The sequence below is a fragment of the Astatotilapia calliptera genome, chromosome 23 (genome assembly GCF_900246225.1).
Source record: "Astatotilapia calliptera chromosome 23, fAstCal1.2, whole genome shotgun sequence".
Classification (NCBI taxonomy): Eukaryota; Metazoa; Chordata; class Actinopteri; order Cichliformes; family Cichlidae; genus Astatotilapia; species Astatotilapia calliptera.
This window is the reverse complement of record NC_039323.1, coordinates 11,365,480-11,491,592: the sequence shown is the minus strand read 5'-3', so window position 1 is coordinate 11,491,592 and position 126,113 is coordinate 11,365,480. Positions and strand designations below refer to the sequence as shown.

The window sequence follows — 126,113 nt, the reverse complement described above, 5'->3', positions numbered from 1 at the left end:
AAAAAGCTAGCTGCAGTTTGCATATCTTAACTATTCAAATTAAAGGGGCTACACTCTCAGGCAGTTTTATTAGACACACCTGTTAATTTCCTCTTTATCTAAACAGCCAATCACATGGCAGCAGCTCAGTGCATTTAGAAAAGAAGTCATAGTTAGGACAACCTGCTGAAGCTCAAACCGAGCACCAGGTTGGAGAAGAAAGACGATTTAACTGACTGAATGTGGCAAGGTGATTTTTCCAGACAGCCTGGTCTGAGTTCTGTAGAAATTGTTGATTTACTGCGTTTTCCCACACAACCACCATTTGCAGAGAACTGTCTGAAAAAGAGAAAATATCCAGTGAGCAGTGGTTATCTGGGTGAAAACACCTTTTTTGACGTCAGAGGAGATAGGCCTGACTACTTAAGCTTATAAGAAAATAAAAGTAACTAATTTCCAAGGTGTGCAGAAGAGCAATCTGTGAACACAAAACTTAGCAGTGCTAGAGCAGCAGAAGACCACACTGGGTGCCACTCTTGTCAGCTGAGAACAGGAAACTGAGGATACAACTGACAAAAATTAGGCAACAAAAGAGTGGAAAATATTGCCTGTTGTGATAAGTGTGGATTTCTGCTGCAACATTTGGATGGTAAAGTCAGAATCCTGCCGTTTACAGTTTAGGCTGCTGCTGCTGGTGTAAATGTGTGTGTGGGGGAGGCGGGGGTCATGACCTGGCACACTTTGAGCCATGCTGAAACGCTACAGCCTGACTGACTGTTGTTGCCATCCATGTTCAGTATATTCATCTTGGCTGCTTCCAGCAGGATAACACACCATGTTAAAAATCCCAACACAGTTGGGTCACAAGGTACCGAGTCATTAAAGCACTTTTGGGAATCAGTAGAACACGACTACAGGAACTGAATGACACCATCATGTAAATATATCCCATAATCTAACCCATGATGAGAATTTGTCATTTCTTTATTTAAGGCATGTGTGAAATTTAAAAAAGGTCCAACTCAGGATTAGCAATGTGTACCTAAAAAAGTGGCCAGCTAGTGTGGATGCATAATGCGGACTTTAATGTCTGCTATAAATGACAAGGAAATGTTGCAGTACATTCACAAATAGGTTTTATTTTAAACTTTTTTTTTAATACATTATATCCATACCCAACACATTTTATATTATAATAAAATGACTCTTGTCATTTACATAAATCAAGGATTTGTGTATTAAGACTGCAAAATAGTACTGTAATTTTTGTATATAGCTTTGTACACATACAGGTGACAATGCATCCATTTTGCTCTTTACAAATGCACATTTTTTGGGGGGGGGGGGAGGGGATAAGAAAGGGCAGCCATAAGCAGAGGATACAAGAGCTCTAGCAAGACAGCAGGATAGTAAGTAAAACCACCACCAATACTGACCTGGGTTACAATGCTCGGTCAGACCCTTTGTACGACTTGAGAAGTCTGATGTCCCACTTGAAGTCAGGTTGTACTTTTAACAAAATTAACTGGGTTTAATCACAAGGAAAAGCATTTTAGCAATAATTCAACCGAAATCTTTCAAGAGCGAGCCTCCGGGTTGGCTGCATCCAAGGAGAAAGCTCAGAGCGCCACATGTAGCGGTACGGTGAAAATATATACACCTCAGGGGGAAAGTACAGACAGACAACATAGAAAGAAAATGTCAAATAAAGCCAACATGATTGAAATCTCTTAAACATTGCAGATTCAGGATTCTGATAAAAACACCACCTAATCATCCCCATCATGAGTTGGGAAACCAAATACACAAACAGTATTAGAAGATAATAAACCATGCTATATTGTCCCATGAATACATTTTTGTTTCCTCAATGTCAAACACATTTTGGCATATAACGGCATGTGTGTCCTCCCATGTGAGACCGAGTGTGGGATGCAAATTGAAATAAATGCTGAAGAAATGATGTCAATCAACACTTAGATCACTGACTAAGAAAATGAGAACATTCAAATTACAGTTTCATACTGTTCATGAATCTGCACACAAGAAAAAGATCAGCCATCAGGAAAAAAAAAGTAGTAGTTGTGAGTACCCTCTTTGGTTTGTGACATTGTTCATTTGCCAAAAAAGTGAAAATGACTCCTTACACGCTCATTTGCCCTGGATTCTACTCTCAAACTCGATTATTATATTGCAGGTAATTGCAACAGAACCTTTTAGCATTTATGATTCTAATTAAAGTAGCTGCATTTACCTTCAATAAAAGCAATCGCGAGTTTGCAAGTAGATAATATGCTTTGATTTCCCTACGATTTCCACCAAATCTCTACAGCAGGTTATTTAATAAAATACAGTCCCATGTGCCATCACCCATTGCCATAGAAAAGGTTAATACAGAATATCTGACAATACAAAATAAGTTTGTCAAAGCAAATTTAGCTGACACACTGGCAGCCCTTCAGTGCTTTACATCCTCTGTAGCAGTGTGCAAAAATGAGCTGTGGCTGCTCTCGACACTGTCAAGGTGAAGCTGTGGTCTTACAGTACAATGACTCAATGGGCCCTGCTGCTGGTGAAGAAATAACTGGGGAGGGGGAACAAAAACTGTTTGAAGCTATAGCAACAAGAAAAAAGTGCCAATATTTGTGAGAGCTTCTGTGTGTACACGTACAGGATATGCACGTGTACGCACAGAGGTCCCGAGACGTGGCAGGGCAGCGTGGGAGCCCGGTCACTCGGCGCCGCGGGTGGGAGTGCTGGGCTGGTTGAGGCCCATGGTTTTGCACAACCAGCCGGCAAAGTCCACTTCCTCCACTTCTGATCGCTTGATGAATGTGTGACTCTAAGGAAAAATGAAACTTCAGTTTTTATTGTTATCAGAAAAACTAAACAAAAAACAGATGGGTTAAGTATCAAATTAAAAATAATAAAATTATAATAAATATTAGGGTGCCCACCATGAGCATCTTCAGATCCGCTCTCTCGGCTGGGTTTTTAATCAAACTGCAGACAAAAATGAGATAAATATGTTAAACATAAGTAAAATATCCTTTGCATGCACGTCGTTCACCATGTATATGCAGAGGGTTAGATGCTAGAAGGCCTTGTTCTGTTTCAGAGTTCACCTTAAAACACGAGTTTACCATGTATGCACGCATGTTCTTTAGTAGTTTTGACATCAGCCGCAGTGCAGTATAGACTTTAGACAAGACTGATGTAGAAACATGTGCAACAATTATCTGAAACAATATCTCTGTATTCATAGACTTTTTAAAAAGGTAAAGAACAGTAGATACTATTCTGAACTATTATGGCAAAAACGTTATTTTTATCACTAGTCCAGATGGGATCTTTATCAGAGTGTGGTGCTGACTTGTTTCCTAACCACCTCAAACCTGCACAAGCACAAAAACTACATGCATGCATTTAATTACAAACAACTCTTGCAACAGGTGTGTGAAGCAATTTGGAAATGTCAAAGTTTTCTGAATAGCTTCCTTTCATAATTCTTCATGAGCTGAGAAAAGAAAGACAAACGTCACATTCGGTGCTCACCATTTTGTCACAAAGTCCTGGAAGTCACTGGTGAAGACACCAAGCGGCAGTTTGGGGGGTGGCTGAGGAGGAAGCAAGAGTTAAAGATTATACACTGACTGAGGAAAGATGTGAGTGTTTGTTCATACTGTGGAAAAAACAGACATTGCTCAGACCTCATTGACAATGTAGTCCAAAAGTTCAAAGATGGCCATGGCAGGTCTGCTGTCCATCCCAGATCCTGTGGGAAAAGAAACAGACACAATCTCTGGTTAGTCTTCTTTAGAATACATTTAAATGCTTTAGTTTTAATTTTACTGTGCATTTTCTCAAACTGTACAACAACACAGCAGCTCTCGTGCTGCCAAAAGCTCTGTATGAGCTCTTGTCTCTTTAAGGCAGCCATTATAGTCTGTTGCAGACACCAACAGCTGACACCAGGGCTGAGTAATCATTCCTGAAGTCTGCATGTGTATTTGGGGAATTGTGATGTAAAGTTCAAGTTTGCACATAACCATTTCTCTTTTATTTTTTTAAAAATTAAATTTAGGTACTGTGAGCCCAGTCATCTCTACTGGACGACTCAACTGTCATGTAAAGCTCTTCAGCAAGGCTAGAGACTAGTTAAGTGCAGAGATTATGTTTCCCCATGAGGATCAATAAAGATTTTTTTGGCTTTATTCAAAATTACAAAGTTGGACCACACAACCAGAATGTGATTGCTCTATTCTCCTGTGGATGCCAGACAGGTTAATGCATGAAAACGTTTTCATGCATTACTGTTGCTGAATTATGAATGTACCGTGGGGGTTTTGTTAAAAACATGTATACCATTGGAAGTGTGAACATAGACAGCCCAGTTGCACAAAAGGCTAACCCTCACCCTGTCAAAAGTCACCATCTTCAAATTTCCACATTTTCTGATTGTCCATTGCATTATGATTTTGACATAGCTGTGACCTGTGAGTCAGCTCTGAGCATACAGTCAAAGTAGAGTCAAAGTTGGCATGTTAATTGGCAGCCAAAACTGCCAATTAACATGCCAACTTTTCCACTGCTGTGAGGACAGGATTGTCAAACAACAACAACAAAAAACAAACAAACCCTTACCCGCTAGGCTTCCAGTTCCTCAGATGCTAGGAGTGCATAAAGACTAATGTTTGTTCTTAAAGCCAACAACAGAAAATTTGGTTGAGATATTTCAGAGTTCGCTGTGAGGCATCCACTCATACACTGCACGAGGCCACGCCAGAGTAGCTGCTAGTCAAGCATTATGGAAAAATGTTACACACTGGCCTCGGTAAGGTTAGGAGCAATGTTTGCTTTTGGGAGAGTATAACTCCCTTCGTTGCAGACTTCACAAATCTTTTGCATACACAAAACCGTAAACAAGACACTAAAGGGAGGAGAAAACCCACAAAGCATAATATGAGCACAAATCTAATCTAATGTCAAGTAATCTGCATAAGTTTATAGGCACGTGTGTGTGCTATTGCCCTTCATACCACTTATAGGCCTTCCGGGTGGTCTAGGCCTCTGCATGTTGACGTGAGGCTCTCCCTCAGCCCCATCCACAACGGCCCGTCCAAAGATGGCCTCCAGTTCTCTGGCGTCTGGTGGGGGGATGGGGTAGCGGCCAATCGCCAGCTCTACCAGAGACAGACCCATGCTCCACACGTCAGACTGAACCGAGTAATGAGTGCCCTGCAGTCTCTCCGGCTGTTGAGAAACACATAACTACGTCACAGAGCCGGTGAAGCCAAGACGCCAAGCAGGAGAGAGGGCTGGGCGGCGAAGGCACAGGAAGTGGAGGAGAGAAGTGGGAAGAGAAGAGGAGGGGGGTGTTATGGCAAGCAGAGGTGGGGTGTGGTTAGGGCAAGAGGACAGAGAAGAGGGTTTGGCAGGAAGTGGACAGCAACTTTGGACTGTTTTAGGGGTGAGCAAGGACAGGTGTGTGCGTGTTTTAGGAATTGCAATCAAAGGGCAAGCTTCTCTGCACCAGAGGTGCTTTTTTGGGAGTAGGATTAGACACACAAGCAGCTTTTGGCACTGCACCCACCAGGTATCTAAGAGTGAGGGGAAAGGACGAGAAAGCTCAAGCACAGTTGCCTCCCTCATTGCCAAAGAGCCCTTCCTGGGTACAGCCCGTGGTTCTTGGCAGGGGAGTGAGGGAGGGCCAGAGGAAAGGAAGGCAGAGGGTGGAACCAGAGAACAAGAGCCATGTGAGAAGAGTGGAGAAGGAAAGTGGGGATAGGGCCAGAGGAAAAGGGGTGGGGGCGCAGGCGCGCAGAGCTGACTCACCGACATGTAGGAGCGCGTTCCAACAAAGGAGTTGGCCATGGAATCTATGAGCTGGCCGCTAACACCGAAGTCGCACAGCTTGATCTCCCCACGAGAGTTGACCAGTATGTTGGAGGGCTTGACGTCTACATGGCAGAGGGGACATGGACAAAAACAAATGCGCATTACATTTAAAAGAAGAGGCTCTTCTTCATACTGTGTTTCATCTGTCATTCCTTTGGCTTACAAGTTTCTGTATGCAAGAGAAAGCACAGATTTATTACTAAATTATACCTAAAGAAACAGCAGACACTGCTATACTGGTGTTCTGATTTGCACGCTTCTGTGCGAAACATTTAGGAATTGTCATTTTCAGAAATAATACCATTAACATTTTTTTCTTCAAATACAAAGTACAGAGAACAAGGAAAACAAATGAATACTTGGTGTGACCACCTTGTACCTTTAAAAATAGAATAATTACTCCTTGACACACACGCACAGTTTTTCAGTGTGTTTGTTGCAGGCTGTTGCAGACATGGTGATAACATGTTTTTCCTGTGCATTTCTGTGTCTCTAAGATGTGGCGGCTACAGCAGCTGCTGCACATTTAAACATCTTAATTTCCTAAAACTTTTTGCACTGAACTCTATAGAGCTTTGCGAACGTGTTTGTAAACCCCCCTTGCTTGATGTCTGAATGGGCCCCAGGTCACCTTTCTCTGCTTTGCTCTCGTGAAAACTGCACATGCCCAAAAAGGCACATCTATCATGTCTGCTTTTATTTTGTTTTGCCTGTTTCTTTCTCTCCATCATGGGGAGAATTGAAGCTGTAAGGAACATAAATCTGACCCAAGTTTGACTGACAGAATGACATGACTTTTAATGTCGCTGAAACTAGCATTATGTGCTTATACATGTGTGAAGTGAGAGCACAGCATTTCGATATTTTGCGTGATAATTAAAAGAGGGACACCAAATATCAATAGTTTATGATGTAACCTCTAAATAGAAATTTAATCTTTTAGTGGTAGAATGGGACAAAGAAGAAAAAAAAAAGTTTCCTACGAACGTTAAAAATAATCTGAGAAAACTACAAACACAAATGCTCATCTCACGTTCGGCCATCCTGAGATAACGTTAGCTGACCACGGCAAAGTTAAATCGGTTCAACCAAAGAAGCCAACCAACACTTGACATACTTAGGTTGGCATCCTGGTATCTTCCAATTCAGAATGAGCCAAGAAAGCAACACAATCCATCCCCCTACTTGCGACCACAATCTTGTGGATTTCTCTTACATGCTCGAGCTTCTGGAACTCAGAAGCATGACGGCATCACATTTTACCCCATCACAACCTTTCCTGGATTCTGATTTTCAGATTCATATGAGTCTATAACAGCTCGTTATCTCACAGAAGACTGGTGACTCAGGTCTCTCATTCAAAATGTGTGCAATAGCACTGTAGTCCATACATGCTCGTCCATACAAGTTGACCTAGGCTGTCCGATCAGCCTGTCCGCTTCACAATTTCACTTTGCAGCAATAAAAACAACTAAAGCGATTCTCTGGCGAGTCCCTCCTACAAGAATACTGTGATATATGTAGGGAAAACATTTACGTTCATCTATTGTTTGTATCCCAGTTTTTATGTGAGACAATACCATGAACCTATGCTTTCCACGATGGATAGAAAACGCTTTCTCACAAATACAGATCGTTCATGCTTCATAGAAATATTGAAAACAGGACTACAGTCTTCCGTGCAGGCCACGGGTGGCATGTACAGAGCTCCCAGCTCTTGCTGAGTCCCTGTTGTAAACAAGCCCAGTCCTCCACATATCCAATTCATAGCTGAAAAACATCCTGCAAAATAATGGTGTAGGACTGAGCCCTGCAATCTGTCCTCTGCGGTGTATGACCCCCTCCCACGGACCAAGGACACGTGAGGAGAAGCTGAGAAAGAAATGGCATGAAAGAGCGGGAGAAAGATGGAGGGAGACGTGGAGGGAGGGGTCAACAGGGTGCGGTTGCTCTATAATCACATCTGAGAGGCTGTAATTACCGCCTGAGCTCACAGACAACTCTGTCCTGGAGTACCACCGACCCTGTAGCACTGAAACTTCACTGCACGATGCACTTCTTGCTGCTCCCTTTCTCAGTAATTTTCACAACAGCACACCCATGTGTCCTCACTTGTGTGCAGAGAAAAACCTGCCTGAGATGCTGTGACCTGTCATTTCAATGAATACAAATAATGTTTTCATGAGGACAATGTTTATTCTACAAATTCCCTTGATGAGAAACTTGTTATTTCCCCCCCCAAAAAATAGCTGGTCCCGTATGTGCATACGTGTGCTAAAGCTCTTAAGATGCTGATGCATGTGAAGGGAGAGCAATGAAGACAATTAATACAAATTCAAATGAAGAAGTACAGATACTACTGGCGCCCGTTGACTGGATGTGGTGCATTTCAAGTGGTTACACTAACCGAAGTTCAGACGTCTGGAAATACTGATCAGACCTAATGTCCAAAAAGCTTTATCTTATAGTTTAAGAAACTATAATCCATGATCTGAATCTCAACCGGATGTCTCTAAGAAGTGTCTACAAAAACACTGATAACCTATTATCAAATGAGGCTGACGTGCCACATATTTTATATTTTATCCAAACCCAAATAACTCTATGAAATCACTGTGTTACAAACAAACTCCATATTTGGGCTTTAATATACTGCAGAGATTTGAAAGTGTTCCAAATGAGATTTTGAGCACAACTGTAATTTATCGGGACTCAAGAACAGCATTACCTCTGTGCATGATCTGGTGCTTCTCTCGCAGATATGCCAATCCCCTCAACACCTGTAAAGGAGAAAACCCCCCCCCCCCAAAACATTCAGTTTACAGACATACAATCTAGGAGTCCACACACACGGGACTGTACTGTGCATGCAACTTATGCATTATTGGACAACACACAGCTAGTTGAGCAACATCACAACCACAAGCAAAACCACAAAGAACAGCACACATGCAAAAATAGGCACAACCCTTTTGTTTATATTGCTGCCAAATTCGAACAGCAACTATATTTCAAAAGAAAAAGGTGTTGGATTAAGTCGCTCTGTGGTCAAAATTTAAGCATCCAGCATACATCCATATGCTGTCCACAATTACAGGTGGACACAGGATTCATTTAGCTCAATATGTGACTACGGTCAATATCTCTTAACCTTAAGTGCTGTGCAGAGCATCTCACATCACAGTTCAGTGTTAACTGTAAAAGTTTTCCTTTGATCTTCTGGATATAAAATATTTGAATTTCTTCATTTTACCCTAGTGGACATGTTTAAAATTGTGTAATAAATAGGATATGACCTTCTCAGAAAATCTGCTTTGTGGTCAGAAACGCCTTAAAATCCTCGAGTCCAGAATTATTTTCACACATCACCTCCAGCCGTAAACCTTTCTAAACATTACCTGATGGGATGTGAGAACGTGAATGACCGACAAAGTCGACATTAAGTACACTTTAACCACCAGCTGCCAAAGAGTCTGACTGCTCTGATTTTTGGAGATTAAGAAAAGAAAGCAGAAATTATTCTGCAGAGCCTCCTGCCTCAAAACATCAGGAAGCGAACTCGTCTAAACCAGAGTGAAAATGTGTCTGATGTTGACCTGCTGTGTCACGTTATCAATTTCAGAAACTTATCAGGCCCGACTTTCCTGACATCGTCCACAGTTCATGTGAGAAGACTTGTGAAGCGAATCATATTTTACAGCCTGTAAATAAACACCTAAAGCCACAAAACAAAAACAAACAAACAAAGTAAAACATCAACGGTGTACGCACAGCTATGCTAACTTTTCCAAGGATTTCTTCTGGGATTCTTCTGGCTTCTTTAAGAACCTGGTCCAAGGATCCGCCATCCTGCAGAGACCAAAACAGCCCATGTTAAGACAGACAAAACTGCCTGTAGCTGTGGGAACGTGTGTGTTGCACAACATAAGAATTCTCAGGTGATGCGATTCGCAAAATCGATTCCAGTCTCACAAAGAAATTGCAGCTAACAATCTTTGTCTCTCACCATGTGCTCCATACAGATGCTGATCTCTCCATCGCTGTAGAAGGCGCCATAGAAGCCCACAATATAGGGCGAGTTGCATTCATGCAGGACCTGCAGTTCTCTGATAATCTGGTTTCTGATGGCAGGTTTGATTTCCAGGTGGATCAACTGACGAGAAAAAAAACAAAAAACAAAACAAAAACAAAACACAGAAACGAAATACTGTTTTAATTTAAGTTGCATGCAGACGATGCAGTTACACCGCCTGAAGTCCCCTTTTTACACTTGTGGCACTTTGTTAGGCACACCTGCTCGACTGCTCATTAAAACACAAATAGCTAATCAGCAACAAACGGCAGCAACTCTGTGCATTTAGGCATGTACTTGTGGTCAAAACGAGCTGCTGAAGTTCAGACGATAAGAATGGGGATGAAAGGTGATTAAAGTGACTGAACATGGTTGTTGGTGCCAGGCAGGCTGGTCTGAGTATTTTAGAAACTGCTGATCTAATGGGATTCTCCCACACAACCATCTCCAGGGTCCAAAAAAAGAGAAAATATCCAGTGAGCAGCAGCAGTTCTGAGCAAAAATACTTGCTGATGCAATGGCCGTAGAGCTTTGAGTCAATGGGAAGGCAACAGTAACTCAAATAGTCACTCATTGCAACCAAGGTATGCAGAAGAACATCTCTGACTGCACATTGCTTTGAACCTTCAAGCAGATTGGCTACAGCAACAAAAACCCACAGCGGGTACCATTCCTGTCAGCAAAGAACAGGAAACTGAGGCTACAACTTGCACATCTCACTAAATGTGAACAGTAGAAGGCTTGATCTGATAAGTCTTGATTTCTGCATTTGGTGTAAACAACATGAAAGCACGGATCCATCCTGCCTTGTATCAATGGTCCAGGCTGCTGGTGTGGGGGACAGTTTCCTCACACACTTTGAGTCCCTTGGTACCAAATAAACATTGTTCAAACACCACAGCCTACATGACTATAACTGCTGACCTTGTCTATCCTATGGCCACAGTGTACCATCCTCTGATGGCTGCTTCTAGCAGGATAATGCAATGTCACAACGATCACATCAAACTATTTTTTTGAACACAACAGTAAGTTCACTGCAGTCAAATGGCCTCCACAGCCACCAGATGTCAAGAACCTTTGAAATGTTGTGAAACCAGAGATTCACATCATGGATCTGCAGCAGCTTCATAATACCATTATGTCCGCATGGACCATAATCTCTGAGAAATGTCTCCAGTTTAGAAGAACTTTCAACAAAGGTTCAACTGACATCCACAGGCCTCAAGCCTGAGCTCGCTTAGACTGCTGCTGCCACATCTGTATAAAGTCTAGATAACTTACTACATTCATTCTTATATACCCACAAAGAGATAGATACTAAGAGATAAGTATTTAGTGTATGAAACTACACTTTGATAGTGTGAAAGGAAATTTAAAAAAGTGTAACATAATGGCAAATATCTTTCGTAAAAGCACACAAGATAAGATAATACTTGTGATAAGGATGCCATTAGGGTTTGTCGTTAAAAAAAAAAAGTGAAGGTAATATAAACAAAACATTTCACAATGGAAAAAAATGTGTTGGCGCTCTTTGATAAGCTGAGCTATGCAGCTCAGGCGCTGCCAATAAAATACCTCAGGCATATCTTTGACATTTACCTGAAACATTTTTGTTTCTGAACTTCAAAACTAACCGTTTTGTTGTAACCGTTTTATTATTTTCAGTTCCCTTGTCTTTCTCCAGAAAGAGGCGTTTCCAGACATGGTGCACTGATAACATCTTAGACTTGAAGTGGAATGCAGTTTTTTTTACTTTCACTTGGAGAACAGCTGTTAAACAATCATTCTTCACCTTCCGAGCCATGACCAAGCCCGAGGGTTTGTGGCGGACTTTGTTGACCACCCCTCCGTTTCCTGCACCCAGCTCACATATGGGTTCGAAATCTTCATCCTTCAGCTCCCCAACCTGGGCTTTCTGGGTGAGAAAGGCTTCCAGCCGTTTCCTCTGCTGTTCATCCAGGTCCAGCTCCCCCAGCTTCTTCTGTAAGGCCTCGAGGTTGGCTCTGTAAGGAGGTGGCATTTGGTTTAGCAGAGTTCCTTAAAAGGAGTGAGAATTAACATATGCACCTCCTTGTACGGTGGTGCAGAACGAAATCTTGTGCAACTCCAGTAACAGCCAATTACCTCGGTATAAGGACAAAGCAATTCACGATTCAGTGGTTTAACACAATTAATCATAAGGCACAGCACTTACTCAGATGCAGCATCAATGGTGTTGGAGGTGGCCTGTCCCTCTCCAATGGGCGTAATATTAAGGGGACCGGGTTTTCTTTTGGGGCCCATTTCAATAACAACCCGAATCGACTTTGTCCAAAATTTAAAAATAAAATTAACGAAAAAGGCAAAAAATTAAAAAAGAAGCACAAAACTGCAGTGAAGTGGGCTGCTGCTAGCCTAACCTTTCCCTCGTGTGAAAGTCAGTATTAAAAAGCAACAGGATCAGCTCTAGTATAACTTGGCTAGCTAACGTTAGGCTAAGTTAGTGCACTTTCGGAAGCATGTCACTTAGTTAATCTGGTAAAACCTATCACCACGATGTGCTCTTTAAAAGTCAGACAGCTTCTTCGGTTTAACTGACTTATAGAATTCGAGGTTTAGACATTTCTGTCACTCAGCTTCTTCTTGGTTTTCTACCTGCTGCTGCTAGCCATTAGCCACCTAGCTGCTCCTGCTAACTAGCGCTACCTCCTGCAAACTCGTGCCTTGCGCCTCTCAGTCCGAACCTGCAGCCGCCTCTCACAGCACACGGGCCGCCTGCCACGCTTTTACCGGCAGCTACACCGGGACACCGACTCGGCTTGTTTCCCTAAGCGAGAGGGCGGGGTACGAAAAGTAAATCCGTCCGCGATACAGTCCGGGGTGTGGGGTTATCAAGCAGCGAAAAGGACTGTGGCTAATACAGGAAGCAAGCAGCTGCCTGCAGCATCAGACCTGACACCAACAGGGAGAGCCCGTGATAAATAGCGCGAGATTGGCTTTGGCAAGTTGATACGAGATATGCAAAAAGAAAAAAAAAATCTCATGGGTGGGTGGATGACATATGCAGTTTGTGGTAACACCTCCAGTACATTGTTTTTAACGAGGAACAAGCTCATTTTAACCATATGTCATCTGCCCTGTGCAGCTTTTTGTATTTATTAGTAATAAGTAAACACACAAGAACAGAAGAGGGGGGCAGTGTTTGCTGCCATCTGCTGGCGGTGGTTGGCAATAACAGGCTCAAGTGAAGATAGTTTCACTTAATCTTAAATCAGAAACGATCGTGATATGAAACTAAAAATATAAAAGACCCCACCTGGGAGCGATTTTCTTCTTCTTAATTGTACATCGTAAAAAACTGTATTTTTTAGGGGGGGCGGAGTGTTGTACAGTTTAAAAAAATGATTTCTTTTTAGAAAAATGTCCATATATACACTAATATTTTATGGGGTCTTTTTTGTCCATGCTCTACCGGTAAAATTCGATTGAGTGGCTTTAGAGTCATCTTGTCAAAAAATCAAAAAGATTTCTGTTTTGGCATGAGCTTTCTATTAAAATAATTATGTTTCATATAACATGTACCTGTGTGGAAAAACAAACCACGGTCATCTATGGCCTAATGTTAATATATCAAATTAATGAATCATTCTCTGTTATTGTCTTTTACAAACAGTAAATACCACAAGTTTCCCCAGATTTCCTGTGCAAAAAAGGTTTTCGATGCCAGTGAGATGTATTCATGTACTCGTACTCATTAATAAAATATATGGTATAACAACCAAGCAGATACCATTTTTAGATGGCTCAGTTTTCAGTAACATCCTGAACTGTGAGACAGAACACTGTATATAATAAGTATCACACTATCATCTGGTTATGGACAGGAAATGAGTACATTAGAGGTACAGCTCAGGTTGATCGCTTTGCAGATAAAGTTAGAGAGATGATCTGGACATGTACAGAGATAATGATACACTGGACAAAAGGTGCTAAATATGGAGTCAGTAGAAGAAGAGGAGGAGGTTCATGGATGAAGTGAAGGAGGACACACAGAGGACTGGGGTGACAGAGGAGGATGCTGGGTTAGGGTAGGAATAGAGATGATCTACTGTAGTGACCTCTAAAGACAGCAGAAGAAAGAAGAGGCGCACTTATCTTGTGCTTCTTTTGTGGGGAAAAAATCCTGACAGTCTTGTGATCTGCTGTGACTCTTTAATATATCTTAGTCAAGTTCAACATCACTATGATAAAAAGAAACTCATCAATGAAATTTGTAATATTAAAATATTTACAAAATATTGTTGTAGTTGGATGGATCTTCCTTCCAGTGTGAACAAGCAGACATGTTCGTATTATTAAAGGTCACTTGATCAGATAAATAAAACATAAAACAGATGGTTTGTTAAGCAACCTGAAAAAACAGACACATCCATTACACTAAATAAGTGCTGCCCAGCAATTAACAAATAGATTTCAGAGTTCCACATGAATCACCAAACCTGCCAAACTCTAAAGATGTCTAAAGGTGTGGATGACTGTGTTTGATTCAGGTTTTTAAAAGTTTTTTCAGTTGACCAATAATGTGTCCAGAACTGGCTGGTCCATCAGAGTAGAGGCCCAGAGCACCAGAATTTCATCACAGCATCTTTAAATAACTCTTCCAGCAGTTTGCCTTAAAACCCACTATAATAAAGAGATTTTTAGATTATTAAACTAGTGTTCGACATTAAAAACATGAGGCGAGCCCAGGTCTTTTGGGGTAATGTTCTCCCCACAGAGGAATCAGCGCACTGGTTGGCAACGGAAACATGAGGGCAGACACGTGACCTCAGGAGAAGAAGCTTGCAGCTGTTATAAAGCACAGTGCTGGGTTGGTTTAGAGCATTGTTGCTGCCTTAGGGAATGAATTCCTTTCATGAATTCTTTCAGCTGTGATTTCCTCAACATTTCAAAATATGGTTCAAGTACATGTGAGGCCAGTAGACCCAAAACTGAAGTTGGATTGGAAGTGGAGCTTTCAGAGTAATGATCCCCTGCGTACAGACAAATCCAGGGAATGGCTCAAATGGAAGGGGGGGGAAAAAAAAGAATGGCCTGCTATGCAGTTTTGAAGATCACGGTGATATAATGGAGGGATTTGAAATGGGAAGGAAAAGCAATAAAACCTTCAATAATCCTGCAACTGAAAGAGGCGTCAAAGCTTTAGTCAGAATGGGGACAAATGCAATGCTGGCATAATTTCTGCTAAAGGGGGTGCAAGTTTCTAAGAATAAAGGTGCGCTCACTTAAAAAACCCCATATATTATATCAAAGCCTTTGTAGCAGAAATGACTAAATGAGGCTGTTTTCATGTTGAAGTTTCTGTCTCTAATCTGTGGACGCCATACAGAAAGAGGACCAAGTATTTGTGTAGTCTTTTCTTCAGATGTGAAAAATGAATGTTGTTTTTTTCTACATTAAAAAAAACAAACAAACAAAAAAAAAACTCTGACAACTCCGGGAACTGTTTTTGTGACAGAATGGGAAACAACTACAGATAAATACGTGTTGCTTTTGTCTGTGATGAATATAAAGGTTTCAGTTGTGCTAAACCTGAATCCCCACTTAGACTGCAGTGTGACATTGTTCCAGTACGCTACTGATCGCTATCGTTCTCATTTCCTGTCAGCACTCAACGGCCTAATAATGGCAAAAATAGTTTACAAAATATTTCATGTAACTATGACATCCCAGTGATGTTACCAGTGGTAATCTTTTATTTTTAAAACAGTAAAACCCCCACAATCCTCCCTGATACTCAGGCGGGATGGATTTTATTCAAAACACATTTTCTTCTTCTGGAGTTGAAGCGTACCTTTTTTAAGAAAATGAGGCACGCCGAACAGTTCAAAGTTTGCAATCCATCACAAGGCTGCCCAGCTCAATAAATTCAGAAAATCTAAGATAAAAAAAAAAAATGCAGACTGCTGTTTTTAAGAACTGATTTTTAATTAATTCCACACGTCAATAACAGCTGTTAGAATACGATCATTTTTTTTCCTTTTTTAAATTTTACAGTTTTATCCTCAACAGGCATCAAATGAGTCCCCAGATCTGAGCTTTTGGTACAGAACATGACAATCCACATGTTAACCAGTCCTCCCAGTAGTGAGTGGCATCAGCTTCCAGTGCTGCTGCCCTCTACAACTTCTTATTTTCCACTTGCCTATAGGAACTGGAGGCAATTCAAGGCTTAATAAAATATTATTTAAATTTTATTGTCTTTAATATGAACATATATAAAAAAAAACAAAAAACAAAACAAAAACAAAACATTTACATCATGGATTGTAAGCCTCTGCCCATGCTACCTTATGCATTATTACAAGAAGAGATGCCACTACAAAAACACCAGACCCTCAGCTCGCTCTCTAGCTCCCAATCTGCAAAATTACCTGGCTCAGTTCCACAGCAACTACCTGCACCATCTCTCATCTTTAACCACAAGGCAATGAGAAGTTTAGGAGAGCCAAACAAATAATGACCTTCTCTAACATAGCAACAAATGAAAAACGTGATTTTCATATGTATAGCAGTTAATTACAAATGCAGAATGCCTTAAAGGCGGCTATTAGAGTTCTTTACAATATTTTGCTTCAAAGCACCTTAAATATCTTTTCAGGGACACACTGATGCGATAGAGGCCAAATGCCATCAATCAGTCTTGTGCGGATTCCCAAAATATTTTTCTCTGTATATTGATTTTGTGAGCCGTCAAAAGAAGAAAAATGGAAGACCACATTTGACTCCATCTACTTTTTCAATCATCAACGACGTCAGAGGATGCACTTGGAACAGTGAGGCCTCAGATTGATGTGTATATGTCATTTCTGTGCACTTGAGCAAGTCAAAAGAAATCCTGTGCTGACAGTAAAGGGAAGCAAAACATGCAGAACGCCTTTCCAACCCTGTCACGGTGGAATAGGACCGCGTCCACTTTCACATTTTCTGATTCGTATGGACAAGACGAATGATGACAAATGTTCACAATGGGCGGGGGTCCCTTAATACGCACTACATGGGAGCTTTTAAAATAAATAAAGCATTATTAAGTCGATGAATGCATCACATGAAAGTGCAAACAGCTCTAGCAAGTTTTTTTCTTCTTCTTCTGAAACCAACACTGATGATCCCCCTGTAGATAAACCCAAATGCATGCCCAGAGTCTCTCTTACTGCTTCCCCAGTGGGGGTGGCACAGAGCGGAGCAGACAGGTGAAGTAAATACAACAACTCTAATGTTACTCCAAGAAGCCACTCCTTCTGCCGATAATGTTACAGCACTGACCAAGAACAGGAGGATAGGATCCGAGCCAGTGTTCCTCTGGGCCTACAAGACGGGTAATCTGCAAGATTAGCTACAAGCTTCAATAAAAATGCTTAACAACACAGAATTGGGTAAAAATCTACAATCAAAATCTAGAATAAGAAAACGGGGGAAAAAAAAAAATCGAAGTTGTAGCTGTGGTTAACACTGCCACCAATCCCAAGCAGTAAATGCAGAGAAAACACTGATCCCTGTGTGAGGAGCAGCCATCACATATAGACAATATTAGTGCAGGTGCAGAGGAAGTTGTAAGCCTACAGCATGTAGCAATTAAAGTCCAATTCTATTGCATCAAATAGATATGACCTTATCTACATTGAAAGTAGGCAGAGAAGGGCTGCTGGTCGAAGCGCGCTACTTGTTCCAGACACGACCATCTGTAACCTAATCAATGACTTTCAACTTGTTGGGGTTGCACTCGATGACACTTCATTAAGTTTTGTTGTGTCAGACATGTTGAACCCACTGCAGCAAAATACTCCGAATGGCACTTTGACCCAGGTCGGATTCATTCAGTGGCAAAGAAAGCAGCGTTCAACAGCAGAGTCGTGAGCACAGATCAATGTACATCTCCACACCAAATACCAGCAATGAAGAGCTCCAGTCTATACAGAACTATGCCAAGTATTATGTAGATTTACCACAAACTATTAAGAGAATGTCATGGTCTTAAATAAATATGATAGTTTCAAAGCGGGTCACAACTGTGGGATAAAATGATGACTCTGAAATCCTGTTCTGTCCACTTGACTGGAAAATATTGATTTAAACAAGCGGTCGTGGACTGGTGTTCTCATCTAATGGCTAGCTCAGCTGCGCTTAAAACCATAGGCTTCACTCTTTACTACTTCAACAAAAAAGGCACCTCATAACCATTTCCCCTCAGTGAACTCTTAAAAGATGTCTGCTTTGGCATAGCTGCCACGCAGTAATTTTGATGAGCTAGATCCATGTGGAATTCTGAGATACCAATCCTAAGAAATCCTGTTACAGACACAACTGCAGAAATGTTTTACAGAGTGAAACAGTTGCTGACCAGTTTTTGAATGTCTCTCACTCCTACAGTTAGCCTGGTTATTCATACTCGAACTCTCCTTCAACCAAGATTTTTTTTTTGTTACAGAGGGATCAGAGCTGAATGAAACAATGGAATAAAAAAAAAAAACAACCCAAAACAAACAACAACAAAATGCAGGAAAACACTATATCCAGTGTAAAATTGGATTCAGAAAAACTCGTCAATTCTTCCGTCTTCTTTCAAAGCTACTCTCTGGTCAGTCTGCCAAGTTTTTATGACTGAGGTAGGTTCTTTTTATCTAAGGACAAAATAAAAATGGAAATCACACACTGAAGCCAGTATTGTGTCCTGCCATTTCATAATAAAAATGATAAATTCCTGAAAAAACCCTTTCAAGCTTTGAATTCATTCTGTCAACAAAGAACAAAATAGGAAAGGTTTAAATTTGCATCACACTTCAGATATCTCTGCTGTGTCCTCCCACAAATGTTTTCACTTGTTTTCCACCTTCTACCAAAAACTACTGAGGAGCTTCCATTTTCAACTTGCCTGTGCATCACAACTGTGACAAAAATCAGAGACGCAAACATTGAACGCCCATGGCTAAAAGAGCCAGGAATTCCAAGTCATATACAAAGAGAGACGAGGTCGGAGTGGGAATAGTCTGGAAAGAGAGAAGCAAGGGTTGTGACTGTGGTGGGGTGCTCAATCCATTCAGTCTCTTCAGCAGAGGCAGGACAGTACAGATGTTCACTGTAGGGTGACAATTGATCAAGAAGTGTAAGAGTAGCTTCCAGTGGTGTACAGTACAAAGAGGAATCCTTATCACTGTAGACTGAAGAACCATGGACAGTGCATGTTTGAGTACGTGTTTGTCTGCCTGCCTGGATATAAACCAGAGCTGCTAAAAGGCTCTGACGCTGGGGCAAAAGGGCGGGTTGTTGCATCTAGTGGATTACTGTGTTCCTGTCCTCACGTTTTAAGGCCCCTGCCTCTCTGTCTCTGTGTGTCAGTCTAAGAGGGGACAGAGTGGTGGGGTCAGTAGGCAGTGACCAGGTCCTTGTCGTAGTTGTATCGGCCCCTCTTTGGGGCAGGACTGTCGGCGCTGTCCTCAGTGTCCTCGCTGTCTCCTCCAGCCCCACCCCCCTCCTCCTCAGAGGAAGAGTCAAGAGTCAGATCTACCACCGCACCTCCACCCGGTGCCACAGCAGGTGCTCCCGTGACTCCTGGCATCCCCACAGAACTGCTTCCAGACTTGGCCGTCAGACTAGTGCTGCTGTGGGCTGGTGAATGGCCATTTGCTTCGGGAATGCCTACAGAGAGGAATACAATTTTAAGGTAAGGAAGAAGATTTTACTCTCATTACCTTCAGCACACACAAACACACACACAGTGCAAAACCCCCCCAAAACAACTACAGACAAGGGGATGTGACAGGGCTGAAAACTTACATATATCAACAACTGGGTAGTCAGGTGTGTTACTGCGTTCTCTTTCCCGCTCCCTCTCCTTCTCATCTCTGATGGGTCGCCAGGAGCCGTCTGTTAAGTACTCTATCTCCTCAATGTCCTCACTCGTTTCTTTTAGAATCTCAGATAACAGCCTGAAATGCACACCGGCCATTAGAGAGACGTCACAAAATAAGTTTATACACGGGAAAATCAAACTAATAGCTCAGTTCTCACTCAAACGCACAATTAGAAATGAAATAATAATACCATTATTATATTATACCATTAATGCCATTACAACATATATATGTCAAGATACTGAAGTTCCGATGAAGAAAAACACAACATATACTTTAATCTCTTTCATGAATGAAAGGCCATTTAGGAAAACAATACTTCATGATTACACTTTCAAATATCAAACCTGGGTCAGGTAAAAAAGGGTCTTTCAAGCAAACTTAGTTTAAGGAATGTAAATATATGTTGCACAAAGCTTTCAGTCTTTGCTACAATAAGATGTGTTTGTGAGAGCTGCTGACAACTTCCAAAAACAAAACTGTAAATTGCTTTTTTTTTAAACATACTTTTCGTATTAAGAATTATCTGTTGTGCTGGTAAATGAAACGCACAAGTGTCGCTTCTGTAACATAAATGAACAGCAGGTGGAGAATGACAAATTTTGAAACACAATGAGTTTTCATACCAGACCAAATAAAAAGAAAAAAAAGAAAGCAGTACATGTTGGTGCATGGTTGAGCTTGTATCAAGAATCCCTAAAACATCTCTGCAGCTTCAATGATGTTCCTCAAACTGGCATCACATACAGGTACTCAAAATTACACAATACAAACTTTAAGAATTTACTGACAAAGCTGCAGGGGCGGGACAAGTCAAAGCATGCTCTCATCTCCTTACCCATCAATAGTGAGGAGCTCAAATGGAGCGGGCTTGTCACAGACTGGGCAAGTCCATGTGGGCTTCTTTTCATTCATCTGAAGGAAAAAGACTGCATCGAAACACTGAAGGTGGGCACAAGTTAACACTCGACATGGTACCCCAAGCCGCATCTTCACCAGCTGGAAGCGAGAAAAAAGGAACAGATGTGATATCGGTTGATATCATGCTTTTTAAAACATTTTGGGAGTTTTCTAATAGCTAAATAAATTGAGGGGCTTTTAGACACAGCATGACAACAGAGCCACGGGACTGTGAAACAATATTTTACGACAGCACGCACTGCACTAAAACAACATCTCTCTCTGTATTTGCCAATCGATGTCCTGGAAACAAGTTTCCTTCCAAATGGTCACAGAGTTTCCCCACCCACAGACATTAGTGGGCGAGCTGGCCCCATCTATTACACACTCCCACAGATATATGTGGTGAATAACTTTGGCAGTGTTTTATGAGTTTAAGGAGCAATCTGAAATCACTTTACTATTTGACAAAGACCTTGCTCTTATAGTCAAAGTTTGTCGCTGATATCCAGCTTGGCCTTGTTCTTCCTGTAGTGTTTTCAGGCTGGCCAGGTCATCAGTGTGACATTACTTATTATGAGTCAGCTGCTTCCTCAGAGAGGATCTTGTCTCACAGACAGGATTCCCACTACACTGTGCTGGACTGCAGCTGGTAATGGCAATCCTATCCTGGAGGTGTGCTGCAAGTTTCTGGACTGCGAACAGACACTATAACAACTGGAAAACTGGTTCATGTGCTGCTCTGTCAAGCTCACAGAAGCTGCTGAGCAGCACAAAGGCTGCCGTTGAGAGCTGCAATCCAAGATGGTGGAGTCAGAGTATGGCCACAGGATGAGACTCGCTAGAGAGTCAGCCTATTACACTGCTCAATTATTTGTCACAAAGCCATTTACACCCCAAAACCTTATTATTGAATAATGTATTAAATAAATGTGCATGGACACAATGAGCTTTCTACAAACGGATATTCACTGTAGAACAGCAGTATAAACATAGCTTTGATTTCACTCCAAGGTTGAATGGATGTAATGTTTAAACTGAATATTTGATTAATGTAGTGAAGATATTCCCTCTACGCTGTAGATTGTCCTGCTTTTCTGCTCCGACTGAGCAGAAATCATAATGCATATTTGAGTTGCTTTGTGTTTTAAAGCCCCCCCATTTGTGTTCAGGATGTACTCACTGGACAGATGAGAGACACTCTGAGTCCTGTGGTCGCAATCTCGCTCTCTGGGTCGAAGCGTAGTTTGTCTTGTACTGTAGATAAATGTAAGTACACGGTTATTACATTCTGTACCAGACATTATTCTACATTATTTAAAATTAACTACACAGTGAGAATGGATATAAACCGTTTTTACTGATAACGATTCCACTTAAAGATTACAGTTTCTACTGAATCCTAATCAATGTTCCAAAAACTTAGACCTACACAGGTTTTAGCCATCAACAATTATTTTATTATGTTAAAACTCAAAATTTAGTGTTGAAACTCCAAGTGCTTGCTATTATTAGTCTGATGTCATTACTTTACAATGTGCAAATATCAAAGACATGTGGCAGGACTAAAAAAGAAAATGTGTACACTGGAAGAACAACCTCGAACTGATCCTTGACACACATCTGTGCAAAATCCAGTCATACCAGAAACAAAATGTTCAGTTATTGACTCCTACATTCTGCACTGAAGTGACTTCGTGTACCTTTCATCTTACTCTGAATGTGAAAGCTGCAAGCAAAAATATTTTGGTGAGTGTAAAAGCATCACTTACTGCGCTCACGGCAGCGTTCTGCACTCTCAACTGAGCAGAGTTTAAGCTGGCTGAAGAGGTCTGCTGCGGTGAAGACCCTCACTAAATACACCGCCACAGAGTAACGCTGCAAACACAGATCAACAGATTTTTAATAAAATGTAACAAGAATTTATCCACAGAGAATCGGGAACTGACAGTGGAATTTAAACACGATGTTATTGTAAGAATTCACTCAAAATTTTGAAACAGAACCATCAAACTAGTACAAGGTAACCTCTCTAACGATTATGAGACATCAGTGAATCTGCAACTTGGACAAGCAGCACATAAAATTATTTTGTATAAAGAATGTTCCCCATGTTTGATTGTGGTTACAATTCACAGGCGAGTGATGAAATATTCACCATTTAATCCACGTAAAAATATATATATATGAGACTCGCTAGAGAGAGAAAATAATAACAATCCATTATTATTTTCGGTTTTATTATGTGACAATACTGGGCAGCACTGACGAGTTATATAGTTAATTATTACAGTTATTGTTAAATTAAAGTGTGAAGCTTTTTTCAAATATAGTGTTTACATTTTTAAATAGGGGATTAGAGAAAACAGTCCCTACGCTATTCTTGCGCTTACATTTGACTAATGTTATATCACTGTATCAAACTTTAATTAGAAGAAGTGTCATCAGTGACAAAAGTTCACTACAAAAGCAGGATGGGAAATGCCATTTTTGTACTTACACTTAGAAATGTTCCGGCCAATAAAACTGTGTGTGTGTGTGTGTGTGTGTGTGTGTGTGTGTGTGTGTGTGTGTGTGTGTGTGTGTGTGTGTGTGTAATGCCACTAGAGCTGGGCGATATGAGATTTTTTCATATCACGATATGTTTTTTTCATTTCAGGCGATAACGATATCTATCACGATATAAGCCAAATAACTATATTTGTAAGATTTAAATGTGCCGTTGCTCACAAGTAAAATGTGAAATAATCAGCAGCTTGTTTTTATTTAAATATTTATTTCCCATAATAAGTTCAACAGGGTAGATGTACTTAAGGAACATGAGACTTTTTCAGATAAATAAAGGCAAATATTGCAAACTACACAAAAGGCAGCCGCTAAAGCGTTTAAGTTTCAAAATAGAACAAACGAAACAGACTACTAAATTGTCAATTCCACTTAGAAACAAAATATTAATTCTAAAAATAAATCTTAGTTTGTTTTACAGAAGAACAGACAAAACTGACTAACTTTTGTCAATATCAAATAAACTGAGAACTAAAAGGAAATTCTCAATCTCTCCTTGTTGTATAGCTGAGCTTTTCAAACAGTTTTAACAGTTACTTTAGTCTGACAAAAGCCGAATGACGAATTAGCGCTTCCAGTCAGAGACTGAGGCTACGTCCACACGTACACGGGTATTTTTGAAAACGGAGATTTTCCGTTTTCGTTTTAAAAAATAATCCCGTCCACACATAAAGGCAGAAATGAAGGAAAACGCTGCTATGAACATGCCAAAGCAGCAGGTGGCGCTAGATTCCTAACAGTGCAGAAATGTTGGCCAATCAGAAGTCTAGAAGCCTCGGTGGGAAAAAGTAAACAAAGCTGGGGCATAGAAGCAGAACCGAGTCGTCTGTGTGGAGGGACAGTAACTGTGTGTATATGTAAGCATTTAAACACTGCAGAGAGTAGAATTAACAGTATTGTAGAAATTCATTTCACCGAAACAATAACGTGGCACAGTGTGACGCATGCACCAGTTTATTGTATTTCCAGACTTGCTTTCGGCACAATTTACAGTGCACGCTACTCTGTTTTTTTGTCAGACTTGAAATAGCCGAAATACCTTCACACTACGGAACTTCTTTGGCTCTTCTGTTCGACAATCTCTCCGGCATTGGAACCATCATCTGTTTTCTCTTCGGTCACGCTCGGTTGATTTTTCTAGTCGGCACACTCATTTCCTCCATTACCCGCTGGCTGCTTCCCAAACAAACACACGTGCGGCTTGGCACTTGTGCTGTACGTAACAAGTCACGCGACGTGACGCTGCGGCTGTGATTGGTTCGGCTCTGCGCTACCTAATTTGGATTGGCTGACCTTTTTTTTTTTTTTTTTTAAGAGGACAAGAGCGGCGAGGTCTATCGCGATAGCTTAATTTCTCTATCGAGTAAAAGTTATATCGCGATACATATCGTTATCGTTCTATCGCCCAGCTCTAAATGCCACTAATATCATTATTAGTTTTCTTTAAATACAGTGATATTTTGAGGCTATATCGCCTACCAGTTATGGATTATATCACACAGACCTCTTCTGAAACTTGTTAGGCCAAGCAAATTTTAGACTTTTACAGACTCTACATGCTGAGCAGTGAATTTATTATTTATACATGGCAACTGCAGACAAAATGTGTGGAATGTGCATTACCTCAAGTACACGACACTTTTAAATTGAGCCGTTTCATCACGTGTGATCAAGCTGTGACTAAAATGAAGTTGCTCAAGATTTGCACAAACCTTCTTGTTTGTACAAAATGTGATAACAAACCTAACCAAAAGTCCTTCTGTCTACACACATACTCTCTCAAAATACTCAGTGTGGTGGCAACCGTGATTACAAAGGTGTATTACACATGCAGTCGAGTGAGGCCAAACACTCAAAGATCTACAAGTATCAGCATGCCTCGATGAATTACAGAACCTTCCAAGAGGAGCTGGACAGATTATCAGAATAAAAAAAAAACATAAATAAAAAATATCTGTGCTAATGACAACCCTGAGAGCTACGGCTGCAAAAGACAGGATTCAACTGACCTTTCCAAAGTTTCCCCAGGTGATGGTGACTCTGTTGGTGACATTGGAGAGGTGCAACCACGGAGTGATGTTTATAGGACGACAAGGACGACGAGGTTCAACACCAGGCTTATTGGAAGGATAATATCCCTGTAAAACACACACAATTTGAAAATAAATAAGACTGCAACAGTTAATTATGTAATACTTCATCTCAAATATCTTTTCATAATTTCAAAACAGACACCTTGTTCTCGCTACTTTTAGCACAAATGAGGATTGTTTCCTTTACCATGCACAGCCAACCTGCAAATATGAGCTGAAGGTCATATTTTTAATTGTTGATTTACCTTCAATCAAAATATTCAGTTTACAATAGGGCTGTGACATATATCATTTGAGATAATACCAGTACAAATAAAAAACAAAACAAACAAGTTAAATCATGATATCAAAGCCACGTGTTCACTTCTACTGCTAGCACAACAAGACAAGCCCCGACATGCCTTGAGTGAGAGCCACATGACAGCCTGTGATTACAATTCAATAAAAAGGGAGTAACTTAAACAATCTTTATGCATACTTTTTCTCTTCTGTACTTACTTTCATTATTATTATTATATTATTATTACTGTACATCCAACATTATTATTGCACTACAATGATGCTGGCATCTTGTAGCAATCAATCATGTATTAGGTGCTTTCATGAATGACCGCAGATCTTTGGAAAAGGATGGAATTTTCCCTTTATTTTGTTTGCACTGGGTGTCTGTGGCTCAGGAGGTAGAGCAGGTGATCTCTGCAAATGCCAAAGTATTGTTGGGCAAGATACCGAACCCCAAAGTGCTCAAATGCATCCACCCAAATGTGAGCATGTATGAATACAAAGTGCTTTTCATTCAGGCCTATAATAGGGTAATATATATATTATAAATTATGCATGTACGTATAGACATGTGTGTGGATGGTTGAAAGAGGCATGTTATATAAAGCACTTTGAGTGCTCCAGTAGAGTAGAAAAGCCCATTTAAATAAATGCTGCTGCTTGCAAGGTACGATCATAAAACATCATTCACTATAGTTTTCTACATCGATCATAAATATCATTATTGGAAATGGCAATGAAATACTGTGTTAAATTTTTCAGACTTTAACCCAACGCTAATTTACAATATCAAAAATGAAATCTGATATTTAAGAGACTGAAATTTGTAACAGATGTCAATTCCGCTTGAAAATGACTTAATTATCAGAATTATCAGGCTAGCAGCTTAAAAAAAGAAAAAAAAAGAAGGTTCAAATTAAAGGTTAAAAGTGTGATTACGAGGCAAGGGAATTTAAACGTCTTAAAATTTCTTGAGACATCTAGAACTCACGTTATCTAAAGCACAATGGAGCTTTTCAACAATTCACAGTATGTACAAACAGTCAGAGATTAAAATATCTGTGTACTAGACAGAATGGCAGGATTAGGCCAGGAGCCCAAATTTAGACATTTATGGCCAAATTTGAATCCTCGGGAGGTCATAGTCACACCCTCCTAACCTGTCATCTAGGTGCTACCCTGCCAGTTTGATTTCTTGTGGCACACCTTAAGCCACATAGTATCGGCCAGCTGGAGAGCTTCCTCCTAAAGTTTTGTTTCCTGAGGTCTTCAGATAAGCCAACATCATCTTTACCCAAATCTTATTTTTCCCCTTTATGTTGTTCAAGACACACTTACATTAGGTTATATTATCCATCATTGTCATATTATGACATTTTATCACTGACCTGGTAAAACATCTGTGACTGACACCCTGAGTGTATCTGAAAACGATGCTATGAGCTATAATTGAGAACACACTTCAAAACAGGAAAACAAGCCCAGCTTTAGTCATGTCTGTATTATGAAGGTGTGGGACATTTCAGAGTTAATCAACTCACCGGCACATGACAGTAGGACTGATTAACTTTGACAGCTATGTTGGGAGGATACTGGTCCTCCTGAACACCAATGGAGTCTGTGTAACAGATTCTGCAACAGAGAGCAGTAACAGAGGAATAAATGAGTGAGGTCTTCTATTGTAAGAGACTAAACACAAACACTGTATATACAAAGAAGCAATTTGTCCTCGTTGGTTTGAATTATGATATTTTTATGACACAGTCACTACCAAAAAATCAACCCCCCCCCCCGAATGTTTTTACTGGGAACTTACCTAAGAACCACTTGGATTGATCGGATTCCTGGACGAAGTTCACTAAGAAAATAATAGGTCACGAATTAAAATGAGCTTCACAGAGATATTTTTATATTAACCTGGGGTTAACCTAAAGTGCAGTTTTAACAGACAGTGTGACTTTTTTACCTTGCATTTCGAATCTGGTCTGCTTGGCTGGGTGTTAACTCAAAGATGCACTGACTATCCTGGAGTTTCTCACTGTTCTGGGCAACTGTAAGCAGATGGAGACAAAATCCATTGTAAAAAGAGAACAGTGCAAATTCTCAACGTCGAGTAAAAATGCAACAATTTCCAAAAACACAAAAAGCCTAACAAATAGTCCACACTCACTTAGCTCTGTTGGTAGTAGCAGTGTCTCTAAAGTTTGGTAGAAGGGCAGTGGCACTAGCTTCACCTCTGCTGCAGGTGTGGAGATCGGTTTGGAAATGCCGTTGAGGTAGTCTGCGCCCTGAGAGGTGGCAGTAGGGGAAGAGCTGAGGGATGAATAGTTAACTGGGACACTTTCCGGACGTCGTGCAGCCAGCCATCCAGATGTTTTAGGGAAACGTGACTCGTAGAGCTGCCGGACGTTCTTCAGCAGCTCTGGGCTGTATTCGGTCTGCACTAGCCTCAACGCACGCCCCACCAGGTCTTGCTTCAGCCCACTTTTACTGCGGCCCATTGAGGCCAGCAGCGTCTGCAGGTCTGAGACCCGGAAACTTTTGACCATATTCTAGTGAGAAAACAAGACCAAAAAAATAAAAAAATATAACAGGATCACAAAAACAATTAGATTTCTGGAAAGGCTGAAGTGACAAAGTTAATTTCCAAGTTCAGACTTTTTTTCAAGAGCCACATCTCAAATGAAGGAGTTTATACAATGCCAATTACCATTTTCACATTTGTCCAAGAGAGGAAGATACATGTTGTTTATATTCTTTCATTTTACTCAAGTAAATCTATTAAGTAAATGAATGAAATAATTTAATATCGTGTCCAAAGTCCTGCGTAAACACACCTACACACTTCTTTTTAACACTTGGAAGATGCACAGAGTTAATTACAGGTAACTTATATGCAGAACAGAGTTGTTCACCAAACTGCTTGGTACTTGCTAAAATTAGCATCTGTCCTTGGTCACTTTAATCCTATAGAGGATTTAAAGTGTGTTGTAATTAGCTGGCTATATTAAGAAGTTCACTTCCAACTCTAAGAACAATGGCTTGGCCATGATTCAAGTGATCACACTAATTGTGGCAGTGTTAATTAGGCTTTAGAACCATAAACTTCCAAAGGTGGCTTAAAAGTATGAATAGAACTTGGAAACGCACTAATTCCATCCACACTATCTGTCATTTAACACACAGAAAGCTAAAGGAATAGTCTGGCAGGTTCAGTTACAATGAAATAGGTGCCTAAAAACCACTATTTCTTGTTAGTGGCCTAGAAATGTGAAAATAGTGCAATAGTTCGTACCTACATGAAACATATACATACAATCTGTTTACAGTCCACAACAAATGTAAGACAAATACAGCTTTGCAAATTCTGCATGTTTATGGCTCCATTAACTGTTTAATATAATTTTAATTTGTTGTTTATGGCTTAACAACCTCATTTGTACACCAATCCGAAAAATGTAAGCTGAAGACACACCGTAGCAGGCGAGGATGTTTATTTAGTAAAAACATAAGAGGTGCAGACGCACATTGAACTGCAAAGTAAACGCAAAATCTCTCATTCTCGACATAATATGCGCCAATTTTCTGCAGCCTATATACAATACTTGCATAGCATATGGAATCGATTATATGAATACCGTATGTGGTCGTATCATCCTATGTGAGGTCGTTTTTTTTTTTAAAGAAAATTATTATTTACTTATGATGAAGCAGAGAGCACACGAACTGGGCTCTAGGGGCAAAACACGGGATGTTGTTGTTTAGCCGCCAGACAAGCCTCAGCTTTGTCTGACATGGCCGAAATAGACATAAGTGGAGAACTAATTCATGTCTATATTTAAAAACAAAACAAAACAGGACTTTATGGATGGATCCGACTGAACCGCTGAGCTTCAAATACAGCTGCGTTACAGACTGCTCAACCTCACTTGAACGTTGCTAGTGTAGCCTGCGCTATCGCCGGGCTAGCTTCTCACACTCGGCATTCGATCACGACTGCTAGATATTTTGACAGGTGCACAGTTCAATAAACTAACCGGTGAACTACAAACAGATATTCCTGTAAGCCAAATAACGTCAAACGGTAACATGCCAGAAAGCAGGCTAGACCAAAAACAACCACACGCTTATATGGTCTCATCATTCATTTTCGGTGTCTTCCTCCAGAGCCAGCGTGATGCTAGGTGAACCAACGCACTTGCCTGGTTAACATTTCCAGGCAGGCTAGCTACCTTAGCACCATAGGCTAGTTCGTTTCGTCGTGCTTGAAATACACCACATTTGTAAGAGTAAATACCCTTTAATAATATTCGCACAAAACCCACAGTTTCCCCACAACTGGGGTGACTTTCAGCCCACAATCCCGCGCACGTCTCCTATCAAATCAAAGCCAACCAAGCTCTACTTGCCATCGCTTCCACCAGTTCGGCCGCCATCTTCGTGCAGCAGTACCGCGAGAGTCAGAGACGACGGCCAGTCTTGCACCAATGGAACAATGACCCTGCTTCGATAGACAGTCATCTCCAGCCAATCACAGCGCGACTTTTGCCAGCATCCGAAGCGATTCACTGAAAATAGGCGGGACCACGTTGTTTTAAAGTTACAGCACAACTTTTAAAAAACACTAAGAGGCAGGTCTCCCTTCCAAAATAGGCCTCTGTGTCGATTAATAACACCACGTGTCAAAGTATTTTAATATTGAGGCTGTTTCAATTTTATAGTTTTGCGATATTCTGAACTCGTGTCTTAAAGATAGTTTAAATTCAGCGTGACGGGAAAGCATGGGCTGTCAAACGGATTGGGTCGCATGGTCCCTTCAATTCCCGTCCGAGCAAAAAATTCCATTTCAGGTTAGTCGACCAGCCGTGAGATGTGGCGTTAATGCTTTGTCTGAGGCATGTTCATAATTAAATTAAAACGACTTATTAATAAAAACACACTTAGACTGTAGGTATAGTCCTGCAATACCTACTCTGAATCACAAATGCCAGGTTGTGTTGAGACATCAGCAAAATGGAAATATGTTTGCTGAGGGAAATATCTGCTCCGATTGATGATCCAGCCCTGCTTTTCCAAAACTCTTCACATGTGGGCAAAGAATAGCCTCATGGAAAAACCAAAATCAATTGAGGGAATTGCAGTATCATGTAATAACATGGCGTGTTTTGTTGTGGCTCCGTTTTGGATGGGAAACGTCAATAAGGCAGTGCTGTATTTCAAAAAGAACAGATTGCTCTGCTTCTGTGCTGACTTACAAAAAAAAGATTATATTAATTTAAATTACAAATAAAACCTAAATGGGAAATCTGAGATTCCCTTACTTCAGTCATTCATGCATTCATTCTCTGTTTAGTGCACCTCCCCCTCAAAACAAAACCCATAATCTCAGCTTCATGTTTTACACAGTAAAGGCTGTTATTTTTAGAATTCTAACTCTTCACGTTTTTGTAGTCACTGCAGTGACTACAAAAACGTAGTATGAGGCTGAAAATAATTTAATAAAACTAATTACAATGATAGCTTGAAAGGTTGCATAGAGTGGTGTTTTAATGTTGTGCATGCGTGTCTTGTTCCATTACTTAAACAGAAGAGGGCAATATGGTCCATGATTTGACCTGACTGTGATTAAGTGCATCCCCTCTGTTAAACTGAAAGAACAAAGCAGATCACCATACTGCTGATGCCTACAGGCTAAAGCTGTAAATGCTACGAGAACAGGGTGGGTTAATTATACTTAATGTTAAAACAGTTACATCGTTATCCATTCTCTGCTGAAAATACACTTTTATTTGTGTAAGATCCCAGAGATATTCAGAATAAAAAAACATTTAGGTTGAATAACTGTCACACACTGATTCAAATAAACTTTTTTAGGTACTCTTGTTCAAATGCCTGTTAATGCAAATATCACATAGACGTGGTAAAGATGAGCTGTTGAAATTCTGAGCACCAGAATGGTGTAGAAAGGTAATTTAGATGACTATCTCCACGATATGGGTTTCAGTATCTGATGTGTTGGATTGAGTACACTGAAAAAAATATGTTGTTGGATTTACTTAATTCAATGGTGGACATTTGTTGCACACAGATGTTTTGCTTTGGCAGCAACTTAAACAATTGAATTAAATTAACACAATTTATTCATGTTCAATAAACTTGTGCAATTTGTGTTGATAAAATGTGACTTAAACATGTTTTGATGAAGTAATTTGAGCTCTTGGAATATTTTAATCCTTCACAATTTTCTCACGTTATCCCAACACGATTCAATAACTTTTACCCAATACTACTTGGTCACTTAAATACTACATGTTATCTTCAAATTACATTTTGCTATTATATTCTAGTATCAAATACACAATTTTCAAATGGAGGCCTTATAACAGATTGTATTGTTCTCTTCCAAGATGGTTGCTGGCATCCACCAGTAACCTTTCAAAACAACATGTCTAATTTCACTGCAGTAGGTAAAGAATTAAACTGACATTACTCCTCTACTGAATCTATATAAATCAACAGTTAAATAATGTCAGTTCTTCCGTGTTCTCTGGAATCAATCACAGAAAAGAAATTGGACTGTTTCTTTTGAAAAATGTTGGGAAAGAACAATACAAAACATTCTATTTAAGGCCTCTAACGTCAAGATTCAGTTAAACAACAATTATAACTAAACAATTTGAGGTAATGTTAGTTTCCATTAACATTAAATTAGGTTACTGAATTGGCAAACACCTTCCTATTAACACTACCCATTTTACCCCAATAACTAAAGAAATTAGCACTTGCAGGTCAAAACCTTTATTCAAGAGACGCAAAAATAACATTGATACAGTGACTGTCAAAAATTACAGCACTGATCATACTGTGACATCTTGGTTCAAAACAGCACACTTAGAAATATTCACCGTTCTTTACTTCAACTGAATGAAACTGAAAATACCATTTCACACGACCCATATGGGATATTTAGACTGTATAACTGTTCACGCTACATCTCTTCACTAGTAAAAGAAAGAAAAAATACAAAGAGAAATTTAAAAATGCTGCCAAACAGACAAACAGAACTTGTACAGAGCAAAAGGAAAAACAAACAACAACAAAAAACGGCTCGTCCTCATGGCAGTTGCAGAGTATATAAAAATGAACCCTGCGATCCGTTCCTGGAATTGAGCTTCAAAAATGCAGCAGAACAAGTGTGAGATTTAAATGTCCTCTCACCTAGAGCTGGTCACCTCGCATGCATAACAGTGAGCTTCGTTGCAGGAGCAGTTTTGTCTTAGTTGTGAGCTTTTCTTGAGAGCTGAGTTGCATCCAACTCCATTACCACCCATTGAATCACCTCAAAAGTGTAGCAGAGTTGTGATGGGTAACTCATGTTGAAGGAATAAAAAAAGGTCCAAACAGCATGGCTACTGCAAAGGTCACGTTATCCAGATCTTGAAGAACAACATCAGAAAAGTCATTGCCTGCCGCATCCTCTGGAGACAGATGTTCATTGTGGTTTTCTCAATCTGTGCAGTGGCCTCAGTCAAGTCCTGGTTAAACACAAAACATTTCTTTAAGATTCCTTTTTAAACTCATCTCTTTTGAATCTACCAGTTCTAATGTTAGAGTAATTTAAACCAATGCAAGCAACATAGTAAATAGCTATAGCCAAAGAGTGGCCTGCCATGCTGCCATTCATGGTCTAACAGAGTTTCTAAGAGAGGGTGAAAAACATAATAATTTCAAATGCTTTACATTAGTTTTTGTTAGAAAGACACCGGCCCATCAGAAATCCAGGCTATGTCACTCAGAAGATGTTAGAATTTAGACTTTCAGCCCCACAATTTGGTTAGCTGTTGGTCAGTTGGTCATTTTTTCAAACAAAAGCTAATATAAATATTGGTGGGATTTTCCTTTGTTCATTAGAATGACAAATTTAAAGTTTTTTCACACTGATGTGACCCCTAATACAGGGGTGAGGATGGGGCCTCAAGGGCCGGCGGCCGAGTTCACTACCAGGCCTCATGTGAACTTCAAATTATTAAAGAGGACTACTGGTCCTAACCAGTCCAATGAGGATCAAGTGGATAACTGAATGCATTTTTAAATGTTGCAAAGCCACAATCTACCCATAAAACACTCACCATGAACTCCTGCACCAAGATGTTGCAATTGTCTTTCACACAGATGCGGAGCACTTTGATGAGGGACTCCGAGCATTAATGTCATCCTTGACTATTATAACAAAGAAAACAGAGATTTGTGAACTTTTCAGTAGCACAGAAGAAAATGATCCCAGACAAAAACTCTTGACTTTTTAAACCAGTCAACATGCAACACCAGCATCTACAAAGCAATATCAAAAGTTCCTGTTTGACATCAACTTTATGGATATATAGTTTCCAGAACATTTATTTTTAAAAAAAGATAATTTTTTCTCAGTGGGCCAGTAAATGCATGACGAAAATTATGGCATCCTTTTAGTGGAATCATTACTCACAGGTAATAGTTGACTGTTTCAATGGATGTAGCATAAAAATCTTTTACTGACCTAATGCAATACATATACACTTTGTAGTTAAAGAATTTTAAAGTTCTTACTGTCATTATGGCAGCTACATCCTTTAGCTTTGTGCCCTGTTCCCCTGATCACTTTGCAAACACTTTCAGCAGACTGTCAGAGAAAAACTCAGCTCCGTCAGAAACCTTGACTGTAAAGGCATGGTTGGGATGCACTGGAATGCTGCATTTTATCTGAAATGACATAAAATTATTTTGAAATAACAGCAGGCACTGTGCTTGGTTAATCAGTAATGTTTTGTTGAATAAAAACTGTGTTTCCAGATCTTATGGGATTAAAAAAAATCCAAAGATGTTTGTTTCTGATTTGCAACCCAACAACCCACAAGTTACAACCTCATTTCAGTTCAAGTGTGCATTAATGCGAGTCCAGTAATCACCTTTCTGGCAATACATACAGGTATAAGTTAAACCTATGGCAGATTTTGGATCTCTCAGTTGTATTAATAGGGTGAGTATGCATGCACCTAATAATTATAAAAAACCTATTATAATTAAGTTACAGAAACGAAAATAGAATATACTTTCTTACCATAACACCTTGAACCCACAATCCATCAGCTGACTCCTGGTGAAATGCAGAATAGAGGTCATCTCTCAATGTGCAGCAAAAAAAACAAAAACAAAAGGACAGCAGGTGAGGGCAGGAGGGGTAGGGATGTAAGCTAGCATAATGCCGCTGATGATATTAGCTAAAGCTGTTCAATGTCCAAAATCTCACTAACACCACGGTGCAGTAAATACACAATGTAACTGAAGAGTCAGTTGACAAATCTATTCACACAGAAAACCAAATTATGTTATGAGTGCCTCGTAATTAGGTTTAATGTGATATTACGGCTCTTGTGCCAAAGACAAATTCAAATGAAAAAGCGCCAATTCTTTGACAACAGATAAAACAGCAAATAAGCTAACGGCTCTTTTTTAGCATGTTACATGGCGACACTCTAGACGTTTAACTACATTTGGCTGAAATATGGTAAAAATGAATTCAAAAAATCAAGACATACCAAAAACGTAGAGTTGGCTGCTCGACTTGACTGAGATGGATGCCTTTTTTAAACCACGATCCAAAGCCCGCGAGATGAAATCACGCGTGGTTTCACGAGATTTAACGTTGCTATCTTATTGACTTACTTCACCTGAACATGATATGAACAATTTAATACACCCTTTCTGCATATCATGTAGTTTTTACACTATATAGTTACATTTAACTTTAAAACATGAGGCAATTGTGTTAAATACATGCAAGATGCTTACATAAATCCAAGAGATGGCCAGTCCCTTTTTTTCAGTGTATTTCAGAAACTGTTGATCTACTGTTATTTTCCTTGAAAAGGAGAAAATATCCAGTGAGAAGGGGTTCTGGCCAGACTGTTTGGAACTTACAAGCAAGCTAAAGAAACTCAGTTAACCACTCGTTACAACCGAGGCAGAAGAGCATCTCTGAACACACATGTTGACCCTTCTGTCAGCTAAGAAAATGAGACTAAAGTTTGAGTGATCTCAGAAAAACTGGACAAAATGACAGTCTCAATTTCTGCTACGTTTGGATGCAAGTGTCAGAACTGGGGTGAACAATGAAAGCATGGATCCACCCTGCTTTGTATCATTGGTTCAGACTGCTGTTATTGGTGTCATGGTATGGGGGCTATTTACTTGGCACATTTTGGGGTCCTTAGTAGCAACTGAGTATTGTTTAAACACCACAGGTTTTGTGAGTGTTTCTTGCTGACCACGTCCATCCTTTTTATGACCACAGTGTACTGCAATGTCTTCCAGCAGGACAATGCATGACATCACAAAGTTCAAATGATCTCAGATGACTTTGTTGAACACGGGAGTATTCAAACAGCGCCCACAGTCACCAGATCTCAGTCCAGCAGAGCATTTTTGGGATATGGTAAAATGAAGATTCACATAATGGATGTGCAGCTGAAAATCGGTAACACTTTATAATACTATCTGCAACTAAAGGTGTAACTCCCCTGTAATTAAAAGGAATTTCAATGTGTTTTATTTAAAATGACAACATTTTATTTAAATTTATCAACAAGTAAAAGAATTAGGGGTACTGCATTTTAAGTAGGGTGGAATTTCATGTTAATTTTGTGGAAAAACGAAAAATGTTTCTCCATCCAAACCCCCTTATTCTAGTGCACCTACCTTTAAGTATTTGTATGTAAATATAATTATATTGTAATTTAAAATAAACTATGTTGAAATATATGTTTATTAGAGGGGAAATACACCCATAAAGTTTTACTGGCAAATCTGTAGCACTGTGTCATGCAATCATGTCACATTACTGGTGTGCCTAACAGAGTGGCTGGTGACTGTATAGCCTACCATAGACTGTAAGTCTGATACAGTTTCAGTTAAGCACTAGAAGAAGCAGGCAGAGAGTATGCACATAATGTGGTGTTGCTTGAAGAAATTTTCCACTGATCAAAAACACACAAACAATACCTTTCTGTAACTATGAAATCAATTAACATTGCCAAAAATGTTAATTTCAGCAGTTTGAAGCATGATGTACATTGTAACATAAATAAATCTGATATTTATTTGGCTGAATCTGATTCAGCCAAATCTCCTTTTTGTTGACATTACAACATACTTACAGAGAAAGGTTTAGAAATGTTCAAACAACATGTCAAAATTGATTTAAAGGAGATTTTTATTCCATAAGGATCTGAAACAAAACCTTCATTAAAAGATAAATCTTAATCAAATGTAGAAATGAACGACTTAATGAAATAACAAATTTTCAAGTCAAAGGAAATAATTATTTGCATACAGAAAAAATAAACTATATTAGCCAGTAAAATATCCCGCACAGTTACAGAACACAATATAATACGGTTTAATAGTAACCACAGACAGTTTTTATCTTTAAGACAGATTTTAAACAAAATATATAATTATGTTAGCTGAACTAAAAATAATCATGTATATATGCAGTAATTTATTGTTACATGTTAAAAAATAATTTTTCCACTATCTAATAATTGAAGTAATAAAAGGTATTTGGTAACAAATTAAATAAAGATGTTGAACGATCCAATATTAAAAGAGTTTATATCAAGAACGGGAAGTGAACCTTTCTAATTTGTCATTCATACGCTCACTTTTCTGTAACCTCGTCGCCGTCGATGGCTGCAAGAGACATTAATGGTCTTTGCAAATAAAGACGTGACTTATCTCCAACGTGCTGAAGTTGACCCATTAATTACTCCTCGATGGTAATTGAAGTAATTCTTTGGACAGTATCCTGGACAAAACGACTTTAACAGGATAACTCTGGCATCTAAAAGGCCTTTGATTCTACATCCACCTAACATCCATCCTTTGCACACCATGTCTTACTAAATCTTGAGTGTTTAATCTCCCGTAATTACAAAGATTTGCTTAGGTTAATAAAAATAATCCGCCTCAATTGAGACCCCCCACTTGGACCTCCCCTGTGCCTCCTTTGCCCCTTTCTGTGAGGGATAAAATCACAGTCATATAAATAGAGTCACCTTCACATCTTTGAAGCACAACTCTTTGATTCGGGAGCAAAAGGCTGACGGATACCAAGTGATAGGTTTGGATTGACAGGGTTATCAAAGAATCGAAAAGATTTACCGAATATTTCTTGGCAAACGAAGCGTCCGCATTTAGTCTTGGCGACTGACGTCATTTCCACAGGTTGAGACTGGGTCACTCGTGAGCGCATCAAGGTTAACAACAGTTGAGAGGCTCATCTTTATCTGTGATCTTGTCAACAGTAAGTCTTCGGTGAAAGAATTTAGTGGCAGCGAGACGCTGGCTTTATGAAGGCTCCTAATTTTAAAGAACAATAGACATGCTGTGCAACTTAGATACACAGTTTTGAGAAGACGTTTGGGAGCGATATTTTTTATTCATGACCTGACACCTGTTCAATAGTCAGCTTGAAATCAATAAAACCTCTGCCATGAGCTTGAGATATTTTAATTCAGAAATGACAATGGAGGAAAGAAGCAGCCGCAACGGAAGCAGAGACAGACTGGGACTGAGCTTCACAATTGACTACCTGCTCTTTAATAAAGGAGCCAAAGCTTCTAAAGACGATGCAACAGCAAGTCGTGCTGCAGAGCAGATAACGAACGACATGCCAGGTCGTCAGAATCCTAAACTCGAAGAGGTGGGGATTCGCTGTGAGATCCAAGACAAGGGTCTACAGAGGTCAGAGGTAGATGCTGAAAAAAGGAAAGCCAAAGAAGATGAGGGGGATGAAGACCAAAAAGAGGAGGGGGAGGAGGAAGTGACCACCACCACTACCACCACGTCTGCGAGCTGCGGTACAGAGAAGTCTGCGGACAAACCCAACCAGTCATACATTGCACTCATCTCCAAAGCGATCCTGGCGTCTGAGCAGAAGAAACTGCTTCTGTGTGACATCTACCAGTGGATCATGGACCATTACCCATACTTCAAGAGTAAGGTATGTTCATGTCTAGTGGTTTTCTATGTATGTAGCACATAGCGATAGATATACCGTACAGGAACTCAAAGTGAAACTGGGCGATAATTCGAAGCAGAATTTCCAAGCAGATGTTTGCTGATGTTGTTAAAACAGGAAAACAGAAAAACATCGTTCCCCAAATGTGTTTAATTCAGTCTCTGAAAACTAAAGTGGCTGCCATTTTCGCAAATAAAGCGACCTACTTGGCGCTGGTAATCTGTCTGAGTGGTTAGGCAATTAGGTGCTCACAGGGACACTAGATGATCTTGTTGTTGGCGAAATCACAAATAAAGTAATCCTGTTGCTAGGTTGCAAACTGCCTCTGCCTTTACCAGGTGCTACAACAGATTGGGTGAAGCCTAGTGGATTAAAGTTGATCACTGGTTTGACGTGCTAAAAAGGTAACTCAGGGTGTTGTGACTTACTCAGATCATATACGGTCTTGACACGCCACAGCTCATGCTGCCAACAACAGGACAAGGTGACATCCTGAAGCGGATCAGTGATACTTAGCAGCCCCTTATGTTAATTTTCCAATGGGGACACATTGTTTGACCCCTGCTTTAATTTTGACCTGACATATTTGTTTTCTTGTTCGCAGGACAAAAACTGGAGGAACAGCGTGCGTCACAATTTGTCCCTAAACGACTGTTTCATCAAAGCGGGCCGGAGCGACAACGGTAAAGGCCACTTCTGGGCGATCCACCCATCGAACTATCAGGACTTTTCCAATGGAGACTACCACTGCCGAAGGGCAAGACGGAGGGTACGCAGGGTGCCAGGACAGCTCCCACTTTCCTCCCTGAGCTCGCCCTACCACCCCGCCATTGTCCGTCCCCACAGAACAACCTGCTGGTGCTGTCCTCAGGCCTCTGCACTTCCTCTTCAATGCTTGGCACCCAGACTCTACTGGCCTTGGTCCAGCATGCAGCCACAAATTGGGCTCCACCTGGGCCTAAATGCCTCTGTACCCTGAGATTGAATTGTTTGTACTGTTAAGGTATACTATACTAACAGTTTGGCCCTGAAACACTATTACTTAAAAGAGAAATTTTTTAATCTAATGATTATATCATTAGGTGATGTTAAAACTGAAATGCCCTCTGGCAATATTACATTATGTTTATATGCTTGTTAATGAGTAAGAACAAAGTGATTTTAGGGCATTTGATGATTCAATAAAATGAATGTCTTAAAGCTGTGGCCCTTCTTGAGTTTATATTCAGAATGTTTTAGAATAACAAAAATAAAGTGTTTGGAATCAGCTCATTAAAAAGTGTGTTGTCAGCTCTGCGTGCATGTGTGTGTGCAGAGGGTGTGTGTGTGTGGATGTTGCTAAAAGTGAGCCCTTGCTAAAATACCACCCGGTGTTAGATGCTAATTAGTCAAAGCTGTCGCGATGCAAAATCTTTTGCATTAAGAGACTAAAATCAGGCTTTCCAAAGCCAACTCCCAAGGAAATGAGGCCAGATAATCTCAGCAATCCTAAATAGTTTCAAGAAATAGGAAGCTTATCACACAGTGTAATCCGTAGCCTCGGCTGCAGAAAGAGGGGAACCACGGGAGGTCAGGGATGAAGGAAGCGGAGGAAAGGGAAGGAGGCAGTGAGAGATTGAGAGGAGGGGGCACTGATTAACTGGGGAGAAGTGGGAGGGTATTTAAGGGAGTGTATGCAGATCAGGGGGTCTTAGGGGTTTGACAACTGAATGCCAGTTTAGAGAGGCAGTGTGTGATTGAGGACTGCACAGGAAAACTGCACTCATCAAACACTGTTAGTGTTTGTAATGCATCTGTTCAGTGGATTGTGTTATATGCTGTTTTTTGGCATTTGGTGCTGGTTACAGCTTTTTAAACTACTAGTGTGGTGGCCGTAGCATTCCTTGACATTAGCGCTTTTTGTGAAATCTATAACAGACAAGTAAACTGAACAATAAAAGCTCCCTGGTTCTCTTTATGTGCTGCTATATGACAAAAATAACTGATAAATTTAAAGTAGTGCGCTTTCTTTATTGAGCTGGCAGGCTGTGTAAGGGCTGCCACTGACCTTCAGGCTGCAGGAGAAGAACCCTACATGAGGATGAATGTCATAAAGTAGAATATTAAAGCTATTCAAACACTGAAATTTATCTTATGTATCAAACATTTTTTGAACACACTAAGCCAGAGTCCCTGTCAAAATAAGGGGAGTGTAGAAGCCGTAATGGTGATGTAAACATCTGTGGATGTGTCTTTTTGTGCAACACGGCACATATGATTGAAACTTTAAAGCTGGACAGTTCATCCAGTGTTGTTATTTTGTGACATCAAAATGTTGCCACACTAAGAATCAAGTCAGTCTTTGCCTGTCTGGCTTTACATCAATAGTGAAATTCCTCTCTGACTTGCAAAGGTTGGCATTTACATCCACAGTGCCTCAGCCTAAGAGGATTAGATCATACATTGACTTTTCTGAAGTTTGTTTGTCTCGGCTCACGGGGCTTCTTATTTGCAAATTATTGAATATTTGAATAAAGCAGTATTTGACATTAGATTAGAATCTGAATGGACAAACAGGGATAAATTCAGAGAGCAAGAGAGGGAGCAGGAGCTATGCAGAGCAGTTATTTTCTGATGATGTTCATTAGAACAATGACAAAACCATCTAATTATTTTTTGTTCGCCAAATCTTCCTATTCAATGTCAGCGGCTAATTAGAGACCTAATTTGCTTAATTCCCATGATTTGGTCTCTGCTTAAAATCCTCTTCAATTCAACAGCTTTAAGGCTTTAATTTGGTTGCATATGTTTGCTGTACACACACACACTCGCGTGCGCACACACACACACTCGCGCGCACAAACAGAGGCATACAAACATGCATTAGTGTACGATGCACACACATAGAATTCCCAAACTGTTTAAATAAACAGACACAATCAGTTTTAAAATCATTCAAACGTCACATGAAGAGAAGTTCATTGACAGTGTTTTTGTTCTTTTTTGTAGCTATTTGACATATTAAAGACGTAAGAGCCAACCAGAGCGGTCTTTTGCATTTTCTTCCAGATAAAATATTGTGCGTAACATCACCTTAGTTCAACATAATCATACCAGATTATAATTAACGTTTTAAGGAGAATCAGATTGAGGTCATGAGCTCTGTGTGTGTGAGTGTGTGTGTGTGTTCATATGCGTATGTCGTTTTGTTAATCTAATGAGATGGGCGGAAGGGTGCAGGGGGCCGTAGATTAAGGCCCAAAGATTTGTTGCTGATTAGCAGAGAGTGAGGTAAGAAGATCAGTCCTGCTGAGATGGCGATGAAACATTATGGCCGTGTTTTAATACACGACATTTACAGCAGCATTCCAAAGCTGCTTCCCTTTAGTTTGTATGTATCGCGCTGATTTGACTATAGGCAGAGTGTATCATTGTTCACACAACACAGGAGGGAGGCTGAAGCTATACAGCCAGCTAGAAAAAAATGATTTTTCATGTGCAGGATTTTATAGTTTTCACCTTATAGCTGTTGTTGTCTGTCCTGTGAACACATTTCTCTGACTACATTTGTAGCTCAGTTATTCAACCCACCGATTGTGACTGATTTAAGGGAATGTGTCACTCTAGGACATGTCCTCCCTGCCTTTCTCTTATTTGAAATGATAATGCTCAGCGAAATGTCAAAAGAAATTCAGATGGACACTGATAATCATAAATAGTCATAAATAGATTTAACAGCCTTAATTCAGTGTATTAAAAATCTATAAATTTCAATATGTGTTGATATAAAAAGTTCCCTTTCTTAACACTTTAAATCCTAAAGATTATGTATTTTTATTTAAGCAGGGGTCCTTGGCTCACGTACAGCTCTGACACACACACACACACACACACACACACACACACACACACACACACACACACACACACACACACACACACACACACACACACATATATATATATATATATATATATAAAAGCTGGTGTTCAGCAGGTTGTAAATCAAGAAATAATGATACTGTTTCATCCAGTGAAGGCTGAAAATGAATGTATATTTAAAAAAAATGCAAGTAAATGCAATTAAATGTCAAACTTGCAATATTAAGAACAGCTTATTTAGTATTCGCTTTTTGTCTTCATTCACTTAATTATTTGTCTCTGTAAGTTGTGGCTGTGGGACTGCAGCTGAATAGCTCTCAATAGGCTCTAAAGGCTGGAGAGCCTAAATTGCAGCTCTATTAGAAAGCATGATTGCATAGAAGTAAGTAGTATTTAAGTCTTGGGAAGCGCTATAGTTGAACCAAAACCAGCTACTTTTCTCTGGTTGTGTCCCACTATGAACAATAGCCCGGCGTTACTTCGGCTTCAAAGACTCCATAATAGTCAATCGATCAAAATGCGAGGCGCTATTCTGCAGATTACTGTTAACAATAATTTGCCTCCCAGTGCACCGTTGCCATCTTTGAAGCAATGTTTTATTGCCTTTTTTTTTTCATCTGCATCTGCCATCCCCGAGGTCCACTGTTTGATCTCTCCCCACCAGTGTCTGTCTCCCCGGGGTCGCGTTGACCTGTTGATTGGCAGCTGCGATCAGACATATGGTGGGACGAGGCATCGACCGGAGCTCCCCGGAGACAAAAGCAGACTAGTGGGGTTTTCCCCCTTCTTTCCCCCGTGCTGAGGTGCCGAGCAGCAGGACAGAGGGAGAGGTCGGATCCGACCACTAGATGACGCAAGGTGCAAGCGAATATTTCCCGCAGCTTTTCGACCATTTAATGTAAGTCGATGTTGCAAAGTTTGAATTTATTCAACCCGCCAACCTTTTCGGATTTTCCTGTTAAGAAGACGTGATGCATGATATGTTTGTAGCAGATAATATTTAGGCACATTTAACTGGGCTAAAGGTTTGCTTTTTATTGCCATTTTTTCATTTTTTATTATGGAAATTAATTTCCAATGCGATTATTTAGCCATGTATCCCCAATGAGTCATAAAAACACAAAAACAAAGTAAAACCAGGCCCTGGTGTGCTGGCCAAAACCATAATGTAGGTGTGGCTAAGTAGCATGATTTCCTCTTGTTCACATAGGATTTCATGAGTTTTGTCCAGCTGTGAATGTGTGTGTGTGTGTGTGTGGGGGTAGGTAGGTGGGTGGGTGCACACTGGAAACTTTTTGGGGTTAACTTGACTTTTAGGAAAAGAAAGCACAGATGTGATGCTTATCCTTGTGTGTGTTTCCCTTTGCATGATCATAGCAAACAGAATGCTTGCCACCCCCATCTCTCCTCCTATAGTGAGTACCGTTGCCATAGTGATCCATCCCTGGCCAGGGTCTTGCAGTGGTCCCCTTTGACCCTGATGCGTGACCCCTGACATTTAGGCCACGGCCAGGGTCAAAAGGTCAGCGATGGCCGGAGGGCAACAAGAGCACTACCATGATTGGCACCCTTGACATGTGCGCTGCTGGCTTCATCTGCAGCGCTCACCTCCCTCGCAGTTTGCACCTCTCATTTGCATTTCTTACCGAATGAAGAAAGTCAGCTGCAGGTGCTTCATTCCTTGTTTTACATTGCACTTCAGCCGCCAGCAATGTAAGGTACGGTATAGTATATCTTGCATTCATGTGTGAGCCCCACATTCTAATTTTACACCTCAATTTTGTGTAAATTTTAATGATAACATATAATCTGCAGTAGGCTGGCATCCTGTATCATGATGGTTATGATAGCAGTAATGATCATCAGTATTCCCACAGCCTCCACAATCCGCTGTGTGTCAGGATATTTATAGGTCCTCACGTGTGTGTGTGCATGGTGCTTCATTTCTGGGGGGAGAAGGGCAATGCACCACACCACGGTTCTTCTCGTGGGGAATAATTACAGAATCGTGTGTACTAAAAGTCATGTGACCCTAGCCTTCTGCTCCCAAATAATTTATCCCTCCGGCTGATAGCTCGTCAATATCAATTTATTAATTTAACAGTTCTGGACTGATAAAAGGTAGTGCGCACAGTTAGCTTGCTGAAGCGGAGAATAAGGATGAATTTTACAGTGCAATGGTGTGAGGGGAAGGAAAGAGGGAGAGACTGGAGGACAAAGCAAGAGGCAGAGAAAAAGGCACAGGAGTGATCAATGGCAGCACAGAGCGGAGCCGTGCATATTTGCTGTGCAAAAATGGGCCACCATCACTCATATTCCAAAGTTATTGAGCTAAAGTTATGAAAATTAATACACTTATTATCACCATATTAAAAATTAAGATTGAAGACAGCGAGTTTATTGTATTGATATTCAAATGCCTCCAATATATTGATCAGAACAACCCAGTTTTACTCTAACCTCTTTGGAAGAGCCAGTGTTTCTGTCATAGAAGAAAAAAAAGATTTTGCAAGAAGAGCTTTTGAAGATTTTAATTTTTAACATGAAGAAAATCATTTTGCATCAGTAAGCTAGCTGACAACCCTCGAAGGTGTTACACAGAGTGATTGTTTCCCCCTAAGATGCAACCTCCAGGCCAAAATACTGCACAAAAACACAGAAACTTGACCTCTTATAACGCCTGCTGACCTCACAGCACTTCCTTTGCATTTTGATTTTTTAAAAAGGGTCCTGAATTTACATCTGGCGTAAACACATACTGTATATCATCCACAACAAAAGCGTCAAAACCTGCAACCTAACCTATTCCCAGAGCCATTACATAATATCCCTGAAGGAGGCTAAAAGGTATTTTAACAAGACCCTCTGCTCTATGACATTTGACCTCTTCTTAGTTGACCTCGAGCTCCTGACCCCACTTACACTAGCCAGTGACACCAAAGAACACATACACTACCCAACATTAGGAAAACAAAGAGGGGGCGATTAATCCACAAATGGATGCATGGATGCATATGAGGATTCAGCACTTTTAGACCGAGGCTGAGAGACAGCTTCTAATTCCTGATCTATGGCTAACCCAGTCATTTTTTTTTCCTTTGTAAAGAAACCAAACAAGCAGCAAATCCCATCGGTTCTGGTTCCGTATGTAGCGTATAATCCTTCCTTCTCTCCGAGGCGTCCCTCACACGGACAGTCACTGTAGTGGATTCTCCTCGGCTCTTTGGAGAGCTGCAGTAGCAAGTGTCAATAGAAGTGAAGTGTGCGAATGCGAGAGATGATAGACTGAGGTTAAGAGGTGTCAACACAGAAAGAGAGAGGGCTCAAGGACTCTTCACCGGAGACACTGACACTCTCCTCAACCTCCACTCTGATTAACCCACTCTAAAGACAGCATTTAGACACACACACACACACACACACACACACACACACACACACACACACACACACACACACACACACACACACACACACACACACACACACACACATCGTGCTAGTTCTTGAAAACACACTTTCCAAGCCCCAATGTCTTTCCTCAAAGTCACACACTTCTCTGTGAGGCTAAATCTCATCCGTGTCTCTGTGTCAGACACACATCAACTCTGAGGTGTGGAAACCTGAAGATGTGTTGTTCACAGGCACAGAAACTCTGAAAGGTTCTGGCAGCCAGGAATGGATTTGTTACACCTCTGATGTGCTGTATATGTTCAGCCAAGTGTAAGACACAACAGTGCCATCCCACAGGGCTTAGTAGCTGTCAGGTGGTCTAGTGCGATATACAAACTGCAAGAACACACACACGGTTGCATACATTGCCATCACATATGAGTCCACTGAACCACCCACTTCAGTCGGACTGTTTGTGTGACATTGTCACAAAGCTCCCGTGATCAAGTGTGTTGTCCTTAAAAGCGCTACACTCATCTCATCTCGAGAAAACGGAAAGCACAAAATACATAATCTTCATTTTGTTAAGTACCCGTTTCTTGGGAACTTTATTAGAAGATTTTAAATCGGTTCATCTCCTGAACTTGGCTCCATATTATAAGAATACAGTTTGGTGTTCATGTAGATTTTGATGAAGTAAAGTAAACTATAGCTCTGTCCTGCTAGTTGTTCTGAGTTTAAAAGGAGGGTTTGGTTTGGGAGCATTGCAGGGCTGCTTCTCCAGAATAACCCAGTTGTTTAATATGCACACAGTGGAGTTCAAAAGTCTGAGAGCGCTAACGAAGATACGTCAGTTTTTGTTTTAAATTGTATGAAAAAAAGCTTTATTCAATTCAATTCAATTCAATTCAGTTCTATTCAGATCAATTCAAATCACAACAACAGTTGCCTCAAGACGCTTTATATTGTAAGGTAGACCTTGCAATAATACATACAGAGAAATACCCAACAATCATATGACCCCCTATGAGAAAAGTGCTTTGGCGACAGTGGGAAGGCAAAACTCCCTTTTAACAGGAAGAAACCTCCGGCAGAAACAGGCTCGGAGAGGGGCTGCATCTTATTGCAATTGATAATATCTGCTTAACAATTTGAGTGAAAAGTTGAATCCCAGAAAAGGAGAGACATTTTTTACAGTATTAATCCTTTTCCACTGAGACGCATATATTTTGAAGATGGAGCATGTCTCGGAAGAACTGAGTGCAGTCAATTTTCCAATAAAACATGTCCAACTCTGTGGTAAAAAAGAATTCCCCGACTTGAATATTCCCACCACCATTTTTTAGTCTTTGTTTAAGTCATTCTCACTTCTGCTTATCTCATATCATATTTTAGCAAACCCAGATCTTTTTGGCTTTGTTTCTCCTCCTGAGAAGTTATTCAGTGACCACCACAAAATCTGTTTATTTAGCAAATTCTGTAAATTTGATTAAGTTATTTTTGATTTCTTCGTGGACGGTGCTTGATATATTTATTTTATGGTACCGAGGCAGCGATTTTCAGCATGCTTGGTGTGGACAACTTTAAACTGAAATCTGATCTAATTAATATGATTTTTTTTAAAGGATAATAAATAAACAACAGTTTGTTGATGCTCTTATACTCATCTTTGATCCAATAAATTTTAGCTTGATTTCTTTATTATTGCTAATGACTGGAGAGTGACTTTCTTGAGGAATGCTAGAAGGAGTTTGAGAGTCACCACTGGAAGCTGAAAAGGACTGCCACTGCAGAGAATAACAGGACTGAAACTTTCTTCTGATGTTTTCCACAATCATGACGCCCTTGTTAAACAATGCTATGCTGGAAACTTTAGGCATGCATTATAAACAATTAGGCTACTGCTGCAGCTTGGTATTTGAACATCTCTCTGACGAGCAGATCAAATCCAAGTGTGTAGTGCCTCAGTGAAGGGAGACGAGTCGAAAGAAATTAGACCTTTTTATACAAAGATTAAACTCTCCTAAAGTAAAAGGATCTGATGGGCATTTTGTTTGCCTGAGTTAGAGGCAGAGGTCACTGATAATCTATACAGAGTCATTGCTTTTTTCTATGATTAAACATTTCAAAGGGCACAAGGGGTCGCTGCACGGCTGATGAGTATGAAAATTATAAGAATCATATTGCAATGGCTTTTGAAGTCACCAGATTTAAATTCTTCCACCAGATCTTTGTGAGCATTGACATGTATTCTGAAAAAATGCCGGTCCAGGCCGCCATCAGATATCTAGATTTCTCTATAAAGAGCAGCTTACATTGGTTGGATTTGGATTCATAATTTTACACAAGACCTAACATAATGTGATAACACAAATAAAATAACCCATGCACGTTGCACAGTGAAACAATGTGCGTCACGATGCACAGCTGGTGCTTCTGAAGATGAGTAAGAATATTTATTTTAGTACATGCATTGCATTTACTACAGATTAATTACTCACTGTTAGCGTTCTCTGCTGTTCATGAAGTCAGTTTTTTGTTTTTGCATTCTGAGAAACAGGCTCAGTCTCACTCGTAACCTTTTTTCTACCAACAGAAAAATAGTCAAGTCAAATTTATTTGCATAGCACATTTAAAAGACATTGTGTGTCACCCAGAATGATGACCAGAATAACAATGTAGTGATAAAAAATATTATTAAATGATTATTACAAAAATGATGACTAAAAAATTATTAAAAGATAGCAATAATAACAATGACACCTATTTTACTGAGTATACAGCACTTGTTTCAGTCACACCACATACTGAAAACCTGCATGCAAATAAAGCGTAGCAGTTATTTAGGACATAGACGCTTTAAACAAATCTATAAAAAGTCCCATTTGATTTTCATTCATCAGGCGAGTTGTCGTACATATTATTTGTGTGTACGTTACAAGGTCAGCGTATTCGGTGCTGCTGGGCTCAGCCCTGCTGTTTTTGTCCTCCTTAGTGTTCAAGCAGTTCTCGTGACGTGCCCTCGCTCCATCACTCTTAAACATGAAAGCAAATGGCAGTTCTCGAGTGATCAGAGAAAACTGCACAGAAATAGAGATATAACACACACACTTGTGAATGCTATAGATCGCAGAATGTGAGAACACTGCATGCGTCAATACCTAAATGAAGAAAGATGCTGATGTGAATGCAGATATATGACTCATATCTGTAAGAGTTGACATGCAGGCAGGTTCATGAATCTTAATAATCAAAGACGAGAATCAAGCAGCTTGAATGGCATTACCAAGATATGTCAGCGTAATGACATGTTGTATTTAAAACGAATAGTCACGCTGACAGCGATGGACCAACTGCTGACAAAACCCTGTGTCTCTTCCCATCCCCTCCCTTCCTGCCTCAAACCCTGTGAGGTAGAAAATATGGAGATATGAAGAGGTGGGGATGGAGGGAGATAAGCTGAGGCGGAGATAGAGACAGGTGAAAGAGGTAAGGGTCATAGCACATGCTCCTCTTGGCCTTCTCTCGCCAATGTTGTTTTATTAGCCCTGTCAGATTGTAATTTACCCGACGGTAAACATACAGAACGGGCTTAATTAAGAATTTTTGAACGGGGATACGGTCAAGTCCGGAAACATTAGAGAGATGCAACCGGGTGTCGTAAAGATTGATTGAGACAAAGGATGGAGGGACATGGTTGGAAACAAAGGGTGGAGGGAGGGGGGTGAGAGTGGTGAGCATGTTACACCGGAGGGGTATTCTTGTGTTGCTCAGGGCAGTAGGGTGAGATAAGTTTGGAAAGATAGGGACAAACGATTTTTAATGCATTAACAACCGTGATGTGCGAGGCAATAACAAGGACAAGATCGGCGTTAAAATGTTTGACATCCTGCTTCGAGATCAATGCATCCCGGACAGGGCACACAGACATAGGACGCATATTCACCTCAACTACTACAGATAACACACACACACCTTAACAGGGCACAGAGCTTGTGGGTGGGTCCACGAGTTAACAGCCTTCAAACCTCAGGGCGATGTGTAGGAAATAAAAAACAATACCTATATCCACAACAATATCCGCAGGTAAAAGCATCTTTAAATCAAAACAGAGAGAGGGAGCATCTGGAGTCGATTGTTGAGAGCTGTGCGGACCATGTAAAAGGCCAGCAAACTAAAAGAGTAATGAGCCTATCCATATCTCCCCATGGACCTTAAGTTTGCATTCAATACATTATTTACAGCTGAATTTTTACGGAGGTATAGGTTCCTCTCAAGGGTGTTTACTGACCGGTGCTCTAACTGCTCTCCATTGCCTGCAGTTGAGTTGGGTAACGTTTACGAGTAATGCTTGTATCTCCGTGTTTACAAGCCTGCGTGTGTATTTGTAACATGCATACGTGATTCCAATGTAGATCCCGAGCTGAAGAAAATTTGGAAGAGAGGGATAAAATCTCAACTTTTTTTGGTGCCAGATATAAATTAATAAGCCTCGAACAAGCAAAAGGCAAATTTAAACAAAAACTAGCCCCTTTAGAATAATAATTCTTTGGGTTTACTATCAAAGTGTAGATTTAGTTTCTCATTTAGTTAAGATTAATGTGTTAATCGAGCTTCTGAAAGTGAAATGTTTTTAAAATGTTTTGGAAATATATATATCCAGGTGGCTGACTGTTGAGGGGTTCAGGATGAATCGTTGTATAGTTTTGGACTATGTTAAACTTTTTTTTTGGGGGGGGCTGATGACCTGGTGACCTGATGCTCAATGTTTGAAATCATGTAGCACAAACCAAGTGTAGTATACTGTGTCATTACGGAGGCAAACATGAACAATTGCATTCTGAGCTTTACGTAAGTGACTTGCTTTAAAAGCTAAATTTATGCGATGACCTACAAACGAGATACTGGCAAATAAAATTCCTGCAATCAAAGTACATAGTTGTGTAAATGAAACATGAGATTAAGCGTGATTTCAGATGCAGGATTCTGGTGTGAAATATTTGTCTGCATGCTCTTTTTAAAGCGCCGTCTCTAGATCTGAAGGATTTTTTTTTATAATAAGCCCCCTCCTCCTCTTCTTCTAGCCGCCAGAATACACACAAGCTGCTGTAGCCTGAGAAGTCCTTGCTCCCTTTGTCTTTGTAGTTCAGCATCTCCCGTCCAAAATACTGTAACTTCTGGGAAACAGGGAGGTCTCAGTTCTCTGCACAGAGAGCTACACAAGCAGAAACTCTTTCTCCGGCTCTTTATGACGCTATCTCTCTCTCTATGCCTTTGTCTCTCCCTTTTCAAATAGACTATTTGTCATCTCTGAAATAGAGCATTTTAAAAATTCAACCTGGAGCCAACCCCCACCCTAACTCCCCTCTATTCTCACTCTCAATTCCCCAGACTCTGGCCAGCTACGATCAATAGCCTATTGATCAACTCTCTCCATTCCCATTACACACCAGTGCCAAAAGAGCCAACCATTTTCCCTGAAAAGCTGAACTGGGCCACATTTGCAATGGTAAGGTTTCTCTAATTCCAGCGGTTTATTATTAAATGCATACAGCGTATGAGTGCTTTGGTGCTCTGAGATGTTGAGTGGTGAAAATGCCAGAGAAAGGACCTCCGTAAATGCGTTTACCTTTTAATTGAAAGATATTTCACTGTGGTAAAGCAGAGTATGGTTTTCCACTTAAGTAAAATAGGAAAGGTGAGAGCATTACCACATACGTAGAAAGTAATTCTTTTCCCAGTTGTTTCTACTTCATTTCTCTCCCCCGCCCTCTGTCTTTCTCCTCTCTCTCTTTCCCTTTCTCGCTCTCTCTCTCCATAGACAATGCTACGGGCAAAATCAATACTGGAAAGAAAAAACAGAAGGCATATTTTTAGCTTGTTATTATATGAGCTGTATGAGGAAAATAGTGTTTGTGGGAATGACAGAAATGCCAAGGTGCTGATAAGAAGAGGATTGGGTGGGGGAGATACAAAAGAAGTGAAAGAGTGAGAATGATGGTGGTGGTGGGCCTTATAGGGGAGAGTCTAATGGAGATGGATCAAACGAAGGTGGAGATAAGATGGGGTAACTGTGAGAAAATGGCTGATGTCTTGACTGGCGATGTAGCAGCGTGGTCGGCAGCCGAGCGGCTGCAAAAAGATGTGACGGCGAGATTTTTCTTAAGGATTTTTAATGTGTAAAATCAGAGCAATCTGTTCTCTTATTCTTTTATTTTGTTGTCTTGCATTTCATTCATAGTCATATGCTGTTTTCTCTGTCTTTCTCTGCTCCTCACCTCTGAAAATAAATGGTTCCTCTCCGTCTTTATTACATTTAGAAGCAAAGATAACCTTTATTACTTAGAACATCTTCTTATGCAGCCTGACTCCACCTCTGAGCATGTTTGTGCTCTCTGTGGATTGCTTTATACTCAACACAGACTACACCACAGCCCCCACTTTCACTCCTGCTGCCAGTAGCTTTCTGATGGACTCCCCTCTCCCTAACCTTTTTCCGGGCTCGCTGTCAGTCAAGATCTGGCTCTCCTCTCATTGGCTAGAGATGCTCTGTTGATCAAATGGCGGGCTGTCCAATTGGCCGAAGAGCTCAGGGGGGAAGGAAGGGATTGATTTATCTGTGGTATTAGGAGATCAATTAATCCCCATTGTGTGTGCCAGCACAGATAGTCCGATGTGTCTTATTTGGTATGGCTTGTTTCTGCTCAGCCAAGATAAGAGTCTCTCCCATCACTTCCCTCTATGAGCAACAAATCAAATCAAATCGAAAGGGATGACGGCACGGAGAGGGTTCCTCCCTAGGCTGTGGCTGGCTGATCACAATAAGGAAGGGCTATCGATATGAAAAGTAGTCTGTGCAGAATAAATGCTGCTCATCTGAGATGTCTGCCCTGTTGCTATGACAATGCAAGGGGGGGATAAAAACATTTTAAATAACTTGACTTGCCTCGTGACCCCAGTTATGATTGATTAATGGCATTTAATTCAAATAACACAGCGGTAACAAGTTGCATACAGCTAGTCCTGCAATTATTAGTTAGTTAAAGACCACGTGCTTATAAGGCACATTTATCAGATAAAAAAGGTTGTCTCCAAAAGCAGTCTCTGTAGTTTCTTCAGCCTCACTGACAGCAGAAGGACCGTGCATTATCTCTGCTCGCTCATACTGTAGCATCTTTATGAGGGTCAATCTTGACATCTGTGCATACACGTGCAAGCAGCTGACCTACCCTTAACTTAGTGTTCAGCTAGCACAAATGTAATAAATACAGTTTTGATGATCAATCAATAACTTTTCTACTTGATTTTTCGTAATGATCGCATTATTAACTATTCCTTAATTAAAACAAGTCACAGGCAGATGTTGGCCCCAGCTTGTGATGGACATGTTTGACGATTTTCTGACATTTTGTGGACCAAACTCTTGATCAATGAATCGACACAGGGTTCGGCAGCTTAATCAATAGCAGAAATTAGTTGCGCTACTACATGGGGCATATCTGTATATAGCACATGTAAAGAACAGTAAGAAGCCAGGAAACAAACTACTGTTTTGCACACCTCTAAGTGGGAAGGCAGTCATAGCCAGAAGAGGAAGAGAGAAGGGTCAATGGACCGATAGTTGCCGATACTCACTCCACGATGACAATGAAAAGAAAAGGTAAGAGAGACCAGGATAGAAGTGGGTGCTAATTCCTACTTTTCAGTTTAAATAAAGATTGGAGCTGGATAAAAGCCATTAAGGGAGAAATCAGACAGGGCATGCTATGTAGGACAAGAGCTGACTGCAGGGAGGTGAGTGGTGGGATCGATACTCAGTCGATGCGCTCAACACCCAGTTCTGCACACACACAGACACACAGAGGGGCATGTGGTGTTGCCGGGCGTCTGCGTGTTTGTGTGTCCATGTGTGTGCGTGCAGCAGTGACTAATGGAGAAAGAGAGGGAGCCCGGAGAGAAAGAGTGCATGCAATATACAATTAACTCTCTTTTGAGTGAGGGAATATTAAACACAGGCTGCTTGTGCAGACTGTAATTTGTAGTGATAAAAGTATTAAAGTAAAGCACTTGGACAAAGATGGAAGGGTGGACAGCTGCAGAGATGGATTTATTTTCGGAGGCATGGTACAGTTAACAAAGATAGATGTTTCAAAAGAGTGTCTTCAGACCGAACTGGAGCCTCAATACGACTGCAATCACTCTGCATCCTGTCCTCCCCTCCTCTCCTCTAGCTTTCTTCTTCTTCTTCTTCTTCTTCTTCTTCTTCTTCTTCTTCTTCTTCTCTCTCTTTCTTTTACCTTCTCACTCCCTCCCTTCTCTCTCTCCCCCTTGCCTCCCTTCCTCTCTCACCCTCTCTCTGTAGAATTGATTGACTATGTCTCCTCAATCCATCTCTCCCTCTGTCGCTTAGCAACGGTTGCTCGATCGGGTGTGTAGGGTGGGAGTTTCACTGAGGGAGGGGTGGGTGGTTAGGTGGAAAAGAGGTGTGGGGGGGCACGTATAGTTGTGTATATGGGTAGTTGGGGGGGGGGGGGTTAAACCAAAAGCCAGTGGTTCACATTTCCCTTTCACACTTTGCTTCTGAGGTTTTACAACTTACAGTTTACAAGAAAACAAAATGATACTGGCAGAGAAATATTTCACCATTTACACCGTCTCATAAAAGCAGACATGAGCTGCACTCGCAGTAAACCAAAAAATGTTTGATCTCGGAGCCAGAATGACTAGTAGGTCACTGGCTCTGTTTTGTGTTTGTGAATGTTACAAATCCGACCGAGCAGTCCATCACTTTCCCTGAAGCTGTGTCACTGTTTCATACAGTGAGCCGTCTCTGAGAAAATACAAAAGCACAGCGGACTGAGCCTGCACTTTAAATTTATCAACGCCTCCTCTTCCGTGTCTCCACAAAATGAGAACGGAAGAAAAAAACAAAACACTTGCAGTGTTCAGGCTCTAAATACAGCATTTATATTACTTTTTAGGTCACATGGTTGTGCTGTGTCCAGTTCCCTCACTTTGTATCATAACCAGGATTCCTATGACAAGATTTTCATGCAAATCAAAATATTTCCACTATCTTGGGCACAGTTTTTATAAAAACACGGGGAGTGTAAAACCCCTCTGTCCATGAGAGTTAATGTGCGCGTGAGTATAAATTGAAACAAAAGGCTAAAAGGTCTATGTACAATCCCCGAATTAACATGCATGTGGGAATTAGAAAAAGTGTTGTGCGAAAAGCATTGTTCTGTTTTTAAGACCTTATCCTTTTGATCTACACTTAATGTCTGATCCCCTTTGAGGAAGATGTGTAGACTATTCTTTAAGCCTAATAAATCCAGCGTGCGCAGTACTTAAGAGGGGGAAAAGCTGTGTAGTTTAAAACCACAAGGGCAGTGGGAGAAGAACAATGTATAATGCTCTTAACTAGCTTGTGAGATAATACATACACATTACAATCTATAATCATTTTAATCTACAATCTAAAAAGCTGAATAAATGTATGGACGTATTAGCTAAGGCCTATAGGTGATGTAGGATAATACACATCGGCATTGTTGTCTGTTTTGCCTCTAATCCTGGAGTTAAACCACAAAAATAAAAATGTCTGTAGATTAGGGAAATCCAAACCTATATGTATAGAAAAATTATAAACACACCGTACTATGTACTATATACCTTACATCTATTAAACAGGTAGCCTACAGTTAACATATGCACATTTATACACACAGTTCTGCAGACACACACTGACGTGTGTATTGCTCACAACAATTATTCCACCACTTATATCGTCAATCAGATACACACAGCAAAGGACTGCAAACACTAAATAAAATAAATAAATCCAAAGGCACTTGAGTTTGGTTCAAACCGAGTCACTTTACTTGTTGTTCCGTCTATCTATCTATCTATCTATCTATCTATCTATCTATCTATCTATCTATCTATCTATCTATCTATCTATCTATCTATCTATCTATCTATCTATCTATCTATCTATCTATCTATCTATCTATCATAGAAATACATACTAAAATTATACTGCTTCATAAACACAAATATAAAGGCAGCAAGTTTAAATTTAAATTAAGGACTATGGGTTGCAATGGACACACACACACACACACACACACACACACACACACACACACACACACACACACACACACACACACACACACACAGATAGTAGTATCACTTACAATCTTAGTCCCATAGCAGTCAGTTACAGATGCGCACACCCACGCAGCCCCCCCAGGCGCTGTGAAGTTCCCCAAATGTTCTCTCAGTTTGCAGATTAATGTGAATGAGTAAGAAGTGTAATTTAAGCGTTGTGCCTTTTCCTTAATGTATTTTATATGTATATGTATATATATATATATATATATATATATATATATATATATATATATATATATATATATATATATATATATATATATATATATATATATATATATATATATATATATATATATATAAATAAATAAAAGTTTTTTGAAAAACAGTAGAGTTGTGCAGTAAGTTTCATTTAATACTGCAAAATATATATTTCCCCACTTTATATAAATGACATCCTCTCAGAAACGCTGGGAAATAATTTCACGGTGAAACATGAAAGAAATTCAATAGCTTGTCTCTTTTACTCGGTTTCGATATTTTTGATAAGACCGGAAGTGCACAGACTAATATTATATGCACAGCAAATGAAACAAACGAAGCTGTTTAACAGGTTGAATTCTCTCTTGTTTCGTGTTTGCGTGTCGTGCCGTCATCACACGCAGCATCGTGGTGTTGCCAGCAGAAGTTGGATGAATCCGAGAGAAAAAGCGAGTTAATCCGTATAACATTTAGCCCGATCAGATCGATAGTGTATTGAATGTGTTTGTGATTAGTAGCTCTATTGATTGCAGTGACATCACGTGAACATACCTGAGTGATGGTTATTTCGCCAGGCTAGTTGGAATTAGAATATATCTGCAGGAGTTAAATGACCTTTAGGATTTTTTTAAACTTTAGTATAAATTCTGGAATTTTTTTTCCGGGTGCCGTTATTTCAAATTGCGTTTGTTTTAATTAAATCACGTGACAAAGACGGGCGGAAACCTTTGAACGCGCTTTTCCTGTTTTGTTGCACGCCATGTAACGTAACCGAACTTTCTGAATGACAAGAGACACACAAGGAAATTTCAGGAAAGCGTGGACTATCAAAAGCTAAACTAAAAACAGCTCTAATACAAATAATCTTTTTTTTTCTTAAAAAATCAAATGCATTTTTAAGCATTTCATCTCAGAGTCTGCTTTATATGTCTCAGTATAATTTATGATAAAACCATATGAAGACGCAGCTACCGTGCTGGTTATTGATTAGTCTTTGGGGGGCATATCAGGCCTGTTTTTGGCATCTGTTGTCCTAAATATTTTTAGAGGCGAAGCGGCCTGCTGTACGCTCCGTTTCTATACAAGTTTGTTTTCATGTCTATTGAAACCGAGAGCAGAGAAGAAACGTGCGTCCAATTCTTTCTGCCAATCGATCAGACTGCGGATAGATCAATATGGCACCAGGGCTATTGATCACTATGGTCCTCTATTGCTGGACGCTTTCAAATGCAAATGTACCTAAATAATAATCTATGGCAACACACTAATTCCTTAACAAACTGCAGGCAAACGCTTTACAAACACAGCTATTCAATGTGCAAGCCATTCTTTTTTTCAGCATTTAGGTCTTTTAAACTTGGCTGCAGAGCTCTGACTGTGAAACAAACTGTTAAACAGTGGGCTGCCGTTTAAAGATTTAACAGGACAAACATGGAACATTCAAAATGCAGGGTGACATTGATTTGGCCTGTAGCTTATTGAAATTTTACAGAAAATGTTTGAAGGCGAGGCTGTAAAAGTTAAAGGTCTGTAGAAAAAAGATCAGGTTTATAAAATTAGGACGAAAATCCAGCACTGAAAAAGCACCGCGTGCACAGCTGAGCGACACAAACGCTGAATAATTGGAATACATTTGGCGTTTTGCCGACCATGTGAAATTATGATGTCGTATTTGTGACTGTTTAACAGTTATGTCTCTCTCTCTCTCTCTCTCTCTCTCTCTCTCTCTCTCTCTCTCACACACACACACACACACACACACACACACACACACACACACACACACACACACACACTTACTTAAAGTAAAGCCACTGGCAAACAAGATACATGTGGTAAGTTTAGTCTCCAGGAAGGCCACACCGGCGCGCGCGTGTGTGTGTGTAGCTACTGGGATGAGTGCAGCAGAGCCCCGTCCCGCTGACTTGCTCAGAGGCCTGATCAATGCGACATTACTAAACACTGCTACTTAACTTTTGCCAATAGCCAGTTTCAAGTAAATATACTTTAGAATACATTAAGCGTGATGCATCAGCCACGGAGTCATTCAAGAAGTCATGAAAAGATTAGTCTGTCTTTATCGAGTGATTCCTGGGAAAATAGACAAGCTTACAGAAGCGCTGGGCCGATTCAAAAAACAAAAAGTCTTTGTGTTACAATTACATAAAATGAAATTTTGTCTTGGAAATTTTCTCATGTGTGGCTTTGTTTTAAAAATAAATTAATTAATAATAATAATAATAATAATAATAATAATAATACTAATAATTTTCGAAAGAGAATTTCACGCAGCGAAAAATAAATTGTGGTGTGCAGTCTGCAGTTTCCAGCACTCAGACACATGAGTAGCAGGGCTTAAACTGCTTCCTGTAATGAAAATGCCTGTTGACACAGGTCAAACACATCACTGGACAGACGTAACTTGAGCCTTTTTCACAGGTTACATTTTTTTGGCCACTATCGATCTTTCACAAATACATTGATCGAAGCTCCGGGTTGAGGGTTCACTATTGATTAGTTGATCAGCAGAGGACAGCAGTGCTTAAAGATAAAAACAAAACGCTTTGAGGCCTCATTACAGACTCCAGCGATGACTTTACAAACTCACACATACTTTTAGAAATGTTTAACTTTTAAAAAATATAATTTGATGTTAATAACAAGGAAATCAAAACACACAAACATTGCTGCACAATCGTTGCGGTGTGTGTGTGTGTGTGTGTGTGTGTGTGTGTGTGTGTGTGTGTGTGTGTGTGTGTGTGTGTGTGTGTGTAAAGTCGATGCCAACGTGGTGCTGAGGCCACCGCCTCGCCCGCTATTATTAATATGAAATAAATCACCGGGTCTGCGCGGCATCGCCCCAGTCACACCGCAGGTATTGACACAGTTAATATTTCATATTGTATTTGCCATAGGATATGCTTATTTAGGTATTCGAAAAGAGTACATTAAAATACAAATTAAAACTAAGCTCTAGGCGGATGCATGGATTTTTGAGGGGGGTCTGGGGAAATGGCTGTTTTTTTTTTTTTTCAATTCAAATTTTATTTTGGCTTTCTGTGAACGAGGTTTGATGAAGTAGCGCAAAACTAAAGAACTGTCTGGAATACGCGACGTGTCCTGATCACTTCACTTCCCCACGCCCTGCTGGAGTCGTAGGCCTCACCTGAGTAAAGATGACCCGCACATGTGGCCTAATAACAGACTCAGATTTGAAAGAAGACTGACAGACGAAGGGGGAGCTTTAGCTATTGAGTTTACAAGTTCTTGGTGAAAGCATAAAACTTTTCAGCGCGTTGTTTTGGGTTGTAAACCCTGGTGAATTAGGAGCAGGGAGCCAACAATGAAAGTTAACATCCATCACCACCGCGACCAATAAGCTGCTCTGGCCGGCTGGCTGAGCACAGATGACGGATTCGCTGCTGTGCGGGCTTCGGTAATTCATTTTCGATAGCAGTGGTTGCTGGGATCAATACAGGGACATTAACCCAAGCGGACACTGCTGTTCTCCTGATGGCACAAGCCAAAAGCCACCATCCCCCGTTGGCAATCAGCAAAGACACAGTTTTTAGGGTCATCCTTTGCAGGAGAGCTGTGTGCCAAGGCCACGGTGTTGTGATATCACAATTCATCGGTGAAGTAATGGATGGCCGTGACCTAACAGTTGGTAAACACTGCTCAGGGAAATTATTTTATGCAATTTGCAAATGATTAGTGATGCCACTTTCTGGAGTGTTAGACTATTTTTTCCCCAGCTTCGGGTCGAAATCCTAATGGGCTCATTTTACATAACATCGGTGTAAATGCCATGGCTCCTCACTTGATAACTGTGTTCACAGAGTGCAGCAGCAACTAACGACTTACACGGGACTGCTGGTTACTGCACACACACACACACACACACACACACACACACACACACACACACACACACACACACACACACACACACACACACAGAGTTTACAGATTTCACAGAGGTGTTTATGTTGTGATTTTAGGAGATTAATGAGCAAATTTCATTCTATGTGTCCTCACACAACTGCATATATAGACTGCACACGGCAGTTTATTATATGCACCTATTTATCTATTTATTTATATAAAATAAATTAAATGTATTACTTATTCTTATTTTATTTTATTTTTATTCATTTATTTCTTTTTTTTACTGAACTTCACGTTGCCATAGACTCATTTGGTAAATTTTGGGCATTTAGTGACGTAACGGAAAATCACCACTGTAACAGGTCATCAAGTCAAAAACACTGTGCGTGCTTTAACAAATTGATTATTGAATTATTAGTTATGTATGCGACAGATTTTACCTAGTGACAAGCAGCAGTACACAACGTACTAAATGTACTTGGTGCTTATAGTAGCTGAAAAAGTATTTAACGACCTCAGTGAAGTTTTATGCTCTCCACTACCTATTATTTCTCCCATTTCACACAATCCAATCACTCGATCTCAACAAGCTGCTATATGGTATCCATACTGCGGGCCTCTGCAATAGGCACTAACCTATCGATGGATCCCCTGATCCATACATACGCTGATATTGATAGATTGCTGAACTGGATTGACACCAGCGAGCACCAAGCAAGTTTTACGCAGAAGTTTTGAAGGGATATCATGTAGGAATTTGTGTGAGAGAGTTTGATTTTCGTGGCCTGAATTCGTGGAGCAAAGAAGCGAAAGGGGTCAAAGCCTGGAGGCAATGATGAAATAAAGCTCGACAAATTTATTCAGAAACATTTGCTAGAGGAAAAAAACCCCCAAAACTTTTCTTTAAAAAAGTTATGAGTATAAGCAAAAATTTCAGATGTGTGCTTTAGGAAAGTGGCTGTAAAGTAAGTGTCAAAGGTCAGACACGGGTCTTAAGGCTGTAATTCACACGTTTTATTGCACTGTTAAATATTTTATTGTCTATATAAACACAATCCTTTGAATATGTAGCACTAAATAGCGCATGCTTAATTTACAGTTGGAAAAACCAAGACTGTTAGGCATGACTTGCACTTCCAGATGTGCTTTTTTACCTGCCCTCGTGATCTGTTGTGACATGTTTAACCTCCAACACAGCTATCACATGTGCTGCTGGCGCCTGTGAAACACTTTTATCAGACAAAACAAGGAGCGGGTCCTTCTTATCCATCTGAGTGTAAATGTTGCGCATTCTGTCTTTTATCTAACGCGTCTAACGCAATCTTTTCGAGGATTTGAGGGTCCACGCTTTACAACGCGAGCGAGCCCTGACACGGGGGCCAGTGACGTCAGATTGGCCCCAGACAGGGTTCGCGAGTGCGAGGATAGGCCACGGGGGCGCGCACTTGCGCACAGGCTCAGGCTCGGTCTCATTTTAACAGGAGCGCGGGCACGTCAATATACACACAGCGAGCCGAGCAGCGCTTTGGGTATAGTAGAAGGTGCTCAGCGGAGAGAAACCAGGCAGGCGCAGACACCTTCACGCACCGAGCAGCGGTTTGTTTGGCGGCCGGGACCCGATCCTTTAAAACCATGCTGGATTGACTGCGGAGAGGCAACTCCAATCAATGGCTTGGCTTTGAAATCGTTTCAAATTTATTGGAAAGGAGCGCGAGATAGAGCGACAGAGGGAGTGGGAGAGAGAGGGAGAGCGAGAGAGTGGCGCGAGGGGTGGAAATAAAGATCCTTTCAACGATGGAGCTGACAATGGAAAACATCGGAAATCTGCACGGTGTATCTCACTCCCATCAAACCAGCGACTTAATGAACTCCCCGCACGCGCGCCAGTCGTCGGCGTCGCATCGGAACTTGGTGTCGCACGGGCGGTCAGCCATGGTGTCCAGCATGGCCTCGATACTGGAGGGAGCGGGGGACTATCGCCCAGACCACGCTTTGTCTGGCCCCCTGCATCCGGCTATGACCATGTCGTGCGACTCCGGGATGAGCCTGAGCAGCACCTACACAACGCTGACGCCGCTACAGCACCTGCCCCCCATATCCACGGTCTCGGAGAAATTTCACCATCCACACCCGCATGCTCACCACCATCCAGCACACCAGAGACTTGCAGCTGGGAATGTCAGCGGCAGCTTCACCCTGATGAGAGACGACCGAAGCCTCGCCTCTATGAGTAACCTCTATGGCCACTACCCCAAAGATATGTCCGGGATGGGGCAGCCCTTGTCACCCCTGTCCAACGGGCTCGGGTCTTTGCACAGCTCCCAGCAGACTCTCAGCGCCTACGGTCCCGGAGCTCACCTCTCCAACGACAAGATGCTCTCCTCGGGGGGGTTCGAGTCTCACGCAGCCATGCTGTCCAGGGGTGAAGAGCACTTGGCCCGCGGTCTCGGGGGTCACGGGGGCGGGCTAATGACATCCTTGAACGGTATACACCATCACAGCCATCCGCACTCTCAGGCAAACGGATCCATGCTCTCAGACCGAGACAGGCAGACGGTGGTGGGAGGCGGGCAAGGTGCTGGGTCAGGGCAGGTGGAAGAGATAAACACCAAGGAGGTGGCACAGCGAATAACAGCAGAGCTCAAGCGCTACAGCATCCCCCAGGCCATCTTTGCTCAGAGGATCTTGTGTCGGTCCCAGGGAACTCTGTCTGACCTGCTGCGGAATCCTAAACCTTGGAGTAAACTCAAGTCGGGCCGAGAGACGTTCAGGAGGATGTGGAAGTGGCTCCAGGAGCCCGAGTTCCAGCGGATGTCAGCGCTGAGGCTTGCAGGTGAGTGAGGAGACAGCCTGAGTGATGTGGAGGGATCAATTAGAAGTCAATGTGGCGAGACTGTCAATAGCAGCTCAAATAGACATTAGTAGAAGTTATTAGTCGATTGTATCGAGTAAAAGTTCATCATGACAGTTGAGGTGTTAAATGTTTAGAGAGATCTATATTTTGATTGATGCTACAATGCACAGTAATATAAACATACATTGTGTGATAAACAAAAGAGAAGCGCTGTCTGTCATAAACAGACAGACTCCAAACCAAACCGAGTCTGCTCAGACACTTTTGGCTTTACGCACGTTTACGCACGAGTACAGTATGCATGCGTGCATCCATCTTCCTCTGTCTCACTCTCCCCCCCCCCTCTCTCTCTCTCACACACACACACACACACACACACACACACACACACACACACACACACACACACACACACACACACACACACACACACACACACATGCACGCAGAAAGAGGCGAAACAAAGGAACTCAGAGCGAGAAGTGAAATTGATTAAATCTTACTTGAAAGGTAAACGCTATACTTTGATATCATTGTGCCCCGAACACCCAGTTTTATTTATTTAACAAACCTCATCTAATTCTTTGGCTCTCTCCTTGTCAAATATGCGCGTGGTCACAAACAAGGATCGTCTGAGGCCTGGCCAAAGAGCCTGGGGAGCATGACCTCCTATGGATCAATATTCCAGGTCCAGGCGTCCCCTTTCAGAGTAGCGCAGTGATAAATGATCGATCTGGATCTGTAAGACACAAACAGATGCGTCTTTCTCTGGTCTGTGTTGTCCCCTCTTCTCTCTGGGATCTCTGTCTACTAATTTGATTTAAGGCCTATTTAGTCATTGTGCTGAGAAATTGTTTATTGCTGTTTGTGAAGTTATATGAGATCTCAGCTTAACAGGACAAATACTAAATGTGGCACAAACCCTCTCTGCCTCAGCATTTCGGTTTTCTGAATGGTTCGCCACTTTGATCCATCGTTTCGATTTTTATCGCGCAAAGATTGTCACATTAAAGGCTGTGATTTGAACCCAAATCTCTGCCTACTTTAAAGTCTTTAACACTTGCAACCTGATTAATAGGATATAAATGAAAACAAGCTCTACGGTGGAGTTAATACAAAGATGTGAGTGAAAGGTCCCCCATCATTGATGTTTCTGTAAAGGCCTTGTTTAGACGCGCTGCTCTTCCAAACGTCAATCAGCGCTTCTGCGTCGTATTTCAGTGAACAGTTCAATTAAGCAGATATAGTGGCATATTTTAGTTCCAGTCAATGCCCTATTGAAAAGCACTTAATGGCATGTAAATTGTTCCTTTGCGTATTTAGTGGGGTTCTGGTAAATAAAGATTTAAACACTCCACAATTGTCTCTTTAAGTGCCACTGCTGTTAAAGCTAATTGGGCAGTGGGGTTTTATATCTTCCACACCCGGCACCAGGATAAAACCCTCAATTCAACTAGCGTGCTGGAGTGGCACAGTCCTGTGCAGCACACGGCTGCCGCATATTTGAATGTGCTCAGGTCCAGGACAGACTAGAGGTGCTCAGTGGTGAACGAAAATAAGAGCTGCACTGTTTTACCACATTTTAGTTTACCAGAAAGTGCAAATGTTATCAACATTAAATGAATAAATGAAGTTTATTCGAAATTGCCACCACACAATTAATAAATACTTCTTTTTGGAAAAAGCTGATTCTTAAGCCTTCACTGTGCATCAACCTGCTGCCACAGCAGAAGCAAGGACACTCTAGGTGGGTTAAAATGACAAATGACTCGTATGTAAATGCAGGGAGCAACATTTTACTCATTGCATTTAAAATCACAATTATCCTCGGCTTTCATGTGGGTTGGGAGTGGGAGTTGGGGGAGGCGGGTGGGGGTTTGGATGCTGAAAGTGAGGCTGGGCCATACTCGCTCGGCCACATCAATCAATAAATTCAAATTACTATTCCAAATTCATCACAGTCACACGAATCAATGCAGCTGCCCTGCTTAGCTAATGCGAAAATACCAGTGTCCGCGCGCACACACATGACAATTCACTGCCGACAGGAAAAGCAGAGCAAAGGTGGGCACGTTTGGAGGGGGGATGTGTGTCCTTCACGCTTAACATCTCCTAATGCTTTCTCCACTTACCGTGTTCTTCATATGCAGACCTGTAACACACTGGCCACGTAAACAAAAGGCATTTCCACACTCTGAACATATATTATGCAGACGGCTGTTGTGTAAGCGGGCAGCTTTAAGAGAGACGCGGGCAGAGTGAGGTTTGGGGGGCATTTAAAGATCGCATTAACGATGAAAACAATTCGTCTTTGCATCTGTGTTGAATTCCACACTCCATCTCAATGTATTTGGTCGAGTCAATACAGCCCTGATCGATAAGGATAGCCAGTGCATCTATCAATTATCCCGCCTCAGCACTCTCTCCCATTGGTTTCTCCCCTGGAGCAGAAGGGAGGGGGGGAAGGCGGGAGCCGGAAAAGGTTGGGAAAGGGGACAGCTGGTTTAAAAAAACGCCCCTGCACATATTTTTCTTTCCTGTTATCATGTTCTGTTTGTTTATGCGGTGTATAATCCCTTGTTTGTTCTTTGGGGGTTCGTGCACCCGGGTAATGTTCACGTTTTTCCAACAGATGTTGGACAACACGGAAAATATCATCAGAAAAAATACATTCCTACCTTCCAGGAATACCCGCTTCGTTTCCTTCCATTTACCAGTGATAATGTGCCATGGCATGCCAGGGTCCCCCCTTTCTCTCTCTCCCTCTCTGTCAAAAAGAAGCGGTTCATTTCCATCTAAATGGCCGGAGCACGTGCCAGGGTGTGGAGGTCAAGACCCACAGGACACAGAGGAAAAACATTGTCGAGAATGACGGTGGGAGGCCTCTATTCATGTTTCAATGGACTACATGCAGTTTACACAGGCCTAATCCTGGAGCTATACTCCAGCTCATCCACCACCATCCCCCCCATCAGCGTCACTCTGCGCCCTTTCCTCTCTGCACTAATCCATTCATTTTCCTGGGTAAATATATGTATTTATTAAGATCCCCAGCCCATTTCCATTCCTTACAACGCACGGTCTTAATTTTGGTTAGGGGTTCATCATTTTGAGATAAACTCGGGCTTTTATATCAAACTGATGAATTCTGGGTGTTTTGTATATTTTAATTAAATTGTTGCTTTTCTTTAAATTAAATCGATGTGTGTTGGTTTGTGTGTGGCACACAGAAGGTGGTTAAAGCTTTGTGTTTATGTCCACAAAGCGTTTTCCTGCTGGTCAGTTTCTGGCGCTGTCCAGAGTGCTGAAATATCCACCGCAGGTTTGAGGACAGTCGAAGGTGGTGATCTGGAGTTTTCCAAATACATACTTGATACCGTTCTTGTGGCCTCTAAACACCATTATTTCATCCAACAGCTTCCACCCAACGATCAATATTACAATCCACAATCGCGTCAATCACACCACCACGCATCCTACTTTCCAGTCCAGCACGGAGCCCATCGGGGTTTCCATTTAAATCACATCTCCAGCTTCTTTTAGCAGCTGCAGATACAAAGTGGAGGTCATCTTTATTTTGGGATTTTCACGGAAATATCCTGACGTAATAAAAATGCCTAAAAGGTGTGATGTTTTTTTTTTTTAATCTAGTATAACGGGTTTCACTGGTAGAAACATTAAGAAGTGATTGATGAGGGATAATCTCAAACAGCATTTTTTTTTACATGAAAAGATGGCTTGATGCTGGCCTGCGAAATAATCGATTGGTACGTTAATAATTGATGTATGAGGGGAAGATAGGGGAGTAAACAGTGCAGCTGTGGTTTCAGAGCTTCGTTGTTCGTTAAGCACAGCATCATGTGCTGTAAGTACTGAGACACGCGTGTACAAGCATCGCCTTTTCAATCCCCTGGTGGGAGGGCAACAGTCATTTTCTTGAGGTTATACCTCGAGGCTATTTTGTTTAAATCCCGAGTTCAGTGAAGCTCACTCGAAATGAAATGACATTATCTGTAGCCTCGTGTGGAGAGGCTGGCTGGACTCCTAAACAAACACATTTAGAGGAATCCTGATGTTCGAGTGTGAAATGAGGACTCATAATAATGCACTGCTGGAGTCATGCTGGAACTGCAAAACAGCACAAAGCAAAACCATATACGTTAATTCCCACAGGATAGTGTTTTACCACCAGCACCTCGCAATTGTCGCCTCCTCCATTTCTTCTCTCCAGTATGTGTGTGATCGGGATGCAGAGTGCGTCTGCGCCAATTGTTAAGGCCGATCTGGTGAGCCCTGAATCTGTATCGATTTCCATTCCCCGGCATCTCCTTCCCATCTCTGGAGCTGCGCCATGCGGCCATGCAACCCCCTCCATCTCCGCCATGCAACACCCTCCCTCCCATTAACAGCTCACCTTTCATAACACATAACAGGACGAATCTTACGGAGCTGTCAAGTGAAAGTCTGAGAGTTTGGCTTCCCTTTAAGGCTGTGCTATAGTGGGATTAGCAGCGAGAGACGACTCACAGTTCACAGTCGTTTAACCTCTTTTTGCTCATCACACATCCCACCCACACTGGCCGTCCCGCATAGCCGGCTCTGACCACGTCGACCTTATTATTCAAAATAATGTCATTTTAATAGAAATCAGATTAGCCTGACTGAAGCCGGAGCCCGCGTCGTCTCTCCCACGTCTTCACCCGTTCCTCTCACAGCGCGCGCACGTTCCAATTCACACGGGGTGCGTGGTTAGCAATTATAAATGCAGCAGCGCTCCGTACAGTCTCCAATACCGTCTCTTCTATTTTAGATGATCAATTCCTACGCTGCTCAGTCGCCCCCTCTCCAAACCGGATCGATAGGAGAGAATGACCTTTAAATCAAATTGCTGGCAGAGTCAACTGCATGCACGCGGATCGCATCAGAGGGTTAATGGCACCGCGCGCGTCCCCTACTTCCAAGTAAAAACACAAAAGGTCCAAAGCAAAGACAATCCTAATTTAATCTCGCTGTTCGTGCACGCGCTTTGGAGTTCAATAGGTGCACAAAAGGATTTTAAATGTGAAATGAGCTAATTGTCAGTGGAGCTGAGGCATGATAACGGACAATATCGCCGTTATAATGTCGTTATAACAGGTGTTATTATAACAACACCTTTTATAATGACACCGCGGGCCTTTGTCTGCAGGCTGTGGTGGTTTGCATAAGAGCATCAGTAAGTGAGGACTCCAAAGAGCAGCTGGTGAGCAATTAAAATGTTGACCGGAGTTATGTAACGCCGGGGTGCCCCCGAAAAAAACCCACATGCTCTGCTAGCTCCTGTGCTCGTGCACAGTGCCGACATTTCTGCCAGGCGTCTTTTCACTCGCTCCAAATTGTTAATTTTATCGTGATCTGTTCAAGTTCGTCATCAGCCCTGATTTATTCCAGACAGTGATTCGCTGTGCTATTTTCCAAATGTCTCTGATACTTCAGGAAATAAGTAACAGATTACTTTTTTAGGGGTGATTGGGGATTTGAGTAACCAAAACCACCGCTAGTTATAAATCAGTGTCCAGCGGCGTCGAAGCAGCAGCGATTCCGCACACTCCCCTCTTATCTGGCGCTCTGACAGGCCATCGGTTATTAAAGGCCCGATAATGGCTCGTTTAATGCGCAGGATAAGAACAGAAGGCAAGGACACTGTCCGAGCAATTAAAGACGAAAAGGGCGGATATCCATTTGATCATTGTAAGACTTTAAATAATAATAATAATAATAAAATAAAAAGTAATATAGCATCGCATTAAAGGAGATCCATAAGGTAGAAAGACAGATTATGAATTTGAGTGAAAAACTCAAATAAGAAATAATCGCAAAAATTCATCTTTTGTAAATTTGTTTCTCTCGCCAAAGGGGAAAATATTTGACAGACACAAAAGAAGATTAAATGATTTAACTGACATTTAGCTCACACTGTAAAACAGTTTGTAAACAATGTTTTGGATGTAAAAATAAAAATAAAATAAAATAAAAAATAGGTAAAAATCATATCTGGGAAGAAAGAAAGAAGCCTGCAGATGGTTCGTATGTACGGAGCCTTAAGTCTTCCTAGGGTCGATCACAACCAAACCGCAACACACACACACACACACACACACACACACACACACACACACACACACACACACACACACACACACACACCGCTTATCGTACCCACAGATGCAACCCGAAACTCCGGTTGGGCAACCCCACACAGATCAACAAAGGAACAAAACGACTGTGAAATCAATTGATGAATGAATCGATGTCAGCCTTTGCAGCCTTTGTGTTACATGTTATTAAATATAACGAACTGCCTTCGGGTTTAAGCTAAAATTAATAATTTGGTTAATTTGTTGCTTTGGTGAGGGACGTGAATGCGCTGACGCTGCATTTCCGTTTTTCAGGATTTCTGACTTTGAGGCGTGTGTGAGAGATTATTATAGAATATCCTTGTGTATCAAAACAAAATTATTATTATCATCATTATTATTTTTTTTATTAATATTATTACTATAAATTTTATTACTGCTACTGGTATTATTATTGAACTACCGTTCAATAATAATCGCTGCTGTTTGCTGATCAAAAACTTTGCACACAAAAATAGAAAACCAGTTAAATAAAATATATTTTATATCTTACTGTACAAAAATAAAAACCTAAACATAATTGACACACTTTTTAAAGTAAAACTCAAGCGATACATCAGTGTTAAAAGGACTACATAATATAAAATTAAACATTACATTCAAAATGTGCATTTTGTAACAGATAAAGACACATCGCCTTATTTTATTATATAATATATTTTCTCCATTTTAATATCCTTTGTCTTGCATTGGAGAGAATAAATCAGATAAATGCAATTACATGGGTGCAATAACGGGCTGGGAAATAAGGGCTGGAAATATTTGTGTTGACTCTCTCTTCGCATGATTGAGTGAGGACGGTATTGAACTGAATCTGGAAAATCCTGCATATTGAAAACCTGTCTGCGTCCCCGTGGAGAGTAAACAGTATCATCCGACTGCAGATCAGTGTGATGATTCTCCTGCGACAAATAAAAAATTAGCAGAGAAGTGACAGCTCGGCGGCCAGCTGACATTTGAAGATATTTTGTTTCTGAGAAATCAAGTATATGAAACCCTCAAATGGCGCACAAATGTGCACACATCCACTCAGGAGTGCAAATATAAAAATAAGGTAATTAAAGTCCGCAGATCCTGCCAGTCCCGCGAGATTTAAAAGTTGAAAACAATGGTGTGGGATTCGAACAGAAAACAAAGTCGGTAAATATTCTTTTATAATTTTCACCCCACATCTGATTTACAGTAAATGATCGTGATGGTTCAATATTAAACTACATGGTTATTTAATTAATTAAATGCTGATTCGTTTTATGAGAATAATTTGCTGCTGGGGTGAAATTATATAAAAAAAATTAAAGAAATTAAATAGTTTATCATTTCGACTACTTAACAAGATTTAACATAAATATGAAAGTTAATTTAACAGAATTCAGTAAAAGCAAAATTTAACCAAAAAACGTCCAAAAATATTATTTTTTTTAAAGAAAAAAAATAAACTCCCACCTGTTGTTTGTGGGAAAGCATCCCTATGGCCACCTGTCTGTACATTCACAGTAATAATAAAAAAAGAATCATGATTACAGCTATCACACATAACTCAAGCAATTATCACTGAAATCGATGATAATCACAGATAAGATTATCACTCTAACAATGGACCCACTCATAACAATAAATGGCGCGTGCAGAACAGGGCTGCTATTAAACAAAAAAAAAAGTAATGCGGGGTAAATTTCAGCTCCGTGCTCTCGGTCCAGCGCTTAAATGGCTGAGTGCTTTTAATTATCCAAAACCTCATAAGAAGCGTGATGATCACAGTCATCAGCCTCGGCTCATTATTGAATGTTCTTAGCGCTGCGCAGTTTCTTGGGTTCACTAATAACGAGCTGGGATGAAAACAGCACCGAAAGAGCTTTTCGAGCATCTCAGGCTGACACGGATCTTTAAAAAATGTATTTTTAAAAAAATCCTCTAATTAACACGAAAATCCAAATTCCAGTGCATGCATGAGAGTGTTGTGAGAGCTAATACAGCAAATCTAAAGGTAAAGGCTAGCTTCAAACGTTTCAGGCAGCAGAGAGTCTCGCGGACTTGAAGGTGGAATGTGGGCGAAGGTGTAACTGAGTTCAGGTTGAGTGTTATTGAAGGGCTAGAACAGAAATGCCTCGCAGCTGAGTCGCAGGAGAAGGCAAACAAACAAATTGTGCCGCTTTATCAGTATATTAACACCAATTCTCACTCATTACATTAAGGAGTATTGAGCAGGAAGTGTTTTGGCCTGGCGAGAGAGAAAGAGAGAGAGAGAGAGAGAGTGAGAGCTTGGCACTTCCCTGCAACCGAATGCCACAGTCTGCAGAGAGGGCCGTGTGGATATATATGCACACTGCTATCAATCTTTAGAGCAATAGCCCATGCAAAGCAGCAGAGACGTCACTTAATAAACAGGCCGAAGCTTTAACGCCAAACTGCCCAATCACGCATGCTCCATGTGAAGAAGAGTACAGCTACAAGCAGCCTGCATAGATTATTAGTGAGGACAGCACTGCATTCCAACAATAAAGGGGAGGCACTGTATGTGTGTGTGTGTGTGTGTGTGTGTGTGTGTGTGTGTGTGTGTGTGTGTGTGTGTGTGTGTGCATACATATAAAGGCACCCAACCGTAACCCGTAAACATGTTTATTGGTAAATTAATTAAATCAGCATACGCTGTTGACCTCGTCTCCTTTCCAGGGATCACAAACAGGGCCAACCAGAGAAGTTTAGAAAACAAGCAGGGCTGTTTCTTTATGCAGATGTGTAATCGTGGTTTCATACAGGCACAATATTAGGCGGTTTGACTTTCTCATTATGAGCAGGAAGGGCAGCGATGATCGATAAATGATTAATGCGCCAGATGAGCTCACATCTGCAGGGATCGAGGAGGCCTCGTGAAGACAGCTGTGAGTATTCAGCCGGGCGCAGAAATCACAGCTGAAGCGGGTGATGATAATTTACTCCTTTTCCTGCTCGGGTTTCAGCAGCACAGAAAGCTGGATCATCACTCCGCTTCCTGCCCGGTGCGCTCTCACGTCTCCAGCCCCTTTCATGAATCTCCTCTCCAGGCCCACTCCCCCCTCCGAGGCATAATTAATTGGACGAAGTGAATTTCACACACGAATTATTCACGAATCTATCGATCGATATTGGACACCCAGGGCCTTTCTCTTAACCTCGCTTGGTTTGTCGTGAAGCAAAGAATATTAATGTCATCAGTGGAAAAGAAATGAGTCTAACTTATACCGTTTTCATCCGCGCATAAAGGCATTATTAAAGAATTCCATATGTCTGGAGGCACGGGTCAGTCTGCGGGGACATTCGCTGACATTCATGAGGATTAACTGGACTTCCACTGCGTGCGCATATTCATGGTCAATGATATTACACCTGTGTAGCCTGTATATGATGTACGTGCGTAAAATAGCGGCACGCGGGACAAACGTGGCTGTGAGAATCAATCTTTCTATGTTAGCGAGGAGCTCGAGGGATTCTTCCAAAGTAGGTCAGCTCCTGCTCTCAGCTCCAAAGCGAGAAATAGAAATCTCATTTCTCTTTTTATCAGCATCACGCGCACCTCGGAAAACACCCAGCGCCAAATCAGGATTTCTGCTCCTGTCCGGCTGCTCTTTGTGCATGAGTTTATGTCCGTCTCTCTGCTCGGTGCCTACTGTAGCTCTAAAAGCTGCAATGATCGATTTTTTTCTTTTCTACGCCGAGCTTGGTTCAGTAATCAGGGCCCCCTTCCTCACCGATCGATCGATATCGATTACTAAATCCAGCGCCTGTAGCAAAGGCAGCGCGCTATGGCGCCCCGTGCAGCCGGGCCACGACGAGAGCGACACCTACCGACAGAAACGGAACAAAGCAAGCGGTCGATGAGGTGGCAGAACGTGACTATCCGGTGGAGAAGATGTGGAGAGAGTCCGGGACTGTGTCAGCTTGCTGTGGAGGCACATTAAGAGAGAAACACTCGTCCTGCTGACTCTGCATCTTCCCCACGCACAGGTGCACTCACGGCGAAAACGTTTGGATGTGTGTTTCTTACCTTTTAGGCATTGGAGAGAACATTTAACCATTAGGAACTCTTTGAGATATGATGCGGTTTGATAAATCGTAATACAAATAAATGAGAAAACATTTTTGAAAGCGTTTAAAACATTAAAGCTGTTGTATTTGGCTGGATGGGATTTTTACAGGGGTCCTATTTTTGGTGTGAGGTTGTGTGTGTGTGTCTGGACAAACCACACAGGAAGAAAAAAGTTAGACAGGAGGAAGTAAAGCTGCTCATACCAGCTGGAAGCTGCATAAGATGAATGGAGAACTGAGTGTTGTAATATATATTAAATATCATCATTATTATTATTATTATTATTATTAACCTAAAGACAGTAATCAATCTATATTGATAAAAATGGAAGAAGCTGTACTAAAAGCAGCAAAACCCATAACAAAAATACTCTTGTATGAGATGCAGTCCATGCTCATGTGTAACGAGGAGCTACATTAATAAACACAGGTATCTTGGGAAGCGTATTTAAAAATCCAGCTTGAAAAAACTATTTTAAATGAAGCTGAATGTTATTTAGTATTTTTAGCTTTTATAAGAAAAAATGATTAACTCAGCACTCTTCACGACCATTCCAGAGGTTCTGTGTTTCGAATAGGAGCAGACATGTCACACATGTCAGCACTGCTCTGCTGCTCCTCCTCGGACTTCAAAAAAGCCCGGTGGAGCTTAGATACATGTTAGGCTCATTGTCCTGCTGGGAAACGAATCCTCTTGCACACACGTTTAATCCATACTGTCTGGCATGTCTCTGATGGGCTGTACGCTTCTCCCCGATGGCCGTGATGATCCAGTACAAGTTGTCGAGTATAGAATAAATAGAGATTTCATCACACCTGGAAATGTTTGAGCACTTAAGCTTTATCACTGGAACCTTGATGTTCAAACTCTGACGTGACTGAAAGAGTAATTCTCAGCAGAGTTTCTTTATAAAGGAAGACACAAATGATGAACTGTTCATATACATTAGAATGAAGTAAGCAGCTCCATTTATTGGGAAAAAGAAAACATCTTAAATATGAACTTTTATCGGTTTAGGAGACAAAGAAATCCGGGATATAAGCTAGCCTGTCAATATTTATCCCTGGAACTACCAGGTGGGATTTACTTTGGCATTTTTAGAGTATCTTCAAGAAAGAGAAATACAATAAATACATGATGATGTAGTAAGAATATGCTTTCTCGTTGTAGTCTTTCTGATTCTTTAGTGTCCTACTTTTTTCTTATTGTGAATCATTTCAGACACTAAAGAAATGGCATCCTCCTCCTCCCTTTTCTCACCATCATTACTACTCTTAAACCTTTAATAAATCAAAGTATTATACATGATGATACGCTCGCTGTTCGTACAAGCATGGACAAATTTGTATGTGGCATATTAGCATGTTTGCCTGATATATATAGCAGCAGTGTTGATGTGAAATATGAATATGATGGATGCGCAAGTGTGCAGGTTAGACATCTGTAGTAAACAGATTGGACTGCAATGGCTGATCAATGGGCTCTGCTCCACTGTAATTAGACACACAGCGCCACTGCTTGGCTCCAGCCACTTCAGCATAATCACAGCCTCCTCACACACACACACACACACACACACACACACACACACACACACACACACACACACACACACACACACACACACACACACACACACACACACACACGAGGAGAATATAAAAAAAGAAATCTGTCCTTAAATGCATCAAGACACACACACACACACACACACACACACACACACACACACACAGCGTGAGAGTGAGACATTACTGAAGGCGAGTATGAAAGTATCAGACAATACCAGCAGCAGCAGGTGGAGACCCCATAGGGATGGCATCTTTCCCGCTCGCTTTCTCTCTCCAATTTGCTCCCGTTTTATTGAGACAGTAGGGAAGCTGAGAGGGACACACAGTGCGTTCTGGCAGGATTCGATCCTCAGTCAGCAGGGGAACATGTGGCTGCAGAGGTGGTGCCTTAACCTCACACACACATACACACACTCCTCCTACACCATCTCTGGGCGCCATTTCTCCCTTTTACCTTCCACCTGTCTGCTGCTTTCCACCCGTCTCCTACAAATACTTACAACACACTTACCTACATCCCATTAACTATTAATTTCTGCGTTTGCAGCACGCAACCCCATCACCCCCTCGGACACCCTCCCAAACGTAGAAGAGTACACTCAGCGTGTTTTCTTTTGAAAATTGCTCTGTGTATGGGAAGGGGCTCATAGCAGCCAGTGCAAGCACCTCTCCAGTGTTTGTGTTTGGGAGGGGTGGGGGTGTGCGGGGGGGGGGGGGGGGGGGGGGGGTTATAAATACCCTCTCAGAGCTCAATAGAGTGGGCTCCAGTGGGCTCTGTTTGAAGTAGCAGACTGTAGACCTGCTGTGGGGGGGGGATTCTGACCTCAGTCCCTACAGAGAACCCCCCAATTCCTACAGCAAAGTCGGTCAATATCTCGCTTTCTCCTTCACTCGCAACCCCTCCCTCTTCATCTCAGCTACTCTCTTTAGTTCTTGCACACACTCGCGCATGCACGCACATACACACACACACACACAAACACATACACACACACACACACGCTTTGTCTTACTCCTGCTTCTTTTCTGTTTTTCTCTCTCCAACCTATTCTTTCCCTGCATTTGCCCCTCCTCTATCTTTCATTTCCACACACGCACACTCAAACACAAAATGCTTACTTTTGTGCAACAGTCACTCAGTCCCCCATTGCGACTCAAACTGCATTAATATTGAATCAAACAGCAGTGTCTCCAGCTAGCAGGCAACAGCCAGTGCGCCCCCCCCCCCCCCAATCTCTCTCTCTCTCACCGCAGGCTGGGTCCCTGTCTGCACTCTGCAGGATGGAAGGAATAGTCCCACTGGGCAGGAGGCATGGATTAGCTTTAAATCAACTTTAATATGGCAATAGAGATGGAGCCATAGCATCTCCACTGGTGTATGAACCAGTTTTATGTGTTTAAGTACTGGGTAATTATAGTTTACGCACTTTACTTCCCTCCACCTCCAGCTCTCACTTCATGAAAATGATCACTTTTGTATATTTACCTTGCGTTGTGTTTTCTTTCTCCTCTTTGCCTCCCACTCTCATTCCCATCCCTCCCACCTGTACAATCCACACCAAGCCTGCAAGCGCAAAGAACAGGAGCAACACAAGGACCGCAACACGGCGCCCAAGAAACAGCGTCTAGTCTTCACTGACCTGCAGCGCCGCACACTCATCGCCATCTTCAAGGAGAACAAGCGTCCATCCAAGGAAATGCAGATCACCATCTCCCAGCAGCTCGGCTTGGAGCTCAGCACCGTCAGCAACTTCTTCATGAATGCTCGCCGCCGCTGTGTGGACCGCTGGCACGATGACCACGGTACCAGCCCCGGGCAGCCAGGCACCTCTGCCACCACCTTCTCCAAGGCCTGAGAGAAGCAGGAGAGGGCCTTCGGCGGGCCGAGGGACCAGGCCGGAACAACAGGCGACGCTGGAAATTCCCTGCGAAGCCTGTCTGTAACAGCCCTGCCAGGCCCGGAGCGCCTGAAGGTGTCCTCTACACGATATAAAAATCCTTTGTGCCATGCAATCATCTTTTACATCAGTTAAAATTTCAAGCTCTCACCTGAAACAAGCATAATCTAAAAAGGTGAAGTGTGAAGTCAGGTCCACTCTGCATTTCTCACACACAAGGACAATCATTGATTTTGTCTTTTTTTTCCCTTTTTTTTTGAGAGAAAATAATTTTTATGGCATCTGACAAAGCAAAGCGACACCAAAGATTTGACGTTTCTGTTGGGCGGTATCTACATGATGCAGGCCTCCTCCTTCACCACCCAAGTAGCCACTGATTCTGCTTTTTCCTCTCAACTCACCTCCTTTGTGTCTGCCTCCTCGCTGTCCCCCCCCCCCCCCCCCCCCCACCACACACACACACACACACACACACACAGCGGCACACGGAAGCAACAAGGGCAAAAGAACGGCAATAAATCTGAAAACAGAACAGCACATAGCCTTATTATCAGAGCCCCATCCTGCACACACACAAGGCCGTCATGAAGAAAACAACGCAGCCCATGAAAAAAACAACAAGGCTTTCCAGTTCTCTGCCTCTACCTCCCCCCTCCTCCTCCTCCTCCCGCAGTCTCCTTCATTCCTCAGCCAAAGGTATTCCCTGATGGCCAGCCATTTCAGAGAGCAGCTCGGCCTGATCATACGGCAAACTAATGAATTGAAAAATGAATCGATGCAGACAGAGAGGGAGCGAGGCCTTGACCCCCTCATGAAGGTGAAACTCAAGACACTCGCCAGTAGATACTCAGGTCTTCCAGGCCCAGGTCTCGTATATTTTTTGCACAGATGTTGGGAGGCCTGCAGGGAGACGTGTCGTTGTTACTCTTAGCCTGAGCCCAGAGTCTGCGTTTCTCTGACCAACAGGAGAGGCGGGTGAGATGTCTGGACATGCTCTTTGTTCTGCTGGGAGCTTTTCCTCTAATCAATAACTGAGAACCGAACGATGACAACAACACGCTCGGGCATCCAGCCAACTACATTACAGCTGCATAGGAAAAGCAGAATGTAAGAGGAGCACATGAGACCCAGTGGAAATGGGGACACAAAGGCCTCACTACAGCAGCAGCAGCAGCAGCAGCATTAGCAGCATCAGCAGCAAGCACACCTCGTCAGCCTTGCCTGCGCTGGCAGAGCAACAGTGCCCCCTGCTGTTGAAAGCAGAGACCGGCATCCAGCAGAGCAAGGGGGGTTCAGAGTGGAGAAGAGGGAGGGAAGAGCCACTAGATGCTGAGGAGAAGTCATGGCACAACACATTCAGGCCTCGCAGCTCTTTGAAGGCAGATCAATAGCTAACCATTATCCTATTGTTGTTCCTCATCCAACCAGCACTGGTGAAGCCGGAGGAGGGGGATGGTTAGCCTGAATGCTGAAAATGCAGGGATTTTGCAAAGGCAGGGATTTATTTGGGCAATCCAAACGGAATACAAGAAAATTACACAAAGAGAGGAAGGGGAAAGTACAACAGAGTAAAATGTAACAGAAAGGCATCCTAAGTAAGACACATCAGTGGTGCAGTGGAGGTTTCATTTAGATTAGTTTTCAGAGGTTTTATGAAATCATTGATTTTCCATTCATTCATTTCATCTGCTTGCAGAAAAAAAAAATTCAACAGATGTGATTTCTGTCAAACCTGGTTATTCCCACACAAGGGTTATCAGTAGCTAGCCCAAAGCTAAACACCACACTCAGCTGTTAAAATGCTACAACAATTAGTGCCAATGCTTACTGCCTTAATGCGAGTCAGAGAAAACGGTGCGATGGTTAACACACGGTTACAGTGCGCCCTGCAGATGATGGGCGGTGTGTGCCATAGTGCCCAACAATCAGCTTTTAACTGAATGAAATTATACTTTTTTAGTAAAAGAAAAGAAAAAAACAAGAATCTGATTTTAAAGGCAAACAATAACCAAACCTCAAATGAGAAAGACACCAAACATACAGTGCAACACAAAATGTTTCCAACGCATAACTGGACACATTTTGAAGCAGAAGAAAATCTCTCATTCTATCTTTGGTTCTCTACCTCCTCTGTCCCTCTAACCCCATTTCCCCCTCCAACCCCTCGCCCCCTTCCTCTCTATATTGATGCGGGTATTTAATTAGTACCATAGACACAAAGTTTCTATTTCTTGTTACTATTGTGCTCTGTTGTGCATAAGTATGGCACCTTGTTGATAAATCAGAAACAAAAAAAGGAAGGACTTTTTAAAAGGGAAAAAAGAAGGATGCAAGGACTGAGGCCAACGAAGGACGTGGTTTTGTTTCTTTTTCTTTTTTGCATTCTGTGTGAATATAGACCTGCAGGACATTTACCACAAGAAAGAGAAAAGACAAGAGAAACAGGGAGCTGCTGAAGAGAAGAATAAATGACAGACACTTTCTCTCCTTTGGCATTTCGTGTCGGAACTGTGGTACTCTCAGCCCCCCCGCCCCTTTAAAGCTGAGCCCTGAGGATGGGGTAAAATTAAGAGGGACAAAACATGACCTCCAAATGTCCTGGCTGACTCGCTATGTTTTATTGGAGGGTGGGGTGGTGGTGGCGCGGGGCGTTTACGCTTGGGACTCCGTAGTTATCTGTGTGGTCTTAAGATGCAACTGTAGCATTTCCAACAATGTAGTCAGATTAGCAGTGCAGATTAGATAAGAGGTGGTCATTGTAGAGGAGCTGATCAGGAGGTACTGACTAACTTCACGTTGCTGTAAGCAGTGAGTTAACGTCGCCAAAGGATGATGAGCTTAAATTGACTTGTGGTATACAGTTCAGTGAGCATAGATAAATAGCTAGATTCAGCTTTAGGAATGACACTGACAAAATGACGTTTGTAGTAGTGAGAACCAATGTGGCTACCTCACTAAGCTGAGTGGTTTGTGAAACCGCCACTAATACCAAAGATACTGCAGCCTACCAGTCACAAACTGCCTAGGGGGACACAAACCAAAAAAACGAGAGCCCCCCCTCTTTGCCCCAAACTGTTACAAACACACTTATGATATTATGCACACACGCACACACACACACATGTTCCTACTAACAGCGCAGTCAGACTGCATTGTGCCACATAGGAGGAGGTGGCTGCCTTGCAGACAGAGTTGAGTGCCTTTTCCCTTCAACCACGGGTGGGACTGCACTGGACACACACCCACACACCAACACACACACACAGATGCATGCATATAGCGGCATACCCACTTACAAGCGTGTGCTCACACAGACAATGCACCCATAATTGGATGGACAGAAAGGGGGGCCAAAGAGAGGGACACAGAGTGGGGGCTGTGTCAGCATTTTCTCCCATATTGACTTTCCATCTTGATACACTAGAATACAAGCACTTTATCATGTAGAAAGTCTATAAAACATTTTCTATACGCTATTTATTTGAAACAAAATTATATGTTACTCCTTAATCTGTCGGAGTCTTCGTTGCCGTATCGTCGATCTTCTGCTAGCTCTCAGCCTTCGTGTTTCTCTTTTGCTTTCCGCCCGGCCTGCTTACGCTCTCGGCCGCTTTACCTTCCTCACATCAGAGATATTTTTGTGTAACAGAGAAAGAGAAGGGTAAAGAGGCGGCGGCTGTAAGCACCCAGAGGGCTGTTGTTATAAAATCTTAAATGCCAAATGGCTTTCTTTCTCCCCACTGCGTGCAAGCACAGAGGCTGCACTGGAAAAGTGTGGAAGACTCGCTGACAGTTTATAGACACACACTCTCTCCTCCCTCCCTCCACCTTGTCTGTCCAGTCAACTTTCCCCCTGGCTAGTGCTAGGACTTGGTAGGCGTGTGTTGACAATTAATTCTGAAATACCTCAAAAACCTTTCATGTAAACTTTATGTAATTTAAACTGAAAATAATACTGCTAATGATAACAATGATTATGAAAGTATGATACTATGATAGTTAGTTTTGGAACTTGTGACTTGAAGCTTTATACTGTTAAATTCCTTTTATTCGTTTGCTTATTTTTCTCGTACGTTCTCTCGTTTGTTTTTTGCTACGGCATGTACTTACTGTTTTCATAAAGGAAAAGACATTGTGAATGTTTCTGTGGAGGGTCACGCGAGAAAAAGAAGAGACAGAAGAGAAGGCGAGAATAGAGGGAGACGAGCGAGAGCTGCTCGCTTCAGATGTTTAGTTCAAAGCTCTCTCACAGACGCCTACATTCAAAGAAACAACAAAAAAAAGAAAGAAAGAGAGAAAGAAATGACAAAAATGTGATTTGGGTTGAATTATAAACCAAAAATTTGATGTTAAACCAAAGGAGGAATAACCTTATATCCATTGTTAGCTTTCTTCTGCCTTTCAGTTGTCTTTTCTCTGAAAAAACAAAAAGAAAAAAAAAACAGTTTCACAGTTACTTCTGAAGGTTCCTGGGTGTGTTCAAGTGCTCCTGATGTTCTTAGAATATTAAAGACCAGCACCTCCTGTTGAAAAGAAGGTGCACTTTTTTTTCTTTTGTGCATGGATATTGTATAACTGTATAGAAACCAACAGGAATGACCTGTGATTTTGTGGGGAGAGGAGGAGGATGGAAAGACTTGGGTGTGGGGGGAGAAGGGTGGGGGTAATAGTTTGGTTATCAAAAATAAACAAAACAGGGTGGGAGGATTTGGGTTTTAGGCGTTGGAGGGGTCTTTGTTTTAGAATTTCTGTCACTGTTGGATTCACTGGTTGTGTGCATGTGTTGTTGCAACCCTTCCCCTTTCCCCAATGTTTCTTTGATGTATATAAATCCAAACAGTAGGGGGCAGTGTGTGCTGGGGGAGGTCAAACTCCTCTCCTCCCAATCAATCGCATTCAATCTTCATTCCTCAGCTTGCGGTCCTCACTCGGGTCCTGAAACGTGTGTCTTGCTTTTCCAAAGACAGGCTGTTTACTTGGAGTTAATCACAGGGACACACTCAGACCTGAGCGGCCTTCCGATACCTGTACGTCTGTCTACATGCTTTCCTTCGGTCTGTGTACAATGTATATGTGTTCATTTCTACCTATGTGGAAGACTATTTCTATTTTCTGTTCCTTTGCTATGGGTTGCAATATTTGTCATGCAAAAATCTGAAACCATTTCTTACTGACCGACCAACCGCAGCACCATGTGGCAACCGATCATCCCGCCTGAAGTGTCGTCCGCATCTACTGTCAAACAGCATATTCGTGTCATTTCTCTGTGGGATTGAATAGGTTGCCGGTGGGACTGATGTAGACACCCCCAGTCACACTGTGCTCTCCCTCTTCTGTTACCTGTTAATCAATCAGAACCAAGTGTCTTTGTGATGGTAGAAGACAATCAGTTTCAAAACAAGAAAAAAGGTAGAGAGAGGGCAGGCCAGAGGAAGGGAAGGACGGAAGAACAAAATCACGCGGAAAAGAGGCTCTCTGAATCGTGACATGCTGTAGTGCCCGACTGCCAAACGACTGCCCCACTCACTCGTTCATCCTTCGTCCCATCTCGACCAGATCTCACAGCTCAAACCCCTCGAACCGACGATCGCATGACCAGTTCCCCGCCACCATTGTAGTCCGACGCAGCAGTGCAAAAAAGAGCTGTGGTGCAAAGACCATGTTTCCCATCACCCACCACAATGTCCTGCTAATGTAATGACGATGTAACCAGCCGCGAGGAATTAAAAAATGGCTCCGGTTGGTGGCTTTTGCACAGAGAACTATGCAAACACCTGACCCCCCCAATCCTAATTGTTGCTGCTGGGTCAGAGTGTAACCCTCAACCCCCTCTCCCTTCCATCCGCGACATTTAAACGCTCCCACTCATTTCGACCTTCACAGCCATTTACTCGGCCAATTAACCAATCCCATGAGCCCAGTGTGGGCGGAGTAACCCCAGTCACTCAGGTTATGGTGAGAGTGGCTGGGGACACAAGAGCACTACAGCATCCCATGTTTCACCACACTGAGATCACTTAACTTTACACGAACGCCCCAAACTGCCACTGACATCAAAATGGAGTCCATGCTGATGTTTGCAAGCCGATCCACCACACTCATGGCTCCATCGTTCTACAATGTTCGACTGTCTTTGTCCCCAGCGCCAAGGAAGGGCCACAATCAATGCAAAGACACTTTCATTGTACCTACTTAAGTTTACAAAGTCGTCTGGAGATGGTGGCTTATATTGCACTCGGACAGACAGACAGACACACAAACAGACACAGGCACATGCTGGAGAGGGTGAGTCTGCCTTTTGAGAGTGTTTGCTGAAACCAAAGATGAAATCAGAGGTATGACAATCTGGCTGCCAAACCTAGAAGACAATGTTCAGCTCTACGGGTCCTGTGATTTCCCGGCCGTGTGGACATTCCACTTATTGCACTTAAACACACACACGAACACACGTGTACATGCACATACCCCAGCGTAAACCCGTCACACATCTCCGCACCCACATAAACGAGGGAAAAACCCACTCGCGTCTATTCAGAAAGCCTTTTTTCCCCTCCTCCCACTGCAGAAGCCGGAGAGCCTGTGGAGGACTTTTAGTTTCATTCTAGTTGAGACTTTTGAGAAGGAGAATAATCTGAGTAATAACTGTTACAGAAAAATAAAAACTTAAAAGGATAATATGGGTAAATTGCGTGTTTTGAAATAAATTAACAAATAAAACAATTGTAAAACAAGGCTATGCTGTCAGTTTATTGTGTTTGGTTCGATCCTCAAAGGAAATCCGCTGTAACCTCAGCAGATGGAGATTTGATTTTTACCTCTGTTTGAACAGATCCAAAGTGCCAATGCGAAGATAATAAACAAGATTTATGATGCATAATATATTTTGTACATTATATCATTAACTTTATTTCGAAATAGCATCTGTACAATAGTGTAACAGAACTGCCCACAGAACCATACGCAAAACACTGAAAGACACAGAAAAGTTTGCTGCAGGAGCAGACGATAGATGTTATCTGTTACAAAAACTTAATGCAGCTCTCCATTACGTATGTTTCACACAGGCAGTTGCTTTTCGCCTTTGAGACAGCGCAGTTATGACTTGCAGTCACTTTCTCATGTGTGTCGCTGAGGTGATGTGGCGTCCGGACCCAGCTCCCTGAGAGACAGCATAAGAGGAACGGCGGAGAGGCGTCCCCCTTCTGAAACGAGACCTCAGTTCCACTGACTGATGGGATACACTGTGGACCTGGGTCACAGAAGGGGAGAAACATATCAGCGACTGTTTACTTTATATAAGGTTTTTGGGGGTGTTTTTTGTTTCTTTTAACCCAAGAGTAACAAGAAACTCAGTAAACTGAACCGGAGATGATGGCTGGGCATGTCAGCAGCAGCTACAACTGCAAGCATGATCTCCTTTCTGTCTCCAGTGTCTTCTTATTAAAGCTCCTTTTCTCTGGTCCTCTTTTCCCTCCTCTGTCTCTCACGCTCTCTCACCTCTGCTTTGGACTTGGGCACCAGCACAGCACCTGTAGGTAAGGTGTATCTGTGTCTCTGTGTTGTCCGGTTCCTGTCTTTTTCCTCAGGCGGCACACCTTGGGTGCATCGGCTAATCAGCATGCTGTGCTCACAACCCCTTTGCCAACCCACTTCTCAACAGACTCTCTGTCAACCTCTGTGGTCTGAGGATCCCCTCGTGCTCCATGCAGCCTTTGTTGAATCCCGTCTCTGATGATTTTCTGATCATCGCTGCAACTGCTGCATTATTCAGTAATTCTTTGAACTTCGCTCTCTGGTCTAGTGTACTGCATCTGAGTCTGCCGGTTCTTTGAAAATAAGCTCACAATAAACTGCAGCACATGACTAGAAAACGATCAGATAATAACAGAGAAAGAATAACTTGAGATTGGCAGAGTTTTTACGAGCTGCTGCAGGTTGTTTGGCGTGGTATGCGCTGTGATTGTTGACTGTGAGGACAAAGTTTCTGTGTGTTTCCTGTCAAGAGCTGCAGTTTATGAGTCTACAGTTTTTCTCAGTTTTTATGGCCCTTTTTACACCTTCTCTCTTTTGACAGAGAGATGGCATAAACTGAGCAAACTGTGAGATATGGAGCATGACATTCAGTGACTCGAAACCTAAATGGACATACAATTTACATTTTTAGCTTTTCCTTTTGAGAAGTATTCCTTTTCAAAAAGATACACAAGTAGATCTTCCGTTCATACTCTCCCATGCACAAAAAGATCACCTTGTGTTTGTCGTGGGCGTTGAGGATGACACTGAGGGCGTGAGCAGTCACTGAGGGCAAAACAGCTGTCCAGGCAACAAGCAGAGCTGTGAGCCACACAACTGGATCAGTGAAGGCGTAATCAGACGCACCTGATAAAAGGACAAAGATAGAGCAACTATATCTTTAGACAGAAATGGATAGAGAGCCACAATTTTCTAAAGACAAATTGAAATCAGCTCCTTGTTATTGCATGTTTTCTTTTTTGATTTTTAGTCCAACAATGGGATGTTATGTGACATCTTAAAGCAAAATCTCACAAGAGTGACAAACAAATAATAATAGGCCTGTGCTGAATACCAAGAAATATATATTCCTTGGGTGATTGCTCAAAAAGGAAGCGGTTGTGGGTGATCCTGGTACAGATGAAGAACAGCCCCACGGAGACAATTACAGCTGCTATGTTGAACTTGGTCCAGTGTCTGGTCAGCAGAATAATCTGAGACGTGGAAACACATTAAAGGATAAAAGTCCAACTGGATATGCAGTACAGTGTTCATGTCAGAAAGGAGACCGAATAGTAAACATTTATATAATCATATAGTAAGTCTATACGAAATAACGGACCAGCAGATAGTTCAATTACTGTAAATAAAAATTAAATTATATAATTACGTTTTCTAAGGTCAGATCATTCCTATTTAGATCAGTGTTAGAAAAAAAGAAGAAAAAAATAATTACATTCAGATCACCAGTGTTGGGCAAGTTACTTTGAAAAAGTAATTAATTATAGTTACTAGTTAATTCTTCAAAAAAGTAACCGAGTTAGTAACTGATTTACAAGATTCTAAAAGTTATTAATTACTTGAAAAGTAACTATTGCATTACTTTAAATAAAGGTTTCACTCTCTGGGGTCCAGGGTATAATTGGCCATTTTAAACACTTTTGATTTTCCGTCTACATTTCACCTTTAGAAACTATTTACTTTCCCTTGTTTGGTATCATCCTTTTCAGCACAACCTCACGTGTCTGAATTTACAGTCATGTTTTCATTTTGACATACTGTATTAACACAATTGATCTAAAATCAGAGAAAAAAAAACATAAAATCCTAGTAGAAAATGTTACATATGTTACTGTGATAACCACAAACATGTTTATTGAATCATATTTTATAACTTTAAATGCAAATATAAATTGTAAATTTTTTAATTAGATGCACAAGTTTTGCGAACAACAAAGTTATTTGCAGCCATTTTTCTTTTACCCTTTTTTTCAAACCATTTCAAACTATTTACAGAACAATCAGCTGTTCTGGATTCAATAAAATGCCGCACAAATTATTTGTGCCGCTCCAAAAAAATAATTTCTGTCCACTATAAAGGAGAACATCTCAGCCTGATACCTGCAGGTCTGACAACAGGTGTATCACTCCTCCTGTTTTCTACCTGGAGACGGCAGTCGCCTCATTGTTCTGACACTCAACACAAAACTATTCACAACACTACACACTAACTGCACAACACAACGTCTTGATGCATGCTCAATCATCCAGGTAAGTAATAGGGGTGCAACGATACACAAAATTCACAGTTCGGTTTGGTTAGATACTTTGGTGTCACGGTTTGATATTTTTTCAATACAAAAAAATGTTCATGCCTTTTTAATTTGTCATTTATTAAAATTATAAATATATATTTTTACTCAAAAGTACAGTTTTTAAATTTAATCTTGCTGAAACAACAAAATAATAATAAAAATAAATCTATCTGATCGAGAAATCACTCATATTTGGAAAAGAGAGTTTATTACAGAGAAATGGCTCTTTCCAAAATAAAAGCTATGCTTCTTCTGGGCTATATTCTCAGCAGCATATTAAACATATCAGGTCCCCATAAGGAGAATCATGTGCTAACGGCTGTCTAAATGACTCGGGTAAAGTTTGTAGCATGCGTGCTTGTTGTTTTTGTCTGCTTCCACTTGTCTTTGCACTAGGATGATGTCGGTGTAAATGTGCAGTCATATTCGTTGTGTTCCCACTAGTGCTGTCAGCGTTAATCTCATTAAAGTGACATTAACGCCATAACGCGGCAAATCTCCGTTAACGAGCTACCGCGGCACTCGACAGTGCAGCCTAGGCGGAGTAGTTGAGCGCAGATCCACTAAGCGCTCAACACAGATAGCATCTTCAGAAGAAAAGTTGATAAAGTAAATAAAAAAATTCGTATTGTTCGATACATATGCGTACCAAACCGAAAGCACTGTATCAAACGGTTCAATATCAATACGAGTACTGTTGCACCCCTAGTAAGTAAATCTCCAAAAGTTGATTCTGTTCATCTGAACGTAGCGTTTTCAGTGGGAGAAACGTTTTGTCACTCATCCAAGTGACTTCTTCAGTCTCAGCTGACTGCAGGTTTCCCCAATCTTATAAACAGTACATTTGCATAATTACTGAAACCAGCCCACTGAAGGAACAATGGGCTGGGAGGTCAGTCCCTTCATCATAATTATGCAATGCTCATGAGAATTTGCAGAATTCAGAATAAGAAGCCTGCAGTCAGCTGAGACTGAAGACGTCACTTGGATGAGTGACGAAACGTTTCTTCCACTGAAAATGCTACGTCCAGATGAACAGAATCAACTTTTGGAGATACACAAGACAACACATTAACTACACACTCCAAACACGCTAAACGTCACAAATCTCTCACATTTTAAAACTCGCGCTCTCTCTCTCTCTTTCCCCCTCTTCCTAAACAACCAAATGTCATGGTGCCATATCATTTTTTGATTGGTCGACATGGTGCATTTTTCCACCAACACAAACGGGCTGTTTTTTGTTTTGTTTTTTTATTTTTTGGTCATAAGCAGAGAGTGCTTTCTAACGCTCTCCTTAGACAGTAAACGTGGCGAAACTATATATGTGTGTATATATGTCTGTGTATATATTGTTTATTATGACTCTGGTTTTACGTGGTATATATCACCTTGTTGCTTTGTCATCTTAAAGTGGTCGTGTGATTGTCTTACCACGACTATTTTATTCTGCCTCAACCAAACAGCAGCATTAATGTGATTGTTTTGCCCCCTTATCTCCAGGTGTTGTGCCAAAAAGTGATCGTCTGCCAGAAAGTGATTGCCTTCAGCGGGAAGGCCTTCACTTTTAATGATCGCTTTCAAATGATTAAATATGTATTCCAACAGTGGCTATAGATGAATAGGTAATTAATTATAAAACATTTTGTAAACATTATGAAGTTTTCATAACATAACATTCACAAAAAACTTAATTAACTATCTACAAAACATTTAACCGTGGTTATTATAAATATAAATCAGTTAAAAATGTTACACTTTCTGTTTCACTGTGACAACTGCATCTATGAAAAAAAGAATAGAATAGTCCTTTATTGGCATTGCCCATGTACACACAAAACCATAAGACATCCTGACCTCAATCATGGCAGTGAACGTAACTGCCATGGAAACCGTGATCGCCATCGTCTGGTAGTCAAAGACCGTGTTGTCGAAAACGCAGAGCGGGATGAAGGCGAAAACGAGCGATGCATACACAGCATGCAGGAGTGACAAGGACAACTTGAGAGGGCTCACGAGCTCATGTCTCTGTCCACACTTGTACAACTCGGGAAAATTTAAGCTTTTTTCTGCGCTGACATCCTAAAAAAGAAAGAGGCGATTTTTATTGTTTAGACATTCACACTTATCTTCTTTTAGTTTAAAATAAACTCTCCAGCTCACCTGTTCAAAAAAGGCCAGGCAAAGAATTGGGTATGCACTGTAGAAAACCGTGTATAAAGCGATGAACCATGATTCATACAGAGACTGTGAGAGAAACGTAATTTTTTGAACCTCACTTCATGCCGTGACTATAAGGCTTTAACTGGCATAATTTAATATCTGTTTTTGTCTAACCTGAGCACTGAAGCCATTGAAGAAACCAAACCATAGATGCACAAGGGCAAAACTGCAGGTCTTAAACAGGAAATAGCGCAAGAAGAGGGAAATGCGGCGGTAGGACCAGCGGCCATGGACGAGAAGCAGCCGCTGCAGAAACCTGAACTGGGCCAATGCAAAGTCTGCATTCTGCACCGCCTGACCTCCCTCCACTCCTGCCAGACCCACACCAACATGAGCCGCTGGTGTTGAGGAAAGAGGAAGGAGGCAAATGTTAAAACATGAACACAAATGGTCAGAGCACACTGATTTATTTTTACTTTTTTATATTGTAGAACTACAAATAAACCCTTACTCTTGATCATATTGACATCATTGGCACCATCACCAATGCTCATGGTCACTGAGCTGGTATGTTTTCTCACCAACGTGACGATTTCGGCCTTCTGTGCAGGTGTTACGCGGCAGCACAGCACAGACTGACAATGTTCTGCCAGGCTCATGAATGTGGCCCCCCACTCTGGCCTCTGGTCAAACTCTGTCTGGGGAAAACAACACAAATGCGTAGATGCAAGGGAGACTTAAATAACAAAGTCATTTATTATGGCTGATGCAAAGTCCAAGATACAAAATCCAAAAGGCAATAGACTCAAAGAGGACGTTAACAGATGCTCAGACAAAGAGTGAGGGGAAGGACTGGACTATTTATACACAAGAGGGTAATCAAGGAAGCAGGAACAGGAGGGTAATGAGACAAAACTGAGCTTAATTTAGACAGAGACAGAGGGGGGGAGTAAAACTAAAGGTATGAAACAGGAGAGAAGTCAAAAGTAAAGCAAAACATGATTAAAAACAAGGAAACACAGAAATTTGAACTTTACAGAGGAGATAATGCAGGAAGAAAACAGAGGAACTAAGAAACTCTTTAAATACAAGCAGTAACTAACGCAAACTGAAGGCACAAGTACTAGTGAATAAATGAAGATCAACGCTAAATGATCAACAAAACTAAGAACCGAGAAACTATGAAGGAACCAATCAGAATTCTCAAAAACAACAAATCCAGGCTTAATAATAAACAAGAACTGAAATAAAGAAATAAAGGCCTGATAGTAACAAACAGAAGACTTTCTAGAGTTTAAAAAATTACTTTAACCACCTCACTGTACATAACCCTACAACAAAACCCTCGAAGGGGACTGGCGGCAGCTCCCGGGCCTTGCAGATCCTCATGTACTAAATAGAAGTGAATGAGTTAAAGAATTGAAAAGTTGAGAGAGGGTGAGGCACGAAAACGAGAACGAACAGTTTGTAGAAGTGGGGGAACAAACATAGATGAGAACTGGAAGCAGCATGTTTGGAGTTGTGGTCCCGCTCCTGAAATTCAGATAATTTATCTCCAATTAATGTAAAACTAATGATTTCTTGTTTGATCATTCCACTGGGCGCAAGAAATTAGTCCTAAAAGAAGAAGAAACAGAAGAATCTACTGCTCAACACCTTTTAATATCGCCTCTCCATGTCTCTGCAGAATACAACTTCTCATGAAACCAAATCGTCCGCAAATCATAAGATTTACAAAACTTTATATTGTCTATGTATAGCACAGGTTGGTGTGTTTACCAGCTCAGGTCCGGTGAGGACCACGGAAGTCTTTGCTACAGCCATCTCCTTGTCTACAGCCCACAGCTCTGTCTGTCTGGGCTTAAAGAAACTGACCCGTGGATCTGGGGACTGGAGTATCTGTCTGCAGGGGCAAACAAACAAAGATCAATGGGATGGTGTGAGCGTGTGTATGTGCATGTGGTTGGATGTGTCTGTGTATTTCTAACACTGCTAACCTCAGCTCGTCCCATTCTACTATTCTGCTATCAGGATCCAGTAGTTTGCAAGAATATCCAATATTCACTGCAGTCTCTACAAACACAAGGAAAGAAGTCACAGATGGAATCAGAATAACACAGAAACCACTGTGAAACTTTATTTTTATGACACGTTCAGAATTTATGCCATGCTCCTTGTTGTGTCACAGCTTATCATAATACCTTTTTTGTCTCCAGTCAGTACCCATACTTTAATCCCGGCCTCTTGAAGTAGAGCAATGGTTTCAGGCACTCCATCCTGAAGTCGGTCCTCAATTGCCGTCACCCCCAGCAGCTAAAGCAAGACTTAATTTCAGCATCCATACAGCATATTCACATTTTTAAATATTACATACATATTTCATACCACAAAGTTCTATGACTATGCCCATAAAAATATGAAATCAGCCCTTTAAATTAGACTAAAGACTAAAGAGTGCCTACCTGTGTATTTGTGCGTGCCCTAAAACTCCTGCAATGTGTTGGAACAGACATCCTTCAAATTGATTATCATTTTAGAGAAGCAACCAAAGTCACAGTGAGAAAGACTGTATTGCTGCAGGCAATAATGTTATCAATGTGTTGTGTGCTTGTTGCATGCACTGCAGTTCATGCAGTTTCCACAAAATAGTGATGCAGCAGAGAGCAGACTGAGAATAAACGACGCCATCACAAACTACCAGACTTTCAAACATCCCCAGTGTTTGTTATCTTAATTAACTGTCTACAAATATCTCTCAAAGGTATGTTTAAAAATGCAGTTTATTGAACAGTTTCTGATGCATAAAGTGCAAGAACACTGCAGTGTTTTGCCTCAAATCCTCATGCAGTTAACCTCTCAGCTATAGGGGAAAATACACAAAAAGCTTACGGGTCTGACCTGCGACTTTTGCCCCCTTTACTGATGCAGGCAAATTTTCTGTTTTTAGCTTGTGGTGATAATGCTGAGTGGACTGTGGTCAATCAACAGTTTCTTGCAAACCCAGTGCAGTTTGGTTAGACGTTTAATCACTTACAAACATGCTTCAAATCAGTAATCTATTTGCTGTTACTAAACCAAACAATGGGCAATAAAAATAATAAACAAATATAGATAAAAAGAAACACATTTGCATTTTAATATATATTTTAATATTTTGATGTGCCGAGCGTGGTAGGACAACTCATGACTGACCTCAAGCTTTGCATGAGATTCATTCACTGAAAATGGTGTATGGTGAAACCAGATCTTTGTGATTGTAGTCTAAAGTTGTATGACTGCATCAGAGTCAAAAATAATGTGAGAAACTTGGTCAAGTTTAACCTTATAAAACAGGTTTTAACGAAGAAATTTTTTTTTTAAATCAGTCTGCGCTCAGCTCCACAAATGCGAAAATAAATTTTGGGGAAAATAAAGGGCTGAAATCTTTAAGCATTAACATTATTAGAACCCTTTAAATGAAGAACTGACAATATATAAAACCACACTGAGCACGAGCCCACCTGCAGGTCCATTTCCATCTCGTCATATAATTTTTCCAGCAGCGCGTCACGGTCGCAGGTGACCATGGTGGCAGACTGAGCCAGAGTTTTGTTCCACTGCTCCCATGATGCTTCAGGAACAGATCGAACCGCAACGCACAGTGTCCGCAGACAGGCCTCGGCAAACAGCTGACAGAAGATAAGTTAGATTGGTTTTTGATAGGCTGACGTTATTTACTGAGTAATCCTTCAGGCAGAACTGGAAGAAAAAAAACAAGCGATAATCAGGGATGCCTCAGCTATCTCATTAGCTAGTAACGACTGGTTGGATCCGTTCTTGAAAACCTACTAATCATTGATTAAGAGCCTTCAGTATAGTGTGTAGATGGTTTGATGATGTGACAAATGATAACTGTAGTGGAAGATAATGTAGTTTTAGTCTGTGTAGACTTGCACACATCGCAGTCACAGAAATTTGAGAGCAAATGCAGAGTACGTGATAACTGTTAACAGGACGGAAAAAACATTACGTTAATTTAGCTTAGCATAGTGATTCAAAACAGGAATGCTTTACCTCTAGAGCTCTTTCAGTCCTTTCCTGATGTGGAGAGTCCTTCTGCAGTCTCTCCAGGATCACTATATCTGCCCCTTTACAGTACAACTTTATTCCACCTTCTGGCTCCCGCACTAAAGGCAAAAACCCCCTCTTAGTATGGACTAAACAAAAGGATGTCTAAGAAATAACAAAAGGCTGTTTGACTTAGAATCAAACCTGTGTGAGCCAAATGAAAAAAGCTATTATATGCGTGTGTTTAACAAGAGCTGCTCTCACCCAATACAGACATGCGTCTCCTCTGACTGGTGAAGTCCAGCAGTGCAAGGAGCTGATACCTGCGAGTGACGCCCAGCTCTGAGACAACAATAAAATCTCTCGCCCTAGAAAGAAAGACCCAGCCCAGCTCTCTGGCAGCACCAACAAGTGCTTCCTCATCTGGGGACGCAGCCTGGTAAACTGGAGTCTCTGTGGGAACGCGGTTAGTGCACAAAGGAGGAAAACATGTTGTCTTCCAGAAAAGGACCACAGTTATTCTGCCATGCACATTCAGATTAGTGATTTACAGGTTTTCTTAGATAATAGCAGAGAAAAAAAACCTTTAATCTTTATTTAACTTTAGTTAAGTTGACAAAATTCACAACTTAGGTAAAAAACATTACGGACTCACGACATGTGCAAAGCCTTACGTTTCTTCCACTCTGTCATGACAGTATGGCATAAAGCCAGCGCTGTAAGGAACTGTCTGCTGAGCGGACACTGGTTCCCTCTAAGTCTGTCCACGAGGGCTGGGGCTGACATAAACAGGCCACCACAGGAGAAAGGATTCCAGCTTAAATCCATGGGCTGCCCAAAGGCGGGGAAAGAGGTAGAATATAAGATGATATCATTTCAAACATATACTGAAGGATCTTTAGGGAATACCTTAGAATAAGGTTAAGTACATATAAAAAAGTGTAATTGTTTACCTCTACATCCTCTGCCCTGACTGAGGCATCACCTGTAAATGTATAAAATAAGACATTTATTTATTAATATATATGTTTTAAAGAAAGAAAAAAGAAAGTGTCATCTGTGGTGAAGGTTGGTATTAATATTCTCCTGTGGTGGTGAATGTTGGGGTTACTGTTGCACTGAGCATGTTAGGAGTCTCCGCTGGCCTTTCTCGAGGGATGAGGTTTATGATGTAAGCATCTTTCTCCAGAGTCGTCTTTGTTCAACTGTAAATCTTTGCTGTCTAATTTGAACTTACCTTTACCTTGTACGAGTTTTTAATGAAGGAAATTGCTGCAAATAATAACTCAGCATGTAACCTCACACATTACTGGGCACAGGCTGTACTGTTGGACCATTAGTTGCTAACAAAGTATTCTTAGGGGAACAAACTGGGTCATTGCTGCTAAAGTTGTGTCACGCTGATGAGAAAAACTGATTTAAAGCTTTCGTGTGTGACTTTGTATCAGCGGCTGAGCAACAAAGACACGCAGTTCTTTCTGTGCTACTTCTGTGCTACTTCAAGCTGACTCCAAAAGTGAGTCGATCCCATGTTTAAATGCCAATTTTATTAATATAGCACATTTCACTACACCTAAACTCATTGTGCTTAACACAGAAGATAACAACATAAAAACCTTTGTGGGTTTACAAAGCCTTGAGGAAGTGCAAACAGCAAAAATAAAATAACAATTGCCACACTTTATGACATTAACCAAAATTGCTAATCTTAACTGACAACTTCTATCTCTCAACCAATCCAGACATGGTGGCTTCATCCAAATAAAAACTGCATAACTGGGCACTTTGCAATTACATTTTAAAACACAGATTCTAAACATCTGTGCAAAATCATCTGATGTATTCTCTGTTAATGAGTTTTGCTTTTGTAAAGCAGAGTATTTGGCTTGTCCAAACATCCACCTGCCCATGTGGCATGACCAGAACATGGTCTGGCCTGCTTTAAGCTGAAAAATTAAAATATCACATTAAATATAGTGTTTTGTTTAGTCACGACACACTTTCAGGTCAGTAATCTGTAAAAGAAGGAGCTCTTGTTACCATAGATTTCCCCAGCTATGCAGCATTGTCTGACGAGCAGGCGATTCTGGGTTAGTGTTCCAGTTTTGTCACTCAGCAGGTATCCCACTTGGCCGAGCTCCTCGTTCAGTGAGGTATTCCTAGCCTGAGCCGGTTTGTCTGCCTGCTGCCAATACATCTCCAAATCCCAGCCAATAAACAGGCTGTGGACCGTGTGGACCAGCTCAAACCTGCAGGCACACACACATGCATGCATAATAACCCAACACACGCACGCAGATGTGCATACCCACTTTTCTCCCCACCCACAAATGATTGCAGTATTGTAGATGGAACTAACGAGATGTAGAGGGCTATAGGCATGGCTGGGCTGAGAAGGATGATGTAGCTCCAGTAGATGAGGAATCCGGTGTAGACAGCATTGCTGTTAAACACCAGAGCAGACAGAACGCTATTCTGTCTCATGAGCTGAGCAGAAAACACGCCACTGCCAATGGCAAGGAACAGAGCTGCCAGCAGCACACACAGGACTATCTAGACAGAGCACAGACACACAGGGTATATAAAAACTGCAGAAAATGTCTCGTGGTTGTTATTCTCATGCCCTCCATGCACTCACCCCCATCACCACTTTGTTAAAAACTTTTTCCATCTGAGTCCTCTTCAGTTTCACTTTCCCGCTGTTCCTCAGGATCTTCGTGTCTGCGCCTGCCGTTAAAAACACCACTATTAGATGCTATTGCTGACCGGGCTGATTGAGTAGACGGTCAAGCAGCCAGAGGGTGAGAGTTCAAGCCCGCATGTCAACAAGCTTCTGCTGATGTGCCCTTGAGCGAGACGCTGAATTCCTAGCAGATCCGGGGGTTTCTGACCCCGGTGCAGGGAGGTCAGGGGAAGAGAGGGTTTTTCTTTGCAGGGATCAATAAAGTATCACATTATGTTTTCCGACGATGCTGTCTCAATCTCGCAGACTGTGGAAAGTCGCTGAACTTTGTGTGCAGAAATGACAAAACCATTCTAGGGCAGAAAACTGATTTGAACTCAGCCCTACAACAGCAACAACATGCAAGCTTTGATGGAAGCAGGTTATGTCGAGTGCGAGTTTGCTTAGAGTTATTGTCAGGCTTAACTGGGGTTACACCAGTGGGCAGCTTCAGATTAATAGTATGAAACTCATCTCTGGATAAATTTGATGTACTGATCTGCTTAACCAGAACGGGAAGGGTCAAAGCTATGGAATCCGTGACACTTCTGCCTCGTCCAATAATGTCAAATCAATGATGACTCAAAAGACAGGAAGAGCCTATAATCTGCCAGACGCCCACAGCTATAAGAGTGAGGTAATCAGGACCATTATTAGCAGCAGATTGTATTCCTCATAATAACATTTGTCATTGAAGTGAGTGGAGGCAAGAGTGCAAGGTGAACATAGCAGATCTGGGAACATTGTGTAAAAGTGATATCGCTGTGCACTAAAGTAACAGTTTTCTGAACACAGATGACATAGTTCCACTCCTCTTTCCCATCTAAAGAGTACCGGTGTAGATAGCCAAGCCGTACGCAAAGGTTGTGTTGCGTAGGACTGTTCCCCTCAGCAGGATGTGCTCGCTGTCCAACAGGAGACCCTCTCCCCGCCACTGCAGCTGACCTCTGAAGGTGTACAAGCGGTTGTTGGGTTCCTCACAGCGTACAACACCTGGGGGAAAAAAAATCACATTAGATCTCACTCTTACTATTTGGTTTTTATAAATGCACATCTGTATTTTTAATAAAAATAGGTTTATTCACCATCAAAGGAACTGAGGGCCTCCTCTGAGGGATTAGAGGTCAGATCTTCGTGTGTAGCGCTGAGCGCCTGTCGGTACTTGAGGTTGGTTTCTCTAAATGAAGAAAAAAACGGAAGTGTTCATTACAAAGTCAAACAAAAGAGCATCAATACACTGAAAATACTGAAAACACAAATTAATGTTTTGGTTATATGGATGAGGGCAGTCGTACGGTCTTAATTCTGTAGTTTATGAGTTCAATAAAAGACGATTTGTATGCACTGACACATACAGTCACACCTCTGCCTCCTCTATTAATAAAGATGTTACATTTATGTCATGTTTTCAAATTTTCTCCTTCACAAACATTTTTTGACGCCCATATTTGAAGCATTTTTATTGTCCTGTTCAAAGACTTAGAAAATGTATCATTACTGTTACTGTCTACTTTAAGCATCATAAACGTTTCTGCATTTACATCAGTGTGTGCGGTGCCAATACATTTTAAGAGAATTATTCAGGGACCGGACTGATTGTGTCTCTTTACCCATCTATATCAGCCGTCTCCACGTAACACAGACTGTGAGGCTCTGAGCTACATAAAAGAAGAAGATCGGCCTGGGTGGGAAAACAGAAAACGTTAAAACAAAGCAGAGAGGGTGATGAGGGCGAAGGTGTGGAAACACAAACTGACACAAAGCACGCACTAAATCCAGTTGGATCCAGCTATCCTAAGAATATACTGGGTTTTTTTTTTACCGTGTACTGTATTTTCTAACAATATTATTGTTATTATATTCTCGAAACAAGGACAAATAAAAATTGCTGCACATTTCTACGTTTTATGAATCAAGAAGCTCACTGGGAAGACTTGGTCTTTGTGGATCCGCAGCACATCCCCCACACACACGTCTTTCCACTTCTTCATTTGAAAACTGAGACAGAGAACAGACGAGAACTGAACGATTGAGAAGAAAAAACCCTTTTGAATGGTTTTCTAGACAAACTCAAGCAAAATGTTTTAAAAAGCAACACATAAAAACATAATTAGTAACCAACATTCAAATTAAAGTTTTGTTCAGGGCAGGAATTTACAGATTCATACTGTTTAATTACAAAAACAATGAATCATCTTTACACTGGTTGTGTTTTTTTGTGCATTTAGTTTGTTAGTTCTTTGCAGGACAGCGATGATTACATGAAATAGTACAATTCTTCTGTAATATGTGTAATATTTGCAACATAATATTCTCAGAAACAGTAGAAGTTAAAAAACATGTGTCATTAAGAGGCTGGTCATAGTTCTTATCTTTCAATAAGTGGGGAAACTGCTCAGTGCATTTGCCCTGCTCTAATGCGAAAACGGGACTATCCAGGGATTCACTCATTCACACTTCATTAGAGGTTCATTAGAGGTCTGTTTCAAAGTGGAGATGTGTTGGCTCCTGAGAGAATAACCCCGCCTTTGTCCTCACCTTTGGGAAATGAGAATGTCACAGGGTCTGGAGTTAATCTCAGAGTCACTGCGTCTTCTTGCCTGTATCGGATGTAGGGAGAGAAGGACGGAGACAGATGGAAGGAGAGTAAAAGAGAATGAGCAATTGCTGGGAAGCATGACAAGGGTGGAGGGTAAGAGTGATGGACAAGGAGCAAGCGAGAGGGAGTGAGGGTGGCCATGAAAGGTTGAGAAGAAAAGAGGAGAAAGGAGAAATGCCATTACGGGGCTCTACAGTGACACCAGCTGGGAGATTTACACCCTCCACTAAATGATTAGTCAATAGAGAGGGGTCAAGCAAGCATTTCACCCAGAGCTGTTAACGACCGTAACTCAGCGATGCACTTAACCAGGGAATTCTCCATGCAAAACATCACACCTGCATTTAAAAGGAAAGGCTTTAATGATGGGAGAGATAAATTAATGCTACTGGGATGACTGGTTCCGTCAATGAGGAGAGGACAAGGAGTCAATGAGGACAGTGAAGGAGAGAAACAAGTAAGTGGCATGGGCATAAAAGCATGCGTGAGCCCGGTCACATACTTATATTCAAACTCCTTTATCTGTGTGAGCGGAAACATGCAGCTCAGAGAGGGACGGGAAGCCTCACCATGTCGTTGCTGAGGTCTTTCAGCCCTCTCAGTGAGAGAATGGAGATCAGCGGGATGATGGTGATGTACCATGGTACTGATGAGATGGCAGGGACACACTTGAAACCACATGCAAACACAAGCACGCGTCAGCCACATCATCCAGATAAAGTTCCTCCACCATTAATATAAACTATGCAAAATGCTTGCAAATGTCTGCTGAGTTAAGTTCATTTTGACAAGCTACATTAACCAAATACGAGCTGGTTTGTGATCACGCTCACTAGTAAAAAAAAAAGAAAAAGTGAAATATAGAAAATTAGCAGCATGCTATATCAGGTGTAAAATGTAAAAATGTCAGCATATTAAATTATGCATTTGTTAAAGCTGAGCTGACAGAAGCACACAAAGCAGGATTTTTGGATTCATAGCATGTAAAAACAAAGCGAGACGCCACAGCAGAGCCTTCATCTGACCTGCAACACCAAGATGAGGAGATAATAGACATTGGCTGCTCGCTGGAACTGTTCAAATAGCGTCAGGGGCAGGAACGTCAAGGGGGTGTACTTGTAGCTGCGCACCACATTGTCCTGGCAACCGATGCGGAGAGCCATGGAGAGGGGCAGGTAGAAGACACACATGCAAACATCAGCGCATCAGCCTGACTCTGAATGTATCAGCAGGTGTAAGGTTTTCGTGTGGGATGGCTGACTCACAGCGGATCTCCCCCAACGGAAGCACAGAAAGGATTTCTTCTGTTTTGGTTTGTGGTAGTGGCGGCTGTTTGCTCTCACCTCCCATGTGAAGCCTGTCAGAAAAACTCTGTGATCTTAGACAACATTTACATAAAGTGATTTTTATGAGTCATTTTTAACAGTGATTACAGATGCAAAGAATTTCCTGCACTGTGCGTTTTCATGCAGGTGGATGCTGTATAGTACCTCTGTCAGTCCTCTCCTCATATCCCCCACTTAGAGTCTTAAGAAAGTTAAAAAAAATACTCAAACAACATCTGCTAAAGAAACTTTATCTACTATAAGAAAAAAAAAATCAGCGTGGATGTGAAGGTTGCAAATCAAAACTGACATCCAACTGCATTTCTTTCTGGACGGATCTTATGAACACAGATATGAATACGGTGTCTGAAATAAAGTACAAAGATCAAAAGAGACGTACCAGATTCAGCACTTTCATTGACCATGATGTTGATGAAGACTTGGACGCTTGCAGACTCCTGTTTGCTGCTACACAAAGTAGAAATATGTTTTATCAGCAGACATGCAAACTCATCGCAGTTCAGTGACCACACAGGCAGCAATTTGATCTGAATAGGGCTGAGCTCATCAAAATAACCTATTGGAAAAGTAGATTTCACCTTCTTTCACCTTCTTTCACCATGTTTTAGTGGAAAAAACACAAAAACAGAAACATATTTACACTTGAAAAAACACCCAGTTAGAGAGGAGATGATAAATGGTACGGAATGGCCACAGCAGGAATTATGATTTATTTCATTTAATCATTTGAATATTATTGCGTATCCAATGGATACGGGAGATGTGCTGTGGAACATTCAATCCCTTCGGTAGTACATTCTTGGTTTATCAGTCGTGTACTTACACTTTGTTACTGCTGATGTGCTGATTTAAAAAGACTACCCAGTTCTCTGTAAAGCGTACTCATACTTGATTAACTACACCGTGGCATAAACAACAGGTTACTAAGGCAACCTGAGGGCAACAGCAGGCTGACACATGTATGATAAAATACTGAGACGAGTACCTGATCTTCCTGCTGAATCTGGAAGCTAACGAGCAGTCCTGGTGAAAGAGGCGCGAGGATGTTCGGATCCAACCAGCTGCATTAAATCTGCAAAGTTTTACTAAAACAAAGAAAAAACAGACTCATCAACAGAAGATTTGTATGCTAAATTTTACCTGTTTCTAAGTAACAACCATCTGGGCCATTTAAAAAATTGGAAAGCCATAAAGTTTAACTCGTTTAACTGCTCCTCACTCACAGAGTTACAGGTAACATGTCTACAAATTAAGGAGTACTTTACTGTACGTTCCATTTAGAGTATTGCTCTAATATCTTTCACAGTACTTCTACTGTAATCTCATTTATAGTATTTTTACTCTGTTTTTACTGCACTTTTATTGTATTTTCCACTGACACTGATTATAGTATTTTAACTGTGAACTCATCTATAGCATTATTACTGCAGTTTATTTTATGGTACTTTTTTCTGTATTTGTGCTAAAAAACGCTTGTGTTGTGTATTCATTTACAGTACTATATTTTCATTTACATCATTGTTGATTATTGTGAAATATTCTAAAACTCTCATTTTTAACCTGTAAAAAACATTTGAATTGCAGTCCAGCGCTTTAAACTCAAAATTGAACCCTAAAAGTGAGGTTCTCATATAGATTTGGACGTAAAATATGCTTTTAATTGTAAAATATCACTTTGAAATTATGAACAGTACTTGCTTATTTAAAAGGAACACCGACTATTTCCACTTGTGGGCCTCAGTAGTGTCTCATATTAAAGCATATCATTAAAAATCTATTAAAGCATTTTTATTGCTTATAAAAAATACTCAATTTAATAAACAGGAACCCTTTTTCAATAAACACTGTTATGCAGGGGGGAAAAAAACACATAACAAAAAACATTAATAACTAAATTTAGTAGAATTTGCCATCTCATGACCATGATTCTTTAGCAATATTGACTTAATTTGGAGAAGATAAGAAACAACTTGTCTTTTTCATCTTTTGTGAACTCTGAAATCCTGGAAACAAACTATGAGCAGATAATTTTGTCTTTTTTTTTGGACATTTGGTGGCCGCTAAGCAGCTCATGTGTTCCTTACCAGCTTGCTAGGTCGTTTATGTAGCAAGATTCAGCCATCACCTGTTATTCAGGTGTTTGCGTCTCTCATCCTGCTAGAAGACAGACTCATCTTGGGCTGGATTTCATGATTATAATCTTTGTTATTCTCTGGAGGGTCACTCTAACAGAACTAACAGCAGGAACTGGTTCATTTGCCACTATCTCAGGCCGGAAAGCACAACAAGAGCAACCAATAACAGTTGGAGTTCATCCACAGGACGGAAGACTCACTGGAAATGTTATTTGTCACAACACTGCCAATCCCACAAATAGAATCGAAATCTGTGAGAAAAAAGCATAATATATGCACAACACCTGACACCATTCCACTACACTGTGTGAAAACATGTTTAATGAACCACCTTGTTACAAAACAGATGATAAACATTGTGGGATGTCTCAAGAAAAATAAGGCAAATTTTAACTCTACACCTCAGTTTTTAAGAGTAAGTCTACCTGCCCTTATTACACATAAATGACATGTTATAGAACCCAGTGAATCTCCTAAGGCAAAACATTCACACTGAGTATTTTACCACATTATTCAAGCAACTTGTCAAGGTCTATGAATACTTCAGCCTTTGCTTACTTTTCCATTCTTGCGCAATGGTGCTGGAATGGCCACAGTAGGAATAGCGGTTTATTTTATGTAAAATCATTTGAATTATTAATTAAATCTCTGCAATTTCTACTGTTTACAAAGATACCAATGGGCTGGATTGGATATGGGAGATGTGCTGGACGTTCACACCCTTCGGTAGTACGTTCTTGGTTTATCAGTTGTGTACTTACACTGTGTTATGTTACTTATAAATCCCTGCTGCTGATTTAAAAAGACAGTTCTCTGTAAAACGTACTCATACTTGATTAACTACCCTCTGACATAAGCAAAAGGTTACTGAGGCAACCTGAGGGCAACAGCAGGCTGACACATGTATGATAAAATACTGAGACGAGTACCTGATCTTCCTGCTGAATCTGGAAGCTAACGAGCAGTCCTGGTGAGAGAGGCGCGAGGATTTTCAGATCCAACCAGCTGCATTAAATCTGCAAAGTTTTACCAAAACAAAGAAAAAACAGACTCATCAACAGAAGATTTGTATGCTAAATTTTACCTGTTGCTAAGAAACAACCGTCTGAGCCTTTTAAAAAATAAGAATAACAGAAAGCCTGGGAGAATATTAAACTCTTTTCACTAATCATTAATCCTGTTTGTACTGCTGTGAACAGTAACTCTGTCATTCTTAAGTAATAACATATAAACATACAGTTTTCTTTAAGTCACAAATTTACCTCCATTGTCTGCTGCACAGTCCACGAGCCTGTGTAAAAAACATTACAAACATCTGTTTAGCTTAGTCATTAATACTGACTCCACAGACCACAACCAGACATTAACACGAGTGTTTTCACAACCATTTTTCAGCTGCTTTACATAGCTCAAATCTGCGCTACCTGTCTCCCTCCTTTATCCCTGTGCAACATGACTCCACCTTTCTCGTTCTCCCATGTGAAGACTCCAGTAACAGACTGTACTCCCCGAGCACTGTACCTGAGGAAAAAGAAGGTAACGTAGGAGGGGCATCAAACCCTCACATGCATAACAGATCACTGTTTAAATCTCAAATGTGAATAAAGCACAATTAGTGATTTTAAAAGAATCTAAGCCAAATAACTTGAATGAGCCAGAACGTCCTCATGAGGATATGACAGCACGGCCATTGTGTCAGCAGTGGGAGTATCAGCTTACAGGAATGTGAACGCTGTGAAACTTTCAGATAAGGCAGGCACAGCCGACACACAGTCTTTCTTTCTATCTGCAAAATACTTTTAAATGTGCACACAAATTAAACAGGTGTCAGTCTCCGAGTGCTGAGTTTAAACAGCGGCTGAATTAACGATTTTTTGGTGAATCCTGGCCTTGAGTATTTGCTCAATGCTCTATAAGCAGATTTTCTTTTTCTTTTTTTTTAAAGCTTTATTGCCTTTGCTGATATTTGCATATGTATGTATTTGGATCTTAAGCAATCCAGCTCAAGTATGAGCTCATCCATTTTTCTTTGATAGTTTAGAAAACCTAATGTATGTAAGTAAAGGAACGTTTAAAATTATTTGATATACACCAGTCTTCTCCTGTCTCCTCCTCTTATTTAGGGGCTTTCTAACAAGTGTTTTGAACTTCCTCATGAATCTAATGCCACCTGGTGGAGGTGAGCACCCACTGCAGATCAAGCATCAATTGAAGGTCAAAAAGGGTGAATTTATAAACAGTGGCAACCCCGAACAAAAGTCAGTTTGCTGAATTGATGCTCACTCAATGTCAGTTAAATGCACTTTTTGTGGTTTCATATCTCTTTGTCTCCATTGCTCTTTCCTAAGTGAGGTCCCCCCCACAAACGCCACACATCTACACCTGAAGGTGTGTGTGTATCTTATTTCTTATATGTGTCTCTATGTGAGTGCGTGTGCATATCTAGGGCAATCTTTCCTATCTATTTTTATAGCTGGGCTGCAACGCAGAGTGGTTAAGGTGATGTGCCAGTGGTGTGGAATGGGTGCTTCAAGGCCTCCACAAACAAATGACAATCGATAGGCCAGACTGTTCCCACCAACAGTTTAACCGTTGGCCAACACGGCTGCAAACCTCAGAGCCATTAACGAAAAGTGGATTTGTCTCTTCGAGCCTGCGGGTTTGGTCAAGGTTCAAGGCAATATGTCAAAATACGCAAATATTAGAAATTACAGCGTTTCAAAGTCATGCAACACAAAAGCTTATGTTACAAAAATCATCAAAGTAAATAATGAAACGTGGACATTTTAAGCAGAAACGTGCTCTCCTAAACTTCACATTGGTAAAAACACTGCCAGTTACGCAAAGATGAGGCCTTGATACCAGACTGGAGGTCACTTAGTGGTCACTGATAGAGCTGGACTGCTAAAAATAAAAAATAAACAAAAAGCACATTATGGGGTATTGCTCATGTATGTATGCATGCTAGCTGCCAACAAGAACCAGCCTCTGTAAACATTAGTGATCCCTTTATTTGTTTTAACACCTTTTAAATACCCAGAAGTGACCAATAGATAAAGACATCACTTAATATTAAAAAAACAACCCTATTTAGATTGCATCTTGTTAGATTCACAGTCTTACTGCGGTAGTTAGTGAGAAAAACAGATGACAAGTTTAACTTCCTCATATCTTGCTCAATACAAAATGGAAACATGCAAACTGCTAAACCCGAAGGGGGCTAAACACTGCAATAACGACCGCAGCAATCAACACACAACTCGTTTCAGGAGATTATAATGGTTGATGTGCTGAGCTCTAAAAATGGCAGATTATGACTGAAATACTTTTAAATAAGTTAGTTACTTAGTTACTTTGCTGCTACTTGACAAAGCAAGGGTGCAAAGTGATAGGTTGTTTTAGGCTGACTTTTATTTTAAACACATCACAGTTACAACTTTATACAAATCTTACACTGACAGTTAAAACCACAGGTGGCAAAACAGACACATTCATTATCACTGCGCTATTTATCAAATAGTCGGGGAGGGGGGGGGGAAAACGCCCAGAGCTTTTATTACATGCCTAATGAGCTTATGTGTGTTCTCATCTTCTACTGTATCTCACAGGATCTCAGCAGTGCATGATCCTCAGGCCACTCATGTATCAACAGCACAGTAAGTGTGAGAAAGCCCCATGTTGTGGGAAGCTACACAATGCCCTTATTTCTCAGGGGCCTACATTACTACTGTAAAGTTGTCATGTGACGCTGTACAAAAGTCACACTGCAGTCGAGTATGAGGAGGCGATATCCTCTTCATACTCGCTGAGGCTCAACTTCCTGTAAAAAGTGGTTAACAGCTGAGCTGTGAATTAAGGAGTAGGAATCAGGCCAGCAAACATCAACCTCAACAATCACACAAATTACCTCCTTGGAGGGGTTTGCAGAAGACATGGGGTCTGATATGACATACAAACTCACCTTAAATAGGTCAGGTTAGAACCAGAGCAAAGCAAAGGGGACAGGAGCTTGTTAAAAGCAAAACATCTGTGTGTGTCTGCGTGTGTGTGAGTGTGTGAGGGGAATGGGGGTGTGCGGGGAGTAGGGCTGACATAACAACAACAACAACATCAAAGTTTACAGGAACAAACTGATTAAACTAACCGCCCCAGTGATGACTCACCTGGTGGTATCACAGTGAAGTGAACTGTGTGGGTGCACTGAAACACGTTAGTAATGGTAAAACTGTGGTTTGGAGGGTGCTGCTTAAAGTAGGGGTACCTGGGCGAGAGCTGATTTGAAAAACAACCAAATAATATAACAAGTTTGTACTGTGACTCCCTCAAAGTAAAAACACTGTAAAAAAATCTTTCCATTCTCTCTCGCAGTACTTTTGAGACAACGGCCCACGTGTCCAACGATTTACTCAATTCATCATTATGACAAAGTTATTACAGTAGTATTGTCTAAACGAATCAGTAGTGGTAAACAGTTCCACTAGCCATATGTTTTTTCTACATCTTATCTATCTGGGCACTAGCTCTGAGTGACGTTTGAGTGACTTTGATGATAAAGATGACCATTTATTGAAATTTCCACCATTTATGCTCATTTCCACACATCATCGCTTGTGTGCCCTGGAATCCTCGAGTGTTTCAGCATTAATCACAAGTCACCCTCGATTAGCTTAGCCCCTGCCATGGAATAACAGATACAACTCGTTTTTTCTTAGGACTGCACATAAAGGGATCTCCTTGACCTCTGCATTGGCTAAAGTCTGCTGCCTGCATATTCAGACAGCCGTCCTGACAGACACTAACGAAGGAATATGAGTTGTGCCTGAGTTAAAGTGGAATTATTATACTCATATCAATCTCCATATTATTATTCCTGTACAATAATAACAACAACAACAACAACAAGAGAAAAACCCCACTTAGCTTACTTTAACCTAGCTGATAAACACCCCCACAAGCAGATGAAAAAACCCAGCATTACATCACAGGTCACTTTCCTTTTTTCTAGCTTCTGCCTGTCTATTGCAAACCACCAATAAACACATCGATATATAAGCGAGACCATTTATGCTCATTTCCAACACCAAATTTTACTCGCTGGCCACACAAAACTAGCCTTCCACGAGTTACAGTTAAAAACACTCCTCATGTCATCCTGGACACATGTATTTGATATCTTATCACACGTTATCACACGCATATCACACATGTCCAAAAGCACCCGAGAGACTCAGAGTGGTGATCTGAAAAGTAATGATGTCAGTTTCACTGGAAAACGCTTTGAGTTCAAACTAAGAGACACAATGCTGAAACAATACTTTTAAACAAGCGTGACTTCAATAGATATTTATTTATATACACTGTACAAATTTCTATAATTAATTCAATATCAGAAGCAGTATGCTTTAAGTAATTACAAATATTAAAAATAGCTTGACTAAATTCTCCTTATCTTTCATGCTAATTTACCCATGAGGTAACTGAGCTCCTAATATTAATGCACAAAAAACACACACACACATACACACTGGTGAAGACTACAGTCTACAACAAACTTGCAGTTCTGGTAAAGTTTTCTTTTCAACACAGGAAGGATGGCCACTCCGTCTCTGATTCCTCACCTCCTACAGGTATCGCTTGAATAATGCTTAAAAATATTAACTAAACTCAATCGCAAACAATAAATGTGTAGATTTTTCTTTAGCTTATGCTATGAATCGTATTGGGAACGGACTGATTTCTACAACCCTCACGCACCCGGTCACCTCCATCCACACAAGAACCTTTTCCGATCTTTAAGTGTTTCTTTGTAACATGGGGCTCTTGCCCAACCCAGCCAACCTTTTGATTAGTGGTTGACCTGCTCTACTCCTGAGCCACTGCATTTATATAGATATAGGAGTAGGGTAATGGAACCCCTAACCTCCATTATAGAAAACAATACAGAAGTGCTTTAAACTGGCATTCTTTCTAGCCGGTAAACTGTGTAAGTCTACAGAAAAACAGCGCCAGACTCAGTAAATCTTTTTCCTGATGGGTTAATGACCTCAGTGAACCAGCTTACAGATTTGGTAACTACAGCACAATGTTCATTTCTGTAAATAGTGTAAAAAACAAAGGACAATGAGGCAGAGTATGCTTTCAGATGAGGCAACGCTGTGATTAAGGAGCTGGTTCTGTAGGAGTGAGGATTTTGACGCAAGTTTAAAGTGCCCTGAGTGCTTAGGTCAAGTAGAAAAGTGCTATATAAGAGTCAGTTCATTTACCATGAAGATGAAAACACAACTCAAGCTCTCCCAACAAAACTAATGTCTATGTACAACTGTCTGAGGCATTTAGAGAGGTCATGGTAACACTTAAAGTGGGTATGAGGAAGAAAGAATATATACATATATACACTTTTAATGCACAAGGTAAAGACAAAGACAAAAACAAGCAGAATAACTTTCTCTTTGTGGCGTAATGTGCCAAAAACAACAAAAGAGACATCAGTTATCACACTTTTTTTGCTGTGCGCATGGCCAGTGTAGTAAAGCTCAAATTCACTGATTCTTTTATTTAGACAGTAGGTCACTTGTCTTTGTGTTTTTCACAACCTCATTTAGACATATGACGAGGAGAGTGATGGGGAGGCACGTATGTGCAAAACACTTGTTGCACTTGTGGAAAGATGCATTTGGCACCTGGTGAACACTAGCAAAGTGTAAACACACTTTTAGAACATTTACTTCTCTTTCTTTCTTAGTCACTAAGATCATAATCTCTATCTGTCCACAGTGCATTTGTGATTTACAGGGCTTTGTAGTGAGTGGTACCCCAAAATTCTAATCTACAAGGCATTAAAAACAGATTTGGTAAGACTGGAATTCTCTAGTGAGCTGAACAACTCACAAAGTTGAACGCAGACTGGGCTGTCATATTCTTGTGCATGCATATTAACATTAGCGCATGTGTTCAGATTTGTGCCATGATGAAAACGAAACATATGCGTGCAGATAGCACTTTGAGGAGCTGATAGATGGAGAACATGAGAAAGTAGGATGGATGAATAGAGGACAGTTAGTGAATCAAGAAGTGCAGAGGATTAGTAGTGAGGAAGTGAGGACAGCTATGAGGAGATGGAAGGGTGGAAAGGCAGTTGGTGCAGATGACATACCTCTGCAGGTATGGAGGTGTTTTGGAGAGAGGGCAGTGGACATTTTAACCAGACTGCTTAACACAATCTTAGAGAGTGAGCACAGATTTTCGAGAACAAAGGTGATGTGCAGAGCTGGACAGATGGATAAAGCTGATGCGTCACACCATGTTATAGGAAAGAAGGAGCCCTACAGATTCTTGTTTTGGGAATGTTGGCGGAGGTCAACCATCCAAAGCAACAGAGAGAGTATGAGAGAGATCAAGAAAGGAGTGCCGGCAGGGTTGAATAGGAAAGGGAAGGTTTAGGAGATAGTAGTGAGACCTGCAGTGATGTATGGTTTGGAGATGGTGACGGTGACACAAAGACAGGAGGCTGAGCTGGAGGTGGCAGAGCTGAAGATTTTTGTTGGAAGCGATCAGGAGAGATAGCTCAGGCTGAGCAGTTTGGAGACAAAATAAGAAAAGCTGAGCAAGGCTGAGATGTTTTGTACATGTGCAGAAGAGGGAGAGTGGATATATTGGACAAAGGATGATAAAGATTGAGCTGCCACGCAGGAGGAAAAAAGAAAGACCTCAGAGAAGATTCATGGATGTAGTAAAGGAGGACGTGCAGAGGGTGGGTGTGATTGAGGAGGATGCTGGGACAGGAGGAAATGGAGGCAGATGATCTGCTTTGGTAAACCCTAAAGCGAGCAGCTGAAAGAAGAAGAATAAGGAATAGAGGTCAACTGGTGTTCTTTGTCACAATCATCGGATGTGATCAACATCTGTTTGAGAATCCTTCTTTCTTAGCCTGCAGCCAGCTGTCTAAACAATTCATGAATCCTTTACGAAATTAATTAGAAATCCTGTCTGTGAGGATAAATGTACTAGTGGTGCACAGGCTGGGTAATTAAAACCTGGAAATGACTAAATCATTAGCTTTTTCAAAAGATTTATTGGTAAAAGGAATACAGCCTTTAACAAATGTTTGAAGGCCCTCCGCATCCATATTTTCGATAAAAATCAAAGCTGCTGGCAGCATGATGTCAGTCGAGCAATCACTGGTACGAAAGAAATACAGATAATGGTCAAACGTTCAGAAGTGTTCTCTCAATTAGACACTGAAGCATTATAAAGCCAACAGGACTTATACTGCTGGCGCTGAGTAATCCACATAAAAGAATCATCTGCAACATGCAGTCAGGATGTGGGTGTTGCCACACACAAACGTGGGAGTGCACCAAATTATGCAGGCCCTTCATATCACAATGTTTTCTAAGCATGCATTTTTTTTTTAACAGTGATAATAAACTATCCTCGAAAAGGTCCAGATTCACACAGTGCTGAGAGACACAGTCGAGTAAATTGGATCGCTGTCTGTCTAAAAAGAAATCAGCCCTGTATTTATTAATAATTTGGATGCTATCATATTTATAACACCTGCTTCCTGTTACTGCTACAAGTTGAGGCTACACTGTAGTCTTCACCTGCATATATGTATATGTGTGTGCGCATGTTTGTTTCTGTGTTTTCTGTGCATGATAGTTTGTCTCTTTTCAAAGCCATCAAACTAATATCCGGGAACCAATACAACCTGACAGGTACTATGTCTTTAAAAATCTGGAGACAACGTTCTTACTAAAAGAAGACTGTTGGAACATGAGCGACTGTGGCTGATGCGGTTATGATGAGTCAGACAGAAAACTCTACTGGAGTTTTTAACAAACACACATCTGATAGGACACCCCCTGTGATATGGACAGCCCCCTCACTCTGCACGCTACAAAGAAGTCTTCAGCACCAACTGCAGAAGAGTGATGTTGTACAGTGTGGTTTTCCATTCTGGTTGCTGTTCGGCTTCTGTGTCTTCTCGCGAGAAGCTGCTCTTTTGCAGCCTTTCAAAAGAATACCCAGACTACAATTAGAATGTGAACAGAAAAGGAGAGGTGGATCATTAGGTTTCACCTGTGCTTCTCAAACTTGTTAATGCTTAGGCAGCTGCCAGGCTGGAGATTTCAGTGCTCTCCGCAGACAACCTAATGTACCCTGGTGCACTTTGCCCCTGTCCCCTGCAGACAGTGATTCATCTCTGGCAGCTCGGGTGAGGCAGGATTCAAACAACAGCCTTCTTGGTTGTGTTATGAAACATTTTGTTTTTTTCACCAATAGACGGACAGGTGGATTTGCCACTTGACCAAGATCCTCTGGACCAAGAGTGGTTTGTACTCTCCCTCCTCAATTGTGAACCTTAACACACTCTTAAATGGAAAAATACAACACAAACGAACAACTGGAGAAGAATGAGAGATGTGGGGAATCACGTCTGTCTGCACCAGTGAAGATTAGTGACATTGAAAAAGCTAGAATAAAAATCAGGCGCATAACTAAATGGAATTCCACACCATGTGACTAAATTAAATATGGATAGATGAATACTGGGGAGAGACTCGCCAAAGGCACAAAAAAGGGTTTAACGAATCACATTTATTAAAGTAGATTTGTATGTGTAAAATACTCACTGTACAGCTACCTATTTTTGTAGACACGTGTGGAAGTGAACAAGAGTTGTGTGTGTATTGTGGTCATGTTAACATGACCACAACGTCCTGACATTTTAGAATAAAACATTAACACTGCAAGGCACAGATGGTGCTTACAGATTCTAAAGTCCTGCTTTATCAGATGGCTGGAATGAGCAAATCCAGCAATGGGAAAAGAAATTCCCATAATCTGAAGCATTCAGCAGGAATTGCCTCTTGAAATTTTCCTTTTAATATAGCAAAAAGGAATTTAAACTGACCGGCAATTTATCCTTCAATGTGATTTGTCTAATTAAAAAAAAAAAATTACAGGGAACGCTAAATTACAAATCTGGACTTTAGTGATTCCCTGCATCCTTCCTGAGGCTGGACTAGTGGATGACTGGACCCATTCAAAGTCCGTCCTGAAATTTAACTGTGAGCACGTGATTAGCAGTTATGTGCGCCATAACCTTCATTTAAGGAGGAGTTACAGGTGCAAAATCCATGAGAAGTTAAAGCTTTTGTTACAGTTCCCGCAGTCTCCATTTGAGAAGATGCGCCACATGCTGAGCAACACCGTGATGTGGAGCGAACTTTTTAATGGAAAAAAAAAAAAAAAGAAGAAAAAAAAAAGAAAAAAAAAATCTCTAAATCTCTCTAAATATAGCTCGTGCTTTCTGGGATTTGTTTCAGTGTTTTATTTCATTTCATCACGTCATTCAAAACAAATAGATAAATACATGTCAAACAAATCTCAAAGTCAAACATAATCATGTCGTAAACCAAACCATGTTTTCTACTAATGAGTAAAGCTTACTGAACAGTGGTGTCACAGTGCGACTGTTCTAGACACGTCGACCGATGTGCTGTAATTTTACAAAAGTAATAAGTAGGACGGTTGATCCAAATCGACTCATTTCAGTAACACCTGATGGTTAGATCGTGGCCACACACAGCTCTCTTGGACTTCCGCACTCCAAGTTAAAGTTGCCAGATCGGTTTCCACAGAATGAAACAGACAGCACAGTGTGATTGGCTATCCGTGTGGCCTATATGTGCGCACCGCCCAGCAGCTCTGCTCTCCACATCACCGCTGATTGTGAGTGAATGGTAAGTTCAGCCCTTTCTCTGTTTCACCCCATGTAACACCCACAAACTTAAAAAAGATTAAGTCACTTTTCCAAGTGCTGCGCGTAAAACTGTATGTCGCTCTTCTTGTGTGTGTGTGTTTGCAGAGCTGCAAGAGACGCTCAAAGTCCCGGCTTCTAACAGTCCCACAGGTGTCATCCTTCCAATCAGGTCAGTGTCAGTTCAACTTTACGACGCTGTCTAATTCTAAGGCTTTAAAACGTGAACGCTCACATTCAGTATGCTCGCGTAAAGTTCCCTCGAGGCTAACTTTTAATGTATCTGTCTTAATCTTAAGAAGGTTAGAAACTGTTTTAAATGAAAAGGCACCGACACTGTCGTATGTGCCGACATCATTTAACGTTGTGGTGGAGTAAGGCTGTTTAGATTAATGCACATTGAATTTACAGATTATTAACTCGCTTTTCAACGTCAGTAAACTACGCGTTTCGTCAAATGTGTGAAGTACATTCAACTCAAAAATGCTCAAAATAAACGTAAACGAGTTTCATTCACGCAGATTTTTCTCAGCATTAGTTATGAATCGAAACTTATGCAGCAATCATTGCTTTAGGTGATTCAGGTGCAGCTAACGGGGTCAGATTTATGCTTGATGCATGGATGTATGCATGCTGCTTGACTGACACTTGTTTCCCTCCACTAGTGTCATGAGCTCCCCGAAAAGCCCTGACGGTGCCGGGACAGATGCTCCTTGCCAGCCCTCCTCCTCAGTTGAGAGCAGTGGGTACACGGACACGGAGCCTCGGCTCCTGGCTGGGACTCGGTCCTCCCTCCTGGCTCGACGTCTCATGCGCTTACAGGCCTACAGTAGCCACTTCACCCCCGTTACGCGCCGGAAGAGGGAGATGATCCCAGACGATAAGAAAGATGCCAGCTACTGGGACAAGCGACGCAAGAACAACGAGGCGGCCAAGCGGTCCAGGGAGAAGAGGAGGCTGAATGACCTGATGATAGAGGGCCAGCTACTGGCTCTGAGCGAGGAGAACGCCCAGCTGCGGGCTCAAGTCCTTAACCTGCAGTACATCAGTACCCTGAGCATAGAAAAAACCAAAGCACCCTCTCCCTCTGCGACATCAACTGCGCCTGTCCTAGCGCCCACTCTGCCCTTGTCGCCCATACCTCCCCACACCCCTTCTCTCTTCCAGGCAGGGATCAGGGCTGTGCGACAACAGGAAACTGCACTGAACCAGTATGAGTCCAAGCTCCCTTGTTTTGGCTCAACTAGAGGTCTTTTTAATCCACTAAGCCATCGCAATTGTGGGACACAGCCAGGCATCCTTCCTCTCACCGGCTCCGGTGTCCTTTCGCTCCGAGATAGTTTAGGGAGCGGAAGGTCAGGGGAGGTAGGAGTGGATGCCCAGCGCCAGGTCTCCTCCGTCGATGTAATCCCCATCTCTCCCAGTGTATCTTCCCCACCCGTCTCTTCCTTCTCAGCAATCATGTCCTCTCCTGACACTCTCCACCATGCCTCTGCGCTCTCGTACCCACCCCAAAACTGGCTGGTGCCCCAGCTGAACCACTCGGCTGTGTGTAATAATCTTCTTCTGCCCTGGGGGTCCTCCTACCTGGCTCCGTCGGCCGTCTACTCCGGCCTGCCTCTCCACTTACAAGAAAGGCAAAGCCAGGGTGTCGGTGTGGAGGCGCACATTCAGAGGGGGCTGAAGAGTCGGTTCAGCAGTGCAACGCCTGGTTTGTCTCAGCTCGGGATGCATCTCAGTTCTGGGGGACGCTGACTGGACAGTTTAACTGTTAAGGTGTAACTTACAAGAAGTTTTTAAAAAATCCCCAAACTTAACGTGATTCCATATGCGTCCAAATGAGATGTGAGGTGAAGGCTTTTTCAGCTGTTTTTTTTTTTTGTTTGCCAGTAAATATGCAGTCCAAAAAGAATGAAACGTGTGCAGTGGGTCATAATGAAAATACGAACAATTAAAAAACGAAATAAACAGCCTTCACGTGGCCTATGTTCCCCGAAAGATCAGCCATGAACAATGTATTTTACCACGAGCTACACGGCACGATTTTCTGTGGTTTTATTCTGTTTGAATGAAGCTTTTGCGCTCCCGCTCTTTGTCTGAATTTGTTTCATACAATGAAATATTAATGTATAATGTAATAAACACACAAGCTGTTTTTTCGTTTTTGTTTTTTAATGTTATTCCGGACTTTTCTTTTTCATTCAGATTATTTAATTTCATTGCAGTACAGGTATGAAAAACAAACAAACAAAAAGAAAAACACAGCGACTGCACCAGTGAAACTGTGCGTGCTGACTCGGTATTCCCCTTTATCCCCACTGCGTGATTTCCCAGCACAATTCGACTCGATGGAAAACTGAACGTTGAACCGTTTATTTGTGGGTCAGCAGCTCAGTGAGACACAATCCACCACATTTCAGTGAGACACCACATCTGGGTAATGTTTAAATCTTTAAATGCTATGCTTTTGTTAGAATAGGGTCTTTAATATATGAATGTATATCCATGCATTCGAATAGTCCTGTTAGTCATTTTACAATCAAGTATAAAAGTAATGCTTTAAGTCGAAAAGTAAGTATAAAACTCTAAGAATATACTTAGAATATACTCTAAGTATAAAAAGTATTACTTTTATACTTGTCTAAGTATAAAGTACAAAATATACTTAGTGTGTGTATATATATATATATATATATATATATATATATATATATATATATATATATATATATATATATTCTTATTTTTTAATCCCTTTTTATGCCCTTCTTGATGTAATCCCCCCACCCACCAAAAAAAAAAGAAAGATCCGGGTATCCTCTCGCAACAGGATCTTTCACTTGTTAGGCGAATGGAGCATCATGTCATCTCTGACCTGCTACGCAGTGCCATCGCAATCGGCTCTTAAATACCCATGCACGATCCCGAAGCCTCCAGCAGAGGGCGCTACAACACAAACGGTGTGGCAGATGGATTTCGTTTTGTGGAATAATTTCTGCCTCTCCAGTAGTATGTATGCATTTTTCACACATACACCGGTTTTAGAGTAAATAACTAAATAAAGTAAACGTAAACTAATATTAATGCTACCAATATATTCACATCGCATATTTTTATTCAGACTTCAAAGAAAGAATATTATTTTAAATTAAGGAGACCGGATGTTCTATTTTACGTGAGCTTATGTGACATTTGTATGCCTTCTCCTGAAACTCAACACACTCAGACACTGTTCCACATTTTGAGTGGTTTTAGTTTACAAAAGTCAGTACACATAAGTCTTTGAAGAAACTTGTGGTTAAAAAAGAGACGTGCCGATGCATCCCTATTAAAACCAAAAGATTAGTATCAGGCACAGCAGCAGCTGAAATAGCAATAAGGTTTTTTATTGTTAGTCACATCTAAAAAAAATGTAAGAAGACAAGCTCATCATTAAAACAAACTTTTAACCTTCCTGTGACCAGTGCCCAAACTGTGACCTGTATAGTTTGTGCGTTTGTGTGTCATGGGTTAAATTCTTTTCATGGGATATGTCATAAATGACAAACTGGTGACATGACCTATATTGTCAGACAAAATCATATCCTTTGACCCAGATTTAATTTGTTTGGATCTGGTCAACCCAATTCAATCATGGATTTGAACTTTACTCTCCTCTAAATAAATGCTTGACCTCCTTTCTTGAAAAAGGACGGCCTAAATTAAGGCATCCCAGGTGTTAAAGTTAAAAACAGAAAAAAAACGATGACTGAATGTCCTGTTTAACGTACTGGAACTCGTCCGTCATGGCTCGTGATGTCAAATTCATGTCTTTGTGTAAGACACGTTCCAGCTTTGACAAACTGAGTGCGTCCCAGTGTTCGTCCATCCGACACAGAGAGATGGACTGAAAATAAGTTTACGTGCGAGTTTAGAAAATAACATTTTAGCATAAAAGGAACTCTCTTTCAGCCCTTTGAAAAAGAAAGCATTTTTGCCTCCACGTGGACCTCTCGTGCTTATTTTTCTAACATTAAGGACTTACACGCATCACAACAGGAAGCCAAAAATCTGTCTACATGTGACACTGGCTATACATAGAAATGGGCGTTGAAGTAAAATTTCCAGTCACGACAAAAGCATGCATTTTAATTCCTGTGTCAAAATGACTTTGACACAGGAATTATTATATTATAACAAAATATTCTAAATTTGGACAAGAAGAAGATTAACTGAGCAGAGGCTTGAAATACACTCTCATAAGTCACAAACACTTCTGCATTTTCTGCGAATCTGAGGTGCCAAAGATTTATTTAAAAGTCACACATAAAGTTTTAGTCACGTCTCCTCACACTTATGCTTTACGCTAAATATCTGAACAACACAGAACTGATGGTCATATCATTACCTGGCTGTTGTGGCTTTTATCTCTAAAACGTCTCATATTACTAAGACTGCCGCAACTACTGCTGCACCCAAGCTTTTCTGGAACGAGACATCAGGTATGTGACTGAATTTTAACATGTGGTTAAAACATTTCACTGAGCAAAGTATCATAGTACAGCTGCAGTACGAACAAAATGCTGTAAAGACGCTACCAATGCATTTACTCTAGAGATTAAAAAAAAAAATCATATAGCTTTACTAAACTCTAGGGCATTAGATGCATGTTTTCATTTAGTTTTGGCATGCTATCGACCAAATATGCCTAAAATTGAAAGCAGCATCATACAGGGGAGACCCCTGTGTGGGCAAGCCACTACCACCACAATATGATCGACATCAAGGAAAGCAGTCAGACACTTTTCATGCGACAACAGAGGTGGACAGCCAGAGTTAAAGACAGGAAAACAGCGCGTTAAAAAAGGCTGAGAGCAAAGCAAAAAAGAGAGAGGTGAGTGGGTAGGACTGAAAGCAACAAAGTATTATGATCCCCACTCGACTCATCTGTGCATTAATTGCTTGACAGTGTCTAACAGAAGAGTTCGGCACTCTAAGTTGTACATTAGGGCAAGAGCGAGACCTCTCTGAAACAGTTCACTGGCAGCTCGACGGCAGCAGATCTTGTGGATACGCTTGCAGAAGGTAAGGCCTGAAGCACATTTTCTCACATATACTGGCACTGACCATGTATGTTAAAAGTAAAAAGACCGAATGAAGGAAATGGTTGAGGTGTTAGTGACCAAGGGACGGACATTTATCAACGCGTGCACAACTGGTCTTGCTGTGATCACAGCAAAACATAACTGTGTATTCTGTGAAATTGTCAGCTCAGCAAACCTTTGAATCGTTTCACTTCACTCGTGACCAAAAGCAGAATTAAGCAGCCAGACTTGTAAACTGTCATTTTCTTAATTCAAAATGAAATCAGGTATTTATTCTATATTCTATTATCTGGTGACAGTTGTTTGAGGAAGAGGAAGTGTTTGCACTGTGTAACTATGCGCAAGAGGAGCACAGTTGTGTACATGGAGCTTCTCTACAGCAAACGACGTATTTCTGTTAGCTGTATTTTTTTAAATAATCTACCAAGGTTAGGAATAAAAAATACTTTTTGATGTTCTGCAATGACCTCACAGTTATATCAGAATACGAACGCTCTGGAGGTTATTTAGCTATCTCAGAAAAAACGAACGTTTGTTTCATGAAAGGTGAAAAGATATACAAAGTTAGAATAGAGCACAGAACAACAGTAAGATATGATGTTGGATGATCTATAGCTCATGTGAATTGTTGTATGTCATCCCTGCAGTTGTGTTTACGTGAGTAATTCAGTTTGTATCTGTATGTTTCTCTATTTGCTAGTGGAATTATTCAAAAAGTCCGGGATGGATTTGCATGAAAATGACCAAACGTGGGGCTCGGCCCAACTCAGAGATCGTTGACTTTTGAAGCCGAGCTAGCCCCGCATGCAGATCCCCATTTTTGGAGGGATTCTTTACCATTGCGAGGGAAGGCGAAACTGGATACTTCGTGCAATTTTAGCAAATCCGTATCAAACTGAAGTCTTAAAAAATGGGACAACTAATCGTGATGTTCTCAAAAACAATGTCACGAATGAATCGCTTCTGATCCAATCAATTCGACCATGATGTGGAGGAAAATGTCTTGGCCCGCTCTTAGATGCTGCGCTGTGCTGTAGATATGAGAAAGTGGGAGTTTTTAAACATTTATTAATTCATAAGTTACCAATCCATCATCGTGCATACTTCTCAGACTAAGAAGTGGTCTCACCCAAAGCTGAACATTTTTAATAAAATTCTACTTACTGCAATGACGATACCCGCGTCTTGGTCACTTAGTAATATTTTACACGTGATATAGTTGGGACATTTTGCCCGTATGAAGCCTGAGTTTGATTGGAGCTGCAAACATCACAAGTTTGCAGAAAGTGAAAGTGTGTTTTATGAAAGCATAAAATGATTTTACTAGTAAGTGAAGGTTCACTGTCCACTCAGAAGTAAATAAAGGTCAAGCACTTTGGTAGCAGCGGTTGCTAGTAACGCTCGCTATGAGCGACCGGAAGACTTCAAGTATAAATCCAAAAGGTTTCAAAAAGTAGTGCGATCACAAGTCTAGCACATTTATGCAAATGTTATAGCCAGTCATGAAGCTAAATGTTTATTTTGTGATACGAATCATAATTTGTGACACTTGAATAATAAAATGTTTATGTCGGTATGGCTGACTAAACAATGAGGAAAAAATATTTTTCACGTAAAGTCAGGAAAATTACAAAAAAGGCAGAACGCCTGATGTTTCGGAACATATTTACTGCATGCAAAGCATTGTGAGGATGGTAGTTTGTATTTTATCTGCTCATCAAGAAATGCATTGCATTACAAGACGGTTAAAAGCAAGAACGGAGGCGAGTTCTTTATCCACCCAACAGGGAATTCTCTCATACTAATGGCAGTTTCAAGGTGATGTGAATAGAGTACATTGAGGTGGAAAGCCACAGAATATGGACTGACCAACTTTTCCTATGAGCACTTATTTTAACAAAGCTTGGCAGGGTACAGAGCAACACAACAACAGATGTTAGAGTGTGAGAAAACGGATAGACACCAAAAGAAGAAGTCTGAGAGTTCCTTACTAAAAAGCAGGCGGGCTATAATTAGTCGATAAGAAACAGGTGCAAATGTGCAGCAGAGTAGAGAGCGGGGTTGGCCTCAAGAGAGATTTCACTCAGGAACCCTCTCTTTTTTTATTTTCTCTTTGTCTGTGTCTTCCTTTGTGATTATTGTTTTCTCTCTTCCTGCTGTTGCTTTTCTTTTTTTTTTTAATGTACAACAAGTAGTTTTTGTGTCAGACACCAGTTTGCAGGTGTGCACGTTCTCACACAGAAACACACGGGGTTTCTCTGGGCAAAGGTTTGAATATTTTTAACCAATGTGTACTCTCACCACTACACACACGGTACATGGCCTCTTTGAAACTACAGTTTTGTTGCCTCTGGCAAAGTCTGACTGTACGGTCACTCGACATGCTAAGAAAGTACTTTCATTTTGTACAACTGAAATAAAAAAAAGGCCATTCTACAGCCTTGCAGGGCATTGCACGGTAAGTAATAAGCTGTGAAGTTATTGTTTGCATTTAAGAGCATGCTATATGTGTGACATCCTGAGTGACAGCTTTTTTTGCAGCTCTTCTATGAGGTGTCACAATTGACTACTATCATAAAGTACTGTGCAGTGTATGATTAAAAAAAAACACTTATCAGGTATTATATTGTGAGCAAGAATAAGGTGTGAATGAAACATCAATGAGTTAAAAGAGATAAGTGTAAGCCTAGCCTGTATGAGTCTATGTGTGTTTCTGATTGCACGTACAGGAGGCTGGCTGTGGTTTTTAACACATTGTTCACCCATCTTGCACAGCTTCCCATAAAAACCACCCACAAACCCACGTGAATAAAAGATAATTCATTAGCAGCAGTCAGTATTCCTCCTATTCTATTCATTTAAAGAAGGATTCGAGGTAGATGTACAGCAAAATGGACAAACTCTTACTGGCTGCACGTTTGTTCACGCAACAAAGTGACGCACAAAGATGAAAGTGCTGGAGAGGGGAAGCAGTGACTAGAAGGACAAGGCGATCAAAGAGGAAGATGAGGGGGAGACAATGTGAGAAACATGAAGCATTGTTTGACTTCACGTTAACTAAAGATACCTATGCGTAATTTGCATACGCCGAGCTTAGGTCACCTCAGCTGAACTAAAAGCCGCTTGGTGCGACAGCATCTTCTCGGTCGCGTAAAACCTCGCGTGAAAAGTTTCCGTTAAGAAGCGTTTTATTTGGTTTCACAGATATAAAAGTAAAAAGAGAAAGGCTCGACGAGTATTTTTATTTGGTTTTGACAACACAGATCTGTAAAATCACAAATGCAAACTCCTCTAATTTGGCTCCTCATCAGCCATGATGCAGACAAAGCACACTGATGACTCAGTATGGAATATGGAGCTAACACACAAAGCCACAATCTTGCCATTCTATGTATTGTTTCCAGCCTTATTATTTTCATACGTTTCATATTGAGACAGGTAGGTGGTGAGGCTAGTTCAGGAAAGGGGGTTGTGGGTCTCGAGGTGCTAGACAGAGTGTAATAAAGTACTGAACTGTAATAGCCTCTAAATATTTTTGGAGAGGAAAAAAAACATAATGGTATGAAAATGGTCTGCCATAGATGGACAGCCTCTACAGGCACGTGCAGCATTTTATACAATTATATCCGATTTTTTAAAAAGCCCTTTATATCTGAACATTAGCCATTTATATGCTTAAAGCGAGACAAACAAACACAAAGTTGCAAATACACAAAGTATATGTGCCTCTATTACTCAACACATTATAAGATTAGGGACTAGCACTGCAACAGCATGCCGTTGTCATCAGCGGCTAATCTGTTTTCTCAGTGGTGCGATTAAACAGCTTGCCCTAACAATGTGACAAAAATATGGAGAAGTGTCTGCTGTTTTCTTTAACCAGACCCTGAAACTGCATCCGTAAGTGTAAGAATCCAAATGTAAGACATATTCAGATTATAAATGTGTTTAATGACAAGAATCACTCAGAGCGTTCAAACCTTCACCGAGGCAGCTCGCTCTGTGCGCGCGACTTCCTTTTAAGGGACTAGGATTGCATTTGGTGTATGTTCACCTTGTTTTCCTCGTTCCTTTAAAGTGCATTTAAAATATGTAATGGATAACGGGTACTGATTTGTAAATAACTAACTATATTCTGCAGCATATCTCTGATTAGCTCATTCTCTCTCTTGACGATACTTTCTTTAAATATTTAACATATTTGAGGATCATCTTGAAAGAAAGGCAGATATGAAATTAAAAGTGAGATCAGAGGTCAAATGTGACGTGATATTTGGATGCAAACGATACTCAGAATCCTCAAATACCACAATCATCTCCTAAATGTTGTCAGGACAAACAGGCAGCAGAATTTTAAACATAAGACATTTTACTGAAGTTTGACCTTGAAGAAGAGGTCAGAAGTCCAAAGTAATATTTTGAATCCCCCTATATCATTTCTCATATTCCCTTATGCTGTCAATATAAACAACGGTAATTAGAAACAGTTTTAAACAGCTCTACGCAGCATTATTATCACGTCGACTTATCTATTGACCTTGAAGGAGAGGTCAGAGGTCAAATGTGACATATTTTAAATCTTCACACGGTACTTTCTATATGTTGACAGCGCACAGTACAGCTGTAAGGATACAGGAAATCGTCATGTTATTTGAAAAGAACCTCAAAGCATAAATATTTTGTGGTTCCTGTTTGTTTAATGTAAAGCTATATCTATAATTACCTCCACCAAGGATGTTTTTGGTAGCGTTTGCACGTGCGTCATTCTGTAAACGTGATATTTCAAAACGTCTTTATTGAATTCTGACCAACCTTTGCAGGAGTGTAGAGCGGTGTCACATTGACAGTTTGTTAAAATTTGTCTCATTATTCATTAAAAAACTGCAGAGTAGTTTCCTGATAAAGAACTCATTGCTTACTCAGCTGCTCGCTTCAGCTCCACTAACTGCTCTCCTCTATTCGATTTCAGGTCTCTGTTGTGACTCGCTCTTCATTTAGCATGGAGTCCCTACCGCTAGCTTTTCACGGGGGCCAAGAAAACCATGTTTTACACATGGAAAACGATCTGGTACGTAAAGGACCCCGTCGCAAGAGGGAGTTCATACCTGAAGAAAAGAAGGATGAGCTCTACTGGGAGAAACGTCGCAAGAACAACGAAGCTGCCAAGCGGTCACGGGAGAAGAGAAGGATGAATGACTATGTGCTGGAGACTCATCTCATGGCTCTGAAAGAAGAAAACGCCAGGCTCAGTGCTGAGTTAATGGCCATCAAGCTTCACTTTGGCTTGGTTCACCCTGCAGCGTACACAGGCCAACAAAGTAATCCACTGCAATGCCATTTCAACAGCAGCAGCCAGCCTGTAAGCACCACCAGCACCCACCAACAATCCCTGCAGAGAAACTACTACTGGGGTGGTAGAGACTCTTCTGTCCTGCCCAGTCACCAGCCTTCTAACTCCTTTCTGATCCCTGCATACGCCCTTCATACGATGAGAGGCTATTCGTATTTCAACAGACCAGCTACTAGCGGCTCTGGCATCCTCAAGCCCCTTGTGCTTCCTCGAAATCTCCTGCCAACCCATTCCCCTCATCCCATAGGTCCTCTACTGAAGCCCATGGCAACAAGAACCCCCTCAGATGAAGAGGAGGAGCAGCAGGTTCCAGGGCTGCTGTCCATGTCTTGCCCACCTCCGCCTCATAAAATCATCGCCAGAGCAGGCAGAGCCCATTCTCCACAAAGACAATACATGTCTGACTGACTGTGAAACACAGAAGGACGAATCTAGCGTACAGCTTCATCAACCAAGAAACAAATGTGTTATTTCTTTTTCAGTACTGTCATACACGCCTGCTGACGATGTAACGTTATTGCTGGGAACTAACGGCTCAAGGTGCGCAGCCCTTTCAAAATGAGAACTTTTCAAGTGTGTGCAGCATGCAAACCTCCCCCCCCTCTCCACTTTTTGTTCCTACAGAATCAGCTGTCAGCTCTAAGTTGCTGACCATTCCCATTGCAGCCACATAAAGAACATTCTAAAGTAGGAGTACAATTTTTTCCATACAGTCCATTCATGCTGTTTAACTTCACAGAACACGATGCTGTGGTGTTTGTGCAGTTCGCTGTTTGGTACTTTCCTGAGAAAGTATACAAAGAATAAAACGCACACATGTGGGTCAGTGACGATAACAACACACGCTCACCTTTGCCCACCACTCTCAGTTCAGAAATCTGTTAATGTTATGCAAAACTGTGACTGAGCTACAGATGTGTGTCCGGTGTCTCGATGTTTCACTGGTGTTAATGCAGAATTTACAATTAAACTTCTCTGTCATCATATCACACACTGCCTTTACAAACTGTAGGCCACAGTCTGCCTCCAAACGGAAAGAGTGAAGTATAAGATGATCTGTTTTGCCGTGTGAGCAGATGTAGTCATGTTCTTCCATACTGTGCCCACAATTTGTTTTTGTTCCATTAACCTTCAGAACCCTGACATTGTTTTTAATATTTTTACACGTAAAATTGATTAAAACAGATGAATAACAGCATTTTGAACAAAGTCTTTGCTTTATTCTTTGACACAGTGCTCACAAAGATAAAAAACACTTCTCTGACTTGAACCATGAAGATTGCCCACCCCTGGGCCTCTGTGTCCATGCTTAAGGTTTTTTGGGGCTTTGCTAATAAAGTGTGACAGTCTAACCTCATAGAGATAAAAACAGAACTATTGCATAGGATTTACAAAAACAGTAGCTGTGACCCCTTTCTTGGATTTGGCTTGTGTTTCAGTGTGTTTTTGAGTCAGCAGCCAGCCACCCCGGCTGTAGCGGGTTGCTGGCTCATTGACAGTGCTGCTGGCCAGGCAGGCAGCCAGTCCCAGTGGCTCAAAGACAAACTCAAAGAAACATTCAGTGTCAACAGAGAGACAGCAGCTGACTGCAGATGAACTCTTTTTATAATATCACACTACTTTAAAATAACTTAACCAGCTATTTAACATCAATTACGAAGCAACATCAGATAAGCAAAAGTAAATTGGAACTTGGACTATGTTCGGAAACAATTTGCATTCAATAAAGAGTGAGCAATAGAAATCCCACCTGTTTGCTTGCTTCTTATTTGTCATAATTGTCTCTCACGGGTAACGCCTAACTTTGTTATCAGCAGACATCCAACTGAAATAACAGGCAGCTGTTATTCCCCTTAAGCTATTAGCTGGGTTATATTTCTCATCAAGAGTACAGCCAACAGGAGTCTGACGGACAGCTAGCAAGCTATAAGCTATTTTTTTTAGCCTTTTTCAAATAGGAACAGTGGACAGAAAGAGGGGGGAGGCATGCCGCAAATTATTTTTACGCGCCCTCAGCCATACGGCATTGTGGTCGCCGACTCATCCCAGTGAGCTTAAGCAGCGCAGGAAGCTACTGATCTGGTGGCTAAACAAAACTTCCATGTAGTTAAAACAGAGAAAATGTGGTAATTTCAGAGTGAGATGCACTTACAGGTTTTTAAAGCTGCCGAAGTACTCGTGGTGCTCTTTAAGCATTTGTGGACATTAGATTAAACAAATAAAATAAAAAAATAAAGCACCGGAGGGATTTTTTTCCTAAATAACTTTGTTTTACCTCTGGGCTACACACAGCCAGAGTTATGTTTTAGCTGATCACCAGTGGTTCTGATCTATGAGATCTGTTATTAAGACTAGTTTATGATATATTGTTTTCTTTTTTGTAGTGGTGAAATTGAAGTGATCAGAAAAAACACTAAATAAAACTTGGCTTTCTAAAAATAGTTTTGTATGAACACAAAACTATTACAGCAAAGCTGCACTGCTATAGTGGTCAAGGGACCAGAACAGCAAGTTCAATTTCAAGGGCTGGAGGGAGGTGGGGGTGGCCTAAGTTTATATTTGGTGAAACCCTGATTGAGATATACTGGTGACTTCAGTTACATCAAATGAAAGCAAGCAAGTTACAGTAAAGCAACATATAGCATCATACGTGTCACCACAACTGCAGACAAAGTCCGAGCTGTGACCTCAATCACAGCCTCGCTGGGTCAGCCCAGCCAGAGCAAGTGCTCTAAACAGAGATCTGGTTGCTGTATGACAGTTTGATCTTTTGAAAAGAATAATGAGCAATGAATGAATCATGATTATTTCTCCTCTCTGTACTGGTTACATATCAATATAGTAATCAGTATATTATCATTAGACTGGTCCAACGCAATAACTCAAAGGCCCAGAATTTTCCATTTGCACACTGTCATCACAGTCAGGCATACTGAAATACTACTACATATAAAAACAGTGCAGAATTATATCTGGGTTATATTGTTTGTTTGTTTTTATTCAGTGGCAGACAGGCTCCCGTGAGACTTCATGCCTCTCAAACATAAAGAGCAGACACTGTTTATTTTCTATTTAGTAACTTCTATAATTATCATGTACAGAACCACTGCATATAAAATTAGCAGAGACATACTGAAATGCTGTAGGCTATATTTTATAAGCATATTTGCTGCCTATTAGTTTCCATTTGTCTGTAGATTTTTCTCACATCGAGTTTTAGTTTATGCTCTTTGGTTTAGCTTCTGTTTGACA

At 41.2% G+C, this 126,113-nt stretch overlaps 6 protein-coding genes across 13 annotated transcripts; 3 read left to right on the top strand and 3 right to left on the bottom strand.

The window, feature by feature from the left end:
* Positions 1–1,198: 1,198 nt before the first annotated feature.
* On the bottom strand, positions 1,199–12,933 carry map2k2a (mitogen-activated protein kinase kinase 2a). Its single transcript, XM_026158892.1, has 11 exons — positions 12,147–12,933; positions 11,745–11,955; positions 9,884–10,030; positions 9,649–9,726; positions 8,606–8,657; positions 5,815–5,939; positions 5,019–5,232; positions 3,690–3,754; positions 3,535–3,596; positions 2,937–2,982; positions 1,199–2,821 (listed from the first exon to the last, which is right to left on the bottom strand). Exons 1-11 carry the CDS (start codon positions 12,233–12,235, stop codon positions 2,711–2,713), a joined length of 1,200 nt encoding a protein of 399 aa, XP_026014677.1. The 5' UTR covers positions 12,236–12,933; the 3' UTR covers positions 1,199–2,710.
* A 2,967-nt stretch (positions 12,934–15,900) lies between these two features.
* pias4a (protein inhibitor of activated STAT, 4a) lies at positions 15,901–30,169 on the bottom strand. Its single transcript, XM_026159107.1, has 11 exons — positions 30,092–30,169; positions 27,853–28,234; positions 27,649–27,733; positions 27,499–27,540; positions 27,224–27,314; positions 25,317–25,445; positions 22,515–22,620; positions 21,926–21,999; positions 20,681–20,841; positions 19,766–19,917; positions 15,901–19,627 (listed from the first exon to the last, which is right to left on the bottom strand). Exons 1-11 carry the CDS (start codon positions 30,116–30,118, stop codon positions 19,353–19,355), a joined length of 1,524 nt encoding a protein of 507 aa, XP_026014892.1. The 5' UTR covers positions 30,119–30,169; the 3' UTR covers positions 15,901–19,352.
* Positions 30,170–37,810: 7,641 nt separating this feature from the next.
* Positions 37,811–39,943, top strand: foxq2 (forkhead box Q2). Its single transcript, XM_026159636.1, has 2 exons — positions 37,811–38,721; positions 39,344–39,943. Exons 1-2 carry the CDS (start codon positions 38,212–38,214, stop codon positions 39,716–39,718), a joined length of 885 nt encoding a protein of 294 aa, XP_026015421.1. The 5' UTR covers positions 37,811–38,211; the 3' UTR covers positions 39,719–39,943.
* A 21,742-nt stretch (positions 39,944–61,685) lies between these two features.
* On the top strand, positions 61,686–83,554 carry onecut3a (one cut homeobox 3a). The gene is made up of 2 exons (XM_026158080.1): positions 61,686–63,094; positions 76,489–83,554. The coding sequence occupies exons 1-2, from the start codon at positions 62,056–62,058 to the stop codon at positions 76,779–76,781; spliced, it is 1,332 nt and encodes a 443-aa protein (XP_026013865.1). The 5' UTR covers positions 61,686–62,055; the 3' UTR covers positions 76,782–83,554.
* A 51-nt stretch (positions 83,555–83,605) lies between these two features.
* atp8b3 (ATPase phospholipid transporting 8B3) lies at positions 83,606–125,182 on the bottom strand. Of its 8 annotated transcripts, none has more exons than XM_026158074.1 (32): positions 124,612–125,182; positions 103,087–103,183; positions 102,925–102,953; positions 102,592–102,678; positions 100,513–100,612; positions 99,907–99,974; positions 99,447–99,538; positions 99,207–99,320; positions 98,751–98,849; positions 98,121–98,182; positions 97,508–97,580; positions 97,193–97,263; positions 96,668–96,759; positions 96,417–96,575; positions 95,499–95,587; positions 95,220–95,413; positions 94,901–95,109; positions 93,814–93,845; positions 93,535–93,691; positions 93,125–93,313; positions 92,867–92,979; positions 92,314–92,481; positions 91,015–91,126; positions 90,811–90,886; positions 90,593–90,716; positions 89,325–89,511; positions 88,988–89,211; positions 88,814–88,897; positions 88,508–88,732; positions 85,411–85,549; positions 85,072–85,202; positions 83,606–84,072 (listed from the first exon to the last, which is right to left on the bottom strand). In XM_026158074.1, exons 6-32 carry the CDS (start codon positions 99,929–99,931, stop codon positions 83,932–83,934), a joined length of 3,381 nt encoding a protein of 1,126 aa, XP_026013859.1. In that variant the 5' UTR covers positions 99,932–99,974; positions 100,513–100,612; positions 102,592–102,678; positions 102,925–102,953; positions 103,087–103,183; positions 124,612–125,182; the 3' UTR covers positions 83,606–83,931. The 8 variants fall into 8 exon arrangements, with proteins under 8 accessions (XP_026013859.1, XP_026013857.1, XP_026013858.1 ...); XM_026158072.1 differs by lacking the exon at positions 124,612–125,182 and adding an exon at positions 122,617–122,634; XM_026158073.1 differs by lacking the exon at positions 124,612–125,182 and adding an exon at positions 103,308–103,370.
* LOC113015788 (uncharacterized) lies at positions 112,217–114,583 on the top strand. Its single transcript, XM_026158081.1, has 3 exons — positions 112,217–112,410; positions 112,536–112,599; positions 113,093–114,583. Exon 3 carries the CDS (start codon positions 113,097–113,099, stop codon positions 114,180–114,182), a length of 1,086 nt encoding a protein of 361 aa, XP_026013866.1. The 5' UTR covers positions 112,217–112,410; positions 112,536–112,599; positions 113,093–113,096; the 3' UTR covers positions 114,183–114,583.
* Positions 125,183–126,113: the final 931 nt, after the last annotated feature.

Bases quoted from the DNA above. Each gene is read 5' to 3' on its own strand.
- map2k2a (XM_026158892.1), bottom strand. From the start codon at position 12,235: ATGGGCCCCAAAAGAAAACCCGGTCCCCTTAATATTACGCCCATTGGA. The intron at 5,233-5,814 runs GTGAGTCAGCTC...GTTTCTCAACAG, and splicing joins GAACGCGCTCCTACATGTCG to CCGGAGAGACTGCAGGGCAC. The intron at 3,755-5,018 runs GTATGAAGGGCA...CTTTTCCCACAG, and splicing joins ACCCGGAAGGCCTATAAGTG to GATCTGGGATGGACAGCAGA.
- pias4a (XM_026159107.1), bottom strand. From the start codon at position 30,118: ATGGCGGCCGAACTGGTGGAAGCGATG. The intron at 27,541-27,648 runs GTAAAAAAGTCA...TTATTTTCTTAG, and splicing joins GACCAGATTCGAAATGCAAG to TGAACTTCGTCCAGGAATCC. The intron at 25,446-27,223 runs GTGAGTTGATTA...TGTGTTTTACAG, and splicing joins AGTCCTACTGTCATGTGCCG to GGATATTATCCTTCCAATAA.
- foxq2 (XM_026159636.1), top strand. From the start codon at position 38,212: ATGAGCTTGAGATATTTTAATTCAGAAATGACAATGGAGGAAAGAAGC. The intron at 38,722-39,343 runs GTATGTTCATGT...TCTTGTTCGCAG, and splicing joins ACCCATACTTCAAGAGTAAG to GACAAAAACTGGAGGAACAG.
- onecut3a (XM_026158080.1), top strand. From the start codon at position 62,056: ATGGAGCTGACAATGGAAAACATCGGAAATCTGCACGGTGTATCTCAC. The intron at 63,095-76,488 runs GTGAGTGAGGAG...ATCCACACCAAG, and splicing joins GTCAGCGCTGAGGCTTGCAG to CCTGCAAGCGCAAAGAACAG.
- atp8b3 (XM_026158074.1), bottom strand. From the start codon at position 99,931: ATGGTCAATGAAAGTGCTGAATCTG. The intron at 98,183-98,750 runs GTGAGGCTTCCC...CATCCGATACAG, and splicing joins AAGACCTCAGCAACGACATG to GCAAGAAGACGCAGTGACTC. The intron at 85,550-88,507 runs GTCAGGATGTCT...TCCACGTCTCAG, and splicing joins CGTTCACTGCCATGATTGAG to ATTATTCTGCTGACCAGACA.
- LOC113015788 (XM_026158081.1), top strand. From the start codon at position 113,097: ATGAGCTCCCCGAAAAGCCCTGACGGTGCCGGGACAGATGCTCCTTGC.